At 41.4% G+C, this 144,179-nt stretch overlaps 4 protein-coding genes across 5 annotated transcripts; 2 read left to right on the top strand and 2 right to left on the bottom strand.

Moving 5' to 3' along the window:
• The first annotated feature begins 27,392 nt into the window (after positions 1 to 27,392).
• BET1 (Bet1 golgi vesicular membrane trafficking protein) lies at positions 27,393 to 35,196 on the top strand. Of its 2 annotated transcripts, none has more exons than XM_086614966.1 (4): positions 27,393 to 27,456; positions 30,585 to 30,682; positions 33,729 to 33,785; positions 34,334 to 35,196. In XM_086614966.1, the coding sequence occupies exons 1-4, from the start codon at positions 27,438 to 27,440 to the stop codon at positions 34,487 to 34,489; spliced, it is 330 nt and encodes a 109-aa protein (XP_086471092.1). In that variant the 5' UTR covers positions 27,393 to 27,437; the 3' UTR covers positions 34,490 to 35,196. The 2 variants fall into 2 exon arrangements, with proteins under 2 accessions (XP_086471092.1, XP_086471090.1); XM_086614964.1 differs by having other exon boundaries at positions 30,585 to 30,700.
• Positions 35,197 to 37,967: 2,771 nt separating this feature from the next.
• LOC104384328 (putative acyl-CoA dehydrogenase 6) lies at positions 37,968 to 128,792 on the bottom strand. The gene is made up of 9 exons (XM_086614963.1): positions 128,649 to 128,792; positions 114,123 to 114,243; positions 71,086 to 71,215; positions 62,590 to 62,696; positions 56,562 to 56,729; positions 50,224 to 50,397; positions 45,742 to 45,903; positions 45,433 to 45,583; positions 37,968 to 38,339 (listed from the first exon to the last, which is right to left on the bottom strand). The coding sequence occupies exons 1-9, from the start codon at positions 128,790 to 128,792 to the stop codon at positions 38,249 to 38,251; spliced, it is 1,248 nt and encodes a 415-aa protein (XP_086471089.1). The 3' UTR covers positions 37,968 to 38,248.
• A 420-nt stretch (positions 128,793 to 129,212) lies between these two features.
• LOC104369896 (guanine nucleotide-binding protein G(I)/G(S)/G(O) subunit gamma-11) lies at positions 129,213 to 133,385 on the bottom strand. The gene is made up of 2 exons (XM_086614851.1): positions 133,213 to 133,385; positions 129,213 to 129,443 (listed from the first exon to the last, which is right to left on the bottom strand). The coding sequence occupies exons 1-2, from the start codon at positions 133,306 to 133,308 to the stop codon at positions 129,318 to 129,320; spliced, it is 222 nt and encodes a 73-aa protein (XP_086470977.1). The 5' UTR covers positions 133,309 to 133,385; the 3' UTR covers positions 129,213 to 129,317.
• A 3,776-nt stretch (positions 133,386 to 137,161) lies between these two features.
• On the top strand, positions 137,162 to 142,035 carry TFPI2 (tissue factor pathway inhibitor 2). Its single transcript, XM_086614437.1, has 5 exons — positions 137,162 to 137,243; positions 137,347 to 137,526; positions 137,997 to 138,176; positions 139,433 to 139,606; positions 141,932 to 142,035. The coding sequence occupies exons 1-5, from the start codon at positions 137,162 to 137,164 to the stop codon at positions 142,033 to 142,035; spliced, it is 720 nt and encodes a 239-aa protein (XP_086470563.1).
• Positions 142,036 to 144,179: the final 2,144 nt, after the last annotated feature.

Below are 144,179 nucleotides of genomic sequence, written 5' to 3'. Positions count from 1 at the left end.
CAATCAAGCTTGTTAGAGACTAGGTAGCGTTTTATATAAAGGGGAAAAAACCTATAATTTAATGATTACTACACTCATTTTGAAACATGAATTTAAGAGATGCCTAATTAAAACGTAGCTGGCAATTACGTTTGTAGGCATTACATAATTAATCACTCAATGCAGCAGTTCTTTCAGATAAATACTCCTAAAAATATTCCTGAGAACATAAAGATGTAACTGTTCCAGCTAAACATCTACAACACGCATACCACCATGAGGTTTCACTGGAGAGCTAAAATTATCAACGTTGTAAAGTATTCTTTGTTCTGAGGCTGTTCACTCTGCTGGCTGCACTATGAAGCACCTGGCAAGATAAAACGTTGCCACAGAACCAAGTGCATGGGCCTCGGTTACCTTTGTTGGCAGACCAATAATACTCCAGTGTAATTTCTGAATAAAAGATCTTGCATACATGCTTTACAATGATGTCTTCCTAGAAGCTATACAGAACCACGGGAGGTGGTGTGGGAACACCGCAATACGTGACCAGAAGGTGCACTTGGTCCAGAGCTTTCTTAGAAAGCTTACAAGCACAGGATTTAACAAAGACTTCCAAAAATAACACATCAAGATATTTGCTACTATCACTAAGACAAAAATGAGAGGAGGGAGCAAGAGAATGAAAGTTATGGGTTTGGCTCATTTTGAAAGATGGAGATGAGCACCTAGTGTTTACCATTAGATGTTCCTTTATTGAACAGCAGTGACCTCCATACTCTCCTTTATGACATCCAATCATTATTACCCAGCTGGACTGAGTTGAATACAATGAACTAATTAACTAATTAACTCAAGGTACAGACCCTGCCTACAAAAGGCAGGCCATTTCCTCCTGGTTGTGGAAGATGCAACAGTGTCTTTGGTGTTGCAGCCCAGGCTGGTGAGCAACACTCCTTCTCACTTTTCATCTGCTCTGTATGTGTAACTGCATCTTTGAAGGCTTGTTACCTGATTTTACTGCATTTGAAACTACGTTTGTTGAAAAACATTAAAATTAACATTCTTAATATAAAGATTTGTCTTGAAGTGAGAAACCTTCAGCACAGATTACAACTTTTGATCTTTTTAATGACTAATGACCTGTGTTTTATTTTGTGCAGGAGATACATTGCACGGGCTGGTATTTTCCAGAACAAGGCCATCTATGTGTATGAAGAGCAAGAGCTCTTCAGGCAAAATATACATTGAAATTTTCATTGACCAGAAACAATAGGTAGGCTGGAGAATGGTATTTAATAAAGCACTAATACAATATAGATGGCAAACCTGGGAGGGTAGTGCTGTTTTGAGTGGAGACAGGAGGTCCTTATAGAGAGCCCTAACTACTCAGTGCTTTGTACAACCTGCACCACTGGTTCTTCCTTCTCTGTTCCCTAGTTGCTAATAAAATTGGAAAATAGCCTCTTTAAAAAACTGCTACAGAAAGTATTAAAAAAGGGAACTTCATCACCTAATTCATATAATGCTGTTGAAAATCTAGTCTTTCAAGAATAGGCACATTAAATCAAACGGGCAAAATGCTGCAGAGCACTCAGGGACATGAGCTGAATAATCTTCTCCCATGGGCTGAAAAAAGACAGAAAAATTCCCTAGGCAGAGGTTACACAAATATGTTCCTACACAAAATGCACTTACACATGCAAGATACATGACTTGCTAGATAAGAACAAGGCATTATCATATATAATTATCACTTGCATGCTCAAGGGCCTATTTGTTTAGTCAATCATTACATAGAATCATTTAGGTTGGAAGAGATCTTGAAGATCATCTAGTCCAACCGTTAACCTAAGACTACCAAATCCCCACTAAACCATGTTTTCCTAAGTGCCACATCTACACGTCTTTTAAATACCTCCAGGGATGGTGACTCAACCACTTTTCTGGGCAGACTGTTCAAATGCTTGGACAACACCTTTGGTCCTATCTTTTGTTACTTGGGAGAAGAGACTGACACCCATTTCAGTACAGCCTCCTTTCAGGTAGTTGTAGAGAGTGATAAGGTCTTCCCTCAACCTCTTTTTCTCCAAACTAAACAACCCCAGTTCCCTCATCTGCTCATCATAAGACACAAAAATCTGCTATCCTGACACCTGTAGCACATAATTGAAGATATGAATGAGCAAGACCTTATGATTAACTTGTGATATCAAGAAACAACTTCTCCAGGATGTGACTGAAACAGAGTATACGAGATCTTGGATTACAGCTGTCTATTTAATATGTTCTGTTGAGTTTACAAATATGATAGTGCTTCAGTATAAACAAGCTACTCTGCTTATTCTTCGAAGTTGGCTTCACACCTATGCCATTGTTTCACAGTGCAGCTAGGAAGAAAGTAGCTGTTCAAATTCAAGAAATTGTTGAACCAGTAAAGCAAGGTGGGAATTAGACTTTTTTTTGTTGCTTAGTGGAGTGGCACTGGATATACTTCTAGTTGCTAATAAAGACGAAGCTCCCACCCACCCAGGAGAGAACCCACTGCATTTGTATATGATCCACAGCTCATGCTGCTCTTGTTTGCATGATGATGGGAACTGGTGTGTATTTGTATCTATAGCAGCTACAGGAAAAGATTGCTCTTTTAAAATGGCCTCTGCTACCCACACATACCTTGCTAACATCCATATAAAGCAGCTGTAGAATTTGAAAGAAATACTGTAGTGTGTAGAGACAGGGCCATTATAACATGACTTTTGTGAGTGGTGAACACATGCAGTTAAAGACTTTGGTGGGGAAATTGAGCATTGCTTTTGTAAATACAGGTCTGCAGTATAAGTCCTCTTTATGGGGTATTTCATCTTGCTGAATGACTGCACCGATATTCCGTGACAGTGTGCTTGCCGCCCATCCCTGACCTGATCCTTTATGCTCAAGCGATAACCCTAGGTGTTGCTCACGATGGCTGCCTCTGGCTCAAGGTGGATCTGGGGGAGACAGATAACAACACAATAGCCAAGGGCTAATCTATGGTAACGTGCCCACCTGGCCACAGTGCTGGTCAGTGTCTGACTCAAGACAAATTTGGTAGAAACTGGCATCTGCAGTTGGTATGCAAATATGACTATAAGTCAATCATCTTGCTCCATAAATAGTGAGTAGCCCAAGAGTCCTTGGAGCTCTCCTGCATGGCAGCAGGCTGAATGCCAGGATCCCCGCTTGAGTAGGGATGTCTCTCAAGGTTGCTCCTCGAGGTTGAGAGATTCCTTCATTAAGCTTATACCTTAGATTGATTCTCCACATATAATCCTTTAGACATAAACTGTTGACCAAGTCTAAGGACTAGGATTGGATCCAGCTGCACCTGGACTCCTCTCTGAGACGTTTGGAAAGGAAGAGTGTCCTTCTGAACCTCATGACTCAACAGGAGAGTCTCTCTAACAGTTTTGTCTGACGTTGTCCTCTATGCAGTGAATATTGTGCACCTTGCCATTGAATCTTGTTAAAGCACTGTCACATTTACCATTGAACTTTGTTATCTCACTGCCTTATATCAATAAAATATATTGGTGCTTCCTTCTTGTAAGTGAAGCACAACACTTGATCCGTGACATCTTCCCTATTGCCCATCCCCTTTTCATCCTTTGATTGATTTACTAGACTTGGAGTTTTTAAAATTTTTTTAAAGATTCAAATTTTGTGACTACCAAGACCTTATCTTCAAGTTCCATACTTCACAATCACAATAGAGCACATTTACATTTAGCTAATGTTTACCGAAAAAAGTCATTTCACTATAATATGGTGTTTGGTGACTCAAAATAAGCCATTAACGATTTCATACACTTTCAATGGGCCTGGCTTGCCAAGATGCTGAGCATTCAGCTCTTTTAGTTATGCTTTTGGTGCTTTGCATTTTTTTAAAAAAATAAATTAAAAAATCAGCCCAGGTGTTTGTACTCTAAATAAACACTAATAAACAGCTTTGTCAGCCAGCAAAGAATCTCAAGGGTGCTTTAACCTATTGTTATTGGATTTTCCTCAAATGGCAGTAAAGTTGAAGACTTTCTGACCTCTGAAATAGGGACTTGGCTGATTGTTTTGAAAGCTCATTAAAACAGACAGCCACAAAGGACTGTTTCCCAGAGACACTCAGATTGCTTATCTGGTGCAGTATGGAGGAAACTATTAACCTCAGTAACTTTTTACACTGTTGGCCACAGTGTGATCATGAACTCTGCAAATAATCTGTTTTAATTGCTTTTCAAAAATATGTTTTGACATTTGAACTGCTTTATTGCTTGAACTTCTCTCTTTATCTCACAGCTGCTAGAATCAAACTGAGGGTGATCTCTGGGAAAGTGCAGTTCAGATGAAACAGCTGCTGAGAGCACAACCAACACAATGATTTTGGTCAAGGATTACATGTATTACAGAATAGTAAGCACAATGAAAAATTTGTAAGAGCAGAGTTATCTCCACTAGAAGTAATAAAGAGTAGACAAGTAGAAACTGATGAAGCTCTGGCTCTCACATGAGCCTGTGGGTAGTCTTGAATTAGGATTTGTAGTTTGTTTTTTGACCTGTCCAACTTACATTCAGAATAAAACCCCTGTCTTCCATGACTGAAAAGCATGCTTTCCAGCAGCAAACTAATGCTGTTGTTTCCCCATTGTTTTGAGCTGGTACTGCATCTGAAAGAAGCTCTCCTGCCTGTCCCTGAGCAATCATTTCTGGCCCATTACAAGCTTTCAGGGTAAGGTACTTTTATGCAGGCTAGTTAAAAGACAATAGCTAAAATCAAAAGAAAGGTGATTTTAGCTTCAATCCATTTGCCTGCCAGGTTCATTGCACAGCCAACAGGAAGGTGTGTATTACCACTAAGAAAGCAGTAACAAGTTGAGAGGCGACATGACCATTTTGAAACAGTGGGGAGGGGGAAGCGGTAAGGATGGCTCAACAGTCATGAAGCTATGCTGCGAAGGTAATTCCATATAAGTAAAGGTAACTTGGACAAATGTATAAAAGCAGATGGATCTTAAGATCTTAGGAGAGATACAGATGAGCTCTAGAGACTGTACACCAAACCCAAACAAGATTAGACTGGAAATAATGCATGGCTAGCTGTGTCAAAAATATACTGAAATGACTTACAGGCATCAGGATTCTCCATTACTTACAGATACTAAATAAAAAAGGGTTCACTTTCTAGAAGATAGGTTCTAGTTCAAAAAACGAAGTCATAGACTTAACACATGTATATTCCTGAAGCATATTGCACAAACTGCACCAGCTCAGGTCACCGGACCAGTCCCTGGCAAGGTGGCTAAGTTAGAGCTTCACTTTGGAAGAGACACCAGAGCTCATCCTGAAAGGGCTGTGCACACATAGTACATGCTGCAATTACATGTAGTTTACAGAGCTTTGCAGGAAAAAAACACACCTTCTCATCCTTGAAGATCAAGACATTCCTCTTCAGTTTGATTCTAGTACAAGGAAAATATTTCTTTATGCTGAGCAGGTTATATTTGCATTAATATAGCATTGAAACGGATATCTAAATTTGTTATTACTTATCTGATACTGACTGGACTGAATCGTAAATTGCAGATATAAGTGTCTTAATTGTAAAAGTCTTCATGGTGCGACTTGTCCATTTTTGACAGAACACTAAATATTATGAAAATTAATACCTTTTGCAGTAGGAAGTCTTAAATTATAATTTTCAGTTGATGCTTGCTGAGAAGAAATTACAACAGAAGAAACAGCAAAATCCTTTGCATTTACAATTGGGATAAATACTACTGACTATGGAGACACAAAACGTGACTTCCTTTACATGAGCACATTAGGCTAGTACGTGCGACTCTTCAGCCAAATAAAACCATTCCAGTTACCAGCTCTGCAAGGTCATCAGTGGGCCATACTGTCCAACACTGGTACACGAACCAGCTTTGTACCTACAAAAAAATTATAGTGACGATGCTAAAGCACAGTTAATTTTCAACATAGTAGCCAAAGCAGCTGATCTAAATGCATGCTGATTTCAACTAGTGTGATTTGAACACTAGCCTCTGTAAACGTCCTTTTGATTTAAAAATAACATATCTGTGTTTTGCTATTATCTCTATACCAAAAACAGACACATAGTCTTTCACATGTGGAACATGTTCTGACATACTTAGAGATCGTAAAAAAAAAAAACCACCTCTGTTTATTTCTAATTTTAAGTACTTTTATGGTGGAAAATGTATCCATCAAAGCTGATGCATTTTGCAGATAACATTTGGTTCCAGTAAAATAATAAAAACATTGAACAAAAGGTTTCGAGGTCATCAAACATAAGTTTTGACATTTCCAAACCCCAAAATTCAGCTCTTTTCTGTTTCAAACAGTTCTTTGTTTGTAAGTCAGACTATAATTACAATTTAATGGCTACTTAGAAACAAAGTAGAAAGGTCAAGCATTACATAAGGTAACAGTTGTTTGATCCCAACTCATTTTTTTTCCTGCCTCTAAGTTCTGGAAAGCCTTATGCATTTCTCCCCAAAATGAGAAAAGGGGCTTTAAAAAGTCCCTCTTGGTGATGAATTCTGTTTTGCTTCCTTGAATGTCACTGTAAGAACGTTTACCCTACTCTGGCTTGTATTCAAGGACAGTTTAAGAACCCTTTTTCTGCCTAGAGCTGCGGTTCTCCTCCCCTAATCCATTCCCTCCACCATCAAGGCTCCAGTCAAACTAAGCTTCTACCACGCCTGCTGGAATCCTCCTAGCCTTAAGTTACCTTAATTTGGTTCCTTCTGCCTTGCCAAATTATCCAACACAGTATAATTGCTCTCTGCTTTAACAAGAGTCAGAGTCTTTGCGTTTTCTAGCTCATGGCTGGCTGGTAGGGTAAGCACAGGGCAGGTGTTGGAGGAGAAGATGATAGAGGTTGGTGAAAAACCTCCAGTCTACCAGGGACACCAAATCATAGTAAGACCACAGTTATTGCTCTGTTTTGACTAATGACAAATGAAATCACTTTCCCCTTGAGTTCTCTCCAGAATAATTCATCAGCTTCTTGCTTTGCTAATGGGTTTATACATGTTACCCAGAGATGAGTCAGCCGTCTCACTGCTGACCTTAAGGATTACTCACAGTTTTTGAGATCAGCAACAGAAGCTTCTCTTATGTATCACTAACTTTTCTTTAACATATTAAGCAATTAACAATCACCTAATTAGACCCCAAACCACAGTGGATTCTCAGCTATTGTTGATCAGAGCAAATGAAATCAGATCTCTTCAAGGGTAACTCCTTGCTTGTTGAAGGCATGTCTGACAGCAGGCACACCTCTGCACACTTGAAATTTCATGGGATGCATATTACTAAGCAACATTTTATTTTTTTTTAATATCTAGTCAAGGATATTAAAGGAAGATTCTCAGCTAAGCGGTAAAAAGAACAGAGAAAGACTTCGGGAAAAATCAGGTAACAGAATACCCTGAGTTAAGTCTCATTAGCGAGTTTTTGGTTGAACTGCTCACCCTCTATTCTGTAGTCACGTTTACTGTTTTTACTGAAATCTTAAGATATGAAGGCACACACAATTAATATATTTCAGTTTAATTAAAGACAGCACACACACAACACTTAAACAATCCAGAAAGAAACATATCTGTTTTAAGGGTCCTCTTTCTTCCCTAATCACAGACAATTAAGTTTATTTGACAAGAGATGACTCTTGATACTTCTGGATTTGATTCTGTTCTTCCCTGTGACATTTTAAAAAGGCCTAAACAAGCAATTTGAACATTTTGTGCCTTCACTTACTGCATCCATAGACACTTACCAGATACTACCAAAAATATTTCACCAATACACTACTTGGACATCCTGTACAAATTAATTGACATAAATCAACCCTACAGTTCAAGCTACATAGAACTTTGTAAGCACTAAAAACGTGGGTTCCGATTTTTTAGGATTTTTGTTTACAATGGGCTCTGGAGCCAAAACTGACAACAGCTAGTATCCAGCTGAATATAGTCTGGACTGCAAGGTATGAAATCTGGAAATAACTTATTTGTCCTGTGCTGTTTTCTGCTAGTACAGAGGGAAGCAGTATGCCCCGGGTTGGCAGGGGAGGAGGCAGAATGAAGAGAAAAAAAAATAATATAAAAGGGCTGTGTATGGCTTTCCCCTCAACCCTGAAAACCCCCACCTACAACCAGCTGTATCAGTCCTAGACTCTAGGAAACGGTCTGTAGACTAACCACTTAACTTTACACATATTCCTGTTGCAAAACAAAATCATAGAACAGTCACCAAATAATCACAGTGTAGCTACCTATGACACATCACTATTCAGAACTGTTGAGGAAGACAAACAGAAGTTTGGCAACACAGTAAACTTGGTACTTCCAGCATTGCACAAAATTATTTCTTGTCAGTGCTTCTTCAAGCCTTGCACCTTTCCCCTGCAGATCTACTGTTCTAAGCAAATGAGGAACCATGTGGCTCTTTACATCTACTTAATTTACTTGCTGCTAGCTCATAATGACTTGCTAATAACCTCCACCTTGGAAGTGATTAGCACATTGATTAGAAAGTAAATAAGCTCAGTAATCATAAACATGGACCAAAATACTCAAAGGAAAAGCACAGGTTATTTTACAGATTCATAAAACATACACACACACACACAAATCCCAGACTCCCAACAGCTAGGATATATTTTAATGTTTCCTCATTTGAATTACATAAAAAAATTTTTTTCCTTTAAAGATAATGTGGTGGGTTGACCCTGGCTGGACACCAGGTGCCCACCAAAGCTGCCTTATTGCTTCCCTCCTCAGCTAGAGAGGGGAGAAAAATATAATGAAAGGCTCATGGGTTGAGATATGGGCAGGGAGAGATCATTCACTAATTAAACTTGACTTGGGGAAATTAGTTTAATTTATTACCAATCAAATCAGAGTAGGGTAATGAGCCATAAAATCAAATCTTAAAAACACCTTTCCCCTGCTGTCTTCCTTCTTTTGGGCAAACTTTCCTCTTGATTTCTTTACCTTCTCCCTCTGAGCAGTGCAGGGGAATGGGGGTTGTGGTCAGTTTGTCACATGTTGTCTCTGCTGCTCCTACTTTCTCAGGGAGATAACTCCTCACACTCTTCCCCTTCTTCAGTGTGAGGTCCCTCCCATGGGGCACAGACCTTCATGAACCTTTCCAGCATGAGTCCATCCCATGGGCTACAGTTCTTCACTAACTGCTCCAGCATGGGTCTCTTCCACAAGTGCAGTCCTTCAGGAACAGACTGTTCCAGCACGGGCTCCTCTTTCCACAGGTCCTGCCAGGAGCCTGCTCCAGCGTGGGCTTCTCACAGGGTCCCAGCCTCCTTTGGGTGCATCAGCCTGCTCTGGCCTGGGATCCTCCACAGGCTGCAGATGGACCTCTGCTCCACTGTGGACCTCCCTAGGCTGCACGAGGACAGCCTGCCTCATCATGGGCTGCAGGGAAATCTCTGCTCCGGCACCAGGAGAACCTCCTCTTCCTCCTTTTTCACTGACCTTGGTGTCTGCACTATGTCTCTCACATATTCTCACTCCTCTCTCCACTGCTCTTTTTGCAGCAGTTTTTTTCCCCCCTCCTTAACTATGTCATCCCAGAGGTGCTACCACTGTCACTGATGAGCTCAGCTTTGGCCAGTGGCGGGTCTGTCCTCAAGCTGACTGGCATCGGCTCTGTAGGACATAGGGGAAGCTTCTGGCATCCCCTCACAGAAGCCACCCTTTTAGCTCCTCTGCTACCAAAACCTTGCCACGCAAACCCTATACAGATAAAAATCATCTCCTGTTCCCATCTGGTATTTCTACAACATTTTAGATCCACAGAAAGATGTTTCTATAATAGTATCACCCATTTAAAGTCAGTCATCTGACAGAAAACAAAAACACTATCTCTAAAAGGTTTTCCAATAGCTTTTCTACTCTGTTTCTGAAACTTAAAGACATCTGTTCTGAAAATGAATACTATCCATATGGCAGTCTAACCAGCAGATATTTTTAACATATAGCTACTGTAAGTAGCTATGTAGAATTATCTTCAGTAGCTAGTTTCCCTATTTTTTAATCACAAACATCATACCTTCAGAACTTCTCTTACCCAGAGATACAAACATCTATCAGAGGAAAAAAAACATTCTGAGTCAGACTTAACTTAAAATTTATTATCTGCCAGCAAATTTTCAGAGGATGTTCAAGATCATAATATAGAAAGCTGTCAGATTTGAAATAAATTATCTGGTTAGAAGGAAGTGAAAAGAACTGGAAAATGGGCAGATTCAGCCAAATTAATGAAACATTACTCTCCTCCAGTGTCCGACAGAAATATGTATTAATTTTGTGGAGTATAACATTTCTGACGTTCTGAGAAGATATATTGTCATTGATTCTAAGAAGATATATTGTCATTGATTCTAATTAGGAGTGTTTTTTTCATTAAAACTTTGGGGTGTCATGTATATACTTCATAGCATTTTTTTTTTTTTTAAATGAGCTCTCAAGCCCTTCAACATTCAAGATAGAAAGCCCAATTTTTTATCACAGTGAATATTTGGTATGTAGTCCAAATTGGAATGAGGTCTATATATGAGGGAACTTCTACATGTAGGACACTTCTTCAGTGTGGCTAAGATTTCACCTTTCTAGCAACTGTCTCAGTTATTCATCTGCTGTCTTAATAATGATTGTTTCAGATTTTTTATTCAGCTTATTGAAATTCAGAATACCAAAAATGATAGTCCATGAGCAAAATGTACATATTAGCAAGAATTGCTTAGAACAAAGCAGGAGGAAGGAATTTTTCTCAAGCTTATATTTTAGCTAAAATTTTCACACTAAAGAAGCAGCAATGATATTTTAGTAAAGAAATCAGAATAACCAGTAAACATCTCCAGAAATCACTCCAAGGCAAAAAACACAGAAAGGAGGAAAAAAAAATCAGTAATTAAATTAGATTTACTGAGAATCATATGAGTGGCAATATGAAATTAAGCATTCCATACAGCAACCAATAGAACTAGCCAGGTCAGGGTATCAGCTGCTAGTCACCAGAATAAATAGGAAAACAAGTATGAAACATTAAAAAAAAATCTCATTATGGAACGACAGTAACAAGAGACTACCAAATAATTGAGCTCACTCTGCTGCTTCAATGAAAGAAGGAAGAACCAAAATTCGTTATTCACTGTCCTTTCTGTCTTTCAGAAGTCAGGATTTTGCAGTCATCAAAGCACACACACGCTAACTCACGTACAGCTCCTGCAAACAAATCTCACAGCCCATAACTTTTTTGCTCCATTTTTATCACGGCTATAGACCAATGGATAATTACTGATGGTGAGGCACAAGAAGTTCAGTTGCATTTGAGTTAACCTCCTGAAGCTTGAAAAAGCATTGGAAAACTTAAGAATGCCAGCCACAGCGGTGCTGATTTGTCCAAAATGGATTTGGAAAGAAGAGTCCAAAGCTGTGAAGCCAGGCCAGTGAAACCTATACCAGACATATTATCCCACATTTTCCTCTGCTTTTATTTGACAAGAGCTCTCACTTGTAGCATCTTACTAAAAAACCAACCAACCAACCAAACAAAACACTTATAAGAAAGAAACATTACTTCTGCCTTGGTCTACAGCCTTTGTGCACAGTCCAGGCAGGGCTGTGTATCTGCTTGCACCAAAAGCCTTACTAGGTGAGGTGCTGGTCTGCCTTGTCCAAGCAGAAATGCTTCTGGGTATGTGTAGGAGGACTTCAGAGTCTGGAGGACTGAGGGGCTTATGAGTTCAGATGTGTGCATTATGAGATGGCAGCTGTGGAGATGTTCTTAGGATTGCAGTTTGGGATTTGAAGTCTAAATGTTGCCTAAAACCCTCTGTCAGAGATACACATACTTTTTTTTTTTTAAATGCCCCTAATTAAACTTTTAAGTTTTTTATTTTCCAATCACGAAGCAGAGGTGTCAGTGTTTCTTGCATCACTTAGACACTGTAAATGAAAACTTTAAGGACTGCAAGGTTATCTAGACACTGCTACGACCTGGCCTACGCAGGTACTGAAGACAAACCGATTCACCCTATAGCAGCTCCAGCCTTACAAGCATTTGAAGACTTGGACACTTACTTCATGTGTGATAATATATAAACAATTCTGTGTGGAGTAAACTTGATGATCCCTCTGAACAGACACGTAACACTTTACAAAATATTTGAAAAAGGCCTCAAGAGTAGTGAACCCTAGAGAAATAAGACATAATTCACATTTTCTGTTGAGAAAAGCAGTGGTCTTTCTGCCAAAATAATTCCTAAACACTTATTTAGATATTCAAATATATGTGAAATACATATATTATTCTAGATTGTCTCAGGACACATTAATTGCCCTTGCACGTGGAAGACTGACACTAAGAAGCATAATGCAACAGTTCTGTAAACTACAGGACAGAGAACTGCAGCCTGGGCCTTGGGCAGAAACAAGTACTAAACCAGGCAGGATTTCTGAATCTACTGGGCAGATACTGAATGGACATTCAAAAGCCAGAGAATGGAAATGAACACAGAAAACCAATATTTAGCCAACTCTAATAACTCATCTATTCATATCTCTGATACGTACAATAGTAAGATATTAAATATTAACAGAGAAAAAATATCTTTGTTTTTTGATCAAGTAGCAGTAAAAAAAATCTTTATTCAGCATAGATGGAGAGATTAACTTTTTCTTTCCTCTGTCTAGGCTACTTCTTCCATCTAGGTTTCTAATTACTTCTGCCTGTAGTTTTTTAGCACTCTGTAGTACTTCTGTAGTTCCACATCCTTTCAACTGTCCAGTTTGGATTTGTCTCCATAGGCAAATATTTTTTCTTCTTTGAGGTGTTCATTTTCATAAACACAATTATTATTGCCTTGTTCTTTTGGAATACTGCCCTCAAATAAATTTTTCGTAGTCTTTGTTAACTTTCTCTTAATCATTTACATAACTATAGCAGAATATTAGTAATAGAATCTAACTACTACTTATGCAGCTACCAGTTTGGTTTTTTTTTCCTCTCTTCAAACGTAATTGCTAAATTAAATTATATCCATCAGTTTGTTGTGAGTGACCTGACAATAGCCTCAGAAATGCTTTCAGATTGCTGGACATAAAGCCATGCTTGCATATTGCTGAATATATAGGGCATAGGTATGGGAATCTATTATTCTGTGCGCAGAAATTGCTCCCAGAGCCTCCTTTGTGGTAACTGTGAAGTTGTCGTCGCACTGTCATTGCCGATGCTGGGTCCAGTATGCTGCCTTCTACTTCCTGTAAGTCAGACTGCAGCACTTGGCTGTCAATTTCTGATCATGTGTGATAATACAAGAGAAGAGAGCGAATTATACCTGCGCAAATTCAAAGACCTGCATACTCGTAACTTCCTGAGAATGTAGCCTTTGCTGAATATGATTAGATGGTCAGTGCCAACACAGCAGCTGGATATTCCACCTCATCCCTTGATTCTTGGTCTGAGGTAGTGCATCAGTTCTGCCAGTTTATTTAATAGGAGGCGCATGAAAAAATATGACTGTTAGTTTTCAGCAGGTTTTTCACTCCCAACACTTGCACTGACCACATAGATCTTTGTAGTTAGCGAATGGCAATTAAACAATTGTTTACGTGAGATACAAAAATACACATCCCTACTTGGATAGTATACACATAGTAGAAAAGGTCCAAATCTGTCAACTGAAAGAAATGTCCTCTGATTTTGTGCTGTACAACAATGAACAGCCTAACAGTCTGATTTTCCCTATTAATGTGCCATTATTTAATGATGAACTCAAACAACATAGTTTAATAAAAGCATAAAATAGAATTAATAATATATCACAGGATTGTATATTAAGGGTTATTTATTTACTCACTTCAAAGAAATCTTCTGCCCTAAAGTCAGTGTTATTTCCTGATGCTATAAAAATTGCTACTAAATAAGTTTTTCATTTGCAAATTTGTCTGGTGTAATAGATGTATGCAAGCTTTTTATTTTTCACCATATTGACCAACTTAAACTCAGTACTAAGAAAGCTGCTTAGTATCTCGGATTAAGCTTTTTGTAAAAGACAGGGAAAGCATCCAGCAGAAACCAGGCAATAAGTGGAGTGTTTGAAATGAAGCAGTGAATGTTGTCAGCAAACTGTTAAGTGTTTGATAAAGAGGCTGGACTGGAAATACAATTTGAAAATTCATTAAAAACCTATAACTGCTCATGAAACTCCTCAGCAGATTTCTCCCAGTGACACAAATGAAGCACAGTAGGAGGCAAATATTTAACTTAACACATAATTGGACCATTCCAGTGTGTTCAGGAGAACACTAATCTTAATGCAGACTCTCAGGTAACCACTCTCTGTATCAGTGTAATCATTGCATATTTCACAGCTCTGAATTAGTCAAAATTGTCTGTGGGGCTTTCTCAAAAATGCTAAGCCTGCTTCAGAATACTTTTAAGAAACAATGAGAGACACAAGGTAATCGATTCACAATCTCCATACACGGAGATATTCAAAAGCTGCCTGGACATCGTCCTGGGCAGCCTGCTCTTGGTGACTCGGCTTGAGCAGGACATTAGACGAGATGACCTCCAGAGGTCCCTTCCAACCTCAACTCTTCTGTGATCCTGTGAATAATTTTTATAAGGAACTTAAAAGTTCAAGCTGAACTGATGTGCTTTTATCAGCTCTACAAAACAGTTTATTTTTTCAGATTCATAGAGGCAAGCACAAAGGGAATTAAACGGTCATTGCACTGAAGCTATAGTAGCTATTTCATTAAGACTTCTATTTAAACTGTCGAGTAAAGCCATTTAATTCTGACTTCAAGTCTCAACTTATTATGTGCTGCTAAGCAAGTTGTGGTATTGAATGTTCTTTCTGCTAACAATTGTACCTCCTCTGGTTTACATGGGTGTAGCTTGGGTTTCCAATCTACTATTTGCCACATCTGCTAAAGGCCTACCAATCTCTCAAATCTTTTCCAGAAAGTAAATCTAGACCTTGGTCTGAAACAGAGCTGGCACATCCCTTGCTACAGAGGAATGATTTCACCATAGTTCTACGTTGGTAGATTACTTGTTTCTAGTCTCCAGCAATGTAGAACAGGATAGCCATTGCTATGAAGCATAAAAAACAAATAAAAACTTTCCATTTTCTCTTGTCTCAATTCTGCTCAGGATTGTGGCTCGTGTACCAACTGAACTTTTTAAACTTTATGTCATTAACTTTGACTCTTAGACCACTTGAAAAGGCTCTGATTTTGTGATGTCAGTAGAAAATAAAATATGATCTCATCTTCAGAAATTTAACAGATGTTTTTTTACATTAAAACAAAAATCAGAAATATTCCAGTATAGTGTGGAGACTGAAGTTATTCCAGATTCTTAGAACTAAAAGTCCATAGCTCAGAGATGGCCTGATTTCCAGGGGAATAAAAAATTATTCTGGGAAGGAAGAGTAGGTTTGAGCAGAAGCTGAGAAACCTGATAAAGCTAGATGCCAAAGAATAAAAAAGTAAGAAAAGTCTGTTCCTTTCTCCTCTGTTTCCTAAATGCTGTCTCTCCTCATGGCTGCACACCATACACTGTGTTAGCACTGTGCCTCCACAAGTCACCCCCTCCCGTTACTCCACCCTGAACAGCCCACTCATCCCAAGCATCAGTCTCTCGTGTGGGCCACTTGCGTATGGTACATGGTGACTAGGAGGACATGGGACTTTGTAGGCATCCACAGAAACAGTACCTTTAATTATTACTAACTCTGGATATGGAAAACAGCTACCTCAAAAGCTTCCTGTGATTATTGTAGTTGTGTTGTATTCTGTCAGACACAGATGTATAAATATTATTCACTGTCTTATCATCAGTCTTCTAGTTTAGCTGCTTTGCTGGTCCCTCCTGCTGTTTTATCCTTCTGTTTTTTTTTTAAACTGACTGACAAAGCACCAAGATGAAGATTAAAGAAAATAAAATCTCCATGCTTATCACAGTACATGTATTTCTACTACAGAGTATAAATAGCAACTCTGCTTCACACAGCTGTTAGAAGTCAAGGTTCACATCGCAGAGTGGAGCATATCACACTGTATCACCCTCACAAGCCTTGCAGATTAACTGCGAAGCTCATTTCTTCTGTGGAGCTGTCAGTCTTTGTTTCTAATTTATCAGTAAGTGGTCTGTATTTTAGTTGCACAGATTTTCTTTCAAGCCCCTTCACGTGGAGAATTTCTAATCAATTCTTGACATAGATTTTTGATACTTAGGGAAATTTTAACACTCCAAGTAAATTGTAGCACTTGGTGTAATATCTCAGTTTATCCGAGAGCTTTCAAGGCTGAAGATAAAGAATGCATCAACATGACATATATTTGTAGCAGTGAATTGGCAATTTCATTAAAATGCAAAGAATAAAGTCAGAAGAGAAACATATTTGTATAAATAATAGCTTACTAAGTGGCACTGGCCTTACATGTTTTTGAGGAAGCCCCTGTAACTGTCAGCTTCCAAAATCACCATGGTCTGCTATTTTCATTTGTCTTGACAGATATCATAATTCATTTAACAACAGGTTATCAGCATTTTTGAATCAACAAATTTCAAAGAATCAGTAAAACCCTCGAGAAAGCATCTAGGACAGGGTCCCTGTTTTTTACAGAAGAAAAATATGACTTAGAACTGGGGAAGGTGTATTTTTTAATTTGTACTATTCTGTATGTACAAGCCAAAAGCTAACACCTGAATCTGTTTATATCAGATAGCTTTCTGGTCCTCTTTCAGATCCTCTTTCAACTGTTCATTCTGATTTCAGGATTGAAATTCTGCTTCCTTTAAGGTCAATACTGACACTTCCCTTGGGTCAGAAATTCCACCTGAGTTGTACGAATGCAGGCAAAATACAGACTTTCCAAGGAGCAGCATCTGCAGATTTTACTGACTTAAAGCTACTAAAGACATTGAGTAATAATGTCTCACATGACAGTATGCGAGCCATTAATAAGCAATGACTGAAGCAAATTCAGAGCAAGAGTTCATGATGAGTCTTTAATATAATGGATAAAATACCAAATATTGGCAAATATTCAGGACTTGTGAAGGAAGGAAAAAATTTCTGTTTCTTTTTGTCAGGCTGACAGCTCTCAAATAATTAAAAGTGAATGGTTTCAAGGATTCTTATATTTTTTTCCAAGCCCTTTTACGAGCCAACTACGAGTAAGGAGTGTGAAACATTAATCTCTTAATATTAAATCTATTTCCTTTTGTAGAAGGGTTTTTCCAGGTGGTCAGCATATATTTAAAATTATACTTCTTTTTACATGAGAGGAAACACTCTGAGAATGAGAAAATACTTTTACAAGTGAAATGGGTGAGCAGGACAGGTGTCCTCCACCCACCCTAGCACTTCTGAAAATGTTAGAAATGTCTCCTTTTCCCCCTCCGATGGAACTCAGCTGATCCTCCAAGCAATGTTTTTCCATTCAGGTAGGGTCCAATGATGCTTCCCAACATCACTGAGTTAATTCCATCATTTCTTACATTTCTCATCTTGCCCACTGTTGTTCAGATTAATTTGCATAAACCATTTTCAAGACACATTTATGAAGTCATTTACATCGTTGGCAAGTGCATTTCAGTGAAAGATTCAAAGCGTGGCTCCTGCTAATTGAGGTTAGAAAGGCATTACTGATGTAAAAATAATAATGATATCCTGCAATTCAGTGCAAACCTACTAATAATTCAGCTCTGGAAAGAAAACAATCTTTTCATATTCTCTTCTTAAGTGTAATTTAAAGCCCTCATTAGTATTCCATTAAATAAAATCTAATCCATCAGTGTGTTTACAGTCTCCCAGTAAGAGTTCCGATTGTTTGCTGATTGTTCACAGTACATGTAAACAATTTTATTTGACTTTAAGTTTATATTCTCCAGAGTTTTAGGAAAAATAAGCTCTTAAAAGACTGAAGATGAACAGTAGGACTATTTTTAAAATCTTGGCTAGAAGTCACTGCTATCAAAGTTCACATGGGATATTCCTGAAAACCAGTTTTATACAATACAGTTCACTGAAGAACCTTAAAGTTACGTTGTAACAACTCATCTAATTAACCTCTTAGCTAGTAAGTGGCAAAAGTGAACCACAAAGGATCATATTTTCAATTTCAAGTGCTATGATATTACATCCCTTATGCCATGTGAGCGTGCAGCAAGGATTCAACATTTTTTGAGAATCTTGCCAGGTAGGCAAGATTTGAAGACCTCAGCTCCTTTAGGACATCTCCTACACAAAATAACCTCCTTGATTTTGTAGTTGCACTGACCATACACAAGGCTTTAACTTATTTCTGCCTCCTCACATATTTTCTTCCAGCCTAAGCAGGTATCTTCCTTTTTTATTTCACTTCCTCAGTGGAGGAGGCTTGCCCAGCTTTTGGGAGGATATCTGTCTCCCAGTCAGGATGCCTTCAGTCCCCTGAACCCATTTGAACACAAGCACTAGCTAATTTCTATTGAATTTGAAAAGGGTTATGGCCTTAAAGATACTAAATTCCCACAGTATCCTGAAAATACCTGACTAGTAAAAAAAACTTTATGTATAGCTGTTTGGTAATATGGGTGAACATGATTTTGCAAACTTCTCTGCACAAGCTGTATTTTTTTCATAAAACTGGAAAATCCAGTGCATCACCATCAAAACATATAGCTTCTTTCACCAGGATGTACACTATTTCTAACAAAAAGTTTTTCCACTTTATTCTAAAAACTTACATATATTAATATATTTTTATAGTCTATTAATATATTTTGTTATGTTTGTGCTCTTATTTATTTTTCCTTCAAAAGGCTTCTTGGTTGCTAAAATGTGGCAGAAAACACAGTACAATAACATAACAGATACTATAGGAGTCATAAGGGTTAGAAGGTATCTGGGAGAGGTGTCATGCCTTTGTATATAGCTTACAATATGGACTATATCATTTGACTCTGTTATAATGCAAACAATGATCATTTCTCTCCCACAGTCTTTGGGGGAGGAATCAGGTCTTCCTATATAATGTACATGATGGATCGGGTCATTTTATTCTACTGTAATGCAAATAGCAGACATTCTTCTTCCACTGACTTTGAATAATGCTTTTATTTCCTAATCCACATTTCAAGGCATTAAAGCATATTAGTAAAAATCATTAAATAAGCCTCTTAACATCACTTTTTAGTGACAGGGAAACAGAGGAACAGATATGTTAAACGGTTTGGCTCCATCCCAGAATTTATTTTGCAAGTTTAGAATCCAATTTTCCTTACTCTCCATCCTGCGCATCACTTTCTAGCTACAGTTTTTGAGCCCGCATCTGCACTGTGTGCTGCAGGAGATGTGAGGAAATACTGCCCTTTCTCCAGGCAGTAGCATGTGAGCCTACACTGAATCTCACATCTCATGTGCCACCATGTTAGGAAGCACAAATCTAGAATTAGAGGTAGACCTGCCCTCCTGTTAGGTCACCAAGATTTTTCTCTGGGACTTTGCCCAGAATCTTTTGTGTTTCCTGAGTCATAAAGATCATGAGTCAGATCTGAGAGTGGTAGATCCAGTGGCACGTGCACAAGCATGTTGAACTTGCACACACAGAGCACACGTGTCAGACTTACATCAGATCAACCGCATGCCAGCAGTGGCTCCAGTGCCTCTCCAGTCTGAGCCTTGGCATGGGATGAGCTGATCTGTATGTGCCAAGCAAAAGCCAGGTACAAGAGCCAGGTGCCTCAGATCAACCTTGTTTGCTGTCTGGTGTTGCTGTACTTTCCAGGCTTCTTTCTGTTATTAATTTCTTAAGAATTGGAATCTCTGGGAAAAGCCTGAAGCAATATGCAATCAGTCACACTGTAGCCGGTCATGATTTGTCCAGATACAGAAAACTGCATTTCCTAAAACAGACTCATGTTATCAGAATCATCTCTACCTTTACTGTGGTCAATGCCGATCCATGAAGGAGGCTGACTCTGACTCTACTGTTGATCTACACTGCTCAGCAGGAAGCCATCAGAGGAACTCTAGAAATCAGATCCATGATCATGTATCCCATCAGGAAAAGGGGATGCTCACTAGGGCACTAGGAGAATACTTCACTTAGTAATTACTAAAGCATGGCCTTTAAATACATATGGAATATATAACTTAAAAGACAGTGCTATTGAATAGCAGTTTAAAAGACAGTCTAGTTGAATAACAATTTTTATTTTTAATAAATGAGGTTATCCTAGTAATTCCATTTAAAGAAAAATTATCTTTATAAATGAAGATTCCTGAATATGAAATTCAGATATGCTGAATGTCTACATTTTCTTTTATATCACCAGGGTATATGGACACTCAGCATTGCTGTCATAAACATTTGCATTTTAACTTTATGAGTTTCCAACTAAAGTATAATTAATAAGAATGATCATGTAGCATATGGATTCAACTCAGGAGCATCACTGAGTAGAGTTTCCTTGCATATAGTGTCCTCTCCATCCTTCCTGAGACCTTCTGGGGAAAGTTACTTTCTAGAAACCATCAACCTGACCCTTTCCCCTCATTCAGGAACTCAGGAAGGAGATCTGGCTAAGAGGGTTCAGTTGAATAATTTGATTTCCTGGGTAAAAGGATTCAAAAATACCAACCCATCTTTACTTGGCTATGTAGAACTAAAGACGGCAATTATTCAAGGAAATCATCTGAGGAGCAGGGACATAAAATGGTGTTTTCTTGAATGGATAAGCTGAATAAGGCCTCCTTAGCAAAGCACAAAAGGGAAGGAAAATATGTTGGATAAGATAGCGAATTAATTTGTCACAAATCAAACTGCAGAGTATAGAGTTCCAGGAGGCCAAAGCCAGCACTCAGAGATAAAAGATGTAAGAGGAATCTGTCAGACTTTGAGCTGTAAGCCAGGACCCAATCCACAACAAAGCACTAGCTGGTGGACCTTGAACCAAGGATCAACCCACCACTGGACATAGGCTGGTGGACCACAAGACATCCACAACAGGATGCAGATTTGGTGGACTTGAACTGGGGTTAAATGGGGTAGAAATTTTTTTATCCTGTAGACGGTTCTCTAGACCTTGGTCCCTAAAGGCACAGAGGATTCTGGCTATTGTCCAATTATGGGTTTATGAGTATGGCTTGTATTCATACAGTAGATGTTTGCATGTGGTAACATAAATGTGCAGACTGTCATTTAATTCTAACTCATATATGACGTCTTTTTTGACCATAAAAGTGACAATGAATTGCATGGTATTTTCAAGCGAAAATTCACTGTTTGTGAATGGGTGTGGGAGATGAAATCTTTCTTCACGATATACCACAAAACATAAACAAAGTTTGCTTTTATCTACATTGACAGAAAACCATGAAAAGAATCTATGACTTTTGATTCTGAAATGTAATGATCCTTTCTACACTATAATTAATGATCCTTTCTACATTATAATTACTTCAGTTTTTCATCCCATGCCATAAAAACTGATGAAATTTTGTTACTGACTTCCATTAAAAACTAGATAAGGTGCTCAGATTTTCAGTAAATTAAAAGAGTTTTTTCTTAGAAGTGCATTGACACATATTTATGGAGAACCATGTTAGGCTTTCTTCCCAGTTGTTACACTGCATCTGGCAAATAATACGAATACAGAAATTAAATATATATTCTTGTGGCATAATGTAGTGCTATACAGGAACACACAAGTAAACTCTGAATTAGCCACCACAGTACAGGAAGCCATGTAGTCCCATTAGCACCATGCTCCAGTACAGATAATTAGCCCGGCTGCTGCAGTCCATGCAACAGCCTAAGAAAACAATCTTTATAAAGGTGCTTTGAACAGGTAATTTACTTGTAATGGTCTTTCTGGAAAACAAGGGACTTGAAAGAGCTTTTGCAGATTTATGTTCAGGCATTAGCTTCTCTAATTAGTCATCAAACAAATTGTTTTGTGCATGATTTGTTGACCTATGAGAAAACTAAAGAGAATTAAAGAAGTACAGGACGGTTTGGGGTTGGTTGTTTTGTTGGTTTTTTTTTTTTTTTTAAGTAACTCTCCAGTGGCCAAGCACAAAGTTAGCAAAAAGCTAGCTCCAGCATCCAGGAATCTTGATCCATGTTCTCAGTTTTGCCTTGCTGGACAAGGGAACAAGGATGATGTCTGCCCCATTTGTCTTGAGAAATGTGCTGTAGGAAAATGCTCTGCCTAGATAGGGGTCTACAAAATAGCTCTCCCCTCACTGAAATTCGTTGTGCTTAAAGTCTCTGTTTTTATTGAATTCTCTGTTTTTGACTGGTGAAAAGCCTTTCCTACATGTCTGAAAGGTCAAAATAAACAGAACGCAAATCATCAAATTACTGCCTAATTGCATCTTACGAAGCATTGGAACTGTGTGCTCCATTCATCCCATCCATTTGTTTTACTGAAATGAAAAATTACTTTGACTTCCACTTTTTATTTTAAATGTATTAGTCCTCCTCTTTAGACATTACAGTTATTAATGCTCCGGCTGCTGCTCTGGCTCTGAATTCTTATCACTCATTCAGCTGATATTATTACCCAGTCAAAGCTGACATCAGAAATGGTACCTTAACATTAGAGAAAGAAATCATGACTGGAATTATTCATAGATCGCACAGCATACACTACTTGGAAGACAAAGAATCAGCGGAGCTGGGGGTTTTTCATCAAAATTTATAGCCTGATCCAAAGTCAACACAAAAATTCTCCATGACTTCGGTAAATTCTAGCCCTACATAATGAAATTTAGGAGGGAGACCAGCAGTTGTGTCCATAGCCTTCCCTCTCTGTTTTGGTGTAATTTAACAGCACTGGTTTGTCAGTACTTGCAGTGATTTACATATGTTCTCATCATTAAAAAACTTGAATAATGACTGCACATACCATTCTACTTGTGACTTGCATGATTAATTCTTTGCTTGACAGTCTCGGTGGCAATGAGCAGCAGCTGTGATCAGCCCCCTTCAACCATTTGAAGTCTTAAGGACGGTGTGGTTTTACACGGCATCTTCTGTTTTTCATGATGGCTGTATTTAGAGAACATAGCCAGGAAGACATGGCTGGTGATATCCTAAGTCCAGTGTCAGTTTTGTCAGCTTTCAGAATATAAGAGGAAATTTGACTGAGTGTGTTTTAATAGAAGCATTTTGAGGACTCTGATTTGCTAAATAGCATTAGAATAAACCAGGATATTAAGCGACAAGCATACTGAAGAAAGATGCTGACATGACGCCTTTTTGAAGACACCGAATCCTCATTAAAATATTCTGTGATCTAGCTCTGCTTCTATGTGGTTAATGTAATAGTTTTATTTAGAAATGTCTCATCAACTGTTACTTAATTGTGCAATGGATCGAGCTTTAACTAGCAAACATTTAGACATTTTTTTGATAATTGAAGCTTACTGCTTAACAAAAAAGTGATTGAAATTTTTGATATGAACATAATATCATGCAATATCAGCTTTTCAACTCTCTAATGATGCCTGTGACTTGTTAGGTTGTTTTGACAGCCTGTAATTGTTGAAAGTAGCAAGTTAATCATGATGACTGTGAAAACCTGTTTATCAAACATGTAAGAACACTGACATTCTGGTTACTTATTTAATAATTCAATTATTATAATGTCACTATTATTATCATGTTAATAAGATTCCTGTGCTTTCAGTTGTGTATTGGAAGTTTGATTATACATGATCTTTTGAAACAGTTTCCTTGTTTTTTTTTTTTTATTTTTTATTGCTTTTGTGATGGAGTCATGGAGTGATCTACTAATAAAATATACAGGCTGTTTGCTATGTAAAAGTATTCATTTAGTTTAACTGGAGACAGTAAAGAGAACCAAAAAACAGTAGCAGTGGCAGGACATGTGGGATAGCCCTTTTATAAAAGATGTCTTTTTTTTTAAAAAAAAAAAAAGAAGTAATTGTTCATTAATATTTTGGGGAAAGGAGACTACACATTGCCTAAGCAGAGTGTCTGACAACGACACACCAGTGCAGGCCACTATTAAAAGATTATAAAAACACAATCAGACAGATAAGCTTGTGGACCACATACATCTTTATTTTTTTTTTATGTGGTTTTTCTTCCTATATGTTGTCACTGATAAACAGAACGTTGATAAGTCACTCACTTAAAACCACTTGCTGACTATTCATTCAGGCTTCCTGGCAAGAAGAGCTGCAGATGCTAAGGAACAGCTGCAGCCACACCTGCGAACCACCCACAGCTGGTCTACAAAGCCAGGGAGTCTCAGGCACGGCCTCCGTGTGGGAGAGCTGCCAGGGAACGGGCCACAAAGCCAGCAGGAGTACAATTAATCACGTCAACATAAAAATTGTATTTATTTCACAGATTCATTCTGTGAAATGATTAACATGAATAAAAACAAACAATGGAAATATAACATAAACATAGTGAGTATTAATGATACTAAATCAATCTATATGTCCAGCCTGTGTTGTAATTTCATTATTGTAATTTCAGAAGAACTATAAAATTAACTTTTTTACGAGGTGCTTTCAGTGTATTAAAAAAATATAAATTCAATACGATAAGAAAGGATTTGAAACATTAATCATGTCAGTATCATTTCCATGCTTTGCTGTAAGAAACTGTGAAGAATGAAACGTGCTATTTACAAACTGCATATTGATGCAATGCTATTTCAAAACATCACAAGCAGATTATAGACCTAAACACTATGAGCTGTAAGCACCTTATATGTGGCTAATTGAGATCTTATTTTACAGAAAATTTAAGTAAAAATGAAAAATGAGCCCCTTAACAATGAATTATAACTACAGTCCTAGTGGACAGAGATACTTTTTTTACCTAGTTATGTAAAAATCCGTATTGTTAAAAAATGGAAGAAGAGTCATGGGAGGGAAAAAATGAGGGTGACAATATGCAAATACTGTAAAGTAAAATCTTTTCGTATAGTAAAGCCACCAAATGTAATCATTTTCTTGGATGGTCTATGAAGAAAAAAGTAAATAAAATTCTGCATAATAATGAGAGACTCAGCTGTTACTAAAAGACATTTTCCTACTGCCTCCTGGAGCTTCAATTTTACTGTCTGGTTATTTAGTTACTCTATAGACCGTCATCCTAATCCTCCTTCAACAATTGTGTTCGATGAGGATATTGACCCTAACAGAGCCCTCGTTCAAACCTGTAGCACTTGTGAAGGTTTTCCCAGAATCTGTTCATTTTCTGTAAATTTTACAACATCTAAATTTTGCTGGTTTAAGCACGTAATCCTTTAAGAGACCTTTCTTGTCCTGGCAAGGTAAGAAACAGGCTCATCTGTGAACTTCAGATGGTTTTAGTATGAACAGCATCTTTAATCTGGTGATAGTACTTTTTCCTTCTTGGAAACAACAGATGTGTTTCCCTGAACTGATGTAAATCAAGACTCGAATCATCAGTGATGGCAGCTTGCAAATTCCTGTAAGAATTGCTGAGTTCTAGACAAAATCCCCCAGAGATTAGCGTGCCAGTTCCGCGGTTCGCTGCTTCTCCCTGGTCTTCTCTTCTGTTTTACACACGCAACTAATGCTTAGTTGAAATGTTGGGTAAACTGTTTAAATTATCAAATATTAAATAAACTATAGGGCAAACTTCTACATTATACTAATTTTACTCTTTATAACGCTGTTTGAGATGTGGGCGTTCAGATGCGACTGAGAAGTAATTAAATGAACAGCAGCTTCTCAATGTCTGTCCTAAAGTTGGGCTGATACAAGACTAACATCTCACATCAACTTTGACAAGTGGAGAGAAAAGGAACGCTGCAATTATCTATGTTTTTATGCACTGCAAAAAGATACATGGGCTGTCTTACAGCAATTACATGGCGTGTCATCAGGAGGGCACAGGCCATCTTACTGACAAGCGTTACTTTATTCTTCCTTCCACAACTTTACCTGTCTAGATGAAGACTCCTCTTACGCTGCAAGCTCACTGAAACAGGAGCTTTGATCTGAGTTTATAGAGCTCCTACTATACAAGTGGGTCTTGGTCCAATACTTGGTGTCTTACGTCCTCCCAGAACACGAATACCAAATAAACCAATGATATGGTAGCTTGTTGTAATTGGAAAAGCCAAACTTTACTCCAGTGGATACTGCGCCTGAAATAGCAAACCCTGAATGGACTCCATGACGTTGTTTGTTTTATGCTGGAGTACTGAGAAATCATTCTGATATCGTCCTGGGAAAGAAATTAAATCCACTGGTATACAGAATGAGTCATATCTCTAATAAGATCAGGTAAACCTCACTTCTCATAAAGCATCGCAAGGGGTTAAAGGATGAAGAAGAAGTTACCGTTGCAAATGAAATTTAAATCGTTCAGAGAACTGAAAATTCAATAACAATGAAATCTGCAGGTTTCCTGTTCGAGGTGCTGTATGCTTCACTACCCTGCCTGTTACTTCTGAATAAATGGTGGTAAAAAAAAACCCAAAACAGTGGTAAAGCTCTACTCAGCACTGAATTTTTTTTTTTTTTTGACTACTTGTTACAAGACAACCACTGAGAATATCCCATTTCCAAACAACAAAACGAGACCGGACTGATGGCTTCCTGAAATGAAGCCAGAGACTTTTTTCTCCTTTCAGGATCAATTCTTAAAAAGTTTAACGCAAGCTGAAATAGGTGACGTATTGCGTAAATCCACAACTGGTTGTATTTAACAGAATTTGCTCTTGCCCCGCAGCCGCGGGGAGGTGGCTGGGCCGGGCGGCAGCCACTCTGCCAGCACAGCTCCAGCCGCTGGCCGGGCTCTCCCGTGACGCTCCGCTGCCGCCGCCGCCGCCGCCGCCGAAACCTCTGCCTCACGGCCCAGCGCCCCGGAACGCGCGCTTTTAGCGAACCACGCCATTGCCAGGCTCTGTTGGGCACACGGGCAGCGCGAGCCACCGGTCACGCCGTTCCCTGAGAAACGCTATGCCGCTTCACTGCCTCGGGGCGCTGCGGGAGGCCCCGCACACACCGCGCCCCTCGGGGCTAGCAGGGGCTGGAGCTCCGGACGAGACCACCTCTGCCAGAGAGCCCAGCCCGCTCGCCCGCCGCGCACAGACGCGGGGTTCCGCATGTCCCTTGGCGGCTCCATCGCCGCCTCCGGCGCGGAACTACAGCACCCGTCAGCCCCCGCGCGGCCGCCCCCGCCCGCCCGCCGCAGCCGGCGGTACCCAGCGGGCCGCGCGGCGCGGAGCGCTGTCGTGGCGCTCGGCGGGTGAATGAGCCGCGCAGCCGAGCGGCCCCGCTCCCCTCAGGCGTTGTGGGCGCAGGAGCCGCCCCCGACCTCCTCCTCCCTCGGCAGGCTCCGGGCACAGCGATGAGGCGCGCGGGGCTGGGTGAGCGCGGCGGTTCTCGGCGGCGGAGCCTGCAGCCCCCGCCCGGCCTGGTGGGCGGCGGTTGCGTGGCCCCCCGCCGCCTGGTGCTGGGGAGTTAAGCTCAGGGAAAGGGAGTAAAAAGCTCGGCGGGGCGGGCTGGGGCAGCCCGTGCGCTCGTGTGGGCCGCGCTGTGCCCGGGCCTGCGGGAGCCGCTGCTGGAGCCGGCTGGGCCCGGCCCGGCCCCGGGCAGGGCCTCCTGGGCGAGGGGGGAGACTGTCTCTGCGTGAGAGGTGCTGTGCTGATGGGTGTAGGCGTGCGGCAGAGCTCGGCAGCTTTGAGTGGGGAAAGCTGTTACCCGTGCGTCTGTCTCGTCTCTTACTAGCTCAGCTGGATTTGTGGAGCAGCAGTCGGGTTCGTATTTAGTTGTGTTCATGAACGGTTCTAATGCAGTGTTGGTTTGAGCCGTGTTTCCATGGATGGACAGATTTGTCACTCTTCAGTCAAGTCCTTTCGAAATTCTGAGGTGTTTTGTTGTTTTTTTTTAAACTTTAGTACTTGTGTATGTTTTCCTGCTATGTTTGAGGGGAAAAAACCCCAACTATTGTCAATTTATTACAGATATAATCACGTGCAAATGCAGAAATCTCTGCAGAGTTCCTGCTGACTGGAGCAGCTTAGGCCTCGTTTTTCAACCAGCAGTCGCGTTGATGACTATAAAGAAACTTTGAACTGCCATGTCATGTTCTAGAGCCATGTAGGTGCTGTGACCTCACTGTAAAGCTTAGATAATGTTTACGCCTCAGAAGTTTATGACTGAGTTCTGATACTTCTTCCTAGAAAGTGAATATTTAGGGGGTGATAAATGCCATATGGCTAAACCAGGTGTGTGTGTGTAACACCACCATAGATTTACTTCTACACTTTTGAGTTGTGTTGCGTATTTTCACAAGATAAAGCAAGTCTTGGATACACTTCTTACTAGATCAAGAGAGGTGTTGGGATGTTAATTAGAAAAAGCTAGGCATTTGATAATGCTTAGGTCTTCAGTCCTTTTCTTCATCAGACTAACAGCTCACTCTTGGGTATGAACTGAGAGGGGTTAGACTGAAGGCCATCCAGCTCAGTATGCTGTTTCTGAAAAAGTAGTGATGGATGTTTATGGAACGAACGCAGGGGAAAGAGCATGCCTTCTTTTAGCATGTCTCTGGCAAACAGTGCCTTAAGGAACATCCAGAAATACTTATTAAAAAATCTGCTGGAATGTCAAGTAGAAGGCTTAAATGTCTGTAATCAGCTGCAGTAAAATTTGCTGCTTTGCCTTGACGTTTCAACTGCCAGTCCAGAATTACTTTTATTTAGTAGGCTGGAAACAGAAGCTGGCACCATGCTTCCGCTGTTGTCACCAGCCACCTGGTACCTCTTTTTTTAGCCTGCAATTATGTTATGGTCATGCCCATGTTACATGTCAATAAGCAGTGCTGCCAGACAGCCCATAAAACTGCCATGCTGAAGTTTCTGTCCTTCCTGTAAACAGTGGTAGCCAGGCTTCTTCATTGTGCTTTCTATTACATATACAGAAGTAGCTGTGCCTCTTCAAAAGCTTTGGGGCAGTTGTTCGTGTTTGCTATGTCACAATCTGTGTAAGAATCATAGTTATGGTCTTTTGGCCTGAAGCTACATGGTATAGTAACTTACAAACATTCAAAATTGTGCATCATTTGGTAGGAAGTACTGTAGTTAGACGCGTTTGTAAAACACGACACAGTGAGAACAACCCTGACTCTCCAAATGATGTCATTTTAGTTAACTTTCTGTATTTGGCATTGGTACTTTTGATTTAGGTGGGGGAAGAATGCCTCTTGACTCTCACTGTGATGAAACGGAAACATACGTTTCACCCAGTCTTGTTGAGTATGTCATTAGCCTACCTAAAACGATTTACAAGTACAAACTAAAAAATTGTCGTTACTTAAAGAACAGCTTTATGGGTTAATATAAAATGACATCTATTGTCTAAGTAGCATTGTAATTCTCTCTTTTAAAATCTTGATACTATGTATGCCAAGCACACAGTGAAAGTGTTTGAGAGGGAGCTATATCTGTCAATGTGGTTGGTGTCTCTCTCCTCTCCCTTTTTCCCCAAAAAGAAAAAAGGCACTCAAAAACCTTTAAAGTGCATTGAAGAGGAATTAACCAAAGGCATTTAGACAATTTAATGTGGCATTCTGAGTAGGCATATTAATATTGATTAATGTTTTAACCGGATTGTTAGATGAATTAATCTAGTAGGATCTTTATCATAAAGCTTATAATAGTTCTTTCCTGTTTGCCTTTCTCAGTCTTGGTCTCTCTTCTTTGGTTTCAAATCTTAAATTTGAGGTCTAAGACTGATTTTAGTCTAGACTGGCACAGCTTTAATTCTCCTGTGCCCATGCTGCTGTCCAGCTGCTGTCTGTAGGTCTTAATAGAGGTTGGAGGAAGTGAATGTGTGTAGCTGAGGAGCGTTCATTCCTTTCTGCCCCTATTACTCTGCTGAGTCAGTTGTCTGGATAAGAGTCCTGAAGCTCCATGACTCAAAAAGCAAAGGTGGGAGTGGGGATCGAACTGCAGAATGGTGACAGAAATGGTTCTGCTCAGAGGCCTGGCTTCTTCTCATCTTGGAAGTCTTGTTTGTAGAGAAACATGTAAGGATCAGAGTATGCTCTTTCCTTTAAATGCATGTGATCTCTCCTTTCCTTTAAATCTGTGATCAAGTGATATTTGTCTTTATTCGAGAATTATTTCAGCTTTCCTGTTTTCAGTTAGGTTTACCACTCTATGTTGTGGCCTCAATGCTTCCTTCATACCTCCATATAATGCCTAGATTGATTTCCATACAAGTCATCTGAAAACACTATCTGGGGAAAAATTTGATAGTTTTAAATTACAACCTTTCCTCAGTTTTCTTTCTTTGATTTGCATATTGAAAGATAACTTACACGTTTGAAAAAGGCTGAATCTCTGAATCAGGAACATGTGGTGCCTCTTCCTGATTGCCAAGGGTGACATTAAGGAAATGCATTTTTAAATGGAAAGAGTGCTTTTCCATATGTGAAGAGCACTTGCTCCAATGGTGTTTTCTGTCTGTAACTACTGACTTGTGTTTACAGGTGATGGAGCACCTGCTGGTAACTATGGCTATACCAATAGTGGATACAGTGTTTATGAAGAAGAAAACGAAAGGTTAACAGAAAGTCTGCGTACAAAAGTCAGTGCCATTAAATCAGTAAGTATTTCATTATAGTGGTATCGTCACATTTATTGAATTAAATTATACAGACCAGTGAAGCAGTAGACTTAGTTTAAAACATAAATTTAATACTGTGGTTGACCCTGGCTGGATGCTGGGTGCCCACCAAAGCCACTCTGTTGCTCCCAAAAAATATGACAAAAAGCTCATGGGTCGAGATAAGGACAGGGAGATCACTCACTAGTTACCATCATGGGCAAAACAGACCCAAATCAGGGAAGTTAATTTAATTTATTGCCATTTAAATCAGAGCAGGGTAATGAGAAATGAAACCAAATCTTAAAATACCTTTCCTCCACCCCTCCCTTCTTCCCGATCTCAAATTTGCTCCCAAATTCTCTTCCTCCTCCTCCTCCTCCTGAGTGGTGCAGGGGGATGGGGAATGGGGACTGCGGTGAGTTCATCAGATATTGTCTCTTCCTCTCTTTCTTCCTCACACTCCTCCCCTGCTCCAGCATGGGGTCCCTTACACGGGAGACAGTCCTCCATGAACTTCTCCAACGTGAGTCCATCCCACAGGCTACAGTTCTTCACTAACTGCTCCAGCATGAGTCCTTTCCACGAGGTGCAGTCCTTCAGGAGTAGACTGCTCCAGTGTGGGTCCCCCACAGGGTCACAAGTCCTGCCAGCAAACCTGCTCCAGTGTGGGCTCCTCTCTCCGTGGTTCCACAGGTCCTGCCAGGAGCCTGCTTAAGCACAGGCATCCCATGGGGTCCCAGCCTCCTTTGGGTGCATCCACCTGCTCTGGCATAGGATCCTCCAGGGGCTGCTGGTGGATCTCTGCTCCACTGTGGACCTCCCTGGGCTGCAGGGGTCAGCCTGCCTCACCGTGGTCTTTGCCACGGGCTGCAGGGGAATCTCTGATCCAGCACCTGGAGCACCTCTTCCCCGTCTTTCTTTACTGATTTTGGTGTCTGCACAGTTGGTTCTCTCACACATTCTCACTCCTCCCTCCTGCTGCTGTTGTGCAGCAGTTCTTTCCTTTTCTTAAATATGTTATTCCAGAGGTGCTGCCACTGTCACTGATGGGCTCAGCCTTGGCCAGCAGTGGGTCCATCTTGGAGCCAGCTGGCAGTGGCTCTGTTGGACACAGGGGAAGCTTCTAGCAGCTTCTCACAGAAGTCACCCATGTAGCCCCCCTGCTACCAAAACCTTGCCATGTAAACCCAATACAAATAGAAAAAAGAATTATTGTCAGCCAAAGTGCACAATGATTTGTATAACTGATTCTTCCTTTAATTAAGTTTTAAAGCTGGAGGTATCCTTTTTTGCTGATCTCAAGGACAGCTGTGATGTTACTTAGGACTTACTGTCCTACAGAATGAATTACTGTCCCTGCAGAAACTAGAAACTTTGAGTTTAGATCAGTAAACTGTCTCTATTTCATATAAGAAAATGGTTGACTTCTTTTTGATGTTATCAGAGTGGCTCATCAGTTTCTGCTGTATCTGCTGATAAATCTGGAATGTGAAAACAGCTCCTAGAAATAGTGTGCCAATATCCTCTGAAAGAGAAGTTTGTTGTTTTAATGATGCTGATTCCTTCCAGAGATTGAGGGCTTCTTTCAAGCAAGTCTAACTGGAAGACAGCTCTGTGATTAAAATTGTGTGGGTTTTTTTACCTTAACGACATGAGATTTTGTAAAATACATTCTTGGCAATAGGTGCTCCAAGCCAGTGAGTTCTTAGGCCTAAACTCATTCAAAGTCCTGTTGCTAATACTGCTGCTTAAAAGTAATTTGTTTAGTCTGAAATAGAAACTGAAACCTTAGGTTTAGAATAAGAGGTAAAAAGAAAAGCTTTGACCTTTGTTACAGAATTTCACTTCTCTTCTCCTTCTCTGGTGTGTTACATTTCAGAATCAGTGTATGTTGCCAGTGCAGTTGATAGTGTTCTGTGGCGTAGCACGAGTGCTCTTTCTGGGGTTGCACCTTTTAGTGCAACATAATAATCTTGGAATGTGGATAACTTCCTAGAAGCCTCATGTAAAGTCAGTTTCACTCTCGATTTGATTACAGATTGCAGTGAAATGCAGCAGTAAGAAATCACGGGATTGAGGTTATGCCAGAAGAAACATTTGGGTTTTGGCTATTTCAAAGCACGGGGACCTGGAGCACATTTCCACCCCTTCAAGGAGTTTAGATGAAGTTCAAGGCCAGCGTGCTGATAAGAACTGTCACTGAGGAAGAGCTGCTAAGAAGCCTCAGTGTGTTTTCTCCCTATTTCACTTGAGAGCTGCTTTTAAGCCAAGGCCTTTGCTACACGGCAGATATGTTGCAGCTCTGTCTGTGCCTGGTCTCGTACCTCCCTGATGATTCCCACCCTAACCCGACTTGACTTTCTGGCGTGACCTTGGACCTGTCTTATAGCTGTGGATGTGCTGGGTGATCACCAGGCTGCTGCCGACCTGGTTGCTATCTCTGGACTGTCTCACTTGCATACGCAGCTTGCCTCCTTGTCCTGCTGGGCCCTTGCTCTTTCGTGACACCAAGCAGAGAAGGAATAGGCAACTTCACAAAAGAAAATACCATTTAGAGCATAGCAGCAACGTGTCAAAAGAGATGTCTTAGCAGGTTACAGGTGTCAACTCCAGCAACGCTGAGTCAAAAAGAGTGCTCATGATCCTCTGTGCTGCGTGCCAGTAGTTTTAACAGTTGTTCCAGCAAATGGAAAATTGCTACTTACACTTGATTAGATCTTGAATTTTTCAAAGTCCATGCAATAATTTTAATGAGGAATTCTCTGTTGAAGGAGAAAAGGGGAAGAGGAGCATTGAGTACCTTCTGTGGCTCTCTAGACTCATCTAGTCAAATGACAAATATTTACTTTCCTAAGGGTTATTGACAGAATACTGTGCATGTTATTTTGTTTTTTTGAAAACACCAGGTTCTGTTTTCACGTTTTACCTGGAGAAATGCTAGTCATGTCACGTATTTTAAACCGGTTTCTCTAATCCGTGTATAACTGATTACTTGTGTTTAATACTTTTTTTTTTTTTTAAATAGCTTTCCATTGAAATAGGAACAGAAGTTAAAAACCAAAATAAAATGTTATCCGAAATGGTACGTATCTAGTCACTAACTTTAAATATGGTGTAGGATTAAGAAGTTAGTAATGTAAAGCATTCCTTCTTTTAGTATGAACATTTGTATTAAAATGTTGACAGCTTATTGTTGACTGTAAAATGTGACTAATTCAGCAGCAATATTTCTGTTCTAAAAGATAGATGTGCAAATGCATTACTTCCAAGGCACAACCAAGGGTTTATACTTCAGATATGACTATTTGTTTTCAATTAGCAAAAAGTATTATTAAAAAGGCAGTTCTATATTTAATTGTATTTAAAAATAGAAGAGGAAAGCAAAAAATAAAGAAGTCAGAAATGCCTTTTTTGCTTTTGTTTTGCTTTGGCTTTAGGAAAAAAAAAATCTCTGGATAAATGGGCAAAAGTTTTTCCTGGTTAATTTTCACAAACTGCCTCTGAAATAGTTTTGGAAAATTTGAAAAAAAAAAAAAAAGGGAAAAACTACACTTAGCAAGCTTTAGGGGTAATCTTTTTTTCTGAGAGTAACATGTTTTTTGTTGGGTTTTTTGTTTGTTTTAAATGTAGGATAATGATTTTGACTCTACGAGTGGACTTCTAGGTGCAACTATGGGCAGACTGAGAACGCTCTCCCGAGGAAGCCAGACAAAGCTGTTATGCTACATGATGCTCTTTGCATTGTTTGTTTTTTTTGTAATATACTGGATCATTAAACTGAGGTGATGCATGTTACCTTTGGTTTAAATTGTGTAATTTCAACTATAAAGCAGTCTTAATTAATGAAGACATTGATCTAAAGTGACATATTCTGTTGCTACAACACAGCGAAGTTGTCATAAATTGCATTAACTATTAATGCAATGTTATGTATAGTTTTCTTAATGTATCAGAATCTTTCCCATCATCCCCTGTTTTGGGGGCATTATCTGTAAATATGCAGAAACTGTGAGCATATTGGGTTGCTTTTTTAGTGGAAAATAGTTTTCAGACTTGATTTTAAAAAATACAGAAAACAACAGTTGTTTGGATATGAAGTAATTGCAGAATTACAAGACTTTTTCTTTCATTCTGCTTTTCATTCTGGGCCATGCTCTAAATTAGAGCTCCAGTTTGAGGCGTATAGTAATTTCTAGGTTGCAAAAGCATGAAGAATACTTCAGTCTTTCTAAACTGTTTTTATCTGTGGGTTTTTAAAAGGCTGGCCTGAAGCTAACAAATGTAATAGTGGTACCGCTAAAAACTATTTTTGAGGGTAGGTCTGATAGTGTACATGTTTAAGTAGCTTAAACTGTGTGTTTTGGGGAGAAGTTACTTAAAATTGGATTGTTTTTTTTACATTTAAATGTGACAAACCGTGCTTACACATCTGTTGTTTTCAGCAAATGCCTTTGGTCATTGGGATCAACCAATATGGACACGGTAGAAATGTTTTCTTTTATTTAAAGTATCTAAACCATAATGATTCCATTGAATCACTAGAACTTCTACTATTAGTATGCTTACTTTCCAGTCTGTGATGGTCCCTGAATCTATACTGCATGATGTCTGAAATACGAGATCAGATATTTTGAATTTTATATTAAAGTATAACACGATGCACCTGTTGGAGGTGCTGTCATATTAAGGTTTTTTATTTTGAAGACACAACTTTGGCTCACCAGATAGTTTCTAATGGTCGAAGCTATTACATTGCTGAGTTTAACATTCAAAAATTAAGTTTCCTAGATAATGAAATTGTATCTACAGTTTTTGAAAAGCTTTTCTAGAAATACTGTATAACATGTTGCCATTAATAACAAATTACAAACTGGCAAATAAAGTGTCCTGTAGTATTCTTAGCTAGTGTTGTTTATATACATTCTTTTCTCCTGTAGAATACCAATGTATTTTTTGGAAATGGCATTGCATTTAAGGGGCTATACTTGTACGGAGCGCGCTCTTAAAATGAGAAAGGGAGGTGTTTGCTACATGTAGATCACCTATTTAATACAAAAGACACAGAACGTGTAAAAGTAATTAAAGCTCAAATATTTCTAGCCGATTTAATCTTTCATTGTTAAAAGGTCTACAGTGCTTCTGCAAATAACAGAACATCTAAGTGCTAGCACCAGGATAATGCATCATCTTTATATGAGAATTGCTAGGCTTGTTAAACAAGTGTAGCGTTCCCAAAGCTAGTCAATAGGATATAGTTTGCCATCCAAAATTGATGCACTTGTGTAATTTTAATGAGACAGTGGAGTGCAAGGTACCTAACAAGTGAGATGATAATTACTGACATATCTGTTGGACAACCGTACTCCCCTGATAGTTGATCATCTTCTGGAAATATATTTCTGGCTCTTAAAGATGGTGTCTGAACAATCTCTAGACATTTATTATTATTTTTCTTTAGCAACTGATCTACCATACCAATAAATGGAGAAAGTTTTTAACTGCCTGATACAAAGCAGAAAAATGGGTGGGTACAGCTAGTTGTACGGCTGATGCAGTTCCTGGCTTTGTTCTGAAGAATACGCTAGGATGTCTCGAGTCCTGACAGAGCACATATTGGTAAAAATCTTTTACCAGTCCTTCAGATCATATATAAAACCAACAGGATTTTAATTTTAAATGTCAATTGAGATTAAAAGGTAATTAATTCAGAGTAGGAACTAGGTCATCTTCTTTTTCCCCCACCTTCCTCATTCTTCAATGGTGCAGAAGAGCAAGGGGAAATGAATTGGGGAGGGGGGGAATCTTAAGCCTGTGTCTTCCTTTCTGTTTTTCATCATTTAAGGAGGGTTGTCATTATTTTGTTGTTGTTGTCTAGATAGGGTAGGAAATGGAGAGAAAGCTCAGGGACAAGGAATAGATGAAGCCTCCAAACTTTCTGCATCTGTATGTTTATTAGAGAACACACAAGGGCTTTTTTAATTCAGTGCTAAAACAAAGCTCCATTACGCTCTTTTAACATGTTCTGAACTGAAAGGTAACAAAGTTACATAGTCAAAACTGACATATTTCTGTATGTTTTTATGTTATTTTACAGGATGTAGCATGCTTCCCTTTCCTCAATTCCAGTAAAAGGTTAATTTTCAGTTTAAAATCTGAACTGGAATCCTACAACTTCGCTTTGAATGGTTAAGGCAACTTTATGTAAACGTGAAACTGCTTTGAGAATATTTCACTCAGGGAAGAGGAGTGGCAATTTGAGGAAACCATGCATTGCAGCCGTAGAATTTTCCTCAGCATCTGAGCTTGCCTTACTGTTCATTTTCTGGTACAAAAATATTACTCTGACAGAACTTAAAATTCAAAAATAGCTAGCAAGATTTCCAGATACTGTAGTATGACCTTGTAGAATAAAATACGCTCTACAGTAGATAAAATCCAAAAGTACAATTACTGTTACTAGTATTTTTCTAAAGTTGCAGTTAATAGCTACATAAGAATACTGCAGTTTCGAATATGGTTTTGAAATCTTTTGTACAGATTTTTTACACAATATTTATATATTGCATTTCTTAGTTTAATGTAACTTAGAGTCTACCTAGCAACCATACAGATTATTTTCAGGTGGAAGGAAATACAGTCTTTTAACTATCAAACTGTTGACTGTACAGTATCATAGAGATGCCTTAGAAAATGCTTAATCAACACATCCATTTGATTACATGACAATTCCATGGAGGCTGTCTCACCTGGCTTAAAAGCCTGATTTAGGAACAGTTTAAGTAATTACACACAGTTTTCATATTAATATGTTTATTTTTAATATTTTCCTTTAATAATTGCACACAAAACATGAAACCGCACTGCTGAATTTCAGGACTCCAAAAGCTTCAGATACAATTATACGGTTGTTTGTAGAATTCTACAACTAGAAATCAAGCCCCACTCCCACCACCAAACATCCATGACAGAGCAGTACAAGTTCCTGTGAACTTGGCAAAGACAACAGAACTCATTTCGATGTTTACTTGCTAAAAGTGAAAGACAGGGAAGATGCTTGTAATTGAGAGCAAAATTGTTACAGTATTTGAATATAGCAGGGAATAATTTGCACCTTAATTATTGCTCTTAAAAGCAAAGTTACACTGAAATTAGATTAAGCTACTAGTGAAATCAGAGCTGTGTCCGTTTCTTTGGTGGCAGCTTAGATGCTCTAAAATGTAGATAATACGTTGATTAAAAACAACAGTTGTTCTGAGTGCTGAGAGTGGATCACTAGACCCCCCACAAAGTAGTAACTCACTGAAAAAAATGGAAGAAAATCCTTCAGGAGGGCTCATGCCTTCTGACTGCTTCTTATCAACAAAAACGTGATACTGGAGAACATGTGGAATGATAATGGTCAAAGACCCTGACAAGTATTTTGTTGGCAAAGTTGCTGTTATGTCTTCTACGTATTTTACACCCTTGAAACATGCACTGGCTGTTACCTTCGGTGTGAGGTACAAGCCATGCTCTTGCTCGGTTTTCAAGAAGAGCTGAGATGCGTCACTTGCTTGGAAGTGTTTCCATGTATTTGCATATGATGGAAAGCATGGTTTCATCTGTACCACCTCCTATCGACATTAATCTCAAGTCTCTGCAGAAATATAAAGAGTAGATTTAAACATTTGCATGCCATACTGATGGAACACATACAGAACTGTACATACCCATTTATTCTACGCTCAGATTGCCTACACGTCACATACTAATGCCAGCTGTCTGCAGAACACTTAATCCACTGCTTCCTGCAACATCCCCGATGTTCCTTTGCCAAAGCTGTAGGTGCCTAAGCCTGCAGCTGAATTTTAGGAGGGGAGGGAGCTTTTGGAGGGCCAGCAGCAAAAAGCGTTGCAGCATGTAACTTTGCTTAACTGTGTGGTAAAAAGTGGAGTAGTCAATTGGTACATGAGGAATAGAAAACTGTACAGAGAAGGTACAATTTTCATTCAAGTTTTTTAACCAACAAGCATCCTGGTCTCCCTAATGGCTCTGTGAGATCTGGCATAATTCATATTAATATTATACAGTAATTTAGTATTACATAGTATTACAGTATAGTATTCTATAGCATATAAAGCTTCTCTGCTTTAAAAATCAATGGCTGCTCCAAGCTTATTTACTTTTGATTTGGTATTTCTAATTGCACTCATTTAAAAACTGCCGTTAACATCGGAGTCATCCCTAACAGCACCGCCTAAGATCCCTGTGCTAGCCACACTGCAAACTACTGCAACCTTAAGCAATTTTCTTTACAAATTTCTTTTCTCCTTTGAGGAGGAGAAAAAAAACCAACACAAAACCAACATACTGAGACCGTTCTGCCAAACTACCTCTGCTTAATTCAATAACCTGAAGATTCCCCACCTTCCTATGGGCCTTGTTGAAGACAGCGGAGCTGGAACAACGGTAGGTTATTTGTTCTTCGTGCTGCGGTGCTGTCTGCTTTTTCCAGCTACACAAAGCCCCTGCCAATGCTTAGTGTCTTGCATCTTCGCAGCACTGTAGCAACAGTAAGTAATTAATCCTCAGAACTCTGTGATGCCAATAAAAATCCTCCATTTTCAGCAGGAATCCTGGACACGTGGCTTGTTTATATGAAGTTATAAATAGGCAGTGGTAAGATCTGGCTTTGGTGGTGTGTGACAAACATGTCAGGTTATCACATATAAATATATGTTTAAAAAAACCCCACCTTTCACATATGTTTTTGTGCGTGTGTGTGTCGTTACAAAACTGCTGGTGATTATACTTTTGTCTCTATGGGTGAGAGAAGGAATATTTCCTACAGAATCTACAGGCCAATGACTATTGCTGATGTCTTCCCTAGGGAGACAGGACAGGTTTCACCTAGTCTAAAAGGATGGAGATGACAAAGGACTCGAATGATTTCAATCTAGCAGCCCTCTTCTGGGAAAGAGACTTGTTTTCAGCATAAGAAAACAAAACCACAGGACTAATGATCCTCCCAGGAACTCTGCGGGGAAGCTGGGGAAGATGACATAGTAAAGTAAGGTTGTGTATCAGCTGTTTATTTTAAATTTATTGCTTGATAGTTTATAGTATATAATGCATTATTAATACAGCACATAAAGATTTTAATATATATGAATATAGCTTTTTATTGCTTTAGGTAGGCTACCCCAGGAATGCTTTTGATCTGGCACAGCAACACTTTGCTTTCTGATTTCTCTATCGCCATGTCACTGCCCCCATGACAGAGCAGCATGTCCTGCACTACCTGCAGCCCTGCTGAGGCGGGCACTGACCTGTGATGGCTTCACCTTGAACAAGGACCGTGAGGAACCAACCTGCAACACACCATACAGTTACGAAAAGGTGTCATTTTGAGGGACCGAACCTCTAGCTGCTTGTTGAATGCTGTTTTCCTTAGAGAGTAGGAGTTTGCCTGAGGAAGGAGGTAAATCCTGACCATTGTGTTTTGCCCTCCTAAAACACTCCCTGCAAAGAGTTTCCTCTCATTCAGGAAATCCCATGCACCTGAAACATCCACTGTAGATGATAAGACCTACTCTACTCAACCAAATCAAGAGCTGTAAATGTTAAAAAGCAATCCACTTTTTGACAGATTAAAAAATAATAATAAATAATTTCTTCAACACTGAGTTAAAAAACTGCATTTATGAGGGAGGGTGATGAGCCCTTCCCACCCACCAAACTCAATCCAGTTTATCAATAGTTTCTAGTTAGGCAGCAAAAGGAACAAAAAGGACCCTGCACGTCGTCAAATCAAGTTTCCCACCTCCATAGGTGCCATGTCGTATAATCTCCTTCAGAAATGTATCAAGCACTGCTTTAAGGAGGAAAAAACAAGCTCCCTTTAATATCAGACTATCCTAATTTGAAGGCTGTCACATAACGAAGCTGTTCTAATGATTAGCAACCCTCTAATTCAAGTCTGAATGTGTTCCTGAGTAGTACAATCCAGTGTAGTCCTTCAGTTTAACGTTCCTCTTTTGGCTGGTGTTGCCCCTCTGCACCCAGAGCACCATTCAGCCCTCGTTTGGCATAAGCCAAGCTGTGTCCTTCACCCTGCCTGTAAACCTTTTGGTCCTGGTTATCCTGAAAATCAGGTACACTCTGAGCTCTCCCTTGTGAGTGACTTCCCTAGCCATGACGTCAGGACAGGTGCCTACCTCACGGTGCGTGGAAAGCCTTTGACCTCAGAATGTGCTACACAGGCACTGAGGCCGCAGCTAATGGCACACTAAACGCGTATCTAGCCTCGAGCTAATAAAACGTGACAGTGTTTGCAGTTGTGCATCCCACTACCATTCACGTCCTGCAGCCGAGAAGCTGTGCCCGCTCAGGGAGCTGCTCCACGCTACATCTTCCTCTTAAAAGCCATATGGCATTGGGATCTTAAAAGCCCTTTCTGTTCACAGACATCCTGAGAGGAGCCTGCTGGACTATCTATCTTCAATGCAGATGTCTTCACACAACTTTAAAGCCTTGAGAAAACAAACTAAGTCCTTTTTCTTTCCCTTTTCTGGCAGTGATCAGTGCCAGTCAGACGTGGGGAAGAAAGTGAGTTTTGGTGTCTCCAGCTCTGTTTTTGCCTAGCAGCCTGGCTTCATGGCAGCGGTCCCTCAGAGATACTGCTCCCTGCTTCCCTGGTTAGGAGGCCATTGGTAAATCCTTGACAAGGTTTGCGTGGCTCAGAGTATCATTGCTTCCCAGAAGGCCATTTACACGCTGCTTCCTTTCAGCACAAATTAAATTTGACTGCAAAATGTTTACCCTTTTTTCTCAAAATTACTAAAGTTGTATTACTGGCAAGATTTTTCTCCACAAAATATCTTGATGTACTCTCAAGTTTAATATTTAGTGACTTCTTCCATCTTCAGACTCTGCTAGATTGCTTATAGGCTGTCCAAATTAAGCAACATCTAAAGGTGACTTTGATCCAGAGGGAGAAGTTTTGAAGTGATACAACCCAGCGTGGCACAGCCCTGCCACCAGCAGCAACGCCTGCTGGTTCCCATGGCCCTGCCTGTTTCCCTTAAGGGGCATTTTGAAGGGACAGCTGAGCAGCAGTGGGCATCACCTTGTCCTGCTCTGAAGCGTAGCTCCGCTTTAAAGTCATCGCTGTACAGTTGTTGACTTTGATTTGCCATATTATGGCTAGATGTCGTGCTTCATCTCCTAAATTCCCTCTCAAGGCACTCATAAAAGCCAACCAAAGTGGTAAACAGGCATCCATCTCAGAACCTCTGCAGAAAAAGGTGGAAACTATGGATTTGTTTTCACAAATCGCTGAGGAATCATGACTAAGTCTTGTCCCAACAGTTAGCTGCTGACTTCAAAGCAAATTGTTTTTTGTCAGCAGAAACGGATGGGTTTCATTTAATTTTGGACAACCATAAATTGTGATAATGACAAAGACTGGTTAAAGAAACTCAGTTGTCTAGGCTCATTCTAGTTTATACATGCTTGGTAAAGAATGAAAGGGTCTAAAAAATGAAATAAAGAATGAAACTGAATAAAATATTTCAACTGAATTTTTAAAATATGTGAGAAATATAAAAAATAATTTACAAGGAAATGCATTACTTATTCAAAAAAAAATCCACTTAAAACTATATAGAAATTTGAGTTTTAACTAGCCTTAATTACAAATAAAGCTTCATATTGCAGTATCCAGGTGACAGCTGAGGGGAAAAATATGTTTTCTTCTGCAGCTATGTACATTTGCAATGCTATTTACACTATTTCACGAGTAGTCAAACAATATTTTTCACTGTTGTTTTCTCAAGTCTTTAACAACGCAGCAAATAAAGAAGTCAGCATTCTCCCCATCACGCCCCACAAGAGTAAAACTTGTAAGAACTGACAGCAGTTAGACACAGTGTTTAGTACTTAGAAACAATCTCAATTAAAAAAACCCCAATCTATAACAATTGAAGTGTAGGTAATCACCATCAAAACATATAGATCAGTACCTGAAATTTTTTTAAAAGTCACATTATGAAGTCTGAAAAATCTCAATATACTTGCTACAAAAAGTTTTCCTCCCTCTCTCACAAACTGGGGTTTTCATATAGATTGTGGGTTTGTTCAATAATTGATTTTTCCAAAGTCCTGATGTGTCTGAGCATTTCATACAGGGAAAAGAAAAATAAACAAACACACCACCAGTCTGGCGCTCTTCTCCTCCAGAATCCTGCTAGTAGGATAAAGTCTGGAAAGTCCACTCTTACTGTTTTTTATAATGGCTTGTGTTTTTCTATTAAAACTTCTGATATTTGGACTCAAAACTTTTTTTCCAAATCCACTCTCCTTCTCAGAGTCCCTCCAACTGAAAATCATAGAATCATAGAATGGTTAGGGTTGGAAGGGACCTTAAAGATCATCTAGTTCCAACCCCCCTGCCATGGGCAGGGAAACCCTCCACTACACCAGGTTGCCCAAAGCCTCATCCAACCTGGCCTTGAACACTGCCAGGGATGGGGCATCTACAACTTCTCTGGGCAACCTGTTCCAGTGCCTCACCACCCTCAGAGTGAAAAAAATGATACCTTTACGTATATAAAATCAGGCCAGTATAGGCACCTACATGGTGAAACAGCTATCTTTATGCCTTCTAGGGAATACTACACTTTAGAAAAATCACTTGTTCTACAAAGTTTAAAAGACTAATGATTGAAACAATAGACATGAATAAAGTCATTTGGCAGACAGTTTTGTGCCGGGTCTGTTTACTGTCTTCCCACCAATACCAATAACTAAAATTCAAAGACTTCATGCACTAACCATGCATTATGCTGCGTGCCCTTTGAGGAGTAACAGCCTGACGTGTGTCAAAGACTAACATTTCCTTGGAAACTTGGTAAGGATTATGCTACAAAAATCTCCGTGCATTATGACTGGATGTCACGCTGTGCAGTTATGCTGCTTGCTACTTGACAAACATCCCAGTGACGTGAAAGGTTACTCAGACTGCTGTATGAAAAAGAACGGCTTTAGGAAAGTCGCTGCTTTGCTTATCGTTACAGATTAACTGGGTTCTGACTTGAACCTGTAATTGTTTATTTAGGTAATACTCTGCTTCTCCCTTCCTGGAGCTTATGGTTACTCAATGATGGAATTTTACTGATTCACTGAAAATTTTAGAGTATAGATATCATACTACCTTTAGCCTCATTTATAACAGCGTTTGGTTTAGAGGCAGGAAGATAGGTTTCTTTAGCCAGCTGACACAGTTTATACCCATCGGAAATACTCTGGATTTCTTCTCGAAGAAAAATGTGACCGTTCTGATGTACTTAGAAACCACTCTGGAATTCACCCAGAAAAGCCTGTATTGCAGTTAGCAATAATATACTGGGGTAGGAAATCTAAATACAAATCAAAGCTAAATGAAAGCTCGTACACATTAATCCGTACACATTATTACAGTGACAGTGCTTCAAGACAAGGATTCACTTTATTCAGACTTACGACTGCAGTAGCTTTAACATCTGCACCAGAGACCAGTAGCTGCTAATAATGAGGCTGTGAAAAAAGTAACTACGAAAACCCATGATACAGACAGCTGGCTTAAAACCACCACCATACAGCAGTCTGTACCTTCACCAGAAAATTTCAGGAATCCACAAGTCAAAAAAGGTTGAGGATCTCTCTGACCTACTGCAATGGCATTCTTGTTCATAAAATGCTATTAAAAATAGAAAAAGTAACTCAACCTAGTAAAAAGAATCAAGCCTTTTACGGATTTTTTTTTTTTAAAGTGTTCTGCTCTCACATTGCACACATACATTTACCAAAGCTTTCAACTGAACCACTGATTAATTTTTCTAACCTTTGATTAGGCATCCTATGCATAAGGGATGAACTGAAATCTGTTACTGCAAGAAAATGCAAGTTCCATTTTGGTCCTTCTACAGAATGTAAGACACTGGGGACAGAATTTTCCTGACACCTGCGAAGAAAACTGTTTGCTTAGAGAATTTTGCTCTAAGTAGATATATGGTAAAAGTTGAAGGGACTTTATTGATTTGCAAAAAGGCCTCTGTACCATTTTAATGATCTAACAACTTGCTGGAAGCAGCTACATCTCTCCTATGTCTCACAGAGTTATCTGGTGTGTGTGTATATATATAAAATCAGGTGGAGACTGCTATCAGAAAAGACAGGAGCCTAATGCTGAACTCTAGTTTCACACATATATTTTGGGAAAAAGAGAAAGCTGATTTTCATTGATTTTGGAAGAAAGTCTCTGTTTTGTTTTAATTCTGTTCCTGTAATCAGGATTACAAGCAAAAGAGCAAAAAGGAAAAAAAAAAACCCACTTGTCGGTAGGCTTCCCCTTTTTTACCTCATCCTGGCAGGCACCAGAGGACCATCAGGGAAAACATGGAGTTTAATTCTTTCGCCTGACATTCAAGCTAATCTGTGGGTAGTTCAAATTACACAGTTTTAATACAAGGTCAAGATTTGGCAAAGGAATAGCGAGGCTATGTCCTGACATTCACACATGTCACCCCAAAGTCAACGTGGATCCCCCTGCATCCACAACACACACATCAGTGCTATGCCATCAGTGGAACAATAGCATTCACACCAGCTAGAGGCTGGTGCCCTTTTCAAGTGGGTGATCTTCTAGCAGGACCTTTAAGAGGCCAAATGTCAGTAAAGCCATTCACTGTTTTCAGCACTCACTTGCTCACCTGTAAAATCTGCTCACCAGAACCTCGCTGGTGAATCCCATTCCTCCCCAAAACTGGAGACAGCTATCAGTCACTTCACGGGCCAGACGACCTGCCTTTAGCTTAGCCATGGAGGCAAATTTTGTCACATCCTTGCCTTCCACATAGAGAGCTAAAAAAAAAAAAAAGAAAGAAAAAAGCACAGTTATACGCACAGAGTCACTGATGCCAGCCTGCCTTTTTGGCAACCACCTCCCCACGCTCCTTTAGCCTCACAACGTTCTTCGCATGAAGAGAAGCCCATGTGGAAAGGCAGCTGTAGGAGCTCACCAACAGTGCGGTACAGCAGCGAGCGCAGCAGCTCCACTTCGGTTGCCAGCTCGGCCAGGCGGAAGTGCACGGCTTGGTTGTGCAGGACCGGCCGGTCAAACGCTTTCCGCTGGCGAGTGTAGTCAATAGTTTCTTGTATTGTAGCTTCCAGCGGTGTCAGGACTTGAAGAAACAAAGCACAGAACAAGATATCATTTTAGCCAGGTCTGTTGGGTTTTTTTTGTTGTTGAAAAAGATGGGTTTTTTACATTGTACAAATAACACATTTGGTTTTCTAAAGTAAATTATTCCACATGCTCCGTTTGGGATGCAGAGTTTCAATTCTGAAAAAAATCTTGTGTTTCCTTGTACCATGAAGACCTCTTTACCCCTGTTTCACCTGAGCCCCAAACTGCCAAAACTCAGAGAAGAGTGAAGGGGAAGGGTGGGGAGGAGGGAAGGAAAGTCATAGAGAGCAGTATGTAATGATGAGTATGTAAACTTTATCCTTAATGCCACGTTTGGGGACCTATCAAAAGCTTGTGGCAACTCCTGCTTTCCATGCAACCTGTGTCCTGAAGGTCTGTTACAATCCTGAAAGAAAATCTGAAGGCAGACAGTGTGCTCCCTGAGGAACGCTGCAGAAAAGTAAATTCAAGGAACATTTCAGGGAGAAGGCAGGAACCTATTTAGAGATCAAGGAACACGAACACACTGCTTACTACATCTGCATTCTGTGATCAGATCCCAGTATAGAAAGGAAGGGAAAAAACATTAAGATTCACAGTGGCTTTTAGTAAATGAGCTGGAAGACAGGTGAGAGAGATGGGAGACACTGCTTTAAAGCAAGGAAACTAGTGTGCTGCTACCTTTTGAGCAAACTCGGAGAGATCCTGTTTTAAAGAAGAAGAAAACCAAAAAGTTTGTTTTCCAAGGCAAACCAGCCTCGAAGTGAAGGGCTAGGCTATCAGTTTCTTGCAGCTTCGCTGGGATAACAACAGGTGCTGAATTTGTGGAGAGTTTTGTTTGGCAGATGTGGACCATATTGAGGCCTTTCAATACGTAAAAAGGGCTTATCAGAAAGAAGTAGAGAGACTTTTTACCAGGGCCTGTTGTGACAGGACAAGGACCAATGGTTCTAAACTGAAAGAGGGTAGATTTAGCTTGAACATAAGAAAGAAATTATTTATGATGAGGGTGCTGAGACCCTGGAACAGGTTGTCCAGAGAAGTTGTGGATGCCCCATCACTGGAAACGTTCAAGGTCATGTTTGACAGCGCTATGAGCAACCTGATATAGTGGAAGATGTCCCTGCACAAGGCAGGGGGATTGGACATGATCATCTTTAAAGGTCTCTTCCAACCCAAACCATTCTGTGATGCTATGACTACAGGTTTTTACAGCTACGAGCATAGCTCTAACACAGCAAAGCTTAGCTGTGCAGCAAACAGCAATGAAATGCAGCACATCGTGAACACCATGACCGCCGACAGCCTTGTACAATGTAATAGCACACAATACTTTGCCAGTCATATAACTACATAGATACCCCCATTCCTAACAGTGAAGCTCATTCTCTCTCTGAACATTTATTTTTCACCCGCTGTATATTTGTTTCCTCTTTTGTCATATAATGTTCTTCACATCCTCAGACAAACTTGGCCCCATGGGTTTCAGCTGACAGCACATGCAGGAAACATCACTCTCGGGCAGCCTGAGGAACGCATGGTCTACCACACAGCTGAGAATTGTGAAAGCAATTGAAGTTGCCAGATGTAGAATAATCTTTTCCTCGTACCTCCATCCAACTCATATTTTTACACTTGAAACTTCTGTTCACTTTTTGCCTTGCTATGTCTCCTCTCAAAAGGAAATTAATACATTTTTCTCAGGCTGTGGCTGATCATTGTCTAGTGAGATGTACAGTGAGCTCCAAGCTAAGCAATCTGTGTCTTAAAGACGTGCATTGCCCATGCAAAAGGATCTGTCATCCTGCTTACTGGCTATGACTCAACAGTGCTCATAAAACTGAGGCTACAGGAGCAGATAGAAATCATTAGCAAAGTGCCATTCTGCTCTCTCACACACCCTGAACTCCCTCTTCGCCTCCAAGTTAAGCAATTCACGAAAAAACCTGTTTGCTTTCTTGCCATAGCAACATTCTTTTCCTGTGATCAGTGCAACAGGTCTGTAAATGGTCGGTGTTTACCGAGTGTCACAACATGGGAGAGATACGTGGCAGCTCTTCTCTTTCAATGAAGCAAGAGACACAGCGACTTTCACCAATGCCTTTGATAACATGTCGCTTGGAAGAAAAGACCACACCTGTGACCAAATTTTGAAATTCCAGGAAATTAGTTTTCCATTTATATTTTAAGTTTGTTCAACCAAAAATGCATTTTAAAAGGGAAAAAAAAAAAGGTGGTGAAGAAGGAAGGAAACTCCCCACACATTCTGAAATCTGGCCACAAAGAAATAATAACAAAGAGAAGGCTGGAGCACATTATACTTGATACTAAGAATACACAAAAAAAACCCAAACCAAAACAAAAAACTCCAAACACAACAAAACAAAACAACCCCCAAAAAGGAAAGAAAGAAAAGAATGGTGGTCAACTGCCTCTTGCCAGTTTTAGGAAGCAGTGAACGTGAGGATGCCAGGACTGGTCCCTACAGTGTTTAAAAGCAGACCGATGGTTTTCAATGCCACATGAACAGCCATGAACTGGGAAGGAACAGAAACATCCTTCTGAGGACCAGAAGCGAGGACTGGGATTACACCTGCAGACCTAATCACAAAACTAACGAAGGCACGTACATGGCTTTGCACATCTCTGCCTTCAGCGAAACACTTGTGGTTAAATATAGGTAAAACCATTTGCAGGACTGGCTGTCATGGTGTAACAAACGGCATCCATCAGGCACCCAGCTCCCTTCCGAACACCGGTTACTCTTTTTTTCTTGTTTATTGCAACTGGTTGCCTCTGAAGTTTGCAACTTGGCCCAAAAGCATGGGTCTTGTCCCTGCTTGTCCCCATGCCTTTTACATCGGATAGCGGATAAAAGCAAAACCAGAGGACCCAGCAAGGTGTAACACACTGGCCAACATGCTGCAGGAGGCAGCTCCCTCTCCCTGGGTGAGCTCCAAGGCTCTTCATCCCTGATGGCCCCTGTCTGGCCATGGCCGGGTGCAGCAGGGTGAAGATGCCCTTTCCAGACAGCTCATCCAGAGCGAGGGTTCGCCTGTTCCTGCCATGTTTTTCTGGGCAAAAAGAAGAATTGAAACCTGGTGTCCTGCTTCCTAGCAGAGCGCGGTGACTGTTGGGTGGTTGTGCAAGGCTGGACAGTACCAAGCTGCCAGTGGTTTTAGCAGGAGTGATCTAACCTGCCAGGCTCTGTGTTTTGATGCTGTCACTGCTTGTCACTTGTGCCTGGGGGATGACTAACGCCACTGGCTACTCTGCTGCCTGGGGATTATCGCTGCAACCCAGAGTTTCTGATTGTTTTGCTTAACTTAGATTTCAAACTGAGCATACAAATTCACAACGCACATCCTTACAGCCTGTCTATGCCTCGATTAAAGCAAGACCAGCAGCAGGACCACGTCTCCTCCTTGCCTGAGTCTGCAGAGGCATCCCTTGCAAGTCTAACCTCCTGTTCTTTCCTAAAACTATGCTCATGTTTACTGTTTATCTCAGGCTTAACTAAGAATTTTGGCTCAAACCAAAGATTTATTAACTTTAAAATATTTGGTCTGGGATCAACCCACAACAGGGAGTGATATTTTATTTGGTCACTGAATCAGAAAATCCTTTCTTAGAGTTCCGCATTTTCCAGCCACAAACAGCAACAGACAGGAGAATAGCAGGAGCACCATTACAGTGAGATTATTTATACAACCCTGAAATTTAAAGATGACCAAGCTTCTTACAGCAAACCACACTATATTTAAGTCGAAGAAGAAAAGACTGTACAGCCCAAGTTCAGAGTAACGGGAACTCTATGACAGCATAACTTCAGGGAAAGGAATTCAGTGCTGTACCACCTATGTCCAAAGTGTATAGAGGTAAAACAGATCCACAAAACAAAGCTCTTACATCCTGTAAGAGTCACTTCTTTACACAGCCACTAAGTTAATTTTCTAAAATCCAGGGTAAACATCACAGCTTACCGTACTACAGGAAAAGTCACCATCCTTCTATTTCAAGCCAGTATTTTGATAGCCTTTATACTCTATTTATAGCAGACATAACATGATGCAGTATTTTCTTATCAGCAGAAGAGCACCAAGAAAAAGAACCAGCCTGCAATGCCTCACAAAGTATTTTCTATTTCAAGTTTTCCTACAGAAAGGGAAGGTTGTCTGTATCCAGGCTATGACAGATTTCAAAAACAGATCGTAAAAGGTCATTGCACTTTTCAATAAAAGGAAAGTGCTGTTAGTCATGCTCAGGGTGACCCCTGTGTTCCTGCCCGGCCCCAGAAGCACAAACGATGACTTACCAGTGGCTACTCCCCACAGTCGCTCTTCCTGGAACTGCAACATCTGATACATAAAACCCTTTCCTTCCTCGCCAATGAGGTTTTTGCTGGGGACCCTGACGTCTTCGAAAAAGATCTGAGCTGTGTCCGACGACCTCATGCCCAGTTTGTCTATCTTTTTGGCAACATGAACGCCTGAAGAAAAAGGGGTATTAGGCCACAAAAAAATAGAAGCATTATGTACAAGACAGCATTTATAAGAAAGCAAAGTTTGCAGATGTGAAGGTATGTGCCAAGATCGCAGTGAAAAACAGCTTTAGGAAAAAACATAACAGTATTCTGGACTTTAAGAGTAAATTAGCTCACATCTATTTTTAAGAGTTTTTCTGTTTTATTTAACTAGCAAATCAGAAACTGCAACTGTAAAGGTCTCACTTTTCATCTTGCCCCCAAATAATAATTGTTTACTAGCAGTAATAATTTTACTTCATGCACATCTCGAAACAATGAAATATTTATTTGCTTATGTTTGATTTTTAGCGCACTATAATAAAATGCTGGAATTCAATTTAGCAGTATTTGCTGAGTGCCTGCACTGCTGTGAAACAGTAGAGAAATATTTTAATAACGTTAAAAACAGAGCTACATTTCAAGCTGCAATTAGAGAATTTCTCCCGCTGGAAATCCTCTTCCTTTCCCTCTCTTCCACATTTAGCCTCTCCTTTCTAGTCTATCCTGATTTTTTCTGGCACCTGTAGAAGAAAGTTTATAATCACACCACACCGCTTCTTCCTAATAATAAAAAGTTCGACTCAAATTCTTAACTGCTACAAACATCTAACAATTCCATATCAACTCCAAATTTTGTTAAAACTGTGTATTTTATGATGGCCTAAAACCCACTCACAATTCAGTCCTCTGAGTTTTCATGTGGATACGCTTGTGAAGAGGGTTTGGTCCCCCACAGACCTCCCTATGCAACACTGACTCTGACCTCACGTGCAATGGTCTGTTGGAGATTAACCCGGTTCCTTCAGCTTTGGCCACATAAGACTTCAGCTACCAAGTCACACCAGGTAGGACTCCTTCCTGTTGGGTTTTTCTTTCCTAGCTACAGGGTCTTTCTTGCTATCGTTCAGATGCAAGCACACCTTACCACTGTGCCATGAGAGTTTAACAGACATCCACTGATTTTTTGGAGCAATTATCTTGTCTTCAGCTTTTACCTCCTTGTTCTCTGGGGCTAATACGAATATTTGGGATGGAAGTCAAGAATGTTTCAGAGGTAAACTGAGGCCAACAACCAGGTATGAAGATTTGTGCAAAACATGCTGATTACATCTGCCAAGTCAATATACACAGAAAAACAGCCTTCCAAATCAGCATATATGTCTTTGCAGAAAACTAAATGTTTTACCACTCACATATATGGTATTCTAACCAGCTTTTTGATCAGGACATATTCTGGTAGTATTTTCCTCTTCATTCTATTTTTTTCCAATCCTCTACTACTCTCTAATGTGGCTTAGTAGGAGTTGGTCACTGCACAAATCGTTGTAGTCCCTCTCTGTACTTGTTTGTACCTTGCTATCCTTCATGGCTTTTAGTGAACGTCTCTTTGAACTAATATAGACATCTCCTACTGACAGGAGGCCTTCAGCCATGGGAAAATTACTTTGGTTTCACAGGCAGAAGAAGTTGGCAGTCATTCCCTTCAAATTCACTCTCTCTGACTGTATTGAACAAGGTTATGGAAAGTTTCATCTCTCTGCAGAGATGAAACACTGACACTACCTCCAAATGCCAAGACTGCTCTCAGAATAAGGTCCACATAGACTTCCACGCCTTCCACTCAAGATTTTTCTCCACCAGCCAATCTATAAACAGATTATGTGTTAGAAATACTTGCTCTGATGTGTGTTCAATGCATGAAGAAAAATCAGGACAGCTGTATAAATTTTTTTTCCTCTTGGACTCTTCAAATCTTGAAAATTATCCAGCGATTTGCACCCAGTCATGCCAAAAAAGCATTTGTGGTTTGTTTCTGTATTAAAATCAGAGCTAAACAAACACACATACTGAGCCATTTACAAGCCCAAATGATTTCTGGAACATCTTTTCCTGTTGGAATATTACTGCTTGGTTTCTTTGAGAGTCTCAGAGATCATGTCTTCAGTTCTACTTCCAACTGGTATTATGCAATCACTGCTTCTCATCCATATGAAGATGCACTTACTGCTCTTGTTAGCCGGTGGTTTACTAAGGACTCTGCTGGAAAAAGCACAACTGCTGCCAGTCGCTTATATTGCGAAACCGATCCTGTTGTGTACTTCCCCAGATGAAGGTACAACAACTACTGAAGAAAGCTTTTATATGTTTGGTTAGAGCTAAATGTGTTAATGATCTCTATTCATACTTACAGATTGGGTTGTGTGCTCAAGTTTCCGGAATCCAGTAGCATCCTCACTCTGTTGTGCCTTACTAGTTTCACTTGCTCTTAGATTAATTAATGTTTCTTATTCAGAAGGAGGCCAAACGCATCAGCCTTGCCTAGTGACCTCTCTGTTGCTAGCACATGCTTTACATTTTCTCTTTTTTGAAGACAATGATACATAATCATCTCTTTGGCTATAATATGGGCATCAAAATATTCCTTTACTTAGTTTAATTATCTTAATTCTCTTCATAAAGGGTACTATATACTAAAAATTACCAGTAGCAGTAGAAATCATCTGCCCAGATAACTCCTGGAGTTTGTCTGTATTAAATAAATCACAAGCCATCCAGTACACAACTCTCAATCTAGCAAGGCCAAGTGCCTGACTTACTAAAATCACTAACAGAGCCATTTGTGGTACTTGCACCAGTATCACTGAGATGGATTGCTGTACCTCTTCCTAGGCATTTCTTGCCAGGCATCTTTCATTTTTCTTTTTCTCCCATTCCTCCAGCCTTCTGACAATCTCTTTTATTTCCTATATTCTATCTTGAGAGAAAGGCAGTCGCTCTCTCCTGACACCGTTTAGTGCCAGTACAAATGGAAAGAGGCACATTCTAAATTGCAACCTGAGAAACATACTCATTCCCCTTTCCTGGATGCTCTTCTCTTTATTATTTCCTCCTTGCAGTTTACCCTAGTGCTGTCTAAGGACTCGGAGGACAAACCAGTTACCAGATCAGGGCTGCAAGCCATTTGTCTATATATCTTACCCACAGACATTTTATGATTTATTAGATCCTCTTTCATCATATGAGAAATCCAGCTTTGTTTTTTTAAGACATTGTTAGTATGAGGAGTATTCACCTAATTTGGACATCTACTGTGAATCCACACTGCCATTATCCAAATTCCCTTTATGAGAAATGTATTCAGCAGTGTCTGTCAAATCTATACCATGATTTGCTTCACCCCAAAATAGACACTGTACAGACCTAAAATTAGAAGAAGCAAATCCTACTTCACATCTCCCATAAACTACCAGTTTAATTTGCTTTGAGACTTGGAACTTTTTTTCCTTTTTTTTATCACCACGTTATACAAGTATGAAAAAATTAGGATTTTTCTGAAAAATGCTGGACTAGTCTCTTACATCCTTCCAGCTGCTAGCAAGGAATGAGTAACCGCTGTGCCACGGACCCCTTCCTTACCCTGCCATATAGGCTGGTGACTGCAGCAGTTAGTCAGACATAACACACTCACTCTCCATCGCGCTCGTTCTTGATCTTTGACACATATACATCTACAGACACTCGACAGAGCATCATTCAGTTATGTCCTCCAGATGCTTCCTGTACAGTCTTGGTCTGCTGCCTTCCAAGGAGCATAATCTTTGGCAGACAGACATCCTTGGGATGTATCAAAATAGTAGGAGCTTCCTCCTTACATCTGTGTCAAATAGCAGCCTTTTCCACACTTTTGCTCTTTGCCTTCATGAAAACTTTGACTTCTGATACGACACACGGAGCACAATCAAGCGTCATTTCACAAGGTCACCAGTCTTGGTAGAGTGACCCTTTTGGAGGTCAATATCCATATCACACAGAAGAATGAAAGCATATACACTAGCAGAAGTGCAATTTTTGTTTCTAGGAAGACTTCGACACTTCTGCAGATTAGCTTCTGGTGACTCAGATTTTGAGTAGAAAAATTGCCTATTTACCACAGGTAAAGAACATCTGTGTATAGGCTGTGTGACCTAACAACACCTCCCCTAAAGCTACAATGACTCACGCATCTTGCTGGAATAAGCAAAGTAGCTGAAAAGCTCCAAGTTCATTTCTGTATATTTGATCTGATCTGCCACTAACTGTGGGTTAGTTGCTTTGCTGGTTTTGGAAAATTGATCTCAAAGAAGTAGTATTGCATTTGTACTCTGACACTTTCGGGAAAATTCACAAGGAGGACTTCATGAAGATGGCTGACAAGCGAGTTTACCTGGAAATTCAGGGAGATCCTGGCTCTGAGTTACATATTCGCCCACCACTTATCAATAAGGACAAAGACAACAACTAGTGAAGCAGCTCCGGTCCATCTTCTGTGAGCTCCTCCATTCAAAGCCTGTCCTGCATAAGCAGAGGTTGTAGAAACTCACAACCCACTCACAACTTCCTTAATTCCAAAGGTAACTCACTCACTTGCTTGACTCACTCCATTCTGAAATTCACTTATGAGACATTCCCTTAAGTAGCTCTCATCACCCTCTTTTGCCACACTGGAGACCTGGGTTTTGTTCTCAGTCTGATCCATTAAGCGAACATAGGGACCTTTGGTTCACTGTCATGGTGGCGTCCCTTCGTATGAAATGCTGATAATGACAAATCTTTTGTGTGTAAAATACTCTGAATTGAATGAATAAAAATGTCATAGGTTTTAATTTTTATATTAATATATAAATACATTAATATATTATCATCATATATTAAATAGATATTATAGATTTAAAATACATTAACATGATATATGAACTAAATTAATATATTACATCATTTTTAAATATTAAAATGAGTGAAAATCAAAAAGGTGTTAAAACAGAAAAAGGTCCCCACCAACATGACCTTAACTGTACCCTCTCTGAATGATGTCCTTTATGCATAGAGCACATTATTGCTCCCAGGTCTGCAGACTACTCAGGAACAAGCACTGTGTGGACTGTACCACTGAAACTTGTACCCTTAGATCAGGATGTATTTCTTCAGTGTCTTCACCCAAATTACTAGCCATCTTCAAAAACAAATCCCTGCTTCCAAGATCTTTGAAGCTTTCACTCCAGCCCACATTTAACTCACAGACTATTTTTGTAATTTAAACTGGTAACTATAGTAGCGCCCTGACAAAAAGATGCCTTTGCAGAGCACAGCCATGAAGCACCCTGGCTATGCCTGCACTTCTCTTCAGCAAGCCCACCAGGCTGGGTGGTGGAGAACCTTCCACACAATACAATCACAGCACAGCACTGCATCCTTCTAGTATTCAATACAGCTGGTCAGTAAACCCACTCTTAACGGAGTCAGATACTGCCCATGGACTCCTGGGAGGCAGGTGTTGGCATGTGGGATAAGATTGTTTTGGGAGGTATTTCCTAAGTTTGAAATCTCTAAACTCTTTGTCCTTTTATTTTCACATGTTTGACAATCACTTTCAATACTTTCTGAAGAAATAAGCAAGCTTAAACCTAATTTTCCATTCATTGAAAAAAAGAAGTATATATCCTGTTCACAAGTCCTCGTGCAAAACCAGAAAGAGTTTAACATTATTCTGGAACGATAATTTAAGAACATTTTACATACAGTTCATATCTAGCAAGGATCTACGTAAATAGAGCAATATGTTACTTATTTTGCAGACTGTTTGCATCTTCATGTCTTTTGAGGACAGAAAACCAAGATAAAAGTTTTGTGGAACTTCTCCAAAACTAAAAGACACTGGATGTTATGACTTTCAAAAAAATGTTGGCTCTATTTTTAATGAGCGCTTTGAGGCATTAATTTTGTCCTTGGCATTGACTTGTCTATTCATTCTCACAGAAGGTCATGAAATACACCCGTGTAAATGTATCTGAACAACTTTTATGAATTTATGTTTCAAGAGCTGAAAACAACTCTCCATATAAGATTATTTGGGAGTCACAAGTTGAAGTCTATAAAACATTTAACTTCTTTCTCATTTGCTCGTCCCCTACTTTTTTGTGGAAGTGTCCAAGCGCCTTTCAGAACCAACTTCGTATGGCAGTGAAACACTTAACTTAGAAGAGCATTTATGGGTGCAATCCTTTCTGTCAAGCAATTTTCCTTCGTTTACTGGGCACACTCAAAACCACCAATAAAACAAAATTAGAAGAAAAAGAGTTCTGTGTTATTACCAGGTAGATTCATTGGCAGACATATGAGAGATTTATTTCGATGGGGAGGTCCATCACTGGTGTTTGCCAGCAGGCACATCCAGTCTGCTTGGCACCCAGACGTAGTCCACATCTTACCACCATTTACGACATATTCATCGCCTTTTCTCACAGCTGTCGTCTTGATATCTATTTCAAAACATAGGAGATGAAGGGTTATTCTTGTGAAGGAGGGATAAACTGGTCCCTCTATGACTGGCAGAGTCACTCCCTTGCTCTCAGACAGACAACAATATTTGGTTCTCCCTTCATATCCCCCAAGTCCTCTAACCCTTCCAGGCTGCACAAGGCAGATCTGCCTGGACAACGCTTGGAAGGCAAGCTATGGCAAGCAGACCACTTCCCTCACCCTCCTTTAGGTGGAGTCTTCATCCCAGTGGATGAAAGCAGAAAACTGTCTCTAAGTAAACGTGGTCGTCAAAAACTCAGGCCAGAAACATTTGAGTCTAAGGTGATCTGTTACACATTTCTGTTACTGTGCACGTTAGTCACTGAGGAGGCCATCAATTTCAGAGTTCCGACTTAAACAAACATATGCCTCAATATCTGTATGCATAAAGATATACGTACACAAACTTCCTGCATGTTCTTGGTCAGAATGGCGTAATAAATTCAAAACGAGTAAACTTTCAAAAGGCCAAGTCTAAATGCTAAGAATGTCTGTACATGAAGGAGTTCTAAACATCTGTAATTTATACCCCCTGGCAAAAAACAATCACGTTTTCATCTGTGAGTGTTCACATCACGCTGCAGGCAGCCCTAGCTGCAATAGACAGCCGGCGTGAATCATTAGTTAGTATTTACGCTCCAGCAGAATTTCCAAAGGGTTGGCTTCTTTCCCCTGCAAGTGAACTTCTTCAACTAAAATCCTGAGGAAGACTCTCCAACAGATATCTAGCTATAAGAAGGTGACAGTATAAGAGAAACCCACCACACCTCTAACAGCATCTGTAAATCTAATGAGACTATAAAGTCCCTAAGAGGCCATCTGCTGAAGGAGGCAGTAGACTTGGAGAGCAGGAGTCACACACCAAGTGGAGTGGGCAGCACACTTAAGTCAGCTGGTTATACCTTCACACATACCCACCTCAATCTGCACATGGACCTTCTTCCCAAAGGCTCTAAACACAAAACAAAGCAAAACCAAGTACCTGATCTTCATTTACAAGATAAACTAGGACTGAAGTCAGCATGGCTGAAAACAAGCCTTGTTAATGAAGGAACTGGTTGAAAACGATGAGAGAAAAATCGTATAAGACAAGGGAATATCAGATATAGCTATGGCTAAATGAACTTACAAGCAGATAATGATGAACAGCAAGGCAAAGAGACAGTAATAACGTGGATAAAAACAGTAGCCATAAGCTATTCAGTCAAGGAAAGGACTATGCCAAATCTGTCCACGGGACTTGCTATGAAATCTATGCAATAATAAAGGCCAACAAACTGAAGGAATCTAAAGCACTGATGCTCATAATACAGGGACACAGGCACTGGACAATCATATACATGGAGACTAAATAATAAATGAAGAACACGTAAGAACTGGAATAAGAAATATGACACTGTACTGACGGATCGTGAAAAGGATGGGAGCATACGCATGATTTACAACGCACGTCCCCTTGTTGTGGGACAGCTACTGAAGAGATTAGATAGAGGTCCCATGGAAGGTCTGCAGAGGAACAATGAGCACTGTGATGTTATCTCAAATGTAAACAGTTCTTGCAAGCTGGCGTCACAGGGGACTAACCACCCAAATACAGATTAAAGAGCAAATGCCTTACTAACGGGAATGTTCAAATACTCCCAGATGTGATGGTTTACAGTCTGCTTCAAACAATTGAGAAATGACTATTTAAAATCAACTTACAAAGAGCTGATTCTCTTTAACTTTAATTAGAAGAAAGCCGATCGAGCCAATAAGTAAGTTTTATGTTGGAAATACAGCAGGCTTTGAAAACCTACTCAACAATTTACTGAAGTCAAGTGGACTCAGTTTCAGGGATATGGCTATGAAGACAATTTGGAATATTTGACTGCAATTTTTCTCCCTAATAGAGCATAGCTCTGGGAAAAGGCTACTTTCATAACTCATTTTTGGCAGGTCCACACCACTGGCCCTGTAGTGTCTATAACTCCACAACTTACAGAGCATACTGTGAGGGCCCCTTCTAGGAAAGACCACAAGGCACCATCGAAAGATATACGATACAGCTAGTGCCATATAAGCAGCCAGGGCTGGTCACTTCACCATTCAAATCACCACATACATGAGCCTCAAGTTCGCTTCTCCACTGTGCTCTTGAGTCCAGCCACACATCTAAATAGATCTGACAAAATGCGAGGCTGGCTTCAACTTTTAAGGTCAATATTATGATCAAAAATAGGCAACGCATATCTTTAAAGTAAAATACGAAGAACACATATCTGAAATTTACATCATCAGTACAGGGAAAAAAAACCACCAAACTAGCATGAAACGGCTTCAAGTCTAACTGAATGAATAATCACTTTAAAAAACAGGACATGGCCTAAAGGAAGGGAAAGAGATTAATCAAAGTAAGCTACAGTCTGGAGATGAGAAGGTAAGAACAGCAAAAGGTCAAACTAAGTTAAATCTTGCAGATGAAAACCAACAAAATCAAAGAAGACTGAGGCAGCAAATAAAAATGTTTCAGCCATAGAAATGAAAAGAGAATGAGAAAAAACATGAGGCACATAGAGGATGCCTCAAAACTAAAGAAATACTTTACATGAGATTACAAAAAGATTCACAATATAGCTGACAAAGCAAGACATCTACAGGAAGGACTGCACAGAAATTAAAATTAGTGAAAACAAAGGTTGTTGGTTTTGGCAAGCTGCACAGCCTTGGAATACATTTAGAAATAAAAGAGAATTCAATTTACTAGTGGTATCTTTTTTAAAACCAGCCTGATTTATTATGAAAATGGATTTTCCAGAGAAAAACAGAATAGGAAAAAACCTGTTGGACCCAAGCAAACAAAAATTGATGCTACTAGGTAACTATGAGTTAAAATTTTGAAAAGATAAGAGTTAAGACAAAAGTGGAAATGTACATAAGGAACTTGGCAAAGGGGAAATTGCATCAGGTTCCATCAAAAGAGGAAGTGCTGATGTTGCAGGAAGGGTACTATTGGAGCTCCTCCTTGGATATCAACCTTTGGACAAAACCTATTGAACATTTCCATTAATGATCTTTAAAAGAAAAACAGGAACATACTAATGAAATGTGCTGGTGACACAAACCTGAGAGACATCACCAACACAGACAACTGAGGAAGAAAGGAATGATCCTGAGTTTTGAAACTCAATATGTCAAGTACAAATACTTAGGCACAAAGTAATAAGAACAATTGCTGTATCTTACAATGTTTCAATAGCAACAAGCCAGCAAATTGTTGTGTAACATTACATATTGGAGGGTAATATTTCTATTAGAGTTGAAGAAGTATTTGTGCCATTATAGACACTATGCAATTTTGGTTTTTCATGCTCAAAAAAAGATGACCTAAACCCAGAAATGGAGAAAGACTGAATTCCAATGAGACAAAACAGGGCAAGATATCTATGTTGAAGAGGTAGACATGAACAGGGTTACTCGGCACAGTTGCCTGGAAGACATCGATGTTTTCTTACATATGCCCCACAATCAGCAAAATTCTATAGAAATTGCAGAATAGTAGTGAGATAGAATGAGACAAAATCATTAAAACTGACATAAATGTGTACGCTTTGTGGCACCAAGAATCCTGAAATTAAAGAAAGACACTTTCTATACCAAATGTTCTGTTCTGCTTCTCAAGTCACCTGTGTGCTGGGTTTGGGGTACATGGTCAGTATTATGTACAATACAAAACAACCACATTTGAAAGCAGACAGTTGCTCCTTCAAATTGACTTGGCATTTATATTAGACTAACATACACAGTCCTCTTTGTTCCATTGAATTTTGAATAAAATAATTCCAGGCACACTTCGCTTGTCAGGTAGAGGCTTCTTTTTCTTCTGTGTTTGCATCACCTTCAGTAATTTTGGAACTGGCAGAAGAAAATGCTAGAGTTACCTTACTCTGTATCATTCTTCAGTTTAAAATATACCAGGTCACATGGCAGAAGCATGTCCCCAACATTCACATGTGAACAGTTGCTATGCTTTACTACTCCTTCACTTACCTAAGGCAGACAAACACCCCAATAGCATGAGCAACCAAAGGAAGTGTCAAGTGCAGTTTCACACAGTTCAGTCTCCTTTAAAGCTGGGCCACCTGGAGATGAGATGTTCCCTCTGCCTCATGCAAGCCAGTGCTACTCAGAACATAAGTTAGTGCTGGTCATGCCTAAGTTGTTCATTTAATTACCCTTTAGAAGCATTGTAAGCTGGTTTCTCGATTTGTACCAGGGATCGGATCTTCCACGCCAGGTGAAAAAATATTGTCATTTCATCCTGCAGTCTGCCTCCCAGCTGCAGTCTGGGTTCATCAGATAATCCGAGTTGATTCCAAATTTCTCTTGAATTGTATTAATCCAAGTGTATCATACCAATTAAGTTAGATGATAAACAACATGAAGCTAAAAGAATATTTATGTTCCTTATTATCTGGAACACTGCATCAAAATATTAAAATCATATTTAGAAAGTTCCGATAATCATCTAATTAAACTAGAGAGGCATTAATTAAAATAAATTATGCTGGATTTCCTACATTAGCAAAATTCTAATTTCAAATTATTTTAATGAAAAACAAGTCTGTAAAAATGATGGAGTTTTCTTATGAACGAAATCAATTATCTAGAAAGGAAAACAGCAATGGATCACGCAGGAAGATTTAGTCTCATTATTTCATTATCCCTATTAACTCTTGAAAACTACCTGCCGCACCCTTGCTCTAACACTGAATAATTATCTATCTGTCTTGAGATAACAACATGAGTGTGGTCAAGGAGATGGACGTAGAACTCTGCCGATCAAAAAACTTCTGTCAAACTCATCGATTTTATCTCCAGGCAGATATTGTCTCAGTAATTTCTAAGAGCACAATGTGTTCAACTTAGCCCTCCCGGGTCCAAAAATAAAACCTCTAAAAGTGATTTCTTGTCATTCCCTTCTCCTTGAAGTCCATGATTTATGGTCAGATGAGATATCTTTTACTTTTTCTACAATATCTGTTTTAATTTAATTGTTCAAATTATCTACTGCCTCAGGCACTTCAGAATAACCGTTTCATTTGTCCATGTTTTTAAACATATTCTTGCCACTAAAGCAAGAAAAATAGTTGCATGCAAAGTAACTAAGTCACAAAGCTAATATATTTGACATGGCAAATTCTTCATTAGCTCTAAATAAAACAATCATCACTTCAGAAAGATTTTGGCGGCTCAGGAACGACAGGAAGGGGCTGAGGTGAGGCAAGAATGAGCAAGAGGAATCCACTGTTAAAGCGATGCCGTCATTTTCAGAATGGACTAGCTCTGCAATTTGCCTGCGTTCAGTGGAGAGGTCTGTTTTAAGGAAGTGCAAGTTTTAGTACAGTTGAACAGGTCACACCCCCTAATGCAAACGCCTGCAGATTGGCACAAGTGACGGTGGCTGTGCCACTACAGGAGGTGCTGGAGTGCTCCCCACCAGTGGTGAGCTTTCACAGAACAGGGGAGGCAGCAGCAGGACAAACACCAGGAGAAATCCAGGGCCAGCATGACAGCTGCATATTGATCTGTTGTGCTTAGCCTATACAGGGTTATAGCTACTGATTCACTGACAAATACATTCGATTTGATTGCTTTCGGATGCATCAGAGGCATGCTTTACTGCTCCTGGAATATTACTTTTTGCCTTCACCACACCAGGCTTTCCTTCCGTTGTATTTCTTACAAACGATAGCAGCAAAGGGAAGGGTCAGGGAAAGCAGATTCTTTCCATTAAAATACTAGGCTGTCTAAAATTGGCAATTTGCTAGGTTAACTTACTTGCAACATCTGACCCAGCTCCAGCTTCACTGATTCCCAAGCAAGCCACAAAATCTCCAGCTATAGTTGGTATGAGGAATTGTTTTTTCAACTCGTCAGAACCAAACCTGCAACAATATAATGAAAAAGATAGTATATTAAAAGCTTTTGAAGGTAAATTCTATTTACAAGTTAGTTACAAATTTTGTTCTTGTCGTGGTTTTAGGCTGATCTAGCAACTAAAACTCACACAGTCTCTCCTTCTCCAGTAAAGTAGAGAGGAGAGGGAAAAAAAAACCAAAGGGACTGAGGGTTGAGACAGGAACAGAGGGAGCACCCACCAACCATGGTCCCGGGCAAAACAGACAGGGCTTTCTCAAAGCAAAAGAGTTTATTAGTGATTACTTAGAAGGACAAAGGGAAACAGAAAAACCGATTACTTGAGAGGACAGAAAGAAACAAAACCAGATCTTAAAACCGACACCTTCCCCCCCCCTTTCCTTTTCCTCCCGGCTCTGCCTCCTCTCCCCAGCAGCACAGGGGGCAGGGACTGGGGGAGTGCAGGTCAGTTCATTCCGTGCTGTTACTGCTGCTTCTTTCTTAAAGGAGAAGGAGTCCTTACACCCTTTTCCCCTGCTCCAATGGATCCCCTACCCACGAGGAAAAATCCACAAACTTCTCCAGCGTGAGTCCAGCCCACTGGAAACAATCCTTCCCCACAGATTGCTCCGGTGTGGGCTTTACCACAGTCTCGGGTACTTAGGGAGCTGTAGCCACTCGTTCCGGCGTGGGTCGTCACGCAGACTCCAGATGCCTCTCTGCCTCGTCGTGCACCCCAACACGACCATCCTCAGGCTCAGGCATCTTCTCCCCATGGGCTGCGAGTGGGTCTCTGCTCCACCGAGGCCGTCCTGGTTGCAGGGGGGCCGCCTGCTATCTCACCACCAGCCGCAGGGGAAACTCGGCTCCGGCACACCTCCTCCTGCTCCATCCTCACTGACCTGCTGTCGATGCGGCTGTTTCTCTCAGATCTCAGTCCTCTCCAGGTGAACTCAGCCCAGTGGGCACCCCGGGAGTGGGGTGCCCCCGAGTTCCCCAGCTGGCTCCACCGCCGCCATTCTCCGTGGGCGGCGCCGGCCCGACGCAGGCAGCCGCCTGGCCGGGAGCCAGGGAGCGGGGGCAGTGCCCTCCTCCCTTCTCTGCTCGATCCTGGGTGAAGCACCTTTTCCGGTCCCTTTGTCCTGACTTAAATAGGGCAATTCGCAGAGGCGCCCTATTGGCTCAACCCCGAGGGGGATGGCAGTCTGATCTGGTGGCCAGAACTAAGCCTAACTCGGTTCCAAAACCGGGGAGGTCGCAGGGAGCAAAACCCTTCTCCTGCCACCAGAACCACCCCCCCTCCACATCAAACCATGACAGTTCTACTCACACAGTGATCAATTCTCCTATGACGAGGTAAAACCTGTTCCAGAGCCAAAAGACAGAACAGATACCCTCCAAAGCTACGACTCGGAGCCTTCACCAGAAGTGCAGCCACAACAATTTTAAACAGATTTCTTACAAGTATTCGGGCATCTTACTCCCACAGAAACATGTGGTCTAGATGCCCGAAATCTGATCTTTATGACTGTTGTTTTGAGAGCTATTGCATCTAAATAAACATAGTCCCTGCGATTTCCCCTCAATGCTCCTGCACCAGCCTGTGACCAGCCAGGATGGAGGACCTGCTCTCTGCACATCTTCTGGCTTTTGCACCAGCTCTTTGCCCAGTTTTGGTGGTGACTGAAAAGCTACAACATGTGATGGCCATCCTCTGCGAATATCTGTATTTAATATCAATATTTTTTATTTAATATCAATATTTCACATCTGCATTTAAATCCCACAGTAAAATCCACTATAATGCTTCTTCCCTGTTATTTTAGTCTCCACAAAAATAAAAAGGGAAACAGCAAAGTACTGATGGTGTTTTAACACAAAAAATTCATTTGGCCATACTTCAATTCAGTCAAGAGGCATTCTCTTTTTTCCAACGTTTAGCTGCTTTCATCAATTAAAGACATGGTCCATTTAATTTCACAGTTGATTTTGTCCTAATCAACATTCACTGATTTGGTCTTGCAGCGTCAACGGTGAGGTCGTGGTCTAGTTCTTGAACCTCTCTTGTGCTAGACTGAAGAATTCCTCAGGTCATGAGATGTCTCTTCTGTGAGCAGAAATCCAGACAAATCGAGTTCCTCCTCAGCCTCCTCATCGGTATGAGGCTTCTCAGGTCAGCATTTCTACTCATCTCCTCAGGTTCGCTGGCTGCTGGGGCAGCCTCCTTCTAAAACACTGTCCCAGTACTTCCAAAGGAGCGATGCCATTTTAGCTGAGCCTCTGACCCTTCCCCTCCACTCCACCCCTGACACAAGGCAGTCAAAGGACACGAGATGGCCAGAGAACAGACTGGGAGCTGGCAGATGCTTTCAGTTTGTGCACAGAGGGAGCTCAGTTCCTAGTCCCGTCCCTGCGATAATCATGGCAGCAATCCCAAATAAATACGAGAAGCGAGCCTGGGACAAAAGTCTCCTGCTCTGTTATGCAGAGCACTTTTTTTTTTTTTCCTTTTCCTTGGGACATGACCAAGTACAGCCAGCTGAACATTCACTAGACAAAAAAAAAAAAATCCAATCAATAACACAAAAAAATCAGATTACATGAAGACCTAGCAGGAATTTTTGGCAATGCTTTGTGATGCTTAAAATTTCGCCAACTTTCAGTTATTTCAACAGAGGATTTCCATGACAAGACCTTTCCTCAGAATAATGTTTTTGGTTTGATATCTTTGTTTGTTTGGTTTAAGTTCCAGAAAACAGTTCAGCTCTTCCCAAAAATGAGGCTACAGAAGAATTTATTTTGCAATGAAAACAAAGTCTGGCAACACTATCTTCAAAACATCATGGGTCTCTATGCCTTGAAGGAAGGACATGCAGCTCAGCAAGCAGCTAGCTATTGTGTTAGAAATATGTTGCTTCTGTAATATTCTATCCATCTTCTATGCATTCCAGAAAAATCTCAGGTTTGCATAAATGCAATACCCACTTCTTTCCAGTTTAACACCTCCAGAATTAGGAAACTTTGTTTGCAATGAGCTCGTGCTCTGGCTCAAAACAGATCAGAGTATGTCTGTTTTCTGGGCTGGGGCCATACCCCAGAGCATAGTGTCCCATGTGCTTAACTGTGCAGCCTTAACATCGCTCTAAAATATATTTTCATGCATGTGTGTATGTACACACACACACACACGAGTCTACAGTCAATAAACTGGAGCTCCTTGTTGATGCTGGGTAACCTAGAAGTCCCAGATGTGAGATCCTGACACATTAAGAGTTGCATGGAAGCGATGCATCCTTTCTTGCTCCACACTTTATAAGTAACATTGGTATAATGTTACAAATACAAATATAAAAATGAAAATGGTACACAATCTTGTAAATGGCGGGTGAAAGGAAAATAAAACCATGGCAAAATACAGATGTAAGAACATTCCCTTGATCCACGTAGTTCTGTTTATGTGCAATGAGGGTGGTGAAACACTGGAACAGATTGCCCAGACAAGTTGTGGATGCCCATCTCTGAAGGTGTTCAAGGCCAGGTTGGATAAGGCTTTGAGCAACCTGGTCTAATGGAAGATGTGCCTGCCCAAGGCAGGGGGGTTGGAACCAAATGATCTTTAAAGTCCCTTTCAACTCAAACCATTCTATGATTCTGCCAATTAGAAATTCAAAGTAAACTTTATTTCTCTCAAATACATTTAAAAAGATGGTTTCTGACAGGTTAGATTGCTACATTGAATAAAAATATGTATATTGCACATCACTATTCTGACTTAATTGGGCTGATAATCATTTTATTAGAACCGCAGATCTTATTCTTACACTTCTGGAGAAAAAAAGCTGAGCTGAAGTGAATTAATTAAATTAGTAAGGAAAGTTCGGAGTCAAACTGACAAATACACTAGTATGATACATGATTAAGTGCAAACTGAAATTTTTAATATGAACAGCTGCAGGCAGTTCTAACATGGCTCTCAGCATTTGATCAACTCAAGCTTTTTTGCACTGGAGCTCACAGATTTAAGCACTATTAGCCACCAAAGCAAAAATACAGAAAAAAAAAAAAAAAAAAAAGAGAGAGAAGTTTTCAGATGAGCAATGCATTATGCTACAGTATCCCAAAGATGACAAAATAGTTTACTCATGGACTTTCTGTAGCTATAAAGATTTCCTTTAGGCAAAGAAAACGGTAACTCTGTCCTACTGTCACTTTCCTTCTTACACACAAGCAAGAAGTGAATTTCTCCCAATTCTTTCTGCTCTGCTCCTAGACTCAAAACTATTAATAATGCAGTAGCCACATGCCATGCTTTTGCTTCAGCTTAGTCCTCTACAGGCATCCTACCATCTGATGTCCAGGTCTAGCATACCAGTATTCCTTGGATCTTCAACATACAGGAAAAAGGGCAAGAAAAAACAAAAGGGAAGAGATGCTCTTTACAGGCACAGAAAGAGTTAGAAATGTATGGTGAACAGCAGCAAGCACCCTTGGGCAGCATGAAAGTCTCATTGAGTTCAGTCATTTACATAACCTGGATTTAAAACACTGCAATCAGCATTCTCTCCTGGAGTCCCTATTTCAGTCAAGGTAAGAACACACGCGAGATTAAAAAATGCGCATTTAGAAAACTTATTTACTTTTTGTGAAAGACAGCGTAAGAAAAAAAGTAATAAAAAAGTGCTCTGGCTCCTGGTTTTTATCAAGCTTTTAAGCTTCAGTTATTTGAAGATTTTATGAAACGAATTGGTCTGTCTGAGCTACTGCTACGTTCTGAAAAGAATATAGATGGGAAGCCTGTATGAGACTACCTGATGGGTATGACTACCTTATGCAGATAAGACTACCTGAAGGGTTTTGATTAAGAATGATTATGTCAATATTCTATTTTTTTTAGGAATGCATTTTGCACTAAAATGCAGGTACTGTAAAAGAGGAGTCATATTAGATTACCCTCTTCAGATCATGCAGTTTTTAAGAGCTACTCATGTGGCTGGTGTCTTGCTACTCCCAAGCCAGCTCTGGAGACCCAAAGACTGCTCACCAGACAACCTGGCACTGTAGCATGGCCAGGCTGTCACCAGGAGCTGGAGAAACCTCAAAGGGATAGGAACAGTGTGAAGCTGTCTTGAGGAAAGCTAGTTCAGAAGCAGCTGCTTGACTTCACATTGCCCCAACATATTGCTCTGGCCAGGTTTGACCCTCACAGCTATTCAAAACCACAAAGCAGCCCAGCTGGCCATGGATAGAACACAATGAGCCATCATGACAGCCATGCTTAATTATATTTTTTTTAATGATACGTTGAAAGCTGCACCTACAATGGTCTCTGCTCTGGCTCAGGGCAGGACCTGGCTTGCCTTATGTGCGCTAACAAATTAAGTACCAAATGTGAGAGAGTGAGACAACTCAATATGTCTGTTCTTGAAGAAACACAAAATCAAGCTTCCCTTATGCCATGCTAGTGGGAAAGCCACTTGGCTATTGAATGACCTTTTCCCATTTTTACCCTTTTCCCAGTGGATCAAGCGGATGATCCTGCCTTTCAAAACTCACCAAACACTCATCATTATCCTTACTGTTTTCCTATAAGTAATAGGAGGGGGAGGAACAAAGAGGGGGAAAAAAGGAATGAAAATTTACTGCCTACTGCTGAGATAACAGCACTCTACTCTCATCTGCGATCACTATGGATGTGTCACCCTATAGGTTTGTACAAGCCCAGGGAAATGTATCTCATTCATAGCCTCAGCTGAGAGCTGCTTTCTCCACTCTACTTGTAAGCATGAAAGCAAGTGAAGTGTTCTATCTCAATACACTTGAAAGACCTGACAGAGAGTTATGTTCAGAAGCAGACACATCAAAGGTCAGATCATTGCTGACAAAGCACTTTGCACTTAGTTCTCGAACTTAGAACTGCTACTCTTCACTTAAAGGAATCTGGAAAAAAAAAAAAAAAGGAGCAGCCTGAGCATCTTCAAGTGAAACAAACCTATTTTCTCCAATATTTGCCTACACAGTAGAGCTACACATAAATCAAAATCTGCAGGATTGCTTCCAAGCATTACCATGAATATAACTTTCTGAAGGTTGTCAGAAAAAAAAATAATGAAGAATGAAGTTAAAAGGGGCAGGAAGAGTGAACAGTCAAACAGATAGGGGTAACATTTTCAAAATTACTATGCTCTTTGCAGTTTATATAGTTAAAACTGTTACAATGTACTTTCTGTTTAACTGAATATCTCAAAGGCTTTCACAAACTAAGCCTTGCAACAGCCTCTCACTGAAGCAAGAAACCCATGGAAGCTCCAGAAAGAGCATCAGGAGGCATCCTGACTCTAGATATTTTAAGACACTATTTTTCTAAAGTACGAAAAAGTGAAAAGGTGTATACTGTTTGTGTGTATGCATGCATATGTGCATCCAGCCATTCGAACTACTACATTGTCTGTACATCTCATTGAGGCAACATCTCTAATTTATACTGGCAGAGCATCTTCATGATGTATCATATTCAGAGTCAGTTCACAAGTGCACTTATACATGCTTCATGAATGCTGAATAAAGTCCAACGTTAGGAAAGCCAACAAAGGGCTTCAGTCTGAAAAAATCCCCCAAGTTTTTTAGGGGACGATGGTTGATTCCCATATTACCGTTTACTTTGTGCATCGTTGATGCATCACGTGTAAAAATAAATAGTTAAGATGCAAAATTTGGATTATCTCTTTAAACTTGCTTACGATCACCACAGTACACACCTTTAAAGAAACCACTCAGGCTGTGTATGCAATGTGAATCCACGACCCAGGAAAATCAGCCAGCCCTCTCACTGCGCTGCATGCAGTACAGCTGCACCAGTGGAGAATTTCCTGTAGCAACCAACTTTCTCTTTTCACTACCAAGTTTCACTTTTGCATCTTAAGAATGGGTCACTGTACTGTATTACTAGTCAGTGGAATTGACTTAACAGTGGAGGAAAAGATCAGTAATACAGATGCAAATTGAATTACGGATTTCATCACGGTAACAATGTTTTCGCATTTACTTTCCAAGAACATCCACTTTAGGATTTCACTAGCATAAAACTATATAGCTTCACTGCTCTACTACAGCGGAACAGTAACTTAAGGCCAAAAAACTGTCTTTTTTTACCCACAGATTTTTTTAAACCCTTGGGAATAAAAAACTGTCATGGGGGCAAGGTACTATTCTCTGAAGTCTTTTAAAACACTAGTTTTATTCTCAGTTGGACTGTAACTAAGCTTTTGTTTCAACAGACATGCTGAAGTCCACAATTTCAGCAAGCTTTTGGTGTATTATACAAAGGAGAAGAAAACTTTTAGAAAGATTTCCCGTGGCTGAGACCTCTGAAGTCACACATACCTAACAGAAGGATAAACTGATGCCAGGGGAACAGAGCCTACGTTCCAGGCTCTACAGTGGATTTCTAGGTACTTTAATTCAAAATGAAAAAAAACTACCAACAACCAACCAACCCTAAAATGTTCTTCTGTGCAAAAATTCCCCTCTTGTGCATCCGTTCTGTGTAGAGAAATTTCTGACTTTACCATCATTACTTAAATTGAATTCCCACCACCACCTTCCAGAATTTTAGGTGTATATATATGCCAGGGCAAACTGCTGAACCAGCCTGTCGCCTCCCTCTAGTTTTGCAAATGGCTGTTTTGATGCAGAATGTCTGTGAAACTCCTACATAAAGAAATAGTTGGTAACTGCCACTTTTATTGAGAGGGAAAAAAAAACACCACAAAACCAACAGATTCAGAAAGCACAGGGGTCTGAATGATAGCAAGTGATAAAAAGGGAACACTGGCACAAGCAAATGAGAAAAAGCAAAATGAGTAATTGCCTGGAATGACAATTTTAGGAAGCCTGATACATGTGCTACAAACTTTAGGACTTACACTAATATTGATCATTATTTCTGAAAAGTCAGTCAGAGAGGAGCACCTTGTAAAGCTGGAAAAAAGCAAGTTAATTATAAAATAGAATTAGACTCATCCTAATCATTACAACTAAATGCATTCTTAGTATGACTGCACTGAGATATCTGGCTAAGAAAAAACACAAACATGAATAGGGGGATTCTGGATATTGAGATTGTTTTATTGGTTGTGGCACCAAGGTTCTGTGTTTGGAAACACATCACCTACTATTAAACAAGGCCTCTGTTTTAACATATAACATTCTAACATTAAAAAAAATATGTATCCACTCCCCTAAACCAAATTGCCTGAAAGAGAGGTAGAGAGCAGATTGCTTCCTCAAGCATAACTGAAGAGCTACTAGAGACTAAATCTGCACAGTAATGGCTTTTCCTACTCTTAAACAGATTGGGTTTTAGCCCAGAACACATGATGGTTTGGGGGTTTTAGACTAAATCTAACTTTTGAAAATTACCTTGTAAGAGCAGGAGTGGCCATGCCAGCTTGCACTCCAATAGCCATAGGAATACCTCCACAGCGGATACTTCCCAGCTCTTCTGCCACTGCAATGTTATAGGAGAAGTCCAAGCCCATGCCGCCATATTCTGAGGAAATAAAAGCACATCTATGACACTCATGTTCTAGATTGGCACGAGTGACAAGAAAAAAAATAAAATAGTGCTACTGCAAGGGCTTGCTAACTGCAATTTCACTGCAAATTTTTAAGTATTTGACAGTTATCAGCTTACCTTTCAGAAAAGGGATCATAGAATCATAGAATGGTTAGGGTTGAAAGGGACCTCAAAGATCATCTAGTTCCAACCCCTCTGCCATGGGCAGGGAAATCCTCCACTACACCAGGTTGCTCAAAGCCTCATCCAACCTGGCCTTGAACACTTCCAGAGGTGGGGCATCTGTGGGATGCCACACTATTCTTTACAAAACCTGACTTTAAAATTACGCCTGCTCTGATCACCCCTGTGCACATGAGTTCATCTCTGGATATCCTAAGCAGCATCACTATCTTCACTGGAAACAGCAGGAAAAAGTAACGTGCTGCTGAAAATGACATGAGAAGGCAAAATTATTCTTTCCCACAGCAAGGTTATATGAAAAAAAACACCACCAGGTAAGAAGTTCTTTTATTTCTCCATGCCAATGCCTGACACCTGTTCTCACCCCTCAACACACTCAAGCAGAGCTCATCCTCCTCATGTGCAGCAGCCAAGTCAGCAGAGAGCAAGTCCGCACGCAGGTGTTCCTGCTACAGCTCAAAATCCCTGTTAGACATCAATACGCTACCGGACACGCGTATTTCATATCCTGGCACCTGGTCGGCGCAGTTATTAAAGCATTTTTCATTATCAGAAGGCTGATGACCCGGGGTGCTGGAGAGGCGCCAGAACGGGCCGTTCCTCCTCCCCACATTCCAGTTGTAAAATTCAATTAAAGAGGATATTGTTCTTCACCTCCTCCCCATGCCCAGCGCTGATAAATCCACCACACAGTGAAACACAGAAAAGCGCTACATTGCTATGATGGATGAGGTGATTTCTAGCTGTACCAAATAGTTTATAGTCCAAAGGAAATATGGGGAGAAAGAGAAGGTTACTGCTTGACATCATCAGTTGACTGAGCAGCCTTGATTAGATAACATTTGCCCACTTCTTCAGTTTGTTCTTTTTTCTTAACTTATTTGAAGACAAGCTAAGAAAATTTCAAATAAATAGATACAATCCCCCACCCCTCACACACACAATAAGGGGCAGATGACCCTCTTCTATTTTTCACTTGCTGACATCAAACATTGTCTGAGCTCCTCCCCTCTACTGACCTTCTTTCAAGTTTTCAAAAAAAATCCATTAATTGAAAATCAAAACACCACAGTGGATATAAACACAGGGCTTTGTGTGTTATCACCTGTTTCCTAAATACACAGGAACTATCTTTGTGCAACCTTTTTCTGCAGAAAGAAAGGAAAACACAAAGAAAAAAGACTAAGCACAAAGTTCAATTTTCAAACAACAACGTTTCTCCTTAAGTCATCCTGAATAGTCTGGATTATCAGAATTAAAAAAAATAGCTACTTTTCCAAACTTTTACCTGAATATAAATAATGTTTCTTAATATACACAACAGTAAAATTCTTAGTGGGAGCATAAGCAGTACAGTGAAACAACAGTAATATGGGAACACGTTTAACATAATATATAATCCAGTTCTCTTGTCTTTACAAAGGCCCCAGCAATAAATAAATGGTCTGAGGAACAGTAAGGAATGTATGTACACACAAAGGCAAGGCTATTTAAAGACGTGTGGCATGAGAGAGTTTGTGCTTATTTTATATGAATCTACAGCAGAGTTATAATAGATAACCTCAATTTTGGCACTGCACAAACGCTTTCAATTTTGTTTAATTTTCTTTAAATCAATCATTTTTTTGTCAAACTACACTTATTACTAGTTTTGTCTTTGGTTTCTAGTGGAAGGTGTCCCTGCCCACGGCAGGGGGGTTGAAACTAGATGATCTCTAAGGTCCCTTCCAACCCAAACCATTCTATGATTCTATGACAGAGTTTCATGGAGAAATGCGAGAGGTTTGACACACCATTATGGGTTCAAAAGAGACGTTCCCTAAAGTACTTGATTGAGCAGAGGTTCACTTGTCAGTGCAGCCTGTGCAGCATTATCCCAAAGTAACCTGGGTAACTTAAGCTGTGGCTAGAGACAGTTGTGTCCCATCTCTTTGGATAACTGGTTCTCGGCACCGAGATGCATTGCCAGCAGCATCATGCACAGCAATAGCCGACAGCGATGGTTCCGAACACTGATGCAACTTTCTCTTTTCCCCAGTACATGGTGGCAGCCTGGCTTTCGCTGTCCCTGTGCCCATGCTCCAGACAGCTGTTTTGAGGCTGGTCCAAGCACATCACCCTGCATGCCAGAGGACTCAGATCTTTAACTGAGACAAAACACCAGGCCATCCTTATTTCCATCTGCTGTAGTGATGATGGTGAATGTTTGAGGGAACGAATGTTTAATTTTCATTTGGAATAAGACTTAGTCTTTTAGGAATAACACTTATTTGCCATAACGGAATAAGCTAGTGGTAGAAGGGTCGTCTTCACCCATCTCATCAACAAACACCACTTCCTGGAAATATCTGTACAATGATGTAATGGTATTACGTCAATTTAATTTTCATTCAGAAAAGCAAACACTACGCATAATACAGTTTCTGTTGAAAAATCCATGATGAAAGGAACCAAATCAATATCAGACTTGATTGTGTTTTTCTTAAAAAAAAAGAATAACAAGCTATATGTAAACATTCACATGTAGAACATTCCTAGGGTAAATATTTCATTTAACTTTAAAATGAGATGAGTGACCTTTAGAGAATTGTTTGGGTACATTTCCATTGTTAATTTGGAAGAAATAATAAAAGAATAAAGCAAAGCAAAACTAGGCAGAAAGTCTGATGCACTAATGCTTTTATATTTCAAAAGAGGTAGGAAAAGGCAACTCTGCTATACTGAAATTGTTATGGTTTTGCTGACAATAGCACAACTTCCAGCTGTTAAACAGCATAATTTGATATCTTATCTTATTGTTCGATTTCAGGTTCTTTTACAAAGAAATTAAATTATAAAGTCCAAAGCAAAAACATATGAACATGCAAATAAATAAAGATTCTGCACTGCAGACCATGGGCAGAACCCACGCTGGAGGAGGGGAAAGCGTGAGGAGGGAGGAGCAGCAGAGAGGAGCTGCTATGGACTGACCGCAACCCCAAAACCCTGTCCCCCTGCACTGCTTGGGGTGGGGAGGGAGGTCAATGACTCAGGAATGAAGGACTGAAGCCGAGCCAGGGAAGAAGGGGGAGAGGACGGGGGGAAACATGTTGTTTTAATTTGCCTTTGTTTCTCACTACACAACGCTATTTTAAATTGGCAGCAAACTAAATTACAAGCCAAGTCTGCTTTGCCCATGACAGTTACTGGTGAGCAGTCTCCCTGACTTTATCTCAACAGTTGAGACTTCCCACTGTATGTTCTCCCCCGTCCTGTTGAGAGGGGGAGTGAGTGAGCAGCTGGGTGGGCGTCTGGATGCTGGCCAAGGTAAACCCACCACACCATGGTCAGTATATTAATCTATTTTTCTTTTAAACAGGCTCTGTGCTTTTCTACTAATCACCATCACCACATTACTTCCGAAACCCCGACCCTCCAAAAAAAGCTCCTTTTATACAGACAAGCTGATTTCTACATGCTAAATTTGTGACGCTGCTAGTGGAACGGGATTCCAAGAGAAACAGCAAGTTCTAAAAAACATCATTTTTAAAAGATGTGGATGTACATTCTACTAAATCTGACAAGTTACGTTATCAGGACTTTTATATATGAATACAGGCAGACAGCAAAGATGATGCCCAAAAATACAAGTAAAGAGTAAGTCCATCTGATATTCAGCTGCAACATGTCAAAACAAACATTGCTGCGAAGATGAGTTGGGAAAACAAAGGCAAAGAATGTCTATGAAAAAGGACTTACAAAGGCAAAGGAGAAGCTGAGGTCTTTCATATAATCATTTCATTTTTGTGAAGATCAACACGTTCCTTGTCACTTGTTCAGCTACAGGCTCCCTGTTCAAATACAACTCGGTTCAATGATGAGACAGGTTTGAAGTCTCTAGTCCAAATTTTGGAAGAGTTTAGAAGTATCTCTATTTGGAATAGAGAATCCCATCTAGTAGCTGCCAGTGGGAATGACAACATTCATGGTGAAAAGGGTCTATAACTGAGTTGAAACAAAGTGAAACAAAGGGTCTTCAGAGTGTTTTAAGAATGTGAGTGAGCCTGGATAAAGGAACAGTCAAAACACAATACAGCCATATCGGTAACTCAATCGTAAATGCTTACATAATTTATCTTGTTTGTTTACCTAGCTTCCAAAGTTCACATAAAGTGTATCTACACCAAAGGAAATCATGCAGTATTATTTCTACTATTGGCACCTAACTCAGTGCAAGAAAAACCAAACGTGCTCTTATTTCTAGTGACTAGAAAGACAAATAAAACATGAATCAACTCCCATTTTAAAGATAGGTCTGAGAAAATCCTACATCTGACAAAAGGATGACAGAGCTAATTGCCAGTTTTCATCATAGCCTACAATTTTAAATCACCAGGAGCAAAATTTAAGTGTTCAAACCTTACTGACTTCACATCGTAAATATAGTTCAAGAATTTCAACTCCAGAGGACTACAAAGAGCCCTGAAGTTACATAATTGCAAATGTCACCAGATAGGACAGTACGGAAATCCTATCGTAATTCCTTTCCTCTTCTCTACATGAAAGGCACTTAAAGAATTACCAAAGGTGTCCTCTCCGTGTTAAGCAATATTCCATGAACCTGTTCTGAAAAGTTGAGGCTGAGGAAGCTCAGAAAACACTTCCTGCCTTCTCAGTTACTTGCTTCTTGCTGAGTGCAGTGGAAAATACTCTCAGTTCACGTAACAAAAGCACTGTGAGTGCACTTTAGTCTTGTTGAGATGAATACATATATATTTTCTGGCTATTTCCCCTGGATCAACTCACAAAAACCCCCAAACAAACAAAACAAAACAAAAAAGAAACAAATAAAAGCCTTGTACCAGACACAAAGCTCCCCTTAACAGATCACCTTAGTCAGACGGATAAAATTCCCTCAGTTTGACTGAAAGTTTGTCCCAAACCAGGAAAAATTATAGTGCTTTATAATTTTGTTTGGTTGAACCTGGAAAGATCACAATCACATACAGTACTTGATCTCTCACAGATACTCCCTAGTTCACTCAAAAAATCTGAGGCAGCTCTTCTGCTAACCAAAGTTTTACTTGTAATACCTGTGATCCAGTATTCTGTGTGTGAATATAAAAGAACACTGTGATTCAGTATTCTTTGGAAAAGGAAAAATATGGATTGGCTGCTCATTCCTTTTCAAACATATACAGTTAGCGGCACAAGTACAATACCTGAGCAATTAACAGTGCAAATTGTGTGTTCCTGCAATGCTCATTGCTATAGAAGTCATCACGGTTGCCTCTTCAGAAACTAAATTTACTGAGATGAGTAAGGCGATGGGATCTGCCCAGCATTGTTTTAGATTAAGACAGAACCACACTGGAAAATACAGGAGAAACTTCCTACACACTGTAAGGATAAAAAGAAAAACCTACAAACACAACACAAAATGCCAAGTAGGACCTCGGCAGTGCTGGCCACTGAGCAGATAAATGCACCACACAGAGCTGCCCTAGCTGGGGCAGCAGGGACAAACTTAAAGAGGGTTCAAAGCTGTATAGAACACTGCTTTAGAAAGTCAGAGCAGTATATTCTAAATCACTAGTTACACTCTGACTTCCAAAAACCTCCCTCATAAATTTGTAAGTTTTCTTTATTTTCTAAACGGTTATGCAGTGTCACCAAGTGCCATCTGAGTCAGCAATCACACCTGCATAAATCTTCAAACTCAGAAGGATATCAGACCTCTTCAAAAAAATCCCACAAACCCCCAAAATTGTATACAAACGATGTTACAGGTAAGGCAAAGCTAAGCTGCATAGTACAATAGGACAAAACGTCCACATGGAAACACAAGAAACACGAGCAATGTAAAAAGATGCAGAAGTCAAAAAAAAAGGAAAGAAAAAGGAAAATCCAAGATTACACACAGTCCCAAGCACCAGCCATTGCGTCAGCTCCAACTCACAGAAAAACTTTATGCAATCACTTGTCTCAGATTCCTCAGTCGTCTCCTGCCTGCTTTTAAACTTACTAATTTTCCCCCATCAGCTCTGACCCAACATCAATTCCACAGAAGCCTAGTTAAAGTATCCTACAACTTTTTTCCTTTAAGGTTAAAAAATAAAGATTTCAATTACTGCATGTTCGAAAACGTCAGTCAAACTAAACACATGAAGAAAACGAAAAAAAACCCACATGGAAAAACAAAGTCAAGAAGTTCACAGGCTGCACGTCACACCTCCTGAGCTTCAGTGGCAAAGCCATGCTACTTCTCATGGGGCTTCTCTTCGGGCAAGCTCATAAAAACCCCACAGCCTAGGTTTCGAGAATATCACCTCTGCAACCTCCCCACTACTTGAAGTCAGTCAATCAGCAACAACTGCCAACCTCCTTACGTACATTGAACATACACATTCCTACAACCTGTTGCATGTTCGCCTGGTTTAAGCTTTGCTTTTGGATGCTCAGTTTAATTCTCCGGGTCAGGCTCATCCAGCAGGGAATACTGCTTCTCTCCAGCTTGAAAGTTGCCACCCTTCTGACCAACAGGTCGACACTGCATCAACATCCTTCAACAGGGTGCGTGTCCAATGGCAATCCTACTGACACTACAGTGAATCAGCCCTCAGAGACACCCAAATCAGCCTTCAGGCTCGATGAGGCATCTGGCAGCCCCATGTAAAAAGTGTTCTTCCTCTGAAGAAAATGACCATGCAGCTGCTCAGCTAGCTTCTTTTAAACATGTTCGTTCATTTTGCACAGGTAATAAATTGATCAATGTCACACCTGTACAAGAACGAAGCAGGTACATCATCTTTACATGCTGACGGTGCTCCTATTCAGGACTCCTCCTCTTGCGTGAACTGCCACAAACTACAATTAGAAGTTCATGTTACTCTGCACCATGGAAAGTTTTCCTCCAACAGGATCTGAAGTGTGAATACACAAATAGATATTATAAGGAATCTACAGTAATGTACAGACATTCAACATCCCATAGGCTAACAGGGAAAGAAAACAGAAGCAGACTTATCAATAGGTAACAGAGAGAGAGGGTCCAAAGAACATTCTCCAGTTTAAGCACAACAGAGAGAAAAGATGAGTAGCAGGACTGAATACAAGTATGTACGTTTGTAAGGATATTTTAAAAGCAGGACCAAAAGTGGGGGTCAAGATCCAAAATTAGAAAAAAAATTGTACTAGGTTTTGAAGCAAACCCTATGAGCAAAAAGCAGACTAATTACTTTCATTTCTTAAAGTCATCAGGATATAGAGTCAATAATCAAAAGATTCAGAACTCATTCTGGCTTTTCTGAATTCCACATAAATAAATTAATGAACTGAAAAGCAATACTACGTGATTCAGGGATTAAACAGATTTATTACATTTGCTACTTATTAAAATTCCTATGCTAAGATTTAATACAAAGGCTGACTACTTATTAGCTGGAAGTTGTGTTTAACTTTCTTCCCTACAAGATCTTTTATGCAAGTCTAAGCTGATAAATAGCTTGGTGGAAATTCAGATTTGTCTGACATGCAAAACTTTAGCCATTTAGCTCAAAATGTCACACCCAAAGACATAAATTTCACTAGATCACAAGTTCCAAAACTTGCAATCTCCAAATGGAGTTATAAACTGAGAATTGAAATTGTGGGAATGGGGGGAGAAACTTGACAAATGCTTGTTTTGAATAAATTCCAGAAAAAAAGGGTTTCAGAATGCATGCAGTGAATAATTAAATGAACTTCGGACGTGCTCTGGAGCTAGCCTGGCTAGCACAGGGCTTTCATTTGGGTAGCACTGAACTCGGAACAGCAGCACACCACAGGAGGCTCCCACAGGAACTGTGATCAGCGCAGGCTTACAGGACCACATGATTTTCCAGCAGCTGACTCCTTAAGTCCTTGAGAAGCTAGGCCAGATGCTGAAAAAAACCCACACCATGCTATCCCAGAATACTTGCCACATTGCAGACCAATATATTCTTTAGCATGGTCACAGCGAACAAACTATTAAAGAGACATCTATCACCTAACACCACAGCTAGAAGCACACCCCGCTGTCATTAGGTCATTTCCTTGTTTATAAGTATTAACAGGCAAAATTCTCTTCAGCTGGCAACATCTGCATCTGCAGGCTGATGCAGCCATCAGCGCAGGCAGGGCTGGGACCGACAGCTCCACAGCTCCTCGTCCTCACCCACTCCCAAACTCTGACCCCACAGGACAGCCTGTCGTGCTGCTGGAGCATCTCCAGATGTTTCAGTTCCCGAGTGCAGTGGAGACTGAAGGAGAGCAACTTCTGTATTTTGAGATTGTTTGAGAGATCCAATTGGTTTTGAAACCACTTTGAGTTAGCAAAGCAATAAAAGAGCATCCCTACTTCTGAGCAATAGAGTGTGGTTAGCTGTTCAAGAAAAAAACCCAAATTTGTTGTTTTCCAGGACAGGTCATGAATATGATCTCTGGCTAGGAAGAAAAGTCAAATAAAAACGCAAAAATCTGAGTATTTTAATGACATGAAATTGCATTCTTTTGTCAGGTTTGTTTTCGTGTTTGTTTTCCCTCCAAAAGACATGAAAAGGAAATTTCACAATAAAACACCTTTGTGGAATGAAAATGGAAAATTATTCACAGTGTCAAAACAATGCATTTCCTCTTACTCTTCTCCAACAAAACAGACATTTCAGTAAACTAACATGCTCTTCTGCTTTCTCTATTCTTGATAAATTTAATGGAAAACACATTTCATTGATAATTTTTATTTGGTTTAAGGAATGTGGACAAACACTTTAAGCACTATTCTAGAGCTGAAAATATCTAGTTAGTTCTTGTTTTTGCCTATGATTTTGTGCACATCCTTGTCATTAAGATTTGTCAGCCATATGACATAACAACAAAGATTATCCCTTTCTGTAAAGAGCTAATACAATAGGATTTTAATCCCAACTGCAATCTCCAATGTAAAATAATACTACATCACTATTTTCATTTAAGTCGAAGTTGGAAGGTGTGCCGTATATGTGGTACTGGCCACAAATGAAAGTATTTTCAGAATAGTACAAAACATGGCATAAAGCAAATTCCCATCCAAGATTGTTTTCTTCAAAAGAACTTTCAAACCAAAATACTATCAATGAGCATTTCATCATTCCCTGTGCTATGCTCCAAGAAATTACAATTAATCAGGCTATCTGTTTCTTCTTATTGATTTCGTTCTGAAATCAGTAAACAAATCAGCACTCAAAACCATGAAAAGCAAGTTATTCCAAGGGGGAATAACAGGACCCGGCTGCAGAGCAGATAAAATTATAACACAGTTTTCTACTAAAAAACATATCAAACTGCCTAATACACAATTATCTGACTGACACAAAGAGGTCTGTAACATACATAGAGAACAACCTCAGACAAAAGGGAACAATGACATGATCAAAGGCATCCATAGAAGAGTGAGATGGGTTGATTTAAAAAAAAAAAACCAAAACAAAACACAAAAACTCCCAGAAAACCCATTCCACCTTCCCCAACTCCCAGTCCTACCTGAATTATAACTCTGACCCTAAGCGTTAATGCACTCAGTAGTACAACTACTCATTTACTATACAGTTTAACTGTAATTTTTTACAACAGAAACAGAAAATAGATTTAGCTGTAGCAAATTAAAGTCTATAGTAAAAGTGCATTTGCAGTACTGACTGTATGAACACTTGCAGCTAACATCAGACCTCTCCTGGTCGTGGATACTCTCACTGCTATTTATGGACCATATAGGAACCCGAGCAGGGATGATCACACATTCTACTACCATTCAGGAGCTCCAAGAACATCAGAGGCTTGCTACTCATCTCAATCATTTGTTTTTTTATAAGTAGCTATACAATAAATCATATCCTTAATTCTTGTACTTAAGATATCATACTAGAGCTACATAGTAATAAATGTATTCTTCAGGGAAAGAATACATTGAATGCATGGTCCCATCGTAAATTTGCAAAGGAATTAAATATTATTGCCTACGCTGAGTAATTCTGAAAGTATATTAAATCAACGAATATAGGGTATATATTCATACTTATGGGAAAACTCTGAAGCTGAGATTTAAATATTCACATTTGAAAATAAAAGCAGCAAAACAAGCTCATATATCTGGGGGGGGAATCTTTCTTCCCAGAAATTAGGAAATTATTCCAGGAGATGTTCAAAAAAATAGTCTTAGAAGTATTGCCAAATACCTGAGTTGTTATCTTTGAGGCTCAATAACCTAGCCAATAACATACCTTCCTTTCAAATCAGAAGAATACCAGTGAGGCTGGAGTCCTCTCCACCTCCCAAGGAGAGAAACATTCCAGAGCCATCCTGCTTCTCTCACCTCTCCCATACACCTGCAAGTATATGCAAACTGGGAAGGACAGAAAGGTAGCTTTTCCATGAAGGAAAAAGTGCTTGTCAAAACTACATTTATTTTTTTTTAAAGTTGTTCTTCTACTGTGCACTTTCCATTAGAAACATCTATTGCAAATAATTTTTAAAATATGATAGGCTTGGCATGAGAATGAGAAACTAAACCATCTGAAACAAAAAAGAAAATCCTAGACAATTTATTGGTACGTAGGTGTAAGAATCTCCAGAAACAGCACACATAATTATAAAATTATGTTAATATATTAAGGTTTTCAGCATGTGTGCTTGCAGCCCAGAAAGCCAACCGTACCCTGGGCTGCATCCAAAGAAGCGTGGCCAGCAGGTCGAGGGAGGTGATTCTGCCCCTCTACTCTGCTCTCATGAGACCCCACCTGGAATACTGCATTCAGCTCTGGGGTCCCCAACACAAGAAGGACATGGAGCTGCTAGAGCAAGTCCAGAGGAAGGCCACGAAGATGGTCCGAGGGCTGGAGCACCTCTCCTATGAAGAAAGGCTGAGAGAGTTGGGGCTGTCCAGCCTGGAGAGGAGAAGGCTCTGGGGTGATCTTATTGCAGCCTTCCAGTACTTACAGGGGGCCTACAGGAAAGCTGGAGAGGGGCTTTTTACAAGGGCGTGTAGTGACAGGTCAAGGGGCAATGGCTTTAAACTGAAAGAAGGGAGATTTAGATTAGTTATTAGGAAGAAATTTTTTACAATGAGAGTGGTGAAGCACTGGAACAGGTTTCCCAGAGAAGTTGTGGCTGCCCCATCCCTGGAAGTGTTCAAGGCCAGGTTAGATGAGGCTTTGAGCAACCTGATCTAGTGGGAGGTGTCCCTGCCCATGGCAGGAGGGTTGGAACTAGATGATCTTTAAGGTCCCTTCCAACCCAAATCTTTCTATGACTCTATGTGTTCTGAGAGTTACATTCCTTTCCATCTCATAAGAGGCATTATTTTACAAATACATCCATCAGTCTCAAAAATATTTGCCTGATTTTCAGGTACCCCCATCCATCCAGCTCCAACACAACAGGCTTCTGTGGCCATGAGACTCTGCTGAGAAACACAGGGTTGTAAGAAAGGGAACCAAAGAGGATTTTATTACCAGACAGCTCACGGCACAGCCACTCTATGAAGATCACTGATGCACTCTTTCTTTTCCCATAGTCTCCCAGATACTCTTCACTCTCTATTCAGAGATATAAATATTTTCCACCACCTTCTCATTACTCTTAAGCCACATCTCCAAAGAGTTGGCTGATAAGCTTTCCAGTATTTCAGAGACACCCTGAAGAGGTGCTGGGCTGAACTACTTTGCTCAGGGACAGGCAGTGCATGACATGCGAGGTGGCGGGGCATGCAGGCATCATCCCTCCGAACCACATGAGTCGCCCATCGCTGCTGGACCTTTGGAGTTCACCTGCATCTGAGGTGCTGTGGGCTTCCCACATTGCTCATCAGAGCAGCAGACGTGCAGATGTCTGCCCTGAATCTGCTCCGGCTTAAAGATCCACTTCCAGCACTAAGCTTGTATCTCACATCCATGGAAAAACATAGCACATTCAACATCTTTGCATATCATTAGTCTGGTGGAGACAACAATCTCACCTTCAGTTTCAGACCGTCTTTATAAACTGCCCAAGAGCCAGATCAGTTGTTCAAGTTTGTGAAACAGCTTTTTCAGCAATGGTAGCATGATCAAAGTCCAGAGCTAGATGCAGAAGCAGTAAAGTGATATATAAGCAGACACTGATTTTAATCACGGACCCATTCTGAAGCTTCTGCAACGCCTCACACAAAATTATAAGTACTGTATAAAAACTCATAAGCTTGACAATGTTGAGCATACTGCATATCCTTTCAGTGTTGCATAATTATCATGTTTTCTCTCTTTCTTTTAAGGACCACAACTATTTGCTAACTCATTACGCTTAACGAAAAGCCAGTTTATAACATCTCTCACCATTAGGTAGTCTCAAATTGAGCAATTCTGGCAACTCTAAATTAACAGTGAGCAAAGTAGCAGTGACTGTCCCTCCTTTCTCCCAACTACATCATTATACTGAACCATGAAGAATGAGAAAGCCCACACCAGAGGCATCAATGTATGCACAGCTCTCACTCTATGTTTAAAATAGTTGAGGAAAGAAGAAAAACATTGTTCATTGAACACTGAATAGCCTCAAAACTAGCAATAAGGTTTAAGACCATGCTAATACTTCACATAAACAATGAAAGTTACATGAATTATTCCTCAAATGTAGAGCTGAAATTCTCTTTCCATTAAAAAAGAGGAGGGGGGGGGAAACAAGTGAGAAGTTTTTCTGTCAGGAAAAGATCACAGCACTTTCTAGGCTACAGCCTCACCACTTCAAGTTAAGGGACATAAAACAAGTCAAACATGAATTAATGCATATTTTCTTCCTCCAAAAAAAAACCAACCCAGAAACAAAGGAAAAAAATGGCTTGTTTATTTTGCTCACATTTTTGCAAACATGGTAACTGTAATAACTGAGCTACAGATTTTCTATTTTTCTTACAACATCAAGCATTGGTGAAAAGTCTTTTCTTGTTTGAAATCCTTCTCACATTGTGACTGTGGCTAATACTGTTTTCTAAATTTTAGAGTAGCACTGATAAAGTACGGACTGAACTGAGAGTGATTAATTAAAGCAAGACATGAAAAATGCAACAAATACAAACTCACCTAAAAAGCATGCTAAAACACAGACCTTAGCAATTACACTTTCAAACCAAAGCAAGTCACTATTCTTTGCATTTTAAACAGGTTTACACAAACGAATCAGATACATTTCCTTATTGCACAGATTCTTCTTATGCGTTAGAAGTATTGCCATGAAGAGGAAAAAAAAAAACCCACAAAACCACAGAAAATAAACCCCAACCTATTATCATTTTAGGGAAATTTCTGTGTTTGGGAGCTCTGCTGCTGCAGACTAAGGTTACCCTGGCTAATGTTTTACCACTAGAAAATGTCACCCAGTTGAAATTTATTTGCAATTCACTCTACAAGATTCGGCTTGCTCCTGGTATTATGTTGGAGTGGTTGGTGCTGTTGGAGTCTTGTTTAATCCAGCCCTGCAAGCTGAAAAGATGTGTGCTGCCTGTCAGCTTCCAGAAAAATTATTCTTAAGACTAAATAACTTTGAGCAAAATAGAAAAAAAAACCCACAACCTACCAAATTTTATTATATTGGAATGAAAAGCTTTAAGAAACTGGTTATTCTTATTTGAAGACGAGTAGGGATAAATCAAACAACACATCTTGATATGATTTTTATTTTTCTTCCAGCTGTTTTCTGTCTTTCGGTGTGTCCTTCCAAGCTGTCTTTCGGGAGCTAGGATGAGTCTTCAGACAAATCCTGTCCTCTGGTTTGTGTTTCCCATCCTGACCTGGGATTTCTCCCTCGTTGAAAGGTCTTTGTCAGCGTAAACCCAGCTTTGGGCGCTGTGCATCACCCATCTCTGCTCCTTCTGCTAGTGAAGATTTATCTTCTTTTTTGTCACACTCAGGATGCTTTTGGAATATCCTAGGGATGGGCATATCCTATGAATGGGCATTGCTGATATGATGGTTTTATTGATTACAAACACAGAAAAGAGAAAAAAACAAAATAAATTTATACAAATTTTACAGCTGGATCAGGAGACCTCTCTCGTTAGCCTGCCAGCAATGGAGAATGTGTGACAACAAGGTTATATAAAAACTAATCACACTGGAATTTCATTATCCCTAATTTTTCCTTTTTGGCTCACTTTTTTTTTTTTTCCCCCTCTAAATCTGACCTCTAGCTAAGTTTCTTAACTGCAGCCAACAACAGCCACAGTACTGAGCTCTGCTGATCACTGAGGGAAAAGCTCTCATCTTCCCACATGGCCTCACTGCTGTCTCCGTTTCTTGACGGTCAGGTTGCACTTTGGAGATACAGGGTACTACCTGCTATCTGGTCTTTCCCACTGAGAAAATGTCTTACGAAAGAGGGGCCACACACCCATACCTCTTGTCCCTCATTTATCCACTCATCTACTTTCATTTTCTCACCTCCTTGCATAAGCACAGAAGCATTTTGTATGCCTTTAAGATAAATGGCCAGTGAGAGATTTCTTCTAAAATGCCTTATTAATTAGTAAAAAGACAAAAAATTCTTTCCCCTAATGATGACAGTAAGATCCACAAAACTGGTAAAAGGCATGGAAGAGGACAGTGAGGAAGGACAAATTAATTTAGAAAAAAACCCACTACCTGCTATTTAATATTGTGTTGTTTATGTTCTCTATGGCAAAGTAGATGCTGCAAGATACCTAACAGAGGTATAACGAGCAAGTCTCTTGATACACAGATTACGGGAATTTGCCACAACCTTGAAAAAGTCAAAGGAGGAAAAAAAAGCCTGAAGCTGGGAAGAGATTAATTAATTAGGGAACACAATAGAGGAGTAATTTCAGGGAAGTGCACAGGGAAGGAAGGCAGACAGATGGGGAGAGTGACGCTCTCCATCACCCAGAACAAAGGAGAAGGAAGTGTAAGAATAAAAGTATTTTATTTTTAAACCTAATTCAGTGAAGCAAAGGATGGAAGGAAATATGAATCCTCACAACCTACTTGATATATGCTTTAACTGGAGATTCCTCTTGGTAAAAGGAAGTAGTAAGAGAAGGCTGCTTGAGAGGCAGGTGGAGACCCTGGAGAAACATAACCCAGCTCCACCGCTCAGAGTAACTCAGAGGCCATCCTCAAACACCAGCAGCTCAAGGTGCAAGCTGGAGGCCTCCAGAGCGAACCAGCCCTCGGGCAGAGAGAAGAAGCTGCCAGTGTCCACTCTCTGGAGCAGTGATATGGACACCACTGAGATCTTGCTAAGTTAAATCCAGAATTTAAAAAAATAAAAATCTTTTCTGCATTTCCAATTTTGCAGCCAGGCATCTCGTTGCATGCTTTAATAGATTAAGCTTTTTTATTGCCATCCCCAAATCTTGTCTGGTGTATTAACAGCTCCGTGGAAACAGGCTGACCCAGGACAAAGCCAACCCCAGGGCAAGGGCACACAGCCCTGCCGACACTGCCACCCCAAACACGGATTTGGGATTTTCACCAGCTGGGGCTGTCATCTTCCTCCTCCCGCTGTGAAGATTGGTTTGAAGATAACAGATTATCCCTAAGCAAGTAGGAACCACTGACCCTGCTGCAAGCACAGTCAGCAGGAGGTCAGCAGGAGGAGAACTTCTAACTCCTGGAGCAGCAGCGACCGGGGCACCGTCCTGCTGTCAGCGGCACTGCTGTTATTTCAGCCTAACCATAATTTGCCTCCGCCTGTTTTCCCCGTCCCTCAGCCATATGTTCACAACTGCCTGAGGGCAACAGAAAGATTCAGGAAATAAACTGGTACTAAAAAGTGGCAGATTGGTTTAAATTATACTACAGTATACTTCAGTGGTTACTCTGTCTCTCTGCACAACACACTGGGTCCCTACTTCTAATTCCTGGAAGAATACTTTACATTTGTTTTTTGTTTGTTGTTTTTTTTTAAATGAACTTGCAATATTTACTTCAGCTTTCAAAGAACCTTTATGGCAAGAAGGTACGCTTCCATTAAAAACTCCCTTTTTCTGATGCTATGAGCAACACCATGCACTCTTTGAATAATGCAGAAGTCTAACTAGATGTATATAAAAAACCTCCCGACTCATAGCCAAACACTCTATACAAGTTTCAGATTTGTCTGTTTAATGCCCTGCTTGGGTCTTTTAGATGACAGAATAGCAAAAGACATGAGCAAAATCACACTGATTTTGATAGTTTGTTCATAGAATTCACTTTAAATGTTTTTACATTGCATATACTCTCTAACTTCAATTTAACTTAACAAGCTGTCTAGAGGGAGCAACAAGAAAACAAAAGACTGATGTTTTTGTTTATCTTTTTCTGTTTACAGCTGAGATTTTTTGCTCATTAGTTGCATGATAAACGACTCCACATTTTTCACTACTTCCAATGATATTGCAAACCAGGTTTCTTGTACACCGAAACTGAGTAAAAATTTTTAATAAAATTTAAAAAATTCACAAGAGAAATTAATTATCGAGAATTTATACCTGAAGTTATATACATGATTGAAATGTTCCTAGCAAATAATTTGCAGTCAGAAATGGTCCTTCGGCTTGTTTGTTAAGAACAAACTTACAAACATTTATTTTAAATTGTTTAATAAACATGTTCTCTGAAAAAATTTATGAAAATTCTGAAGACAAATTGTTTATTGTCAATACCAACCTGATTTCCTTTACATTATTCATACTGTGACACTGTTCACTGAAGAGACACTTAGTTATATCTGTATCTTATCTATAAAGAAAGATGCACTGATTACACAATAAAGACCTAAGGACATGAGAAATAAAGCCAAGTAACTCTACAGATACATTAAATGTAAAAGTAGTCTGTATATAAATTAAATAATATTCATTTCTTGGATTTGTACTTATATACTTCATATATAAGTATTAATATCCCTCATAGGACCTTCTCTGTTTTTATCTTGATTTACTGCCATTCCTACACTAAGTTACAAAAAACAGATTTGAAATGACTCATTGCATTGTTATTTCATTGTTACTTCAAAGGCAAAACCTTTAAAGCATTTCCAGAGTTTAATGGAAAAAAAAACATATTTAGAGAATTAATTTCAGTCAGTTTTTTTTTTTTTAATCTGGAAAAAAAGTCATAAAAAATTAGATAGCATCATAACAGAGAAAGTATTATAGATTGTTGCACCACTGAAGGTTAGTAGAAGCCAGAACTCCGCAATTACTGATATAAGGCCAGTGCTTTAGCAGCTCCATCACAGTAAAAATTCAGCCTGGATGAGGCACAAGCACATTTCTGTCCCATTAGCCAGAGCACACAGCATGAGGTTACTCACTCTACACTGACTCCAAAAATGAAAGGTGCTAGTTGGTCTGGCCTGAAATCTGCTGGAGATGTTACCCCTTCAAGTATTTGTTAATGAACTTACATTGGTATGCTACTTTTTGGTACATCTATGGCAGTTTTTGGTCTCCCTGCTGTCACCTGAGCCCCGTGACCAAAGTAACGATTCAGGAGAAGGTAGGTAATACATGATTCCAACAGCCAGAAGCTGAAAACAGCAAAGTTGAGTCTTGAAACAAGACACAGATTTTCTTCACTGAGTGCAACTAACCACTATAACAATCCTGCCAAATAGTGCTCTGACCATTCCTCTACATAAATGAAAACGACTTATTTTAAAGCATATACAGACATATGCAATGTCTTAACTGCTTTCCTTTGCTCTGTTGGATTTTCTCCTCCCTCCTCTCAGAGACGTATTGTTTTTTTCCAGCAAATATTCGAGCCTACTGACAAGAAGTTTACTGTCCGTATTAACTTTTTGTGTTCATCTGGGAAGTAAACTAGAGTGATCCATAGGCCACAGGCTGAATCCTACTTCTCTAATTTATCCACAAGTACCAGATTTGATCAGTTGATTACTGCATGCAACTTAATTACCCACATTAAGCCTGAAGTCAGATGACATGCTCAAGCAGTCCTTTGCTTGCCACTAAAGCTGAACTAAAGAATCAAAGACATTAGAGAATCCCAAGAGTTCCAGAAGAGTGAGTCCCAGCTGCATATCTTCCCCTGCCCATTTAATACAACTGCTATGTCTCCAGCAGTGAGGTTCCCAACTTTTGGTGGTAAGTGATAATCTGTTTTATCTGCTGGCAGTTTTTCAGGCTGTATTTCTCCTTTTCTTCCACCGTCCTCCCTTTCTTCCACAGCTCCTCCCTTCCTTGTTTATATCTGACACACATATTGTAATCACAGGCCTTTAATCACTCTCTAGCCCAGTTACTGAGCCCTTTAATTGCTCCTACAAATCCTTTGAGCTTTTTTTCTTTCTTCCCTGAACTCATTAGTTTGCCAAAAACTTTCAGGCCAAGACATGCCCAGCTAAGAGCTCCCATTTCAAATCCATCTCAGTATGGTAAAATACGCAGTTAATTTTGGGTTTGGGCAAAGAGCTGAAAATCAGATTAAAATTCCCTGAAACACAGGAAAGGCTGATACTCTCTTTTTTGAGCTTTCACTAGTAATTACGGTGATGACTTTTGCAACATGTGTGGTAAACAGATGCAGAAAGTGGCCTTGCAGCAAAGAGGGAAAAGAAATCAACTTCTTAAAATAAAGAAGGGATCAAATTTTGCTCACACTTACATAAAGGATAACTGCAAACTTCAGAACATGGTTCAGTGCTACTTAATGAACTTAGTTTTTTTTCCTGGCAGAAGCACTCCAGCACCACAGCAGTTATTCCAACAGCCAAACATGATGAGCTTTCAAAAACATCTCTCTTACTGATGGATAGATGGTTTATTAAAAAAGTCTGAAATCAAGATCACAGACCAAGTAAGACTATAAAAACCAAAACAAAATTAACTGGTCTCTGGAAGTATGTAAAAAAAAAAAAAAACCCCACACCAAAACCAACCAGAAGTAGTTTTCCAATATTTTTATTTGGGAAAAACAAAAGCAGCAAAAGAAATTAACCTGAGTTAAAAGATGGAAACCAGATCTAAGCCTTTTTTATTGCCACTAGACATGGTACATGCCAGGAGAAGGGCTATGTTGCAAGTTCTTAATCAAATAAAACACAGCTTTCCTAGTCAACAATGTATACTGCATTAACTATTGATAATCAACTGAAAGACACCTCACCTAATATTCTCAATTACTACTTCGGATTTGGAGTAGCTGATGCATGGAGATCCAATAACCAATTCTTTTGCAAGTAAACAATCTTACTGCTTCTTTTTCTAAATATGAAGGGTGGCAGAAACTGTAGTCATCCTTCATACTACAGACTGAAGTCGTTCAGTCTCCAGCTCCTCCAAGAAATATGAAAATAGCTACACTTGATCTACACATTTCAGGAGACAGCTCTGCTTCATTCCCTCCCGAGATGAGAAAAACATACTGGGAGTTTAGGAGACCAATGTGAAAGCAGACAGAGTTTGATGTCAGCGTGAAGAACAGACCCTCACACTGCATTACTGCGATTTACAGCAGCTGAGATTACAGTAATTCACTTGGAAATACGTGTTGCCACCACACCAGGAACAGTTGTAAACTCGCAGAAAAACAGTCTTGCTAATGTTTTCTCATCACAGTTACCACTGCACTGGTTTTAATCAGGCAGGTGGTTGGTCATGCTGCCATTCAAACAAAACGATGGACAGAAAAGCCTAATCCCCATGTCACTATCTTCTCTGAACCAACAAAGAGACTTGGGTGTATGCTCTCCATGACAATTTGAGATTGCTTAAGAAACGCTTACACAAAACTGCAAGAGTTACAAAGCATAAGCAAGCTTCCTCACTTTAATCAAACTGGCAAGCTTTCAAATTTCAATGACACATTTATTGCAAATTTACAGTAACGTCCATCTGCCCAACAGCGAGAATGCAGAACTTAAGAGTTAATGCTTCACTGAAATTTCACTTGCTGATTTAACAAATGAGCGTCTCCAACTAGCAGTATGACTACTAGCCAAATAAAAACCACACTGATCCTCTAAGATATAAGGCCTCCCCCAGAGCTCATCCATACCCATAAACCTAATCAGGGCCTCAGGAAAAAAGATGATGTTCCACAAGCAATGTAATTGTTTCAACCTTTAAAATTCATAGCAAAACAAAAATTGTTCATTAATACTCCTTTAAAGCCTGGAAAAATACATGTATGTCTGGATGATGCACTTAGTCATATGGTTTAGTTTTAGAGGGAGTTGGGCTCTATGATCCTTACGGGTCCCTTGCAACTCGAGACATTCTATGATGTGTCTTAACATGCACGTACATACGCACACGTATAAGACACGCATGTGAGTATACAAAGCTTATGCATGTACACACACCAGCAACGTGTCTTGCCACTGTTATTCACATTATGGACAATGCAACCAAGGACCACCGTTAGGGCTTCCTTGGTTCTCCTTGTAGGACAAACGCCAAGCACAGCATCAAGGCTGTTATGTCACTCGCCTCTTCCATCTCTGCAGATGACAAAAACACATAGAGAGAAAGCTGGAGAGATGTCCCTAAGTCTACTCAGGCACACCAGAGCTTTAGTCTTGACCTAGAACTGCACCCAGTGTCTTGACAGAGAACTTCCTACTGTTCCTACATCTGCAAGTCTGGGTAATTAATAGTCAGTGCATTAGTCCAATTAGTTTCAAATTAAATCTTTTAAAAACTCACTAAGAATTACAGCGACTAAGCCATGCTAATTAAATATTGAAGCAGTAAGTGGAAATAAGCATCAGGAGAGGTTTTTCTGTGCCCTGTTCCCAATGCACAAAGGATTTAAGGACATTTACTGGAACTCATTAACTGGATCTGTGAGCCTCTGCTTGACCCTTAATTTTTCTATAACGTATTTAGGCTGTGTAATATATGTATAAATGCATGAATATGTAAAGTACAGCTACTGAAAATGGCTTTATAAAGATTTCCTTACAATGAAACTTTTCCTAAAATGTCAAAAAAGCTTTATTGCTGTGTAACTAACACAGAAAAAAAAAACCAACATTTGACAATAGTAACATACCACCTCAAAGCAATATAGAAACACTCTACTACCAGTGTGCGCAATATATAGCAAAAAAGCACTCCTCCAAAAATAGTACAATAATTCTTCTCACAATAATCTGAATATATGCAACATCACAGTCACCCACAAGCATAAAGTGAGGAGTATATATGATGAAAAATGAATCAGACAGGTAACTTGACAACAACCAGAGAAAGAGCGAGGATAAAAAACATCAGCGAAAGCAGAAGATAGGATGGATTTTTTTTCATAAATATTTATGGCATCAGTGATGATCATTACTCTGCCTGGTGACCCAGCAAAGGAAAAAAAAAAAAAAAAATCAGATTGTCGTATCTTTTGCCATCGTGTCAAGGGAAATCCTGTCCCAAAGCAGAGCTCCAGGTGCTCTGCTCCCACTGCCCGGTGCTCCTCAGAGCTCTGCACCATCAGGTTCCCCCTCCATGCCCCTGGACTGGGCAAGAAGCAGCACATGGGGTGAGCAGCTTCAAACAGCTGCCCGACCTGGTACCAAGGGAGCAGGTAAGACAGGTATCAGGCAAAAGGAGCTGACAACTTCAGCTCACAACACTGTTTCCCTTCTCGGTGGCGTTGATTCCTGTCTCGCTCCTCTCACCCTTTAATGACTTTCTCAGACATGCTGGAACCAGTTATCTTTGGGACCTTGAATTAATCTGGCCAAGCCTGGTAACATGCAAAAGTATTAAAGGAAACTGAGCACTTAAAAACATGAGGGTTTTTTTTTTTAGGTTTTGGGTTTTTTTTTCGGAAACCAAGCTAGAACGCATCACAGCTTCAGAATGACAGCTCTCAATATGTCCCCCTCCCTCCCAACGATCACCACCGCAGCCAATGTAGCACCAGTGTCATTTCATCATGGGTAAAACCCTGCCCCAACTTTAAAAGCTGTTCTGGACAAGGAAGGGGATATGGTGACATCTCCCTGTTCCCAGAGCTGGCACATCCACAGGGGGCTGAGGGAGCTTCCCTCAGTTACACAAAGTCGCATGAGATGTTTCCTGCCCTCTAATCCAGCACTCAAAGTCAGTGAAGACACTGCCTTTAAAATCACCGCGAGCAGGACTCACCACCTCTCTTGCCTTCCCCTTACTCTGCATTGTAATTGTTCTGGGAGAGAAGAGAGATCCACAGCACGTAAACACTCAGGGCAGACGGACTGATCTGTTACACGGTTCAAGGCAGCTTGAATGCTTTCTTGGAAACCAACAAGGAAAGAGGTGCCAAGGAAGTAAACAAAGAGGAAGAGTATATATCACATGGCTTCTTTTTTCTAATTACAACTCAATTTTCAAAAAACTAAAACTGCAAATACATGCTCGACTCTCACTGATGTTTGATAGGAAAAAGACAGTGACCAACGCTCAGGCCTTTGAAAGTTTATCTTGCACAGCGGTTATTTAAACAAAGGCCATATTTGCCCCTAAGTAGATAAAAAGGCCCAGGTAAGCAACAAGGATGCTAAATGCCACTATCTGAGAGTCTCAGCCAGCAGCATGTGTTTAAAGCACTGCTGCAAGAATAAGATGATGCTGACATACAGTCTTCACAGAGTATTGTCTTGAAAACGAGCTCAACTATAATCCCTCGAGTTCGTGTCCTTTGCAGAGCAGGTTGTGACACGCATCTCTCACAAAAAAATAAAAAAGCAATGCTTTGATTCTGCTTTCTATTGCCCATCTTGACAAACACGATGAGTTCAAAGCCTATGTTGATCGTGGATATTTCATCTGGCCCTGCACTTTAGAATGATTTTGTACCATTGAGCTATTTTTTACCCTAAATGATGCCCTGATTGGTTGCAATTTATTACTTCTGAGTAAAATTGCAGCTGACGCAAAAATGCATTTGTGGTATCCTTCAGATTCTTCAGGGTCAGCTGAAATAAAAACACCCCTGCCAAATGATTTCACAGCCTGCTGTCTGAGCAGCAAGAGCATTTCACAATGTTTTAAAAACATTCCCCATATTTCTGAAATGAACCACTCTTACAATACAAATAATCTGCCTGAAAAACATCACAGACAAAAATGGGGTGGGAGAGGGGAAGCTAAGCAGGTACGTAAGGAGATGCTGGAGGGTAAGCACTTCTCTGCATGGTTCATCTGCTGAGGTCTTTAGAGTCTTGTTCTACAGTAATTCCCCCAAGATTTTCTGAAAGCAAACACAAACCATCATGATCTGGAATTTCCCATCTCCTATGCTCATCACAGCTACCCAGCCTCCTGAAATCAGGGTCTAATTTCTGGCTCTGCTCCAGACCGCCTTTGCCACCTCTGCATTTCAGCTCCCAGCTGTGAAGCCTCCTCCTGGCAGCTGGCTCAGGCCAGATGAGCTCCGTGTGGGCATCTTCCAGCCACCCAGCACCATGAGCTCTGCTCGCAGCCATGGCCTCCAGACACAAGCAAAAATAACTATGACCATAGGAGAGTTTCCATCCCACTTTCATAAGTCTGCAAGTATAGCTCTTGAGTTGTTTTTTTTTTTTTTTGCCTTGTAAAATAAACCAGTATTTCTCTGGCATAAATAGAGATAAAAAGGAATCACGTAAGGGCTTGTGTGGCTCCAAAGCCAGGGGTAATTGCACAACATGAGCCTCACTTCATCACTGTCTGCTTTACTGCACATTTTGCAGCTGTGGCCACAGACAAATTGGTGCCTGCTATCTACATTAAGTTTTGATTTCTCCTCTTATTTGCTGTATTAATTTTCCTCTTTCTTTTTAAACAATACATTAACTAAACGTCAATTTTTTTTTTTTTCAAACTTTTATGTTTACATTTGGATGGCCATGACGTTAACTGCTTCACAGCTAGTAGATATTTGAGACTCTGAGAAGAATTTGGGTATTGTTCCATTTCACCTTTTCTCACTGAGCTACGTTATGACTAAAAGTTACTGATTTCAATTAAGCTCCTCTTCGTTATTATTCAGCAGAACTTATATTTAAATTCCTTTTCCCAAAAAAACTGTTAGCATGCTTCAACAACTACCTTTACAGACATTCTCTTACCGGAAATTAAACTGCAGAGCTTTGCGGTTACTTCTGAGTGTTGTCAAATTAAACTTAAAATTAAATTAAAAGCTGTTTCACAATGTCAAGAGGAATGTTCTGTGTAATAATCTGCCTTCTGATGGTAATTTTGTATAATGAATGCCACCTTCTCATGCAATCTTTTGTGTTCTGAAGTTTATTCTGTACTCCCACATGGAAAATGAGATCATTCAGCATGTGGAGGCATTTACAGAATACAGCTCACTACTACCCATTGAATCAATAAAATACTAAAAGAAAGGGAAAATTATTTTAACATATCAATTGATTTTTCGCTTTAAGCACTATTAGCATTTTCATTCAAAAGCCAGCAAAGGGGATGATGGTAGCTATTGTTAGAGATCACCACCGTTCACATGCGCTGCTCCATCTGCACATCAGGACACCAATGGAGTGTGGTGTCATCAGGACAAACTACTGGAGTTTTTCTCCATCTTTCACTACAGATGAGCTTGTTACAGCGCTCACTGGAGCAGCAGGCAAGGGCAGGTCCACTCCCCAAAGCTACCAGCCATGTCAACATACCCACTCTCTATCCAGTCTTTCCTCACTAAATCTATCAATAGAAGATGATCTACATCAAGGGACAAACACAAATCTACCTAAATCCAGGCAAAACATTTTAAAGCCATGCAGAGCACCTGCATGCCAGTACTCAGCATGAGCTCCAGACAGCTCAGCAGCAGTGCAGAAGATCTGATGTCTCCTGATTCCCCATCACACAGGCAAAAGGCACACCCCAGCATGTCCCACCCTCTCCACCCTTCCCACTTTGCTCCACATCTCTCCTTGCAGAAACCACACCATACTAATAGATCTAGATAATGGTCACCGCAATAGTAAAAATCTTCAATGTTAATAATCTCATATTTTTAGTTTTGGAATCTTAGATTGTGTTAAAGTCCCTTGCCTTAAATCTGGGAGCAATTAAAACCTGTTAAAGCTTTGGCAGGATCAGAGTTGGAAGATTTTGGAACTCTCTACATTTACACATTTTATGTTTCAGACACGCAGCTAATCTGCTTCAAAAATATCCTCAGAGGAAGCATGAAAAATTTTCTTCCACTCTGTTTCTCTTGTTTCCAAACAGAAAACTGGCATTTTCCCTAACAGAAATCGCATAACGGCCAGGTTCTGATCTATCACAGACAGGTGCAACTCTGAAAACCCTGGAGTTGCTCAGGGGTTACACAATGCAGTGAGTCTATGAACCAGGTCAGTCCTTGCGTACACCAGTTTGCATTAGCACGTTCAGTGGGCATCTCCAAAACTGAGGGTTCCTTCAGGTTTAAAAGCATCACTCAGCAGAAATCAGAATAACTTTTTTGTACATTAAGGATCTGCTGGTGACTCAAAGCTGATGATCAATAACAGCAGACAAAGTTTTCAAAAAAGTCAAAATACACATCTCTCTCCTAGGAGAAAAGAAACTGGATTCTCAGTAGCAAGAAATAAATGCAAAACTGGAATAAAAAAAAAAATTAGCACCTTGAAAATAGTTACAAAGCAAGTTTGCTGGAAGGAGCAGAACATTTCCTGTTGAGATGATTCCTACTTAAAGAATTTTCCTCCTGCTATGTGTTTCCTCTTGCATGCTCATCTCTCCACATCCTCCTCTGGGTCTATGGGACTTGATGACATCCAGGTATGACTTGGGCAGAAACAGAGGATGGGATTCCCACCACTGTGTTTGGAAGAAGATAAGGAGAAAGCGTAGGAAAGTGTTTTTACTAGAGAGAATCTGGTTTATCTGGACACCTCATTAGTGCAGTGACTGGGAGTCCAGGAGAGACCTGTCCAAAGGTAGCAAATGCATCATCGTTTCTTTTACAGGGCCACCTGCCCACAGGTTTTACAAGCACAACCAGGACATATGGTCTACACAACTTTTCCCATGCAGCGGCATGTAAAGAGAATAATACAATCTACAAAGGGGTCAGAGGATATATCATGGTCAGCCAAATTCCCTGCTACACTGCTATGAGCATCAGCTGCAATAACTATTTTTTTAGCAATGCAGAACCTGACATGTGCACAATATGAATTAGTCTATTATTCCAAGGAGGACAGTATACAGGTGGCATGGAGAAGAAAGCCAAGGGAGGCTTTCAACAGCTAAAAAAAAACCCAAAATTATTACATTTTACATGGTTCCTTTTTGTTCTTCCAAACCCAAGCACAGCATAACTGTCCAACCAGCAATGCTGTCCTCCCTCCATAGTGCCAAAGGATCTGGTTAAAAGCAAAATAAAAAGCAGTCTGAGTGTGATTTTTTTCTTTTTTTAATCGTGTGCCAAGTATGACACCAGCCTTGTGCACAGGAAGCATCTGGACACACTGGAAAGAATTTCCTGACTTGCTACAAGTGACAAGCTCAGCTAACAACTTCTTTCCATCAGCTACAGAAGAGAAAATTGCTCTCTTCAAAGAACAAAGGAAAACACCCTCAGTATTCTACCTAAAACAAACAAACAAAGCTAAAAAGCTAGTAAAATGGATTCAGAGGTTTTTTGTTTTGGCTTATAAACATGGACTTCCATGATACCAGGATTTAGCTTGAACTGCTCAGCTATGAGAAGAGATACTTGGAAAGCAAATCCGTACTAGAATGACAAAGAAGTAAGATATTCTATTTATCTTCCATCATTTATCTTTTCTATCTGAAAAGGTTATTGAGCAAGAACAAACAAAAGACGAGGTTTTGTCTTATGTCCTATGTAAAAGAAATATAGCATGTTATGAGTTCAAGAAAAAAATATGCAACTTAATCTTTAATAAGCTTTCCCCACAAAGCAAAGTTCATCTGTCTAAATTTCTTTTAAATGGTACTGGCTTTGAAAAATAAATCCACAGCAAGAAGATAATAAAAAAAGCCTCAATTTCCTCAGCCTTCAGGACCTTAAGGTCTTTAGTAACGTGAAGAACATCTGATCATAAAAGAATATTTTTTCTCCTCCTTACGACCAGAATATCATTAGTTTTTTGCAAAATATTTTTACTACCCTCAGTCCTTCCAAAGAACGTTAAAAAGGAAGAAACAGCAAATAGCAGTTGTTAGAGAAGTAACCAAGGAACCACCTGAATCCTTTTAAGAGGGAAAAAAAGGGCAAGAAGAAAGAGAAAAGAGGCTCAGTGGGAACACACGAGTAGACAGAGGTGGCTGAAAACAATCGCTAAGGTTTAGAGAACAAATACAGGTAGCAATGACCTGTAAAAAATATGATCATAATCATTCGAATACATGAAGGAGAGAAATGCAAAAATTAAAAGCTTCCTTTCTTGGGCTGGGGGGAGGATCCTGAAAAGCTGAAGTATCCATTGTGGGTTGTTTGTTTTGTTTTTTTTTTTTTAATTACTTGAGCTTTTTATTCCTGGCAAAACCGAGCCTGGAACGAATCTTTTCCTGCTAGAAGTTGTTCCCCAGGAGATTATTTTCTTTCCACACAAGCCCTGGCTCTGCCACGCTCCACTCCAAACCCCCTAGCTCTGGATCAGCTGGCTGCAGCCTGATGTCTTCATCCCTCTGGTGTTCCATCAGCCTGTGGAGAGGGCTCTGAGGGGGTGTCCATGTGAGCCCAGCCTTGTCTGGGGCTCACCACGGAGCTCTCAAGTGGGTAAGAGCACTCATCACTTTCTATCATACCCCTGCAGCTGCAAAGATCCCCACAGGTCAATAGGCAGAGAGAAATGTTTCAGTTAAGAAAATTGGACCTTCTTCCAGAGCTCTTCAAGGTCACGTCTTCCTCTCCAACTACACAGTAGAACCCACACTGTCCAACCAAAGCACCAGGAAAGCACTCATTGCGTCTCAGTGAAGCATCAAACTCCATCCAGAGGAGCACAAACCTCCCTTGAGCAGTGTCTGCCATAACCAAAGGGCGAACTTGCTCTCAAGCAGGCTGACCAACATCCTATAACCACATCTCAGCCCAGAAGGGTACTAACGTCATGTGATAAAGTCCAGATTTCTGGCATAAAACTACAACTTCATTGCTGGGACTAAAGCTCCAATCCACCTACTTGCTACAATCCACCTACGTGCTGGTTAAACCATACCACACTCAGACCCCAGCACACAAAGCAGTGCTAAATGTGCTATCTGGGAGGGTATCAGTGAGTTAGTAGAGGTCACAGAGTATAAGAAGCTGTGAAATGCTGTATCTACCAGCTTAGTGAGTGAGTAGCTGATGGTCAGAAATACAGTTATTCTCCCTGAAGTGACTGTGGATGGTCCCACCACTGACAAAGGTATGTAATAGCTTCTGGATTCAACTTTGCTTCTTGTTATTTCTGTGGGACAAGTTTCAGAGGTTATGCATAATGTAAAAAGAAAAAAAAATTCTTTGAGAGGGCTTATTACTCACTGATCTTCGACTCCACCAAGAGACCCCAGTTCTTGAATAATAAAGTGAGGGTGAGCATAACAGTCTCCTTCATTTCTGCTGACGTACAGAATAGGAAGCAGAGAAATTCTGGCTAAAGTCACCTTCAGAGATTTTTAAACCATTTCATGATGCCATAAAAACTTGAATATTTCTCCCTATGACACTCACTCAAGGAAATTTTCCATTTATTCCACCCTTTGTTTCCCTGTCCAGCTGTACGAGTGAAGCTAATGTGTAAATGCTTGAGGTTCTGGGTAAGTGCACATTTTCTTCCAGTTTCACAGGCTCAAGGAAAACGCATGTACACAGCTCATGGTGCTCCAGAGGTCCTATGCTCCTCCAGAGCCATGCTGTGCTCCTGGCTCCTGCTTCCCAGCACTGAAGACATCTCCCAGAGCAGAAAAGACCACAGAGCGGGTTTGTGGTCTTACGGGAAACAATAGCTATTGCATTAGAGACGACCAAGCAACTAGGTCTTCTGGGCTACCCCAGGAAAGGCAGAAAGGCAACAAACAGGCATATTCTTCAGGAAATACCACTGTCCTGCAAGAAATACTTTGTCTGTCCCAAATGGTCTCCCACACATTTCCTTGAGGAAAAAAAAAAAACACCACAACAAAAAAAACCCACAAACAAACAACAACAACAAAAAAGCCTGACACTGAAGTCTGATTCTGTAAAACAGAAAAGTGGTATTAAGAGTGGTATTAAATTTCAGTGTATGTGCAATTCTAATGTTGAGATGAACACTTTCCTTCTCACGCTGTCCTCCACGGTTGGCCAACCCTTCAAATACTTAGATACTCTTTAATGACTCTCTGCACTCCAAAAAGGCTTCAAGCTCTTCATGCTACTGAAAAAAGCCTGGAAGATGAAGGTAAAGAGTTTCTTGAGTGGACAGAAGGAAAATAATTAAAAAACGGAGTTTTAATTCAGCATGCCTTTTCACAATTTTTTTTTTTTTAAACTGACATACACTTCTCCTCCTATTTTTTGTTTTCTCCTCTTCAAACAGGGTGAAGCTGTATTGCCTCCAGATGACCATGACTTCAAACTGACAGCACAAAACCAAATGCTCCCGGAATAAAAGCGTTAAACAAACCTTCACATCGCCTCGCGGCTCCTTTCCTCCCGAAACCCGTTATCCCATGCTCGTTCCCCAACCTCTGACCCAATAAACTTCTGACGCCTCTCCTCCCAATGTCTCCGCCAGCTAGGTCAGCTGCAAAATAACTGACTGAGACAGCTGCTCAGATTTCACGGGCACCACACCGCAAAGGAAAGACTGCGACAAACTGCCCAGCACACCTAATGCCCCAGTCCTGCTCAGTGCTCCTTCCACCCCTGAAGACTGATATTGTTTTGCAAAGCCTTGGGGTTGTGGTATTTTCCCATCCTTCACTTTCACGTTGCATTGTGCACCCATTCCCCACAGAGATCAGTGAGACCTGATCCAGTTTGCTCTGAAAGTTAACTCTGTGTATTTCCACTTAAAGACAATCTCAGCATCATTCTTTTAAAACATGCAGGAGACCACATAAAAAAAAAAATCACTAAGACTACTACATTACCCTTCTGGCATGATGATGCTAGTCTGCAGAGAGAGCATCTTACCCAAGTAGGACCTAGAAAAACCAAATCAACAAACCTCTCAGCAGCTTCAAAAAGGCACATTTGCTTACATTCTTTTTTGGTCCTATGAGGTGCACAAAAAAAGGAAGTCTGAAAAACTCGACCACAAATCAAATAATTCCCTTTGTTTTCATTCAAAATTCTAAGAAAAACAGCTATTTATTCATCATATCTTATCAATGTCCTCTCTGTATTGGATTACAGTTTGCAGGAGTTTGTGTTGTTCTCCTTGGGCATTGTAGCTTACATTAGAAGAAACAGCTGAAGGGTAAGTATCTGATATCAAGTGGCAATCAGTTCACTACCATGTACCTTAGGAACCAAAGCAATAAGACATTTAATGCATTTAAGCACCTACTTAAATACAAAGGGCTAAAGGTATCTTGTGCTGATCAAAGGTTTGAGGAGCAGCTGACAGGCCAATGAGCACCAGCGTTTCTAGTGGACTGTCAATTGCCAGGAATATGCATGTGAAAGTCCCAATGTTTATTTTACGACAGATTTCAAATGACTGGATAAACTTACACTCTAGATTTATTTCTTCTTTTAAGGAAGGGCACTCTCAAATCTTATTTCCTTAAAAGAGAGCATTTAAGCATATATATAAGTGCTTTCCTGAGAAGCTGTCTGCTTGGCAGACCACTTATGGTTTCCACAAACCGGGCGATGAACCTAATTGTAAAAACTCTGACCCATGAATAATCCTTAATCATAGAATCATAGAATCATAGAATGGTTAGGGCTGGAAGGGACCTTCAAAGGTCATCTAGTCCAACCCCCCTGCAAGGAACAGGGATATCTCCAACTAGATCAGGTTGCTCAGGGCCTTGTCCAACCTGGCCTTGAACGTCTCCAGGGATGGAGCATCCACCACCTCTCTGGGCAACCTGTTCCAGTGTTCTACCACTCTCATAGTAAAAAATTTTTTCCTAATATCCAACCTGAATCTACCTCCCTCTATTTTAAAACCATTACCCCTTGTCCTATCATAACTGGCCCTCCTGAACAGCCTCTCCCCATCTTTCCTGTAGGCCCCCTTGAGGTACTGGAAGACCGCTATAAGGTCACCCCGGAGCCTCCTCTTCTCCAGGCTGAACAGCCCCAACTCTTTCAGCCTGTCCTCATAGGAAAGGTGCTCCAGCCCTCTTATCATCTTCGTGGCCCTCCTCTGGACCCTCTCCAACTGGTCCATGTCCTTCTCATGTTGGGGACTCCAGAACTGGACGCAGTACTCCAAGTGAGGTCTCACGAGGGCAGAGTAGAGGGGGAGAATCACCTCCCTCGACCTGCTGGCCACGCTCCTCTTGATGCAGCCCAGGACGCAGTTGGCCTTCTGGGCCGCAAGAGCACATTGCCGGCTCATATTGAGCTTCTCGTCCACCAGTACTCCCAGGTCCTTCTCCTCAGGGCTGCTCTCGATCCAATCACCACCCAGTCTGTATTTATGCCTGGGATTGCCACGACCCAGATGTAGGACCTTGCATTTGGCCTGGTTAAACTTCATGAGGTTGGTACAGGCCCACCTCTCCAGCCTGTCAAGGTCCCTCTGGATGGCATCCCTCCCTTCCAGCGTGTCGACGGCACCACACAGCTTGGTGTCATCGGCGAACTTGCTGAGGGTGCACTCCATGCCACTGTCCACGTCACCGACAAAGATGTTGAAGAGGGCCGGGCCCAACACGGACCCCTGAGGGACGCCACTTGTGACCGGTCTCCACTTGGACATTGAGCCGTTGACCACTACTCTCTGAGTGCGGCCATTGAGCCAATTCCTTATCCACCGAGTGGTCCATTCATCAAACCCATGCCTCTCTAGTTTAGAGAGAAGAATGTCGTGCGGGACAGTGTCAAAAGCTTTGCACAAGTCCAGGTAGATGACATCCATTGGTCGACCCTTGTCCACCGATGCTGTCACCCCATCGTAAAAGGCCACCAAGTTGGTCAGGCACGATCTGCCTTTGGTGAAGCCATGTTGACTGTCACCCACCACCTCCTTGCTCTCCATGTGCCTTAGCATGGTTCCCAGGAGAATCTGCTCCATGACCTTGCCAGGCACAGAGGTGAGGCTGACCGGTCTGTAGTTGCCCGGGTCCTCCTTGTTCCCCTTTTTAAAAATGGGGGTTATGTTCCCTCTCTTCCAGTCATCGGGGACCTCACCAGACCGCCACGACTTCTCGAATACAATAGCCAGTGGCTTGGCAACTTCATCCGCCAGTTCCTTCAGGACCCGCGGATGGATCTCATCAGGTCCCATGGACTTGTGCACCTTCAAGTTCCTCAGATGTTCTCGAACCTGGTCTTCAAGTACAGTGGGCGGTGGTTCATCCTCACAGTCCCTGCTAGTTCTTTCCACAGCTTGGGTGGTAAGACAAGAGGCTTTACCATTGAAGACTGAGGCAAAAAATTCATTGAGTACCTCAGCCTTCTCTATGTCCCGGGTAACCAGAGCACCAGTATCCTTCCGGAGGGGCCCTACATTCTCTTTGGACTTCCTTTTGTCTCCTACATACCTATAGAAGCATTTCTTCTTGCTTTTTATATCCCTTGCCAAATTCAATTCCTTCAGGGCTTTAGCCTTCCTCACTTGATCCCTGGTCACTCTTACAGCTTCTCTGTATTCCTCCCAGGCTATCTGTCTCCGCTTCCACCCTCTGTAGGCTAACCTCTTCATTTTCATGTGAAAATAAGCCAAAATAATGATTACTCATTTAGTGGTGTACAGAAGACTCCAGATTAAATAATTTCATGCAACAGGCAAGAACCCTGAGCCCTAGCTGGGACAGAAAACTTGCAGGTCAGACAGAGAGACAACTTCCCTTTGGTAGGTCCAAGCTCTGGGCACAGCTCAGCCTGGCTTTTCCCTGGGAGGCTGCCAGCCCTGAGGCACTGCCGAATCCCTCAGCTCCTGGGAAACGTTATGAAATTGAGTAATTGTCAACAAATTTCAGAGTAATGCTGGGGAATGGGATGCCGCTTCTCGTAACAGCGGCGCAGGAGAAGCAGAGCCCACGCTTCTCTGCTGTGCCTATGCATGGCTGTCAGAGGCTATAGCGAGATGGTATGGATAACAGTCACAGTGGTGTTGTTTTTAACACAAATCTACAGCTCCTTTTTCATCCAATGGAGGCACAACGTAACACAACTCCTCTGGAGCGGATAAAAAAAATCACAAAAAAAATGAATCTGGGAAAGAATAAAAAAAGTTGATCAGAACTGGTGAGTATTCACGAATAATCAGCCCATACCATAAGCACTTAAAATATTACATTTATCACTTTGTTTATCCCTGTGAAGGAAACAGCAAGAGTCCCAAAAGAACTCTGCTTAGCTAAAGAGTGAAGTGCCCTAAAAGACAACCAGGACGCACAGCACGTGACCGCCAAAGCTTTGGGGTCAGGAAGGTGCACCAGGGGGGTACGGTGCTCCCCAGACCCAGCTCCACGGCTGCGTGGCAAACCGACCGCTGTCCTCTGCCCAAGGGAACCACGCATGCAGCAGGGCTAACCCAAATCCCTTGCTATCTCCAAATCTGGGTGCAGGTTTCCATGTATTCAGAAGTTTGATGGACGTACATAGGAGCATCTCACAGCAGCTTTCCCATCAGCAATCCTTGCAGCAGCAGCAATTATTTGATAGAAAAAGAAATAAAAGTTTCCACGGCAGAAAGCCTCCCCGTTGCAGCAAGTCTCCTGACTGCTGCTTATGATATCTCAGCATTGGGCTACAGCAGTGTTGGTTTTAATAGTAAGATTTGAAATATGAACTTTGCACAGAAAGCAAGGACAGGCCTTTGAAACACGCTAAAACCAAACAACTGGGCAACATTGGGCCAACACCATTTGATGGATATTTCTTTCTTTAAAGTTGTATAGAAGTTTAAAACAACTAAAATAACTGAAAATTCCCTCTCTCTCTATAAAAATGCATGTGTAAAATGAAACATACTTTACTGCAAGATATATATAAATTTATAATGTATATACAATCATGCTTATCACTGCAAAGTACTATGCAGGTCAGATTATTACTTTTCAATATTGGGTATGCATTACACCCAGACACAGCTTGCACTCCCCACTTGTGAATTTACACAATCTCCAGAGTTGTGAAGCACATAGTAAATGACGCAATTCAAGTTATGATGGCACCAAACAGCTGTTTACCTCCTCACAAATGAGTCAGACAGTTGTCTTGCACTGGTCAGATTATCACAGCCAAAAGAACAAGTTTTGAAGTTTTAAAGCATCACTCACTCCTGCCTCCAACATACCTTCACTTCAAAAACAATTCACAGATTTTTAACGTTTACTAATCAACTCAGAAACTGCGGGTACCTGGATTGATTGTTTGGACTGACCACCAATCTACAAAACACTGCATTATTAGACTAAGCCTATAAAAGACTTTCAGTATGGTTGTGCCAAAACACCAGAACATAGGCTTCAAACATTTCTCAGGCTAGTTTAAAAGACTTCTGAAGTATTTCAGAATGAAACCTATTTTTTCATTTCCCACTTCATATGGTTAACTTCCAGGTTTGTTGTGAAATGGCGATACCTATTCCACACAATGCAACATGATTAAAATCACTGTAATTTTAGTTCTCTGCATCTTTACCTCAAAACTAGCTTGTAGTCATCCATCAAATAGGGAAGCTGCAAATAGCCAGCTCTAACCTTATCTAAGCATTAAGCTCCAAGGACCTAAATTTCTTATATCACTATCCTTTCCTCACATCTTTTTATTACCATGTAGCATATGAAGTTATTAAACATTGTGTGCATTACTTATCCTGTAAGCCAGTTGCCTGTCACACTCAGATTCACAAATACTGAGTCCATGCCTTTGCCTGTCCTCCTTTCTGGGACAAATGCCAAAAAGGATTAGCACTATCCCCAGGAGTCCAGTTTACAACAGGGGAAGCCCTACAGCTGTGTTGCAAAGGTAATGACAAGATTCACAAAGGTGGCTGCAATGTTAGCCATCTGTCAGAAAAGGAGAAAGATAGTGCCAAGACTTGTTCTTCACTTGTATAAAAAGGCACTTCACTGGTACTAGGACCTCCGAACTTCCTTACCGATGCTGGAGGGACTAAGGGCTTATGCAAGATCTTCAGGGATTAGATTATTAATGATGCTTATGATTTTGCATGAACTGAGTCACTCGGTATTAGAACTGTTACATCCAAATAGAAGAGTCAAAACTAAACACATTTCTTGTCTTTTCCTTTCCTTATTTCTTTTTATTCAGCTACATATGTTCTGGTTTGTGCAGGCTGGACACCAGCTTCTTATCTTGCTCAAATGTTTGAGATAGAAACACTTATCTAGGACAATGCAGACTTACTGCAACCTTGTCAACCCTCTCTTCAAGCCAGATGTCATTCAAAGTTTGCGATTTTGTTATTGACCTACAGGAAGTGCAAGCATTGACAAGTCAATAGGTCTTCAGAGATTTTCCACGTCAACCTCAGAACGGCTGTTTCACAACATTTTCCTCATTTCAGCCCCAGGAAAGAAATCAACCTTCACTCCTGGCAGTTAACAATGCAAAAGTGAGCAGGTAAAAGCAAATCAAGCCTACCTTTCACAAAGATAATTTTCCCACGCTCGGTGTACTGACATGTCTCAAAGCGTAAAAGGTGCATTTATACCTTTCAGAAAGCTTTTCGATTATGCCATCTCGGTATTTGACAGATGTCAAGAATCTAGCATCAAACTTTTGAGACCAGGAAAAAATAGTTATGTGTAAATTAAGGAGACTTATAATACTGAGGTTATTTTAGTATAAGCTCATTTATTGGCCCATGCTTTGTCAAGAGACAGTCTTGCCGTTCAGTCCACAGAAGTACAAGGATAAACTCCAACTCCTTTAAACAAAATTCCCAAACAGTATGTCTTACTTGATAACATCTCAATCTCTATGTTCTTTTCAGGTGTTATGTTTCACATTTCTTTAATCTATTCTTTAGTGCGTATTCTTTTCCTATTCACAATTATAAGATTAAGAACATCAGATTATTTTTTTTAACCAAATTTGTCTCTTCAAAAACCCCCAAATCCAAGGATTTTCTACAAAACTGCAGGAAATTCAAACCAAAGTTATATATACAGAGACCTTCAGAAGCATGGGAACAGGAGGAAAACAAAAACAACACCCCACAACAGGAAAAAAAGAAGCGACAAAAGTTAATTGAAGTATTCAACTCAATCTAAGTGCGTTTAGTCCATAGTTTCTGAAGCTGGCCAATTTCCAAATAAACAATCACAAGACACTACTAAGAGTCTTGATTGCTTCTTCCAGTTTTTTATCATGATATTATGTCGAGAAATACCATCCGGCTTTGGTCTAGTTCAGTGCCAACTAGTCAAATTAGTTCTCTCACAGGTTAGATCTGGCTCCCGATTCAGCACCTGGACCTCAGAGCAGTATGCAAGGCCTCTTCTCACTTTTTTATAGAAGTAGGAAAACTATTATTGTTCCAACTTCAGCATTCGGGAGAAGAGAAAACTCTAGGTAGTGATAAGATTCATCTGTCCTGAAGCTTGAGGCATTAGTACATTAAAAAAAGACAGAACCAGTTAGGCAGTAGATAAGACTGCAATTTGGATTCAGGAAACTGAGGTTCTCACTCTGAAACCATTTCAGTATGACCTTCCAACAATATCACAGCTGTATCTTTACTTTTCCATCTTTATTTCTGGACTCCATTGCCTCACAGATGCATACTTGGTATATGAACACATACAGTTTTGCGCAACCTTGAAACCTCATTAACAAGCCTTACAGAAAGGACACAAGTTGGTGCATGCTTAACTTAAAATCAAGTTCAAGAGAGAAGGATGAACTCTCCTGCACCACCTGGAGCACCACCCCACACATTGTGCGAATAGAGATGGAACAGGGACAGCTGTTTGTAACTGTCTCTTAGCTACAACCAGAGACTAAGCGCTCCTAGTCAACTTCAAGACACCTCATGGATCTGTCGGTTTCTACGAAGGCTGCGATAAGCAGATTTGGCATGACAGAAGCGCGCATCAAGCGCTTAATTGCACATACATAGCTGAGCATTTTGTTCCCAGTTAGACACTTCTAATTTCTTCCAGGAAAGAAGTATTTTTGATTTCTTTCTCAATATCGTTTTGACATAACTTGCAACTACCAGTGGTAAATGTACCAGATTTCAGAGATTCCTAATCTGCCCCTAAGGTATTGGTATATATGTACCTGAACCGGATGAATTACTTCTGTGTCATGTGTTACAAGCCACAAGTGTAGGGATTTGCCTTATCTCAAGTGCAAAAGCAGAATCCAGGAACTAATCCGATCCCTCTACCGACAATACGTGTAAAGGAAGATTATCTCTTCCACAAAGACTTGTCGTCCTTCAGAAGGTCTGTTCTCTGCTGGGTGTTTCTACAAAACTGCTGTTGATAGCTGAACAAACTATTCCCAGAGGTAAGCAGCCGCAAAGAATGAAGTACTTGTGTTTCCAAATCATGTGCAGAGTCAAGAAAAAACAAAGATGAACTCAAGCACTTAATTCCTTGGTCTGATCAAGAATATCTGATGATCTGTGAAATGCAGCAAACAAACTGTCTCCCCCTTACCACTTTCAATTGCGTTTCATCCTGCACTTGCAAGATGCTAGACAAGACTTGAATTGTCAGCTTTTCACAACAGGGGAGGGGGAAAAAAGTCTCACCCACACAGAACTTACCTGTACACATACAAAACCTGTTTTCCTCAGACTTCAATCCAGTCCACCAAATTAAGTTCAGATAAGCACCTCAAATTTCTTATACTTATCCGATTAAGGTCTCCAAACCACTGCCATCCATCATGAATTTTGTCAATCTATTTGATTCAAATACAGTAGTGACTGATTTTGGTCTATTGTTTTCTAAAGGCTTATCAAAATTATTTCTTGATTGCAAACCAGGTATACCTCATAGCTGGTAAACATTTCAGCGTGCTGATTTACCAGTATCTGAAAACATGGCACAACGGCTTCTCTCAAACTTTTAGAGTGCAACTATTATTAATTAACTACTATCCCAGTCCTTTGTAAATGAGAAAGAGATCAAGGAATTAGTTTAACTGGCTATGCTTAAATCTACTAAACCAAGCACAAGCATTGCAGCTGGTCCACTCCTGCCAAACAGATATGGTTTTGGGCAAATGAATTCTTTTCTGACAAATATATCCCTTTTAGCCTCATCCCAGGTCCTTCTTTTGCTTATTCCATATAATAATGAGGCTTAGTATTATAGAACGGGAAAATTAAAAATAGAAAGAACCACACACACTCTTTCCAAGTGACTCTCCACTACCAAACTCTCATAAAGTCTCATCTTACCAAAGAAACGTCCACTTGTGAAGAAAACAAGCAAAATTAACCTCAGAGGATAGTCTAGATCTATATTGCCACATTCAACACACAGACATAAGCATTAAATAGGCTTTCTTAAGGAAAGATATTTCATCATTTTCCAATTACAGTACAATCAATCATTTGAAACACTTGCTTTGTTTCATCAGATGCTTATCTGTCTCAAGTGACAAGAATGTACCGCCTATTACTTTCTCCAGTCCGTATCCAGCATATATGCCAGCAGTAAGGGAAAGAGATAGTGTAAAACTATACTTTCCTATCCATGTACAAGTCTTACCACATAGTTTCCTGATTTTTGTTAAATGTTTAAGGACATATTTCTGCAAGTGCACTGCTAAGTGTTTGACACAAATAAATGAAGGCTACTATTTGGATATATCGTCATAATCGTTTGCACGTGCAAAAGCATTCTGCTAAATATTCCTACAGGACTGCCAATGAAAACACCAGTGAAATACCCAGAGCGGGCATCATTGTCACTCATGTCTCACAGTGATGCTATGTGAATACGCAGGACAGCAGACACTGCTGTCTTGCAAACTTTTCTCTCCCCTCTCTCTTTGCTTTCCCAAGCCTTTACAGGATTCCTTTACATATACATCAGCTGACAAAACCAGCTTTTAATCATCTGTGTCGGCATACGCAGGCACATAACAGTACATTTTGAGCCTGTGCCTTTGGCAACGCGTCCTAAAATTTAGGAACAGCCAAGGCTTTGATTCATAAACCATAAGATCACTAATGACCACATAGATCTTTTCAGCTTTTACTCCCATATCTCATCTAATCCGTACATAAAACACTTCAAAGAATACGTCTTGCCCACTTCCCTTAGCGAAACAGAAAATGGCCAGCTACCAAGACTGTTTAAAATACTTTTGCTGCCTACCCTAATATTTTCTGCCCTTAGTTTTGGGTCTGTCAGTACCTCAATAGTCCAGAAACTTTATAATCTGAGGAGAAATACACAGTAAACACATAAGAAGAAGAATAAGTACATAGAGATATTGAGAGGTTTTTTTTCCTCAAACTAAATACTTCAGGCTGCACTGAGTGGTTCTGCAAAACGACACTTTTTATGCATAAACAATGTTCACTTTTTCAGGATGTTTTTCACTAATAGGAAGAATTTCCTAATGTAACACAACACCACACACTTTTTCTCAACGAAAACCAGCGTATGCAGTATTTTTGAGGTGTGTAAAGAATACCAGAGCAGAGAAACACTTCAAAGAAAAACATTTCTCTGGCAGAGGACTGACCAGACGATGTAGTAAGTTAAATCCACTGATCATCTTCAGGATTTTCCAATAATGGGCACGTTGTTCAGTCTTGCCCACAGAGTTTACATGACCCCTCCAACTGACATCCTGAACTACTGTACTACAGCAAATATTCATTAGAACTGTAAACAACTGTGAAAAAACATAGAGGAAAACTCTTGACAAGTTTGTAGCCCATAACTGCATACGGTGGGAATTGACGGAGCCTTTGCAATACAAATAGTGCCTCAATCAGTTCTTCACAGAGAGAAAGTTTCCAACGATAAGGGACACATGTAAGGCACATTCTTTTAAAAACGTGACTCCCGTTAAGCAACTCATTGTTCATAAAGGGAACGATGTTTACACAGGAAAAAGTCCAGTTTCAACAAATCTGACCTCCAACAGATGTTTCCTTCTATCTAAGCAAAACAAGTTTGTGACCCATTTCTGTCCAATCAAAAAGCTTCAAAGTTTTTCAAAAGGGAAAAAAAACTGTACTCAATAGAATGACCTGGGAAAACAAATTGAGAAAAAAATGCATTTCAAAATTGCAGTCACTACTAAAGTGAACTCACTTGAAAAATTTAGTCTTCTTTAAAGAGAATGCTTTATGATCTGGGTTTGAAGGGATACAACCCGACAATTATAATTTCGGTTTGTGCTGGAAAGAAAAAGTAGGGCAGGTTGTTACTCACACAGCTCTGTGTCACAATTGCTCTCTTCAAACCAATTTAACTTCTCCAGACATCTCCCAACATCCCTCCAAGACTCCTGGCTGCTCTTGGCTTCCTCAAATCTCTCAAGATCTCTCTTCCTCTGCACATAGCAGCTACATAATAGAAGCAGCTAAGCAGAGTATAAAAGGTATCTCTCTTAAATGTTATTTCTTTTTTAAAGTACTACTACCAGTACACAGTAAGCACAATCATAGCAAGTCTAAATACTTTGTAGAAGGATGAAGAATTTCAGTCTTTGCCAAAGTCTGTGCTGTTGAGGCTGTGCTGTTACACACCTGATTCTTTCACTCACCATCGCAAGAAAGCTTCAGGACTTTCAGGATGTGCCTGGTGGTACCATACTGTTACAGAGCAAAGCTGGATCTGGGGACGTTCTGTTGCACAACTGAATGCTGCCAAAGCAGCACCTTCCAGGGAATTGATGCATTTTTTGTACCCAACAATATCTTGCTCCAGAAGATGAGCTGAGACTTACCATGTGTCCCTGAGAACTTTATCCAGTTTTTTATAGGTCTTATAAAATGCAGCTGCAGAGGCCCAACAAATTAGATCAACAGCTAGATACAAGTGTCAAAGCCAAGGCTAAAATACTCTTAATCATGGGTATAACAAGTGTCGTCAGTGCATGCAACCTTTTGTGCCCATCTTAGCCTCTGTAAGTCTCTTCTTCACTAGGTTTCACTCACGTTATTTTGTGTCCTAGCTATTTTGTAATTGTTATACAAAGTTCCCACCTCCACAAGGTTTTATGCTCAGCACTTAGGTTCCTTACCCCAGCCGAGGCCTCTGCATGCCCTGAGATGCATATAAGAACAAGATGGGGCTGCATCCTGGCAGCAATGCAATGCACCGCAACTACAACCAACATGAATATCAACAGTGTAAAGGAGACTCCACTGAGACAGACTTCAAATCTGCCTATCAAACAATTTAGCAGAAGGTAGAGGTGGTTTTCTCCCTCCCCTAGTAATCCTATTTGTCCTTTAAATAGATCTTAAGTAAAACCTCAAACTGTCAGCATTTTTGTAAAGAAATACCAGCTCAGACGTAATTGGATTTGTCAGGCAATCACAGCTAAACAGTTTTGTGAGCCCCAACAGCTGAACAGCTAGAGAAAAACCCTTATACACCAGAACATATAAGAATATGAAAGTTCATTTCAAGAGGAAAAATCTCCCCTGAAAGTGGTAAAAAGACATAATTTGTTCCACAGTTCAAACCCTGTCCCTTAGCAACATAACGATGTGGTGTGGTACAGCTATGGTTGTGTGAGCTGCTCCATATAGATGATTATCTGCAGTTAACTGTCCAAAGGTTGTCACTTTGGTCTGCTCTGAATTCACCACAATTGTCAAAGGTTTGCCTACACAACATGCTTGTGTTTTAAACTTTTTAACCACCAATAAGAAAATAGGGGAAAAAACACATAGAATTCTGACAGAAACACTTAACAACAGCATTTGAAAAGAAAAAAAGTATATATTACCTTCCATACAAACAAAAAAACTAAGGGAATATGTATTTTCGCTGAAGAGCAGAAGTATCTCCTATCCCTCCACACTTCTTGACTTTTTTCCTCACTAATATATATACGTACACATGAAACTTGCTCTGTCCTCGTTGTGTGTATCATCAGCTCCTTGCTCGGTACATGCTTCTGTAGGCTAGAATAGGGCATTTTAAGGACTGCCTAGGATGTAACAGCCTAAAACCCACAAAAACCTCATCTTCTGAATGGCGAGACAGAATACATTACAATGATGTAGAGGTTACGGGTTAAGCAAGTATAATAGGCCAAATTTTACAACACTTTCAATGCCTTCAAACTGTGGTTTCTTTAATGAAGATTGAGATTATTCCATACGTGCCCGAAGCCAGAAAAAAAGTCATTATACAGATTGTATGCTGAAAATGGACATGATATTCATTTCACTGACTTTAAAATAACAGTCACGTTGTTTTTTAACATTTATATTTAGGACACTATCAACTTGAGCACTCAGCAACATTATTTTCTGTATTTGCACCGTTGGTAACCAGCACGCCTGTGCCTGAGGAATATAAGTAAACTTTGCATTGAATTCCAAACCATGTTTTGGTCTGGGGCCAAAGCAATTTGAAATAATGTAGAGTCTATCACCATCAACATCAATACTCAGGAGTTATATACTCTCCTACCTGTTGGCTTATCCACACCAAGGAATCCAGCCCGTCCCAGGGTTTTAAATACTTTATGTGCCGGGAATTGTCCTTCTTCTTCCCACTTGTCCACAAAGGGATTAATCTCCTTGTCGATGATCTAGGTTTGAAAAATAAATTTTAAAAGTTATGAACACAGACATTCCTACAAAAACACCTTTGACTACTTTTTGTCTAAAAAAATTTAATTTTAAAAGAAAAAAAAACATACAAGGAAATTTTTGAAAGCACATTAATTTTCTTACTTCCTGCTGGATGTCCTTATTCTCCACTCACCCACAACTATTACAACAGATGCAACAAGGCAAATATAAATGATTGTTTAACAATTACAACTACTACAACAGGAAGTCATCGGGGCCAGTTCAAGTCTCTCCAAGACATATGAAAGTGGCAATTCCCCCTCCCCGTTTGTTAGCTTTCTGGGTACAGTTTCTAGAAAGTGACAGGAAGGGAAACCTGAATTGTCCTCAGAGGGGCCTTACCAAAGAAGGTTGGTGATCTGTTCACGATGATCACACATGCAAGACAAGCGAGTAGGAAAGACCTCATTTCCCCTCCCTTTGCCTTAAACACTCTCAAGGACGTCAGTGCTGTTCAGGGCACTTGTGTCTAGTCTGCATTTAGACTTCCCTAGGGTCTGACAACACCCATATTGGAAAAATCTGGTCATCTCTCAGATTTTATAGCACTCAAGCCTAGTCCCTGGGCAACTCTCAACTGGGCTATATTGCTGCACACCTTCTATAAGTCAATGCTCTGAGCTGCCTGGCTACTGCCCTTGCTCTATCCAGGCTGCTCTTCCCTTCCAGCTGTTGCAAGTAGAACACATTTGGAGTGCCACCACTTTCAGATTTCAGACCACAAGAGTTGAATCCACAAAGTCCCAGATTCCCACGGCCACAGGAGCAAAACGGGCAACCTGCAGTTTCACAGTCAACCCCTAAGCCCAGAGGAACTCCGGAAAAAGAGCTGGCTCCGCGTGGAATCGCCTCACACCGCGTAGGGCACTGAGCATTGACACTTCTGTCACCTCGCTCTTGCTCCCCAGGCCTGCCAACCTGGCACAAGGCAGACGGGGTCCCAAGAGCCCTCAAAAGGAGTCGGTTGTACAGTGCCCACCTCTGTCTATATCCACCAGCCAAACCAGGGGTTGGCACAGGCTCTCTCTGCCACACCGCCGAGCGCACTGCGCATCCAGATCAGCACACACGAGGGGGTCCAAACATGAAGCAAAAAGCAACCCTCCTTCCCCCAAACCAAACATTACCAAAACAAACACCAATTCCCAAAACAAAGTTAATGTCTTTAATCTGTGACCACAATTTCACTGCTACACTGTTTCACAAAGAGAGAATTTGTTATTTTAAGAACTTACTCCTCTTAGTCTTTCTCCACACTAAATAAACAAGTCCTGTGGTGCTAATTATTTCTTGAGCTGGAAACAGACTCCTCTCCCTCCCAAACTGGTGTGCTCATGAGACCCTGTGGAGCCTTCTTCCGAACTATCTATTTAATTGCGCATTCTTCAGAGAATTTCAGCCTAGGAAGCCTAGGCTGCTTTCTTCTTCCCAGTCGGCCACAGAAACAAGAATACTTCACTGTTGGTAACAGAAAAAAAAAAAATCACTTTTTCATTTCTCTCACCAAATTCTGAGAAATGTATACACTGAATGTTCAACTTATTCAGTAATTATCACTTCTCTCCCTCTCTTATACTGAATAACGTAGGCCTCATGATCAATAGTAACAAAATACTCCCCAGGACACTTATCTAGGAGAGCTCATGCTTAAACTTCTATATTACCATATCCTAGATGCTCAGATTCTAGGACACCGACACTCAGTCTTGAGTTACAGATGGCGAAACACTGTTTTTGACTGTTTGTAATAACATCTGGTAATGCTCATTGGATAACATCCAGGAAAATGCCTGAAAGAGGCTATGAAGTACATACAGAGAGTTATCCCAGTGTTTTGATGGATCTTGGCAAAAGCATGAAGTAAATGTACTAACAGTTTTGTGCCTGTTACGGCTGGTACTGGACGAGGTGTTTCACAGCCTACGTACAAAAAGATACCTTTGATGTTAAACAGAGTCAGAAGAACGACTAAGGCATGAGAGAAGTTATTTTACGCTATTTCTGTGGATTATAACGTGCTTGCTCCCGTGCCTTTGAGTAAATCCCAAATTGTTTAACAGAGCTGATGTTTCATTATTATTGGGTGAAGTTTGCCATGTCCAGTAAAACAAGATCTCCCTTGCATGACACAACAAAAAAACCCCAAAGACAATCTCACTGCACAAACCACAAACGGTGCGGGCCTCTAAGTTCAAGAAAAGATGAGTATCACAGTCCAGATACTGATATCCACAGCTTTTTCTTAGCCATTGGACCACCTACTTTAAACTGTATTTTTGCAAAGAATTTAAACAGTTCCTGTCAAAAGCTCTTACATTTTCAACACAAATTGTTCGGAAAAAAAAAAAAAAAATCACACACACTATTTATAATCTTAGGGGGACTTGGGGGCACATGTCCCCTTGTACTACCACATACAAACATAAGTCACATTGCTGGAGAACTGCAGCGCTGGTCAACTGGCTGATGCTTCAGTACTGATTATTGGAGATTACCATCCCTTCACATAAAAGCAAACTGCAACAGAGATTTTTCAAAGGGTCAAGCCAGCAATGACTGAAGGAACACAAGCAATTACCCATGTGCTTAAAACGTTGCTAAAGACAGGTTTATTTCAATGCAGGGCAAATAAAGCTGCGTACCTAACTGATTTGACCCTTCCCTTGGCTTTGGGGACTTCCTCACGTCTGTACCTCTGGAGAAATATTTCACACTTGAATTTCTTTAAATCTTGATGAATTAACTTTGAATTAATTTACATTTTTTTAAATGCACACAGCTTTAAGAAGCAAATGCTAAGAGCTGCAGGCACAAGTTATGCAGGCACCTTAACCTAAATCATAAGGTACACATGCAGTGTCTGGCAAATACAGAGAAGCGAGCTTTCAGCAGTACATGAACAGCTGATCTGTTTATTTTTTATATGCTTTGTCAAGAGAAATGTGAAAATTATGGTGATAACATTCAGACTTGCACCACTAGGATACTGACTATAACAAGTTCTAAAACTCCTCTCAGTAGGAATATTTTAACCTGGCATACTACAGATGCTATCTGACAGATAGACCCAGCCACAAAGGAAATCTTTTCACTTCATCTAGCTGGCCAAATCTCAATGGCATTTGGGATGTAAAGTTGATTTAGAAGCCATATATCTTTCCCACCTGGTGATAAAGAACCAGCAAACCACATGAGAAGTTCTTGTTATTTTCCTGACAGCAAGGACACAGTAAGTCTCACGTATGGATGCTTCCCTCAGGCTGTTTCATCCAAACCATGAAGATGCAAACCTAAAGGACCGAGCTCTGGGACAGCCTTGGTTTATTTCATAGATTTCATAGATTTCTAGGTTGGAAAAGACCTTAGAGATCATCCAGTCCAACCGTCCCTAATCTCCCATTAAACCATATCCCTAAGTAGTTCATCCACCCTATTCTTAAACACATCCAGGGATGGGGACTCAACCACCTCCCTGGGCAGCCTATTCCAGTGGCTGACAACCCAATGTCAGCTCATGTTTAGCCCATGTCCCAGCAAGAGCTCGGGCTGTGCTCTGGGAAGCCTCCCAAAAAATGGTCTCAGAGCTGATACAGCTGTGAACTATTTCAAAAAACACTGGAAATTTGCCCAGTCGGAAACTGATTGATCAACAAACTCATTTTGTGTCCACTGATTGCAAGAAGAACAAAAGTGTTTTTATTTAAAACACTCTTGACAGAGTTTTGTGAAAACAGCACCTGCCCAGGAACAGGGAAAAGCGATGGCAGGGCTGGGGAGGGGAGAGAGACAGAAATGCAGAGTATTTTTGTTACAGATTATTCTAATTTCTCTCTAAAACAGAGCAACAAAAGCATCTCCCCATAACGTTGCCAAGAGTTGCATGTTTTGATTATTTTCCACTGGAAGTTAGTACACTATTTAAATGAGAAGAGAAACAGACAATGAACATTTGGGGATTTTTCCTTCACATGATGCTCAGTATTTTCTGCTGATATTGTACCAGCACCTACCCAGAAATATTAGCAACTGCCATTTAATTCTCACTGCTTTCTAAAATAAATACGCTATTTCTACAAAAGCAGAAACTGTAATTGAATTAATTTGGGTACTGAGAGAAGGTACAGATGTCCTTTACAGCAATTAAAGATTCCTTTTGATTATTCACCAACAAGTTTACTTTCTATCAAGCAATTCGAATGAGAAATTAAAGGCCATACCACTTCCACACACAATACCTCTTATATCCATCCCTTATAATACTGTACAATGGTAGTACATTTCAGCACACCATTAGCAAGATGATGAATCTTGAAAAGAAAACAATAAACCAAATTCTTACTAAATAAGAAAAATTTTTACTAAAGCTTCCTGCAAGTTTTACCTAAACTGAGATTAGACCTACTTACTAGAAAAGCAAGAGGAAGTGTCCAAGATATTTTGTATTAAGAAGATTAAATGGATTTAGCGGTGCCACATAACTGTACCATATTATATTAGGAGAAAGAAGCATTTTTTCTTTCCTTTACATCAAGTTACAGTAATTGCACTTAACTCTATTAATATAATAACCAAAGATGACACAATTAATGGCATCTTTAATGTAACAAAAAAAGTAAATAAATAAGCAATAAACCACTGATGACAGCTCTTCAGTGGTTTTATCTGGACATTAGTGTAACACTGACTGGAAGGGAAGGAGGTAATAGAGCAGAGTGCCCTTTGCCTTCGACACCAGCAACAACTAATGAAAATAGTCATTTTGCTGATGAGCACATCTACCAGCATGTGGTGGACAAAGCAGGGTTCTGCTGTCCCTCCAACACTGGCAGGGTGGCAGCTGCTCCTGTGCTTCCAGTCCCCATGACACATGCTAGGGGACCCCAGCAGAAGCCAGGAGCTGCCCAAGTGCTCGGATCACCCAGCCTGGTGGTGACAAGCCTGGATCTGCAATGGTCGGTGCCCCAACAGAAGAGGCAATCGTTCGCTCTGCAATGTGCAGAAGAAGAGGCAGTTCGTGACTTAGAAGACAACAACAGGTTAAAATGCCATCGCATAAAGAGATTTAACCACACAGCAAGCAGAAAATGTTTCTCGCAGTGCTAACCTTGTCTCCTTATACAAAGTTATTTAGTGCACTTTCTTCTGGCAACTAAAATCCAGTGTTAACCAGCTTGCCTGAAGTCTGAAGCAATCCAGAGAGCAAAGCTGCAACCTACCGCTGCTTCTTTTGTGACGCATCACCACCACAGAGTGAAGGTTTTCAGGAACTTTTGCAGGACCTTTTTCTAGGTATTGGGTTTTTTGTTTGGTCGAGGTTTTTTTTAAAACAAATTGAAACAAAGGGAATAGCCTTCACTCCTCTTATAAAAACATACACACTCTTCTTGGTTAAGACTCATCTAGGAGATCTATGTAAAAAATGACTCACCACTACGCAAGAGGTCCAGCTGAGGTAGCAAATGTCCTAGAGTCAGCCAAAACACTTCTCCCCTTTGCATGAGGAAGGCAAGTCTCTCTCTTACCCACAATGTGAAAGACTGGGCATTCAGATGCGATCTGCACCTCTTATTCTGTATTCACACTTGACTACCCAGCCAAACATATGACAGGACACCTGGGCAAATGACTGTCTACAAGTGTTATCACTAAAGAATTTGCCTTTGAAGAACGTGCCAGACACTCATACACCAGGCAGGACAGCTGCCAACGCCCATCCCTTGAAAAGATCTAAAAGACCATGCTCTGCTGTCTTTGCCCTTCAGTTCATTTTGGTCTCCCCAACTTTTCATGCATTTCATGCGCAGAACCCAACTGCTCTGCATGGTTCCTACAGGACAAGATGTGACCAGCCCAGTGAAAAAAAAAAAAAAAAATGCTGCCTGAAAAGCACACTTTGAGCCAGCCAGAAAATAGCATTAAGAAGAAACCAAGTCAAATACAACTACATTTTCTGGTTTTTTTTCCTCCTCTTTTTCTTTTTTTTAATTCCATACCTAAAAACCTGAAACAGATGTTGAAAAACAAAACAATGGTTGCACCTACGCTCTTTAAATGCATTTCCAGTCCCCTTGCCTTGGTGCGATTACAGAGAGATAAGGTTAGGACCCCACTGAAGTACCTGGCTGAGCACAGGCTCTGTGGCAGGCACTCACGCTCACCACCCTCTTTTTCTGTGGACTGCATTGCTGATCTTTTATTTTGCTTGTAAATGTACTAAGTACTTGACAGAATAAGGAAAGAGACACATCACTCATGTCAGCATGTTACATATAACTCCTCCTGAATCTACTCTGTGCACGTGTGCGCATTTAGACATAAATACACACAGATTTCAGGTTGTTTAGCTTTCCCCTTTTCCCTTTCCCAATGGGTGGTACGTAAAATTGAGTTGTTAAGAATTAAGGAAAAAAGTCATTCCAGCTTAGCACTATAAAGCTGGTTCAAAGGTGCAGATAACACATCGTTTCTAGCACCTCAGGTATCTTTAGGATACTTCTACTTCTCTATTCATTGCAGAAAAGCAAAGGTGAACAGGCTCATGTCTGAGCTTCTCCACTGCCACCGCACACAGCTGCGGCCAAAGCTGAGCTTCCAGAGAAGCTTCAGGTGGATTTAAAAACAATATGCAGTAGGCTCATAAGAGAAAACCAGAAAATTTTCCTGACTGATGGAAAATATATGGCTGAAATGGGAAGACATGTATTTAATATTGATAAATTAGCACCACAATTCCTTTTTGTACCTTTAATTAAGCCATGCCACAGGCAACAAGAGAATCACGCAATCTGCTACAGCATTGAGTACCAATGACTGCAGTGATCAGCAAATACAGGAACAAACTGCTACTAAATGAAATTTTCCCCTTCTCAAAGGAAAAACAAAGTTAGCGGAGAAGAACCCTACAAGGTAAGAGTTGGCAGCATCTCATTATATCATAAAACATACCTGTCCTCATCTATTTTTACAAAATCTGATTTTCAGAAAAAAATAACACATGCACTTTATGAGTATTCTGCAATTTCACCTGGTCTATTCATTTGGCAGTAACTGGACATGCTTGTATTTAAATAATTGCATTTTTTCCCTTTCACTCCAACACAGTTCCTCATAACAAATATAATACATAGAGCAAAGCTGATTATTGGTTTCAAAATTTGCATACTGCGAACCTTTTGCTCCCATACGTTTGGCTACACGTCATCCCAGGTCATCTCTCTGCTGCAAAGTGTTCGGACATCGTGAAATTATATGATGGGATCCAACTTCAAAGGCATGTGCCTCCGGAGTTTATCCGTCTGCCACTCACACACTGCTCCCCACCAAAAGGCTCAGCACTTAACTAGAAGTGCCAGCTGAAAATTGGGTAACAGTTGGTAACTGGCTGTGTTAAGCAACATATCAAGGGCTGGCTGGGCTATACCATTCACCTGGACTAATGGATTTCCTTCATTGAGACATCTCCATTAGCAGAGCTTCCAAACATTCAAGATCCTTTTTCACCAACCAGAATCAGAGGTGGCAACCAAGATCTCCCATAGTACTTTTACGATTTCCCAGTGCATCAGTGGGCCATGTTCAGACAGGGATATCTGTGCTATCACATCTGTACCCAGAGAAGTAGTGCAAGATATAAAACATAGTTTACTTAATGCATCCAAGTGGCCCACAGCATGACTGAATCCTTTAGATAAAACAGAAAATAGTCCTAGGAACTGATCCTACCTCTATTATTGCGCTCACTTTGTCTTGTGTCACTGAAAGAGGAAAAATATTCTCTAGAGCTATTCAAAGAATGGCTCTGCACATGCCAAGCTGCAGATGGAGACCCATGGCTTATGCAGTTTTATACATGTGCTGGCACTTAACCTATGCTCATCACCATATCAGCCAAACACCAAATAAGTTTGTGGCATCCTCACAGATTAGAACAGCTGACCTTATTGAAGGTCTGCTAAATTCATAATAAGTGAATTATCAGCTAATGATTTGGACTGTCAACTGGACCACAAGAAGCTTACACAGGATCTACCTGCTGCATTGCACCAGCATCACGTGGAACATTTTTGTTCAGCGTGTTCTAGTTCCTTCTTCTTTCCTTTTTCTCGTGGTTTTTTTTTTTTTTGTCCTTCCCCCCCCCCCCCCCCCCCCCTTTTTTTTTCCCCCCCCTCTCTTCTTTTGTGGCTGGGAGAAAGTTAAGCTGGAATAAAATGTTCCACATCTCTCTCCAAACAAGGTGATTTTTCTCCAGAATTTGATTAGCTTCCCTTGGGAAAGGTTGGGTTTTTTCTCAATAATAAAAGAGGAGTTTCTAATTTCCTTTTCCGCCTTTGAAGATGCAACCACAACATACACCATTACGCTTATCCCTCTGCACGCTTCTAGCAGCAATACTCATGACAACAGGTCTAAGAGGACCCACTCCCAAAAAACCCTCCCAAATCCATCTGAAGAGCAGCTCCGCTCTCAAATACTGCAGCGCTTCTCCAACCCAGCCTCTTGTTTGCAGCAAGTGGGGGGGGATGCTGACAGAGGTGAAGGAGGGCTCCTGAAGACAGACAAAATCCTGCTGGTTCTGCAGAGGTACCAGAGACCGGACACCAGCAGACCGGTCAAGAATGCATCAGAGCATACTCCAGCCTTTCAGTCCTTTAGCTTTGATGGAGCTCATGCTCCCCAGGTGCCCCAGCATGCAGAGCCGTCAAGGAAAAGAACATCCATCACCAAAAAGCAGAGGCAAGTGTAACAATTTGGAGTGCACCCTCAGCAAGTTCGCCGATGACACCAAGCTGTGTGGTGCCGTCGACACGCTGGAAGGGAGGGATGCCATCCAGAGGGACTTCGACAGGCTGGAGAGGTGGGCCCGTACCAACCTCATGAAGTTTAACCAGGCCAAATGCAAGGTCCTACATCTGGGTCATGGCAATCCCAGGCACAAATACAGACTGGGCGGAGAATGGATCGTGAGCAGCCCTGAGGAGAAGGACTTGGGAGTACTGGTGGACGAGAAGCTCAATATGAGCCGGCAATGTGCTCTTGCGGCCCAGAAGGCCAACCGCGTCCTGGGCTGCATCAAGAGGAGCGTGGCCAGCAGGTCGAGGGAGGTGATTCTCCCCCTCTACTCTGCCCTCGTGAGACCTCACTTGGAGTATTGCGTCCAGTTCTGGAGTCCCCAACATAAGAAGGACATGGACCAGTTGGAGAGGGTCCAGAGGAGGGCCACGAAGATGATAAGAGGGCTGGAGCACCTTTCCTATGAGGACAGGCTGAAAGAGTTGGGGCTGTTCAGCCTGGAGAAGAGGAGACTCCGGGGTGACCTTATAGCGGTCTTCCAGTACCTCAAGGGGGCCTACAAGAAAGATGGGGAGAGGCTGTTCAGGAGGGCCAGTTGTGATAGAACAAGGGGTAATGGTTTTAAAATAGAGGGAGGTAGATTCAGGCTGGATATTAGGAAAAAATTTTTTACCATGAGAGTTGTAGAACACTGGAACAGGTTGCCCAGAGAGGTGGTGGATGCTCCATCCCTGGAGACGTTCAAGGCCCGGTTGGATGAGGCCCTGAGCAACCTGATCTAGTTGGAGATATCTCTGTTCCTTGCAGGGGGGTTGGACTAGATGACCTTTGAAGGTCCCTTCCAGCCCTAATGATTCTATGATTCTATGAATTTGGCTTTCCTACTACTTGTTCTCCTTTGGATCTCATTATTACTGCCCACACCTCACTCCCTCAGACTCTTCTGGCGCTTTCAGGAATGCAACATGCCACCCGCACCAGCTTGGCCAGTCTCAAGTCTACATGGCATATTTTGAAGTCTGCCATAAATAAAATGCCAGATTGCAGATATAACGGCATTTCTAGAAATACTTGAAATTATTAAGTTTGCCCTGACTTGTTCCTACAGAGAAACTAATGCTCCAGGGCTGCTTTTTTTTTTTTTATGAGAAGTTAAAAAACAGTCATTGAAATCTATCTGAGGGAACACAGAGCTCAGGTGGTGCTACCATGGCTAGTGACCAGGGATCTTGGGCTCTTAAAGGTCATTGAAAAGATAACAATTGCTGTATAGATGCAGAAGCCTGGTTGCATAACAGCAAATAATTTTAAGCAGCACACCGAGTATCCTGGAAGCCACCTCCTGTAATCTATCAGTGTTCATCTATCAAATTTAATCTTCAGGGACTGAGACTGGATGTAGGCTTTCACACTCCCTCCGAGCCCAAATAGAGCAAGGTGAGCTGAAATACAGGTGAGCTTTCAGAGCACCCTGACACCGGGCTGAGATGTCACATTCATTAGTACAGGTACATGGGCAGGGGGAGAGATGCAACTGCACGTTTCCAAGCAAATACGACCTAAAAAGATTTAAGCAAAATTACTTTTTCTGAACAGTCATGGCAAAACCTATATAAAGCCCAGACATTTGCTCAGTCATAAACTGCTTATTGAGACATGACTGTAGTTGTCAGAAGTGCATAACTGTATTGCCTAACCCCATCAGGTGTGACAATAATAAAGCAATATAATAGCTAGACTTGAACCACAAAAATATCCCTTAGGCTCAGTTCTACAACTAGAAGATGCTCATATTGAAAAGTCTAACTAGATGCAGTGGAAATTTGTTCTAACATGAACACGGAGTAGGAAAAAAATCCAGTGTTTGGACACAGCAACTGTAATCTCAGATGTACACACTACTTTGATATCAAGTAAAAAATAAGAACATGGCTTATAAAATTGCCTTCACTGCGTTTTGCTGCGCAATGAAGCATTTGTACATTATTAAATAACATTTTCCTGAATATCAGAAAAAAGCCTTTTACAGAGCTGGCTCGACTGTGCTGAACCACAGAATGTCAGGGAATGGAAAGGACCTCAAAGAATCTCCCTCTTTTTTTTCCTCTCCTAAACTAATTTAAAAGCATCTCTTGGTAAGGTATTAGTGAATGTACATTTTTAAACTGTCTCCTCCCTGAAACTTTTACCTTGGGTGCATGAGAAATAAGGTTTTAAAATCACAGGTGCAAGTCACGTATTTCGCAGATTCAGCTGTGTCTTTTCTCCCTACCAATTTAATGAGAAACTAACTGATTTATTTTTAATATCAGCAGCCTACTACTTTGCTATTCTGTTACTGGTTTTTACAATTTGGTACAAAGATAAATAAACCAACTCCATCCAAGGTGCTCCAGTGGCAATGGTGGTCACCCTTCAGTATTCCACAGTAGATCAAAAAGAGCCATATTCTTTTGACAGAGGATTTACAGTAATTTTACAGGAAAGTTAAAGTGAATGTCAATATTTAATTCAGATCTCGCTTGCTCTAATATGAAGAGGGTTTAATTATTGTAAAAATACACATATTAATAAACTCAGGACATACAAGCCGAGAGTGGCAAATAGGTAACAGTGTCCTTTCCTGGAGTCTTACTGTCACACGGGAAATCCCCCTTATCCAACAGAGATGTACCACAGCTAACTAGACCAAGTCTCCACTGGAAATAAAATAAAAATCTCATCTATATTACATGCAACTCCAGCAAAATATACATCAATCCTTTTCAAACCTATTTCCCAAAGCTTCTTACTACTAATGCCAGAGGAAAAGAAAAATGCATAGCATGTATATATCCTATATGTATATGCATACTGTTATGCATACACATACACACAGAGTAGGTTAAATCTTTTTCCTTCAAGCCACTTATACTATAATTTAATTACTGCCGCAAGCTGTACAGTACTACTGCACTGCAAGCATTGTTCAACAAATTAAGGAAAAGTTACATTTTCGATTTCTAAGAGGAAGGGTGGTGACCTATAAAGTTGTAAAGGAAACCACTCACTAGCCTGTTTCAATACCCTTGCTAAAAACAGCCCCCTGGAATTACAAGAGTCTCTTCCTCATCCTGCTTAGAACAATTGGAAAATTACAGACCGTTTAAAATACCTTAATTTAACAGACTAAAAAATAAAATAAAGGGAGACAAAAAAAATAACAGTTCTCACTCATGGAATTCCACTGCTCATTTCTCTGGTAGTTGCCTCTGGATTTAGCTAGAGGAAAGAGTGCCCTAAATTACATGACAGATACACTTAAAATGTGTTACAGGTTCTGAGTGGCCATTCTCTCCCAAAGACTTTACTTTTCAGTTTATCCTGAAGTCACTGGGGATAGGTTTAACTTAAGATGAAATAAACACTGATTGCTAGAAATTTTGGGGTGAACAACATCAGACTGGATTTAACATAAACTGGTGATTTTTTTTTCCCTCCTGCATAATTAGATTAGTTCTAAAATAAATGCTATACAAGCATTTTGAAAAATACAGGGGACTGATAAAATTGGGTTTATGTTTCTTACTGCAATTTCTTCTACAATGTATTCATCATAGGTATTTATCATCACATGCTCTCCTAGCCCATGATGCAATTATCTGCACTAAACCCAGCAAGGCAGGGCATACTGTTAGCTGCACTTCAACAGGCATGGAGAAAATAAAAACAAGGGAATAAAAAACTCAAGTATTTGTAAAAAAATTCATTGTGTCATACAGCAGAGCAGCAAACACTGCAGCAGCAGACACTAATACAGCCACTTCAACCCCCCCCAGCCTTTTCAGCTGATCCCTCAGTAAATACATAGCTGCAAACACTCGAGATACGAAACAACACGTCTTAACCTAATCCTGACAAAGAAGGACTTTTAAAATCTTCCAGATCCAGACTTTGGCCTTCACAAGGTCTGGCCTTGCCCTCTGTATTTCAGGACATTGATTTCTCACTAATGCAGATGTAGTGCCCAGGCAGGTTAACAGGGAGCAGAGTGCCAGAGTATGAGTTCAGTGGGGAAATGACTCTGCAGATACACAGAGCAAAGGCTCACTCCAGACAGGATCAGCACAGACCCAACACTATGGTATTAGCTACAAAATCCTGTACTATTAATCCAGGGGAGAGAAGAGGATTCATTTCCAGCTTCTATCGATTCTTCCTCTGGCAGCTTATTTCTGCTTTGCAGAAGGTCCAGGAATTTAGACTAATGAAACTAATTTCTTAAGAAACAGACTAGTCACACATCCTTCTTCCTATTGCTCAAGTTTCTCTTTTTATAACACAGAAGATGAACCCACAGCTGCTAAAGCTCAACAATAACAGGCCTCATCTTAGTGACAGAAAGCTTGACTAATTAAATGGCCTTTGGGGTATGTTGTTTTAATACTGGAAGAGTGAAAGTTAATTCCTAAAAAAAAAAAAACAACTGAAGGAAGTAAAAATAACATGCATGAAAAGTAGCTCAACTATCTTTTGCCTACAACAAACTGGGAAAGAAGTGAAGTTTAGAAAACGTTAAGTTTATCCATGAAAATACAAGATTGCTCAAATTTAAAAAAGCATTATAAAAGATAGGCCAGCACAGCTCCGAAGTCACCTAAACGAGTTAGTACCTGGCAATCGGTGCATACTGCTTGTAAAAAGCTACAGTGAATCCCTGCAGTATCAGCTAGGATTTGTAAACTTATCCATAGGTAAATGAGGGACAAGTCCTTAAGCCTCCTAACACCTACCTAGCTCTGAGTGCACATCCTCCTTGTCCATACATGGCTGCCACAATAACCTTGCTTACTCCTTGGAGCAGGTACCAACCTTCAGCACTCTTCTCATCGGACTTCTCTCACACACCACCAGCCCAAACCACCACGGTGTGCTCCACACCAGGGCTTTCTACCTCTAGAGCACCTCATTATCAGACAGGTGTGCTTAATTATACCACAGCCTTCTCCAGGTGACACCGGCCTCACTGTTGGGAATACACAGACTTCTCCAACATCACCATTCCTCGAAGATGGCCATTTAGCATTCAATTTACATGCTACCTTACCAGAAGTGCCTCCTTTCCTCTCGCCTTACGACTCAGTTTTACAGGAACCTCCCATTACTCCCCTTCTCGAAATAGCACAACGACAAACGGGCTCCGTTCTGCCTTTTCTCGTGCTCTGCACCCCCAAACGGCCCTTCACCTGCACTTTTGCAGCGGCTGGGAGGGGAGCTCGCAGGGCAGCAGGACAGGCCCGGTGCGGCACGCCGTGCCCGCCCGCCGCCGCGCACCGCCCGGGGCCGCACGCCCCGCTCAGCCCGGGGCCGCACACGGCAGGGAAGCGTTTTGTCAAGCAGCGCACACACGGCTTTGCTTCTGACACTGCCAGGGAGACGTTTACTCATTTAAACGCGTGCCGAGCCGTCCGGGGTTGCTCGGTGGCCTCGCCCCGGCTGCTCTCTCCGCGCAGCCGAGTGTCCCATCGTCCCGCCGCGCTCCCGGGACCGCCCGCCGTAGGGAAGCGCCGTCGCCACCCGCCCCCGCCAGTACCTTCCTGAGGGCCGCCCGCAAGTCGCGGTACCGCGGCGTGTCCCCGCCGGACCCCTGCCCCGAGCTACCGCCGCGCCCCGGGCCCGCGCCGCCGCGCAGCGCCGAGGCCGAGCGCGCCCAGCGCCTGCCCCCGCGCAGCGCCATGGCCGCCGCCGCCGCCGCCAGCCCCGCTCCGGCCCGGCCTCCTCCGGCGAGGGCCGCGGCCTGGCCCGGCGAGGTGTTACGGCTGGTCCGGGTCGCCCCGGCGGCGCCGTCCCCGCCCCGTCCCTCCTCCAGCTCCTCTGCCCCGCAGCAGGCCGCGGCAGGCGCTCGGGTTACAGGCAGGTTTACTTTAATGCCGACGAACAGCCGGGAAGCAACCGATAAACGGGTGGCGAAAGCGGGCGCCGCGAAGCGAAAGGAGCCGTCCCAGGCGCGGGAGGAGGGACGGCCACGCCGGGGACTGGGGGACAGCCGGCCCTGCCGAGAGACCGACGCAGGTCTTGGCTGCTTTCGGTTGGTTTATTTTTGTAAGAAGAAAAACAAACAAACAAACAAACAAAAAACAAAAAGAAGAAATCCGCTCCTGTGCTCGTTCAACAAGGACCGGTGGCGGTGGGAACACGCTAGTGACTCCCTACAGGAACAAGAGGACCGTCTGCTCTGGTGACAGGCGCTGGATTGGTTTCCCTAAGCGATGACACAGCCTCCCTTCTCCTTGAAGGGGTTCTTGTCCTCGGGAACCCCCTTCACCAGCGGGTCCTCGCCCGACCGCTCCTCGATGTAGTTCTTGATCTCTTCAGAGCACTTGGACACCTCGAGAGAAAGAACAGAGAAGTGGCTGCGTTAAGGCCGGAGCTCACCGTGCACGTCAGAACAGCAAAACAGTGAATTCACATCCTTCTTTCTCTTATTTACCTTCCCATCAAATCTGAAAGATCTGAGCACAGAGCCAACACTAAGCCTCTGCAGACTCAGCTTCCTTCCACTTTTTCACAGCCCGATATTCACAGAACATGTGAGTATCACTGGGAATGTCTGTACCACTCAGAACAGCAGTTGCTGCATAGTTAAACTTGCCTTTTTTTTAAAAAAAATTGAGCCAATATAGTTTTATTAAGCTGCGGATCACACTCTCCCTTGGCATCAGCATGACTTACGTCTATGGGTTCAGGATCGGTAACTTTCAATTCAGTTTCAAAGTATTTATGACTTTATGTGTTTTTTCCAAACAAAACATTCAGTAACGATTTTTCAGTGGTAATACAAATTCTCACCTTGCAGTTCTGTAACAGGAACCATGCGCCTTGAATGAGAGTAAAGACCTGACTAGAAAAGACAACTTACAGGTCACCTAGGGTTGTTTCAAACAACGGTTAATAAAACAGCCTATTGTGTTACGAGAGAACAATCATAGAATGGTTTGGGTTGGAAGGGACCTTAAAGATCACCTAATTTCAACCCCCTGCCATGGGCAGGGATACTTTCCACTAGATCAGGTTGCTCAAAGCCTCATCCAACCTGGCCTTGAACACCTCCAGGGATGGGGCATCCACAGTATCTCTGGGCAACGTGTTCCAGTGCCTCACCACCCTCATTGTAAAAAACTTCTTCCTTATATCTAATCTAAATCTCCCCTCTTTCAGTTTAAAGCCATTACCCCTTGTCCTATCACTACACGCCCTTGTAAAAAGCCCCTCTCCAGCTTTCTTGTAGGCCTCCTTTAGATAATGGAAGGCTGCTATGAGTTCGTCCCAGAGCCTTCTCTTCTCCAAACTGAACTCCAGTTCTCTCTGCCTGTCTTCATAGGAGAATACCATAATATGCTCGACATGTTGCATGACATTCATAGCAAACTAGCTCTGATGTAGGTAAGTCTGCACAGAACCCACCTGTGAAGAAGAAATGGGTTTGGTTTGTGTTCACTGAGACAGGAGCACAGGCAGCACATGCAGTAACAGTGTCTGCAGAGCCTGAGGGTGCACAAGCAGGCCCCATCATAGGATCCTTGGCCACATGCACCTCGTTTCCCTTCCCTGTGTCAGCAGAAGCTGTCCTCAAGTGGTCAAATACCTGACATGTCTGAGGACACGCTCCCAGCTCTGGCTCCACCTCCTCCTTTCCTACCTGCAGTCCCTGAGGAGGCACAGCAGTGCAGTCAGTAGCAGGAACCAGCTGTTGGCCCCACCACTAGATGACTACTATTTCTAATTTAAGTCCCCTTGCCTTCTTTGTTAATTGTATTTTACTCCATAGGTAAAATTATGACAAGAGAACCAATCAATTTACCTGCTGTATGACAGATGAACAGAACATGGTCTGTGCAAAATTAAGCTTGAAGCCATCAGAAAATTAATTCCCAATTAAACAGGGCATAAATAAGGTCTAACTACCTCTGTCTGCCTTACAGCAAAGAATTTGGACCTAGAAATCCCATGACACATGCCTTGCTCTTCTGTGCCTCGCAAATCCTGTTCATTCAAATCACGGCACGTTGTGCCATAGTAAAGTTGTGCTCCAGCAGAACCAGGGTTTGTTTTACTTCAGTCAGTGCTATCAGGATCTTTTTTTACATGTAAGAAAAAAGTATCTGCTTAGATACACATTCAGACACTTTTATTCATTCAAAATAATTATTCAAAAGGATATTTCCTCTTCGTGGTGTAAAGGCATAGAAAGGGGTCAAGAAAACTTTGGCTATACGTTTTCACTTCTGGTGACAACTGAAGTGTGGCTTCTGCATTTCCCTGTCCTTGTAACACCCATACAGGTACCAGGCGACCGTGATAACTACAACACAGATTTCATTCTCACAGTGAAACTTCTGTTATAATGCACTGGTGAAATTGAGGATGTTGTCTGTGCTTTACTATAGGTGATTTGAAAATATCTATTTCCCTAAAGTCATCAGGCTTTTGGTTTATTCAAAAAAGTTAGGGAAAATTTTTAAATTATTATTCTTATGAAAATCAAAATCTTTACATCCTATGTAGTATATTTCAGTTGCTTGGGAACTCTCTGAAGGATGATATATATCTACAGTACTTGGAGGTGGAGCCCTCAATACTGCTGGAGCTTTAGACTATACTGTAACATCTACAATTACTGATACCTGACTGACAGCTAAAACACAGCTGTGGCTTGCTTATTTTCTGGGCTAAACACCTAGACCTGCAATATAATTAGCGTGACTAATGTCACTGCTTCCCACATATAAATGTATTTTTAGTCCTAACTAGAAGCATTTATTTAGATGTAGTTTGCTTCTGCTGGTGTGCAGAACAAAAAAGAAAAAGAATATTAGTTTTATCATGAAGCAATGATATCTGCATGTCTTTCATCTGTAGAAAATATGCAAAAACAGAAAAATTTCCCTGGAAACTACTTCACCTGTGGGAACGAATCATAGAATCATAGAATCATAGAATCGTTTGGGTTGGAAAGGACCTTAAAGATCGTCTAGTTCCAGCCCCCCTGCCATGGGCAGGGAAACCCTCCACTACACCAGGTTGCCCAAAGCCTCATCCAACCTGGCCTTGAACACTTCCAGGGATGGGGCAGCCACAACTTCTCTGAGCAACCTGGTCCAGTGTTTCACCACCCTCACAGTGAAAAATTCTTCCTTAGATCTAATCTAAATTTACCCTCATTCAGTTTAAAGCCATGGCTCCTTGTCTTATTGCTACACGCCCTTGTAAAAAGTCCCGTAAAAGTCATCAGTGTAAACGACTAAAAGCAACAATGTTTCCATCGGACAAGGCTGGATGGCTCCTGGCTCTGCACCAGCACTCCCTGGGCTCCTGCCCTCGGCCGGGCACAGCACGGCGAGAGAAGCGGGGTGGCGGCGCCGGCAGGAGCGGGCGGCCGTGGCCGCGCGGCTTCTCCCGCAGCCCGGCCGAGTGCGGTTCGGGACGGGAGAGGGAGCGGTTCGGCAGCAAGGCTTTCCGCCGGCACACCACCCCCTCACCGGGCACTGGCACATCCCAACGCGTTTTTACAGAGGAGGGGAACTGAGCTCGACGCGTCCCTCCCTCGCCGGGCAAGGCTGCCTTGTGCTGGCCCTGGTCTCCGAGGTCCCGCGAGGGAGAGGAAGCCCAGGGGGGCCAAATGCAACGGGAACAGCCGCAGCCGGCAGGCCCGTGCTGGCTCCTCGGGGCGCCGTATCCCGGGGACGGTGTGCCCCTTCCCCCCTCGCGCCACAGCCGCGCCCGTGAAGGACCGGCGCTCCCACCACTCGGTGGTATGTCGCCAGAGTCGTCACTGCTCCCTGCCCCAAAGGGGGTAGCTGGACCCGTCGGTGCACACTGCGGTCGTCCCAAAACAGCCGGGGCTCTCCCGGAAAGCGGCCTCCGAAGCCCCCCGCTGCCCCCGCCTTCTCCGGACCCGCTGCGGCGGGACGAGGCGCTCCCGCTCCGCGCTGGGCTGCCGCGCCCGGCCCCGCCGACCGCCCGACGTGGCCCTGGGCGCCGCATGAGCCGCCGCACCCCCGCCCGGGGAGTAACGGGCTTCTCTAAGCTCCGGCCCCGACCCCGCCACCCGCCCCGGCGGCCCGGCAGCCTCGGGCCCCTTCTCCGCAGCCACTCACCGGCTGCCTCTCCAGCTTCACTTCTTTCCGGAGCTGCTCCACTTCCATTTTCAGTTTGTCCTTCTCGCTCAGGTCCTCGATGTTGATGGCTGGCATCGTCTGCACTGCCAAAGCGCGGAGGGAGGGAGGAAGGGAGGACAAAAGGTTACCTCTGGGCAGCGAGGGCGACGGGGCCGTAGCCCCCGGGCGGGCGCGGGGCGATGGGACGGCCGCCCCCGGCCCGCCCCCGCGCTCACTCACACGGTGCCGTCCGGGCTGCCCCGCTGCTCGGCGGCGGCGGCCGCTTCCTCTCCGGCGCGCCTGGCACCCCTTCCCCGCGCCGCTCCGGCCTTTAAACCGCCACGCTAATCCCCCCTAACCGGATTAAAACCCGCCGCCCGGCCCGGCCCCACTGCCGGGACGCCGGGGCGTTGACACGGGCCCTGCCTGCACAGGAAGGGTCCGGCCGGCCTCCCCGGCGCGGCCCCCGGGCAGGGTGCTCGGCCCCGCCGCCCCATCGCCCCGGCCCCGCGGGGCAGCCGCGGCCGGAGCGCGGAGCTGCACCGACCCTCCTGTGCTGGCCTCCCCCCTCCTCTCCCTCTCCACCACTGCTGTGGGGCAAACGCAGCGAGGTCGGCCAGGTGTTTTGGTCCAGCGAGGTCCTTCTTCCTCTGACACCTCCTCCTGTTCCTACTGTCCCTCGGGATGATTCTTGTTTGCCTGTGCCACCAGCATCTCTGGGCTTTGTGCTCCTCTGCCCAGCCGCTGAGGCAGCAGCAGGTGGTTTGCATGTGTACATTGCTCAATACCTGCACATTGCAACTACGAATGGACTGGACTAAAATGTAGAGAGGGGAAGGAACAGCTCTCAGGCCAACTGTCCCGGCAGGCGGCCAGGCAGTCAATGGCAGACACAGCAACTTTTGTTGGTAGGTATGTTTGCAAAGCAGAATTACAGCTTTGTGTGAGAGGGATGTCATGCCCAGCCCGCACAAAGCATCTCTGGAGTCCTGGAGTTACGACGGGTGTTGAGGATGGGGCACTGTCTGTAAGAGAAGTGATGGGTTCAGAAAGCACAAGAAGGAACTAGGCCATTCTTCTCTTGTGGTTGCACAGACTTTCGACGTCTAGCGTCCAAACAGGGGGCTATGCTCTTCGGAACAGGGAGGTCCTATGCGTGTTTGTACAGTATCTAGCATCTCTGATCCCAGGAGCTGCTTCTTGTACACCACCAGTGGAGGCAGAATCCACCACCTGTTACACTGAACACACCTCCAGGAAACAGCAATGAGCTGTATGAATCCTTTTGTTATCTGGCACTTCAAAGGTGCTATAGGCAGTCACTCCTCCTTCTTCCCACCTCTGGCTTTTCCCCTTAAAGACATTCCTTTCTCCTCCTCTCTCCACTCACCAGATGTAAGCAGCTGCCGGAAGTACGTAAGATTTACATCTTTCTTCTCCAGTGCTGCTCCTACAGTGCTCTTGAGGTTTGTATTTGGTTTATTTTAGCCAATTCACTAAAATCAGCTCCTCTTCCCCTCCCTCTGGCTATTACTGCCCCCTTCCCCCCCCCCCCCCCCCCCCCTTTCTCAGCTGTTGGTACACAATTTCTACTGCCCCATAATCTACACTGGCAGCTGCATCCCCAAAAACCACCAGCTGCTGGTCCCTGGGTCAGTCGAAATAGGTGGAAAGGAGCTGGCTGGCCGAGGTCCCAGGGGAGCCAGGGCTGTTGTTGGGAGCAGAAACATTGTGTGTGGGGGGGGTGGTGGCAGCTGCGGGGTGCAAGAGTGAGCTGAGGGTGGGCTCTGGCACACAGATAACATGGTTAGGGTGGGAAGGACAGTTGCAGCTTGGTGTTGATAACCCTGTACTGGGAAGCCTGCAGTGAGCTGTCTGCTGACGCGATTGGCTCTGCTGATTGCAGTTAGTGAAGGACTTTACCACTTGCTGTGTTAACTTCTTCTGTAGTTCATATATTTTTAAAGATACTTACCTAATCTAAGCTGAATAAATACTGCACCATGCTGCAGCATTGATGGACAGGGGTCTTTAGCTCAAACTTTGATCTACATGTGTGGATGCACAGAAGAACTGGAAAATATGGAAAATGGTATTTGCATGACTGCATTCATTTTGCTGTTATTGTTTAAAGTGGTATTTCAATGACTTCTTTTGCAATTCCAACAAAATCCAATGAAAATTAAAGGATACCAGTCTAGTCATATTAAAACCACTTGAGAATTTCCTAATATTAGAAAAAAGGCCTTTTGATTTTTTTTTTTCTGGAAATAGGAAATGTATGTTAGTTTGTCTTTTTTTTTTTCTCCTTGCCGGAGGGACCTGAACTTTATTATAGCTGCTGTGCTTAATAAGATTACAAAAAAAAAAAAAAAAAAAAAAAAAAGCAACTGAGGACATCTGTTAGTAACAGTTGTAGCTGTAAGATTCCAAAACATGCCAGATGTGTCCCATGGTGATATCTCAAACTGCATCAGGGTTTATGAGGTTTGGGGTTTTTTGTCAATAAAGCACTTGTCCTTTGGCAATTGGAGATTCTTAAAAAAGGAACAGTGCTGAAAAAGGAAGGAGAGAGGTGCCATTCATAGAAGCCAACATAGAAGCCACCTAGGTGGGGTGGGGGTTGCATTTGCTCCTTTTTCTTGCCTTTATGAAAAATCAAATTATGTCAGAAAACTAGGTTGTAATCCACCATAAGAAAAGCAGAGAAGCCATGGAGAGAAAGTCAGTTCTTGAAATATTCAGGGTGCTATGAAGTTCCTCCTCCTCACAGCCCATATGCACTGTGGCTTCTTTCCTGCAGGCCACAGATTTCCAGGACCCTGTATCACAATCCCATCGCCAGCAGCACCTGCCTGAAGGACTGCGGCCCTACACTGTTTCTGTAAAGGGAGTGGAGAAGAACAACAGGAGATCAGATTAGTTTATTGTTATCTATAGAAAGCACGCCTAATTTGCAGCCACTCATCTCTCTTACTGTATGAAATCTGGAGTAGACCCTAATTAATGTAATGGCTCTAATAGATTAGAAAGGGAAAGCATAGTGTTTGTTGCTCGCCCCCTCCTCCTTCAGATCACGCCGGATTCGCTGGTGGGGTTAAAACCTACAGAATAAGACAAGTCGTGATCACATTTTCTGGAATACAGCTCTATATTTGAACTAGCCAGAGATTTCATGCATTCAGCCCCCCGGGTTTCCCAGGAGTCTGAGCCTGCTGACGACGCCCAGGTTTTCTCAAGTTCGTTGGCGTTACACACAGCGGTACTAAACTAGTGACGCGGGTTGATTGGTGTTATCTCCAGGCTTGACCCGCCTGGCTCAGGACCTGCCGGAGGCTCCCGCGTTGGATTTTCAGCGTCCTGCCGCCCTCTGCCCGGAGCCTCCAAACGGCGAGCGGATGCCACGGGGGCGAGAGGGGAGAGGACTCTCGCTGAGTGACCCGTCCCGGATTTCGCCGTGATTAACAGGAAATGCTCTTCGAGCATCATCCCGCAATGTGAGGGGAAGGGGAGGGGGGGGGAAGGGGGAGGTGAACGGGATGGGACAGCCTTGGACCACGGCCAGCCCCCCCGCAGCCCCGCGACGGAGGACCCTCCGCCGTGGGCGGCGCAGCCTGACGGGGACCCAGCCCCGCCGGTGCCCCACACCTGGCCCTAGCTGCTCCCCGCGGCCGTGGGCCCCCCCTCGACGGCGGCGTCGGGGCGAGGGGCTGCCCGCGCCCCCCGCGCTCGTGCTTACGCAGCCGCGCAGCCTGCCGCGCCCCGGTGACGGCCGGGTCAGCGGGGACCTGCTGTCCCGCTGAATCAGACTTTCCCCTCCCACCACATGCGCAAGAAGGGAGGCGGCCCGGGGGATCCGTCTCGGCTCATATAAAGCGCTGCCATCGGAGCGGGCAGCCCCTTTGCCCGCCGTCCGTCGTCTCTTCCCTCCCTCCCTCCCTCCCGCGACATGGCCGCCGCTCGCCGCCTCCCGCTGCCCGCGCTGCTGCTGCCGCTGGCCTGCGCGGCCCTGGCCCCGCGCGCCCTCACAGGTAGGAGCGGGCGCTGGGCGGGACCCCGCGGGCGGCTGCGTGGGGCCGGGGCCGCCTCCGCCGCCGAGGTGGCTTCAGCCCCGGTCGCTGGTGTCTCCCGCAGAGAAGCAGCGCGCCTGCCTGCTGCCCCCCGACGACGGGCCCTGCCGCGCCCTGGTGCCGCGCTGGTACTACGACAGGTACACGCAGAGCTGCCAGGAGTTCACCTACGGGGGCTGCCACGGCAACGCCAACAACTTCCTCACCCTCGACGACTGCGAGAAGAGCTGCTGGACCATCAAGAGTGAGTCCGGGGACCGGCCCCGCGGGCCGACCGGGCGGTTCGGAGCCGTCCGTCGCTCCAGTTCTCCGGAGCGCCGCCGGGGTGACAGGGGGATGGAGGGGCCTGCGGGAGCACCGGGGAGGCTGCGCTGGTTGCGGGATGTTTCTTTGTACCGGCCCCGTCTGTCCCTCCTGCGTGTTGGAACTTACGCAGAAAAGCAGATCGGGTTGTCTCGGGAGCGACATGCGGAATTTAACTCTTAGTATTTTAAACGTAATTTAATATCATACCTAGTTGCTAATTAATGCATCAGATTCCTCTTGTTAGTCTTATCCCACTTTATTAAAGAATGCAGGTAAAACTAGGACAGAGCGACAAGCTGGGACTTGCCTGCAACCAGAGCAGTAGCGTTTTGTCTACACTACCGTGTTGTTCAGTACGAGGAGCATGAAGGTTGATTTTATAGAGGGTGAAATTATTTTTTTTTTCAGAAGTGCCCAAATTATGCCGGATGGAGGCTGATGGAGGACCTTGCAGAGGTCATATAAAAAGATACGCCTTTAACTTGAGCTCGATGAGGTGTGAGGAGTTCATCTACGGTGGCTGTTATGGAAATGGCAACAACTTCAGAGATTTGCAGTCTTGTGTGGACCACTGCCTGCCAGAGAAAAGTAATGGTTGTTCCAAATTTTTAATAAAATAGATGGTTTGAAAGCTATATGAAGATGATATTTTGCTTGATATTTTCCTCTGGATACCCCTACAGTGGTATTTTTGAAGACTTCTGTGAAGCAGATGTTTATATTGTCTGCAGGCTTGCATGTGTCACTTGTCTCAGCTGTTACTGAAGATGCTGTGTTAGTTTTAATGTTGTGACCTTAAATACACCCACAGCTACACCCGACCGATCTCTTGACTTCTAGAGAATGTGTTCATGTGTAATCTGAAGGGCAGTAAGATTGGAGATCTGTCTATGTGTATGAGATGTTGTGGCAGCCACATTCAGGGCAGTGACATTGTAATATAAAGCAGTAGTGCCTGAGAGATGGTGTTAGGTGGTATGGGTTTTTGGCACTTGCTAGTTCAACTTCTGATAAAAGTTTTTTTTTGCCTGACATGACTCTTCGCTGTCTCTCCATACAAGCTTTAAAGAAGAGAGGTGATAATTATGAGCAGGTGACTATAGCTAAGTATTGTTGTAAACACCAGGTTAATATCCAGTGCAAGATAGGATCTTTGAAGAAGAGGTATCTACCAGAATGTATAAAAGCTGTCACTGCCTAAGCTTAATTAGTGCTTAATGAGACAGTTATTTTTGGCTGATGACAGATTGTCAGTGTTTTCTTAGGTGAATGCTGAATTATTTTTAATTTCTCTGTTGCACATCCAATAAATTGAGAAAAGACTTCAGCAAGAAAAGTAAAATTTTGTTGAGGCAAAATGAAGTGTGATTCTTGTGAGGAAGGTGGTGGGGTTTGAACTTTTTGGTGCAAATGGGCAGGATTTGTTGGCAAATCAAACAATGTTAAATAAAATAGTGCCTTTTCCGCTACAGAGGTAGTTCCACTGGAATTATTGTTAGATTCCTATAGATATGGAATAAGACTTCTGGCCAGACTATGTAATTATCTCAGCTGACATATGTATGGCACCACAAATGGGGAAAGATGATGCATTTTACTTGTGGGATAGTTAACCTATTTTCTGGGACTGTCTATTGCTTTCTCAAATTCATAAATCACAGGAATAAGATGTAGTAAATCTCTGAAGTCATCATCGGTAACAGTCATGTCAATGCAATGGGAACAAGAGCTGTTTAGCCACAAAATTTATTGCAGGGCAGATTTTTAAGAAGCCAAGCACAGAGACTACATTTATGTAATTTGTCTTTCTCTCTCTTTTTTGTTTTTCCCTTCTATTTTTCAAGCTGGTCCCCTGCTATGCTATAGCCCAAAGGATGAAGGATTGTGTTCTTCTTCTGTGCCTCGCTATTACTATGACACCAAGACTAAATCATGTAAGGAGTTCAAATATACTGGCTGTGGTGGAAATGCCAATAACTTCGTTACTGAAACAGATTGCTACAATGTCTGCAGAAACGGTAAGATTTTTTTGTGTGTTTTGTCAGTTACAAGCCCATGGAGCGATCCAAATACCAGGAACCAGGTCTTTATAGTGTTCTTTTACTCATCTTGGCTTGTGTATGCCTTTTGCATTTTGAACTCGGTGTCTTCAAAGGCAGAGAAAACTGAGATGCAACACTAAATCCTTCTGACAAGAGCAGTGCGATGTGCGGTGGTCACACCGTTTTTGAATGAAGCGTAGAGAAGGGCACACAAAGACTAATTAACTTACTAGAGCCCACAAGGAATCAATCTTTAAACTGTTCAGTACCAGCACGAGTAATTAAGGTATCATTTTCTTCTAGATATTTTTAAGTAGGATTAAAATGAGTTGTGAATCAATTTACTTTTTTCCTTTGCATTTTCAGCAGTTGCCATCCTCCCTTGATTCCCATTTTGCATTCCTTTTACTAGAGATTTCTGCCTCATCAGTTGTGCCAAGTCAACTGTTTCTGTGGCCATGAGGGGAAGGGTTGGGAATGATAATTGATTTTTCTTAATGGTTTTATTCAAATTAGCTACTGGTTGTGCTTGTAAGTCAAAACACTTGTTATTTTACCTGCAATCCTTTATTCATACCATCTATTGCAAGTTTTAATACTCTAGTTTAATTCATTTGATATGTCAATCAGTGAAAGAGAGAAGCATAATTATATGTTGACCCCCAGAGCACTCAGGAAGCAGACACAGCACAATATTTAAAAAACTGATACTAACAGGAAAAAAAAATTAAGGCTGTATCTAGCATGTACATTGACTTTGGAGAAAAAAAAAAGCCAAAAAATAGCTCTGTTTTAAACATGATTTGCACAAGGCCTGAATACTTCAGGGTTTAAGATGTGTAGTCGGAATGCTGAAGTCAGGAGATGATTCTTCATTTGTGGGCTAGAAATCCAGAGCTGGGGCAAGGATTGCACCCTGAGCACAGACATCAGAAGTAAAAATACTATCTGCCTGTTAGTCGTGACAGTAATATTTCTGCGGGTGACAAGTCTGAGTGTGTCTCTGCCATTCCAGTGTTGTAAGGGAGTCTTTAATAGCACGCTAAGTCTACCTGAGGTGCTCGTGATTGTCTAATTTGCGTCTGTTACTGCCTGGGACATAGTAGGGCTGGGCTCCAGCCTCAGTGTGCGAAGGGAGAGGAGGAAGGAAATGGCCTCTGCAGCGTCTTGCCTCTGCGCTCTGCCCCTGCCCGCGCCCGGCCAGAGCCACCTGGGGGTTCTCCCTTCCTCTCTTTTTCTGGAAGGAAGAAGGAAATGCCGTCTGTCTCCTAACGAGAGCACCAGACAGCCAAACCTAAAGGATCGATTATAAGCTTTTTCACTAGCTTGTGGATTTCACAATTCAGTAAGGCTTGGTACAACCAAAGCCCATAGTTAAGGACATAATTAGTGCTAATTAATGTTGTGCTATACATATTAATTTCTATAGCTTGGGAGTGTACAGCAACATTAAGCAAATTTTTAAGGCAAGTTAAGCCACTCCTTCTCTCCCATTCCCATAATTCCCTCCTCAGCATCTTTCCTGTTACCTTTTGGAGTCTCACATTGAGTTCAGTTGACCTTCCCTGTGCAAATATGCAGCTGCTGTTTGAATTCATCTATAGCTTTTGAAGTGAAAAGATTTCTAATTCATTTCATTAAAGAGGTTTATATTGGAAAAGAAAATAAACACATTGGGGTGACAGCAAAAGGATTGGGAACTGGCCAGAGGGGCTCCGCATGCGAGTGAACAGGTCACATAAAGACAAAAGGTTTTCAGTCAGGTTTGCAAAGTGCTTGTTTTCTGAACTGCATTCACACATTTCATGTGGCCTTTGTAAGTGTTCCTGGAGATAACCCCTACTGCCTTTGGCCACTCTGCAGCTTCTGTGTGAAAGCCAGTTCTGTGCAGAAACCCAAATCATTTTACCTTTTCATGTCCCAGACACGCTGGTTATATTTTAGACTTTGCTCCAGTGTTATTCAGAGAAATGTAGCAATAGTTCTTTTTCTTTGCAGATGAAACAGATGAAAAATGTTTACTTCCATTCTGCTGTCACTGCAGGACAGCTAGAAAAGACTTTGATGCTTGCTCAGGAAAAGAGCAGCAAAGTAGGACTCTAGTGCCAAAAGTGGACATGTTGCAGACCTTACAGTATGTGAGAATAGAGAGTTCAGAACATATTTTACAATTTCTGATATGTTTGTCATTATTAGATCAACTGCTTTAACACCATAATATGAAAAAAACACCAACAAACAATAAAGAGTGGTAACAGTTTTTTCATACTGTTTTCCTAACTGCTTCCTTTGTTTTCTTAGCAGGGGCTCAGAAACCAAAAATCAACAAGCCAAGGAATGTATTCCGCAGAAAAATGATGAGAAAACTGATTAAAAAACCTCAGACATACAGCTCAAAGTCTTAAAACTGAAGTGCATTTCAATGTTTGAAACACCTTCTTTTGATTACACTTTCTTCTTTTGTAAGATAGTTTCCACACGGTTTTATACACTGACATAGTTCTGTCGTTCAGAACTGCTATTTATTTCCAACTTACTTTTTATAAAGAACTGCATTTAATAGCAGAAGAATGAACCTAAGTTTGGTTCTCCTGCTCTGTTGTCTTTGCAATAATGCTTTGGCAAAGCCAGGTACTTAGATTTCCATGTTTCTGTGGGGAAATGTTACTACTGCCTTGGGAGTACATTTCAGCTGTTACAAATCAATTGTCTGTTAGTATAACTAAGTTATAAGAGTACAAAGCTGAATCTCTATCATGGATTTTTTTTTGGCATCTGCTGCTTGCTAAAGAAAAGGAACCTTTCAAAAGTGTGTTCAGAGGTTTATTGTCTTGTCATTTTATATACTTTGACACTATCATTTAAGTAGACTGTCCTTTACAGTTATGTTCGTAGTCAAGGCTTTCAGAAGCCTTTGTAACAGTAAAAGAAGTAAAAAATTAAATCTGGTCATCCCATGAGAGAAAATTTGGAATAGGGATACTTTGATAAACACTCTGACAAAGGCAATGAATGAGCTACTTGAGTATTAAAGTGAAAATGTAGCCTTTACTTTTTCGTGACAGTTGAAGTTTCTGCCAAGTTACAATCTGGATGCTCATATGGCATAAATATGCATATTTTTGTTGATTTTAATGGAGCTACGCTGATTACATCTGCTGAAGATCTTGATATTTATGTTTACGCAGTGACTATTAAAACAGAAAACCAGAAGCTTCTGCAAATCTCATGTAATCCCTCTTTTGAGGCACTATTGTGTTTCTTATGGTAGATTATACCTATGGTCATATTATTGCACTTTCTTTTATGTTTTTTGTTTGAGCCATGTCTGAATTTCAATTAATTTCACCTACAATATTTTCTAAATATGAATTCATAATAAAATGTTTTGTGGAAAAAAAAAGGAGAGCTTTTTCTGTCATATGCTTCTGTTAATTATCCTGAATTAGTTCTATACACCAGTATATGTAATGGAACCTGTTATTTACTAATTATGACTCTAGCAGAGTTTAGTTGTCTCTTAAATCATTTCCTTATGCTGAGGTCTTTATTTGAAGAAAGCCAGTAAATTGCATTGATGTCATTCATCCCCAGCAGTTTTTATGGCTCAGCTGGCTCTCCTTAAAGAGCTGCTCTCAAAGGGATGCTTAGTTAAGCCGATTGTCTGCTGCTGGTTCTCCTGTTTGATGTTCCACTATCTGAAGAGTTTTTGTGTGGGTACTGGGCTATTTGCTTGAAATGACATTGCCTTTCAGTTAGAAAATTTCACGTGTGCTTTATCCCCATTTCGGAGAAAGAACACGATGGGAAAACTAGTTGAGATTTGTTTTTCTTACTGATTTTTCTCTCACTGCTGGATTTTCAGTTAAAGTAGTCAGCTGTGCTTGCCATGGTCTTTCTACCATTCAATTTCTGGTCCTTGATCTCAGAAAAAACCCTTCTTACTTCAATTAATCTATCACTTAGTGCAGATGAATGAGCACACTCTGTGACAGAAAATTGCAGGTAACCGGTGACAGAGTTTTGAGTGTTTGTTCCATAACAAACCTCTTCTCTGGTCAACAGCCTTCAAACAGAAACAAGACCAGTCTAACCTCCCTGGGGGAGACAGGGCAGGCTGTCCATGGGCACTGCCTGTGTCCCTTCCCTCGGGCTGTGAATTTTGCTGCTTAGAGCAGCAGCTCAGAGTGTCCCTCTGAATGTTTTTTCCTACCTACGTACCTACCCACCTACCTACCATCATTTGGGGCGCTCCAGCTGTGTTTGTGGCAGATTTCTGGCTATGGCTTAAAAAACCACCAGCTTATTTTGGAAGTCAAAGTTCAATTTAAACACTGTTTTTAACTGTGGTGGATGGCTGTCTTTTAACAGCATCACGGCGAGCTATAATCTCCGGTAACATGTTTGAAAAATGGACTATCACTCCTTACCCCTCTGGGTCTTTTGACTTTTATAGGAGTATCTTGGGGTGGGATACAAAAGTGGACCAGGGATTTAAAGGGAGCCTAAAATCTTGAGAGCAGCTCCAGCTCGTTTTGGTTTTGGTCTC

Source organism: Tauraco erythrolophus, chromosome 7 (assembly GCF_009769465.1).
Source record: "Tauraco erythrolophus isolate bTauEry1 chromosome 7, bTauEry1.pri, whole genome shotgun sequence".
NCBI lineage: Eukaryota > Metazoa > Chordata > Aves > Musophagiformes > Musophagidae > Tauraco > Tauraco erythrolophus.
The sequence above is the reverse complement of the archived record's forward strand: the minus strand, read 5'-3'. Positions and strand labels throughout refer to the sequence as shown.

Excerpts from the sequence above, each read along its gene's own strand:
- BET1 (XM_086614964.1), top strand. Across the intron at positions 30,701-33,728 it reads AAGTCAGTGCCATTAAATCA|CTTTCCATTGAAATAGGAAC; the intron begins GTAAGTATTTCA and ends TTTTTTAAATAG. Across the intron at positions 33,786-34,333 it reads ATAAAATGTTATCCGAAATG|GATAATGATTTTGACTCTAC; the intron begins GTACGTATCTAG and ends TTTTAAATGTAG.
- LOC104384328 (XM_086614963.1), bottom strand. The coding sequence starts at position 128,792 with ATGGCGCTGCGCGGGGGCAGGCGCTGGGCGCGCTCGGCCTCGGCGCTG. Across the intron at positions 62,697-71,085 it reads GCCACTCCTGCTCTTACAAG|GTTTGGTTCTGACGAGTTGA; the intron begins GTAATTTTCAAA and ends ATATTGTTGCAG. Across the intron at positions 38,340-45,432 it reads CTGGTGAGCAGATTTTACAG|AGACTTGAGATTAATGTCGA; the intron begins GTGAGCAAGTGA and ends ATATTTCTGCAG.
- LOC104369896 (XM_086614851.1), bottom strand. The coding sequence starts at position 133,308 with ATGCCAGCCATCAACATCGAGGACCTGAGCGAGAAGGACAAACTGAAA. Across the intron at positions 129,444-133,212 it reads TGAAGCTGGAGAGGCAGCCG|GTGTCCAAGTGCTCTGAAGA; the intron begins GTGAGTGGCTGC and ends CTTTCTCTCGAG.
- TFPI2 (XM_086614437.1), top strand. The coding sequence starts at position 137,162 with ATGGCCGCCGCTCGCCGCCTCCCGCTGCCCGCGCTGCTGCTGCCGCTG. Across the intron at positions 137,244-137,346 it reads GGCCCCGCGCGCCCTCACAG|AGAAGCAGCGCGCCTGCCTG; the intron begins GTAGGAGCGGGC and ends TGTCTCCCGCAG. Across the intron at positions 138,177-139,432 it reads CCACTGCCTGCCAGAGAAAA|CTGGTCCCCTGCTATGCTAT; the intron begins GTAATGGTTGTT and ends CTATTTTTCAAG.